The following is a 143,253-nucleotide window of genomic DNA, read 5'->3' as shown; positions in this document are numbered from 1 at the left end:
TGACTCTTGCTGTTCATTTCTCCTGATGGCGTTGTCCGCATCCATCTCTCCAAGGGGCCTGAAAAGAAAGCAGCTGTATTCACAATATCACAAAACAGGCTTGAGCTTGGCTTTGCTGTGATTCTGCACATTACTAAGGCCCTGTGCACTGTGGATAAGCATTCTTCCCGCATTGAAAGGCATGAAAAGTAATCCGTTTTCTAATCTACATTAGGAAGAGGGGGTTTCTCCAGACCGCGAACCCAGGGGTTCGCCCACTTCCCTCCTGCTGGTCCGCCTCGGGAATTCCTGCAGAGTCTGTGGGCCACCACGTGGTGACCGGGGGCCTCAGGAGGCCGCCTGGCCTGGGCCCCCACCCACACGGTGGACCGCATCAGGCCCTAGCCCAGGCCATTCTGGGAGGCTCTGCTGTCTGTTGGGCCCTGATAGCCTGGGAGGGGTCTCCTTCCTTTGCCCCAAGGTGGAGTGCTGATCGGGGCCAGGAGACCCCTGCACCTTCTTGGGAGCCACCCAGGGTCCCGTCACCAGAACCCTCCCAGCCATGTACCCACTTGTCACCTTCACTCGACAACAGGAAGGAAGTTGGGTGTCTGGAGCAGGGCTGGTGGGCTGGTGGCTGTGACGTGGGAGTGCATCCACATCCCTTGTGTTCCTTCTGTATCCTAAGTGGGAGAATAAAGCAGTAAGTGACAAGGAAGCCCAGGGCACGGTGACAGGGTTGTCTCTGAGCAAGGTGAACAGAGGACCAGGGACGCATGGGCCGCTCACAGCCGCACGGTAGACGGGAAGTGGACCCATCAGTGGGAACTCTAGAATTCTCCCAGCTGCCTTCAGCTACTTGGGCCAGGAGTGCAGTCCAGACAGGGTTTGATGAAACTGCTCAGGGATTTGCCCAAGATGGCTCAGGCGGCCAGCAGAGAAGGCGGGAGTCTTAGAGGGCTTGACCAGCGGGGTTGGGGGCCGACAGTGGGAATGGACTCCTTCCTCCCCAGGAGAGGCCAGGACACGCAAGAGGTGGACCCAGTACTGCACGGGGCACCCTGACACAGTGCTGGCAGGAGCCAGTGGGATGAGCAGGAGAGTGAGGGGGCCCTCCATGCACAGGGAGATGGAGCTCTGAGGGCCAGAAGCCTCCAGATCCAAAGGGCATGGGAGACCAAGGCCGGGAAAGGTCAATGTCCAGCAGCTACACGGGGAGATGGGGATGCAGGCTCAGGTGAGCCGGACCCACAGGGGGCGCAGCTCCTGGGCCTGGTGGCCACCCGGTCAGCTGGATCTGCTGCTGGCCGGTGCCTGGGCCAGGGGATTGCAAGTTCCTCCAGGTGCTGCTGCACAGGGGGTGGGCGGTCCTGCCACTCAGGACCCCTCACTCCCGAGCTTGCCCGACCACCGGCCGGCCCTTAAAGAGCAGATCCCTGAGGCTCCACCTCGGCATTTCTGTCAACAAGAGGGGAAAGTCACAATCTCTGGGATGTTCCCAGTGAACAGTCACAGGACCTGTCAGTCTGCCGGCCGATCCCTGGCTCAGAAGTGAAAGTTCTGGCAGCCCCCAGGGGCCAGCCCAGGCCAGGTCCCCTCCAGGCCTCCGCCTTCCTGCTCCTTCAAGTCAGAGCTCCTCCCTAGAGCAGAAAGCGTGGCCAGCGTGTGTGCTCACGTGCACACTGGCTCAGGACAGCCTTGCTACAGCTGGAAATGCTCAGCATAGCCACGACAGATGGGACCCTTCCTGCCACTCTGCCGGCCCGAACTCCCCACCCGCACCGCAGCGCGGCCACAGACATCAAGTCACTTCTGTGTGTGATGCCCAGAGTGCTTGGAGCCTACCACCCAGCCCTCTGCTGCTGGGGCCTGCATGTTGTGCCCATTCCGTAAGAGAGATGGCAGCCCCCTCCTTCTAGAAGCCTTTGTCCCCCTTGTTCCCTTTGTCTGGGAGCCCCCAGACCTTAGCCTGCTGTGCCCCACGTGAGAGCCTCCCACGAGAGTGTTGCCCCCACTCTACTCGATCGCTGGCTCCTTGAGGACAGACATGTGGTCCTGTTCTGGCCTGCAGCCATGGGAGTAGCTGATGGATTGAATAAAACATCAGTGAGTGACAGGTGAGCGGGAGGGAGGGGAGAATTTAGGTGTCCGAGCCTGCGTTTTAGAGCTTTTCAAGGCCCTGGAATTTTCTCCCTATGGGATACGGTGCAGGGAAACATAGGCTTGGTGATATCTTTACCAAAGTGAGTCTAAAGGGGTCCAGTATATGCCTGTGATGCTTGCTGAAGGCAGGGACCTCATCTTCCACTTGTGGGATGTTTGTGGGTACTTAGCGTCCTGTAGACTCAGCCGGCGCGGTATAAATGCCACAGGGATGTTGGAAAATTCTAGGTTAACACAGAAAACACTCCACTTCGTTGTAATCCAGATCAACTCAGATTCAGAGAGGGAAGAAAAAGGAGTTTTCTTCTACGATTGTCTTTCAACACTGGTAACAGGACATGGGGTGAAGATACGAGAGACAAAGTGGTCACCGGCATAAAAGATTTAAAAATCATCCTCAGGCCCACTGGGCTGCAGAAATCACTCTTAAGCAAGGAGCTCAGAGGGACGACAGGGGGGCCTGCAAACTTGGCCTCCAGGAAACGGGGCTGTCTGTACCTGGGAACTCTGCTCCACACGTGTGTGCACCAGCACAGACATGCACAGACACACATGCATAGTCACACACAGACATGTACACACAAGCAGACACATACACACATGCAAGCACACAGACACACACAGAGACACATGGGCACACAGACACATGCACAGACACACAGACACATGTACACACATGCAGACAGACACAGATATATAGACATGGATAGACATATACACACATGTAGCCATACACACTTACACAGGCAGACACACATATACACAGACACATGTATACACATGCTGACCCATGTACACACATGTAGACATACACAGACACACAGACTTACACACTCATGCAGGCACACGCACACACACAGTCACGTAGACACACGTACTCATAAGTACACTCCACACCATTCTCAGGGTCATGTGGTGCTTCAGGACCACAGAATTGCTGGGCCCACATTCTCCCATCTCCAGGGTTTGGAATCCATCCAGAGGCCGTCTCTTTTCCCAGAGTCCTGGTTCCAAGTGCAGATCGGCCTCCTGCCCGCGTACGTTACGCAATCCATGGTCAAACTTTCTTGCGTGGTGAATCAAAGCCCGGTGACTTGGCAGGGCTGTGAACTCAACGTGACTTTCTTTTGTCTCTGCGCATCTAAGCCCACCTCTGGGGCTCCGACTGCTGGGGGAGTGAGTGAGTGGTTGGCCTGGCTGCGGGGTGGCCCGGCTCCCAGTGCTTCCTGGGGACACAGGGTGCCAGGTCTCAGTGCATGAGTCACAAATACTCGCCTGTCCTGGAAGGTGACAGCCTTTATACGTGCATTTTCATCATGTGAATTTAAAAAATAAAAGTATCAGTTCATGGAAGAGATTGGAAAAGAGGGAAATCTCAAAGCGGGCTTGGGAACTGCGCACTTTCAAGGCAGGCACAGGCGAGTCTTCACTCGCATCAGGACTGGTTTGAAGGACACAAAAGCCACGGTAACGTGTTGCTAAATGCCACCTGAGGCCTCTTGATAATGAAGCTTGGGCTCTGGAGGCAGCTGTGGAATCCACGTGGGGAGGGGGGCTATTAGGGGACCATTTATTTCTTTAGTGGTCAGGAGGGGACACAGAGCAAATTTGGCACACTGAGAAAAACTTTCTGCAGGAAGGGGCCCTCACCTGGAAGCCAAAGTGTGTGCAAAGGATTTAATGAGATGCTGAGGAAGGCAAGCACTCAAGAGAGGGAGCAGGAGACGCATGTACAAAGGCCCTCTGGTAGGACAAGGAAGAGGTTTCCACAGGTAGAGCTGAGGGAACATGGGTGTGGCCAGGTGGGAGGTGGCAAGAGCCAGGACACTCTGGTTACCAGGCAATGCAGAAAGAGGGCTCTGTCCTGAACGCTGCTGAGTCAGCAGGGGTGAGGGCCGAGCAGAGGTGTGATCTCATTTTCCTTCTTAGAAGATCATTCAGGCTGCAGGGTGAAGGATGGATTAGGAGAATTGTGTATGACTGCTACAGAAATTAAAAATGGGACGACTCTAGGTCTAGCTCTGAGGAAAGCCCAGGGTGAGCTTCTCGTAAAATAAAGCCAGATTTCCCTGCAAAGAAGAGCGAGGGGACATCAGAGAGGAGGATAAATACATGGCCACAGAAAGAAAGGCCACCAAAAAGGTGTGGTCCACATTGACAGTTGGCTGAGGGGCTACCGTGACCAAAAATGAGTACTGGACTTAGCAGCATGGGGGTCTTTGGTAACCCCAGCAGCAGGTGCTGTGGTCAGAGCAGTGGCTCACACCTCCTCTCCTCTAAGAAGCAAGATGGTAGCTGTGGGAGGAGGAGAGGGTTGTCATGGGAAGGGTTGTTGTATTGTTGTTTAAAGTGAGAGCCATTTCCCTGGGTGTGAATTCTGTCAGGCTTTCCAGTTGGATGTTTCCCACTGAGCATACTGCATCTCTCCCAGAGCCCCCACCAGAGTGGGGTACACTTACAAGCTTTGGGGGCCAGGGACAGAGAACAACGGAGCAGAGAGCTTAGGGAAAGAGATGCTTGAGCAAACTTTTGGGACAGGATGCCTGGGCAGAGCTTGGAAACTGCCTTAGCAAGATAGGAGAAGCTGCAGAGAGGGAGCCCAAAAGTCTTTGGATGGGGACAAGAGGACTCTTAACTACCTCCTTACCCAGTGATGGCAGCATGTGATGTGGCTTGCAAAGGACAGCATTGTAGACCAAGTGGGCATAGCCCGACAGGAACCCGATGCGAGATTCTACTGTTGGCCGGACCCCTGTCAACTCTCTAGTGGTGTGAAGGCCAGGGTCATCCCAGGGAGCTGACTGGGCCACCACCATCCCAAGACTTTCCTTCTCAGGAAGCTGGGATTCACTTTCCTGGGTTGGATTTCTCATACTCAAAGCTTGTGTTGTTCTCTTTCTTCATTTACTCTCTCATTTTGCTGAATGTCTTCTTCAAGTAGCTTCCCAAGATGGTTTGAACACTTCTTTTGTCTAAAAACATGGTTAGGATTCCCTCAGACTTGGTGGTCAGTTTGGCTGGGTATAGAATTCCAGGCTCTACCTAGGAAGCTGCTTTCCAGAGTGACTGCACCATGTTACATCCCTCCAGAGTGCCTCAGTTTCTCTGGGCCTTCAACAGCACTTAGCATTGGCACTCTTTTTCATGTTAGCTGTTCTCATAGGAATGTAACGAAATTTCATTAAGGCCTAAATTTTGCATTTTTCTAATGGCTAGTCATGTGCTTTCCACCCATATTCCTCTTCATGCTTTTTGCCCATTTCCTATGTGAATTGTTTTATTTAATGTAAAATTTCTACAGTTCTTTATAAACTCTAGATATGAGTCCTTTGTCAGATGTATCATTTGCAAATATTTTCATCCAATGCATAGCTTGTCTTTTCTTCCTCTTAACAGGGACTTTTGCAGAACCAAAGTTTTAATTTTGATGAAGTACAACATATCGGTGTTTTCCTTTTATGGACCATGCCTTGCTATCATAATCTAAGAACTTTCCACCAGGCCCCAGACCCAAAGATGCTCTCCTATGTTATCTTACAAACACTTTAGGTCCAGGCCCATTTTTTTTTTTTTTTTTTTTTTTTTTTGCTTGTGGATATCCAATTGCTGTAGCATCATTCATTGAAAAGATAATCATTCCTTCATTGAATTGCTTTTGCAAATATCTGTCAAATATCAATTGACCCTTCCTATATGGGGCTATTTCTGGGCTCTCTGTTCTGTTTATTGATCTGCCTGTCTTTAGTCTTGAGTAAAGTAATTACATAATAAGTCTTCAAATATGGTAAAGTGACTCCTCCCATTTTATTCTTGTTTTCAGAATTGTTTTAGCAATCCTAGTTCCTTTGCTTTTCCATATAAATAGAATAACTGAATATTTAGAATAACTTAGAATAATTTTCTTTATTTGCACAAAATTTATGAGGATTTTGTTAGGAATTGTGTTAGAGCTTTTGGAGAATTGAGTCCTTTATTCTATATATATATACACATATGTATATATATATATGAAATGTTGAGTCTTCTAGTCCATGAACATGGTACATCTCTTCATTTATTAAGATCTTTGATTTCTCTCTTCAGCTCTTTATAATCTTCAACATGCAGTTTCTGTGCATGTTTTGCTAGATTTTCACCTAAAAGTTTCATTTATTTCAGTGATTATAAGTTGTTCCCTATTTTTACTTTTACTTTTTTTTTTAAAGATTTTATTTATTTATTTGACAGAGAGAGAACACAAGCAGGAAGAGTGGCAGGCAGAGGGAGAGAGAGAAGCAGGCTTCCTGTGTATCCTATTTTTAATTTCAGTTTCCATATGTTCATTGCTAGTATATTAAAAAAATAGATTTTTATAAGTTAATCTATACCTGGAAGCCTTGATTATTAACTCTAGGAATTTTTATTTGTGTATTTTCATAGACTCTCTAGGACTTTTAGGAAGACCATCATGCCATCTATAAATAGGGGCACTTTTATTCCTTCCTTTCTGATCTATATGCATTTTATTCCTTTCTTTTCCTTATTGTGCTAGCTAGGACTTTGAGGACTATAATGAATAGAAGTGGCGAGGGTGGGCACCTTGTCTTGTTCCTGATCTTAGGGGAAAGCTTTCAGTCTTTGATCAAGTATGATGTCAGCCATGCGTTTTCTATAGATGCTCTTTATCAAGTTGAGGAGGATTGACTCCATTCCTAGTTTTTTGAGAATTTTATCACAAATGGATGTTAATTTTGCCAAATAGTTTTCTCTATCAGTTGATATGATCATATTTTTTTTCTTTAAGCTATTCATATTATGGATTATATTGCTTGATTTTTGAATGCTAAACCTGCATTCCATTCCTGTAATAAATTCAGCTTCGCCACAGTAATCTTTACTTCTATATATTTCTGAATTCCACTTGCTAATATTTTATTAGGAATGTATGTGTCTGTATTCATGAGGAATATTGATCTGTGGTCTTCTTTTTATACCATCTTCACCTGGTTTTGATATAGGATAATTCTTCCTTTATAAAATGATTTGGAAAGTGCTTTTATTTTCTGAAAGAGATTGTTAGTGTTAACTCTTTTTTATATGGCTTGGTAGAATTTTTTAGTGAAACCATCTGAACTGGAAGTTTTCTTTTTTGTGAACTCAGAAATGATGAATTCCACTTGTCAAATTGTTTATTTCATATTGGAAGAATTGTAGAAATGTGTACTTTCCAAGGAATTGGACTGTTACATCTAAGTTGTCAAGTATATATGTGTAGAGCTGGTCATATTTTTCCCTTATTATCTTTGTGACGCCCTCAGAATGTGTAGGGACAGTCTCCATTTCATCCTTACGATGTACTTCTGTCTGGCCCCTTCTTTTCTTTGTCCATCTTGCAGAAGCTTGTCAATTTACTGATCTTTCAAGGAACTGCCTTTGTTTCTTTGATTATTTTTCTGTTTTAATTGAATTAATTTCTACTCTTATCTTTCTTTTATCCTATCCTATTTGGAGTTTATTTTGCTCCTCTTGTATCATGAGATGAGAGCTTAGACTATTGATTTGAGACTTTTTCTCTTTTCTAAACTCAGCTTTTTAAGACATATTTTAGTGGTGCTTGGGTGACTCAGTTGATTATGGGTCTGGCTCTTGATCTCAGGGTCGTGAGTTCAAGACCTGCATTGGACTTCATGCTGGACATGGAGCCTATTTAAAATAAATAAGTAAAATATTTTTAATCAAGGAGAAAGATTTGTGCATGGTTTCAAGTAAATAATATGGAAGGAAAGCGTTTCACACATGTGCATATTGTGGAAAGTTGTAGGATTTCTATAATCCATTTAAATACTCAGATAGTTAACACTGTACCCACTGAATATGGTACAATGCACCATATTCCAGATGGGGACTCTGACACTCAGAAATTCAAGTTTCTTTATTAAGAATTAAGAATGACGATAGAGGGGCGCCTGGGTGGCTCAGAGGGTTAAAGCCTCTGCCTTTGGCTCAGGTCATGATCCCAGTGTCCTGGGATGGAGCCCTGAATTGGGCTGTCTGCTCAGCAGGGAGCCTGCTTCCTCCAATCTCTCTCTCTGCCTGCCTCTCTGCCTACTTGTGATCTCTGTCAAATAAATAAATAAAAATCTTAAAAAAAAAAAAAAAAAGAATGACGATGGAAGCAAGACTCCCCATTCCTCTGCCTACCACAGCGTCCAGACTGCCTGAGCTGTCCTCATGGGCTGGAGCAGGGGCTCTCAGGAAAGGATCTGGGTAGGTTCCATCCAGTATCCCCATACCAGCTGCTCATAGCCCGGAACTGAGAGCAGATGTGGGGGCTGGCCAGAGTGAGGGTCTGTGGATGGTGTCCATCCTGCTCCCCTTCCTGTCCTCCAGCTCCAGCCAAGAGCGGAGGAGGGAGCAGTCCCTGGGCCGTTCCACAGGCACCCATTCATGCACAACGTCAGGCCAATGCCTTTCAGGAGGCTTGCAATGTCCAAAGAGCCAAATTAGATGAAAAAACTCCAAATGGATAGAGCATTCCAACTCTGCCACTTACCAGCTGGGTGACTTTGGGCGAATGTACGATCATCTCTGCCTTGGTTGCCTTATCTGAAAAGCAAGATGATACCGGAGTTGGTATCATAGCATAGTTGAGGAGTGATTCTGTGTGAAGCTCTTGGACAGTGCCTGGCCGGATAAGCACCAGGTCAGCGCTGATCTCTGCTCTCACGGTCTCATCCAAACTCCTCCAGTCCTTTCTGCCCCAAACCCACAGGCCTTTGATGTTGGAGGAGTGAGGAAATCAGCAATTACTGCTGCTTTCCATGTCATCCTGTCTCCCCACCCCCACCCCCAAGCAAACCTTCGCTCAGCCAAGAAAAAGCAAAGATGTTCGGCGGTGTTGCAGACGCTTGTTCCAAAAGCCAGGAGTGCGGGAGGGATACACAGAACCCGTCCAAGCAGAATGCAGACAGGTTTACGCACAACCTCCCCGTCCACAGCAAGCGCCGTAAGGATTGGATAAACACAACCTGGCATTTTTGTTGAGTTACGCTGCAGACACAGTGTGTAAACAGTCTTCCTAAGCAAGGGCACTGCTCCGGCAAGCCAGCCCTGCCGCAGTTTCCCAGGTGGGGCATCTGTGAAGACTGTTTTGGACTCTGAACTTTTTTGGACTAACACAATCCAGTCTTCCTAGCACCAGGGCTGCTGCAGACAGAATTCCCGAGTTGGTGGGATTCAGAGGCAGGCATCCCCACCAGCCGTCAGACCACTCTCGGGACCAGACACAGAACCCACAGTGCCTCCCCCAGCCTGTCCTTTCTCCTCCGGCTCCCAGAACACACTGACTTCTCTGGAAAACACAGACACACCAGACCCTTGCCACCTCCCCGGGCTGAGTTCACATTTCTGCATCCGCTCCCACTGAGTCTTCTGCCTCGCCGACCACAAATTCGGAGGTTCCCACACCCACTTCAGGTCTGGCCTTTTGCTGGAGCAACTCCCAGAACTCAGGGTAACACTTTCCTTATGTTTGCTGGTTTATTACGAGGGGTCCAGGTCAGGAACAGTCACCTGGAAGAGAGGCAGAAAGCAGGGTGAGGGAAATGGGCCCAGAGCCCCACGCCCGTTCTGGGTGCACCCCCCACCCTGCACATAGATGCGTCCAGCCACCCGGGGCTTCTCCAAACTGTGTGTCCGTGTGTTCACCATGCGTGGAGAGTGGAACGCGTTACCTCCTCCACATGATGGTCCATCTGTGGCGCGCACACACACACACACGTACACACATACACTGCATACACATGTGCACACCTACCCACATACACACGCACCCACACGAGCACAGGCTCCCCACATGCATGTACACACATGCACACACCGCTCTCACACGTGCACACCCACATGTGTACACACATGCCACACACGTGTATGAACACATACACACTACTTAGGTGCCCTTACAGAATAAGAAACATGAACAGAACAGTTCCTGCCATCTCCACTGGCTCCCGGCCGAGGCGCAGGGCGGGCGGAGCCGGGGAAGCAGGAGACGTGAAGACACAGACAGACAAGGTGGTACCTGGAAGTACAGTTAAGTTGTGAGGTCCAGCTTCGGCAGGTGTCTGCCAGGGCATGAATACTTGCTGTGAGACAGTCCAGGGACTCCGAGAATTCACTCGGGTCCGGTCAGGGTTATTGGACAAAAGGCCAACTTTGGGTCTGTGTCCAGACTGGTGTACGAAAGCTGCTTCTCCCAGCGCTGTGTGAATGACTTCTGTCGTGGCGGACTGTGGGTCAACCACAAGGCCGAGGCTCCCCAGGGCTCCTTTCTTCCTCCCAGGCACCCCTCCCTGTGGCTCACGCAGCTGCCCTTGACCCAAGGTTCTGTGTGAAGTGAGCTCACACCACACCAACCTGAGTGTGCGCCTCTGGACACTAAGAACCATGGCATAGGCGACATTGACTCAAGCTGAGAGCCAGAGCAGAGCTAGGATCAGGTACCTGCTAACTCTGACCCCAGGGACAGGGAGAAGCATCTCAGATCCAGGAGGCAGAGGCCAGGAGAGGGAGGGGAGGCAGGGAGCAGGCACGTTTCCAGGCCCAGGTGTCCAGCATTGTTAGCCGCTCACCTAGCACCTTGGCCCTGCTGGGTATGGCTTCCCTGCGGGTCAGAGCCCCCAACCTCCCTGCACCTGCCTGCTGGCCCGCAGGCACCGCAGCACTGGGCAAGGAAAGGTGTTGCCTTTTGTAAAGTTATAAACAAGCAGGGATTACACATTCGTCGTAACACACAATACCTTTGTTCAAATGATAGTCAGGTTTGGGGCCTGATGGTTTTCAAAAGGATTCACATATAAATCGTGCTATCTTTTAATTTTATTCCTGCAAGCCTAGATTTGGTTTCACAGCCTGAGAACAGAGATGGAAAAAATTTTAAAGTATTTGGTACCTGACATTTTATTTTTCTCCAACTTCTTATTATGGAAAATTTTCAAACATCCAGAGAAGGGGACACATCGTACAGCTCCTGCTGCCCCCCCCACCCCGCCACCGCTCCAACCACTGATTTTGTCCTGCCAGCCTCACTTGCCATATTGCTTTTGCTGAGTCATCTGAAAACAATTTTCGGACACCAAGATGTTTTACCCTGGATAGTTGGTCTCCTGGAAATGAGGCCATTCTCCCAGATGAGCACTGAGCTATTACGCACCCAATTCGCGCTGTCAACGAGTCTGTGACCTCATTCAACACCCTGTCCATCCCAAGCTGTCCTCCCCATCTCTTCTGCCACCAGACGTCAAGCAGGCCCGTGCTGGTTGTTAGAAATGCCGCTTCTGTGGGCTGCTTTTATCCTCGGACTGATCCCACCCTTTTCTTGACATTGACCTGTTTGAGGGAGGTCAAACGCTTGGCTCTCTGCACCTGTCGCTCCTTTCTCTGTGTCTTTTAGCCGCTGCTCTTCCCTTCTCTTTCCCACAAACCGGAAGTGAAGGCTCCAGGCTTGGCCTTTGATTCAGGGAAAGTGTCTCAGCAAGGACACGGCATCGGTGATCCCGTGTGCTGGTTTTGCAGCCGCTGATGTCAGGTTGGCTCAGCACCGGTGACGCTGAGTTCGAATCCCCGTGAAGGTGCTGACAGATGTCTCCGATGGAAGCGGAGAGTGTTTTCTCTTTCCCAGGCAGTACTGCGTGATCGACACGTTTTCTTCACACTGCCTTGTCGTCCTGCTCCGTGATTCCACTGAGGGAAGCAGAACGCAGAACTCCGAATTCCCCCATCCCTTCTCCATCTATGAGCCAGCATTCCCTGTAAAGAACTTCCCCTGGTTAGTCAGGGAGGCAGAGGAGAGACTTTATCCAATAGACCCTTAAGGAGGCACTGGGCATTCTCTCTTCTGGAGAGAATATGGTCTCTAGGGGCTGTGTGGGAGCACAGAGGGCCCCCAGTCAGGGTCTCATCTGAGCTTGATAGTCCTGGGAGGGAGGAGCAGGCGGGCTGGCACACAGCTTCAGCGAGAGGGCTGTGTGTGGGGAGAGTGCTCAGGAGGGGAGTCTATAGGGGAAAGGAGCATTTTCGTAAAAGGATTTTCAGGAATGCCTCTGTGTCAGATCCCTGTGTCTCCCTTGGGGCACCTGCAGTCAAAAGCCCCATTGTTGTTCAGGGCTTCAGGAGTCCCCTTCTGAGGCTGGTTTTGGAGGAATGACCAGACCTCAGGGTGCCTGTTCAGTCTGGATTTCAGAGCCCGTCCAGCGAATGGAGACAGGACACCAGTCCTGGTGGCTTCAGCCAATGACCAGTCATTCCACATAGCGCAGAACAACTAGTTGAATGAATTACTGATGGACCAGCTGAGTGGCCAGGTGGAGACCTGGAGGCTGGGACGCTGTACTGTCCCCTGGCTCTGGCAGGTGGCCAAAGCAGCAGGTCTCTCTTCTCCTTGCCTTGGTTTAAAGCTGGAGGAGGTGCGGTCGATCACAGTTGTGATTTGGGACAGAAGCGGCTTCGCAGAGCTTGCTTAAGACACTGAGAGTCCTTTCGGAAGGCCACCGTGCAGACAGGGCTGAAGACAGGATTAAGTGGCAGCAAGGACAGCACAGGAGCAGCCCTCCTCTGAGCCCCAAGGACAGGCCAGAGCTCTGCGGTGCCCATCCCCATGTTCTCCAGGGTTTGGGTTTCTCAGTAGGGAAAACACAGAAGACCAGCAAAGTGCAAACATGCTGGGGGCCCATCAGGGCTCAAACCCACCCCCAAATAAGCATTTGCTCCCAGCTCTAGGGGACGGTGGGACAAGGCTCCTTCCCTGGAAGCAGGAGGCCTCCAGATCTGGGGCAGGTACCCGAGGGACACCTCCCTATGCATCCTCCCTCCTGACTCCTGGTGTCCCTGCACCCCTATCCTGTCTGCCCAGGCAGGTGCACACTTGTTGTGGGTAACAGGCCTGGGGTTCCCTCCTTCCTCTCCTTTTCCTCTTCCTCCCTTTCCCCCTTACCCCTGCCTGTGCCCCAAAAGTTTCCAGGGTTGGTTGCTGTGTGCATTCACCTGGCCTTTACTTTCCTTCACCGGTGGAAAATTCTGTAGTCTGTCACCTCCCCGGGGCATTCTTCTTTGGAAGCACTTTGTGAGGCTGTTTTATTCACCCGGGCAAGAGAGTCCATCTCTGTGGGGGACAGCAGCCCCCGAGATGGACCCATAGGACCAGGAGCTGGGCCACCCTGTGTGGGGTGGGCGTGGAGTCCACAGCCAGTCCCTGAGCGTGCTAAGTCAGGAGCGAGTGGAAAGGCAATTTCAAAAGAAAATTATCAAGATGCTACGACCATAAGAATGGTAATGACGACGTCATCATCATCACTGGCCCAAACCCTCAAGGGGAGCTCTCTGGCAGGGTACTGGGTCAGGAGCTGGCCTGGGGCAGGAGCCTGGGACCCGCTGGGCCACAAGGGCACGGAGGAGGGGGACTGGAGGGGCAGGAAGAGGAGCTCAACAGTGAGGCAGCGCAGGGAACGGAGGGGGAAAGGGCAAGGAGCAAGGAGGTGGGGACATGGGGAGGTGGGAACTGGGGCGGGGAGATGGGGGGCGTGGGGGAGGCGGAGAGATGAGGCGGAGACTCGGGTGGTGAGGGGCCTGCAGCCTCGCAGGGAGGTGAGGGGGGCCGCGGGGAGGAGGGGCGGGAGGCAGAGATGGGTAGGGGACTTCAGCAGATGGGGAGGTGGGCGTTTGGGAGCTCGGAGGAAATAGAGAGGGGGCACCGTGAGGGCGGGTGGGGAGCAAGGAGGAAACCCGGAGCTGGGGGCGGAGGGGCGGAGCGCGGGCCCCGCCCCTAAGGGCCGCTGGAAAAGTTTGGGCTCCGGCTTGCGCGCGCAGAGGCTGAGCCGGCGGGTCCTGAGGACACGCGACAGGGACGACGGGACGCGGCGCCAGCGCGGTGACAGGAGCCCGAGCGACAGCTCCGACGGGGACCAATTCACCCACCCCCAGCTCCTAGACTCTCCCAGTGCCCCTGTCCCGCTGCCGCTGCCGCCTGTGAGCCGCGAAGGTCGCCAGGATGCGGGTGGCCCAGGTGCCCTTCCCAGAGGGAGGTGAGTGCGGGGGGCAAGGGCTCGGAGTCCGGGGCACCCAGCCTGCGTGGGTGGGGTGGGAGCCGCGGGGCCCACTTTTCTCACTCAAGTCTAGCCTATCCCCGGCGTCACAGTGACGGGGAGACGCACATCCCCGTCAGCCCCTCCTCCAGGCCATCCGTTGGGGTGATGAGCCGGAGCGGGGGAGAGGGAATGGTTCCTTTTTCCGTTCCTGCGACGGGCCATTGAGGAACCAGAGCCTGGGGCTCTTGTAATTACAGTGGGAAGTTCAGACTGAGCTGCACCTTCAAGACCTAAGCGAGCAGGTACCCCGCCCCGCCCCAGCCCCGCCGTCCTTTTCCTGGAACAACTGAAAGTTAGGCACCCTCCGAGCTTGAGGACCTGGGGGCTCTGGGAGTGTGTGGTTGTGGTCATTCTCCCGGGAAAACCATTCTTTTTAAATGATAAGCGCCACAGAAGTCCATTGTTTTCTTCTGTTTCTTGAAGTAGGCAGTCAGGACTGTCAGAGTCAGGGCTGGAGGATAAAGTCCCTGCTTTTGCAGTCAGGAGATGGTGAGGTTCCCACGTGCTACATTCACAGCTGAGAGAAACTTGGAAAAGGGACGGAACATGTCCTTCTTTGGCCTGACGCTAGCTTCGCCGCTTCTAACCGCCCTGGCTCCAAACGGTCTGTCTCTCTCTCTTTCTCTTTCTTCTGACGCTGGCCACTCCTGGTGACATATTTCTTTGTGGGTTTTTATATTTAGATGTAAGAGAGGAACTTGTTGTTGGAGGTTTAAAGGGAATATGTTTTGTTAGACTGATAAAGCAGGGGGAGCAGCAGGAACACGGGGCTTTTATGAACGATTATTTCAAAAGGGAGGGTCCACCCTGCCCACGATCCCCATCCCCAGCTGGAGCTCTGAGGGTTTCCCGAATGAGGCATCTTTCTAAAGTCTGGAGGCCAGAGGTTGCAGACTCTCGCTGTAGACACTCACATCTTCTTCATTCATCTTTGGAACATTTTCTTCTTCTTCAGTGACATTCTTGCCGGCATGGTTATAAAAAACAGTTCCTAGAAGTACGGGGCAGGATTAGGTCCCGCGGGTGTGTGATGGACACGATGGGGGCGGGGGGGGGGGGGCTTGTGGGGGCGGGTGTGTTGTCCTTGAGGAGTCATGGAAATGTCTGGCTCTGTAGGAGTTCTCAGGAAACTGATGCAGAGCTCAATCCAGAATGACGAACTTTGTGGCCATAGGAGGCCCACACAGTGGGTTTTCTCAGTGAACAACCTTCACATCCTGCCTTGCTCTGTCACCTGACCCCAGAGACTGCACATCAGCCCTTCGGAGCCTCCCAAGGACGGGGCTACAATGGCATCTCCCCCAGCTTCACCTTCAGAAATGCCGCTTTCCTCTTTATGTCTCCGAATTCCATAAAGTGCGTGGCTCCGCTTGTTTTTCTACCCAGTGTGGATAGCAGAAAGTGGCTTCTCTGGAAGCAGGAGTCTCACACGTTCGCCTAACAATGTTCTCAAGATGTAGGGACTGATTTTCCTCCTTCCTCCTTTCTCTGGAAATTACGGTGCTGATTTGACTCTGTGGCGTCTTTTCCCTCCTCCCGCAGACACTTCAATACCTACAGTGTATGTATGTTTCTGTGATGGGAAACTGAGCATCTGGGCATGCCATCACCTTGGCAATCTGGGGGTTGCCCTACTGTGAAGCCCCCTTTCCTTCTGCAGGACTCGGTGTGCGGGGAGCCGCTGTGCTGTGCTTTCTGGGGCCTTTCTGTCCCCTCACACACGGCCTCCTCCTTCCTGTCTAATGAGTGTGCGACCACTTCTTATGATTCCTTCGCACCCATTGATTGGGCAATTGATTAATTGCCCGAGGAGACATTCCACGAGCTTTTGGAGGTAATAGGACGTGCTTGGTGGACTCCGTCCAGTGCCGAGACTCCCACACCCCGGGGACAGTGGTGACGGCGCCTGGCATGGTCAGCTTCTGTTCTGTGTTGTTTTGCCTGTTTCTACGGCTGTGGGCGGCCCGGCAGAGAGCAGGGCCCCCGGGGATGGCTCTGTGCTCTGGAGCAAGGCCTGAGCCCTTCTCCCTGTCCCCGGGGTCAGGTTTCCGCGCAGGTCAGCATTCCAGCATTTGGCGAGCCTGCTGGTGATGCTCTTGTCACCTCCGTCTAGGTGAAGACCATTGGGGAGGGGTGGAGGCTCCAGGAGACCTGACCCCCCACTGTGGTGCACAGGAAGCAGGGCAGGGGGAATCCGATGGCCCAGACCCCCAGCCCAGCCTTGGCTTCTCTCTGTGTACAAACAGCAGATGCCACCGTGGGGACAGACGGGCTGCCTGAAGGGCCATTGTGGGCTGCGTCACTGTGGCTCTGGGAATGGATGGGAGGGACCCCACTGTTAGGACTTCTTGGGCCAGATGTCTCTTATTTGCATCGGCTCTTTGCTGCCTGGAGGAGCTCATTCCCACACACCTTCATTCATCCCACGGTAATCCAGGCGTGCGTCCAATCCTGTTACTAAGAACAAGCAGAGAAGGGAGAGTCTGAAAATGGGGGCTGAAGAGCAGAGGGTAAGGCCTCTTGTACCGAGATTGGGTGCCTTGCAGGGAGGGGACAAGCCCGGGGAATCCAGGTAAGCAAGCACAGAGGCAGACCCCGGGGCCTATGCCCAGGCTCCCGCAGCCCATCCTGCCTACGTGCGCTCGTGGGAGCGTGTCCATCTGTGTCAACAGCCGAACTTTACTTGCCCGAGACAGTCACATGTGGGAAAGCCACCGGGCAGTGGCATGCCTGCCTTTCCCGCTTCTCCCACTGGGGGATCGGGGCCTGAGCTCCCAGCTGAGTGCAGGGGTGAGGGGCCATGTGTGCACGAGGCCTCCTGCTGGGAGCTGCCTCTGAAAGTGACCACGAGGTCACTTAGAAATTTGGGGCAAGGGGAAATACTCATTAGCCAAGAAATTTCCTGGGGCAGCAAAATGGCCAGCCCGTTCTTCCTTTCCTACATTCTTGTGAACAACAACAAAAAAGTCCTGCTTTCCAAGAAATTTTGCTGGTTATCAAATGCCTGGTGTTTTAGTTCTGTTTGGAGGATGAATGACTTGATTTTCCTGGGAAAACGGACCTTTGACCAATAGCATCCTGCGTCTGACGCGGAGAATTTCCTCACTGTCTTCTTGGGCTTCTCTTGTTCACCATGACAGAGAAGCAAAGGGAGAGAGACCCCAGACTTTGTGGAAATACTTCCCTTCACTTTTTTCTTTCCCTTCTTTTTATAGTTTATTTTTCAAGTTGACATGTGTAGAGAAAGTGAGTCACTAGCCTAGAGAGCACATCTGGAACCCATCGGCCGCGCGGGCCACCCCTTCCCACAGACATGTCTCCTTGGGAAGGAGGGATGGCTGGACTCGGTCTAACCTGGGTGATGCACGGTGGAGCCACCTTCTAGAAGGGGCTCCTCCTGAGGGCCTATCCCACACAGCAGCTTCTGGGACAGGCCCGCTCCTGAGACGTGCAAGACTGCCTCCCTCAGCATCAGCCTCTTTCTAAGTTGTTTGGGGGAAATCAAGCCACAATCAGACTCTTACAATGAAAGTTAGATGGTGGTCTCCGCTGGCCGCAGATGCTTAACTTTTAAAAATAAAGCAAAACGTCATCATTTGTAATGTGTAAGTCTTGCCCCTGTGGGTACTTCTCTAGCCGAGTGCCGTTAGTCTCTGCAGGGACCCTCGGCATCAAAGCTCTTCCTAGATGCCAACACGAGGCTGAGAAATCCAAGGCAGCCCACAGACGCACAGGCACAAGCTCAGGAGGACATTCCCACCCAGGCCCCACAGCACTTGTTAGGACAATGACAGGGAGAAACCCCTGTGTCTGCAGACAAGAGTGGCTGGTGCGTCCATCCCCTGACCAGGGCAGGAATTACCAGCATCTGAGCACCCGGGGGAGCGTCCCGTTGGGAGAAGAACCCCAGGCACATTTGCAGGCTATGGGTCCCCATTTACATGAAGATCGGAAACAGGCTATGGCCCTTGAGGGGGTAAGAAGTCAGCCTGTGGCCCCTTTGGGGGTTTGTGGTGGCTGGGACGGGTGGGACAGGCTGGCTTCCCAGGAGCTGGCGCTCAGGGTGCCCGGCACTCCTCAGGATGAATGTGGCCCGAGGGCTGATGCCCCACCTGGTCCCACACACGGCTGTCTGGCTCTGAGCTGGGGGGTGGGAGGGGCAGAGCCATCTTCCCGAAAATGCAGGTCCTGCCACGCCCCTGAGAGGTGGAGATGGGACTCCCATGATGCTTTTGACCACAGATAGCAGCACTCCAGTGCATCCACAGTCAGCCTGGCCTTTGCCCAGCTCGTAACTCTTGGGATGCAGTCTATGTTCTAATGTTGCTAATCCAAAGAAAACAAGCTTTTAGATTCTAAAGAGAGCCAGATGTCTTCCAGTTACGAAAAATGCGGAGAGTAGCATTTAGCAAGAGATGTTCTGGAAAAAAAAGTGCTCTTTGAATGATGAATATTTAATCAAGGGAAATGATAATTCAAGCATTAGCAGGAAAAATACATTCGCCCTTAAGATGCACGGACTGGGTTGGCTCTCTGGTCTGCCGTACGTATCGGCGCTATTCTCATCGTGGTTGCTTACTGCTGGATACTGCCTTCACTGTTCGCTCGCTTTCCTCCTCTGCTCAGTTCTTTGACAGTCCTGCATGTGCAGCGAAGATAAGTCTTTCACTTGTCTGTCCTTCCTCTTTACGTCCAGGAGGTCCAGATCCAGCAGGTTCATGGGTGCATACGTCCCTGCCCATGCTTGCGGCCCCGGCACCGGGGTGGGGCGAGTGCAGAGGGAGGGATGGACGTGGCCAGGCGCTGTCCTGGGGACACAGGCGCAGCGGACAAGCTCCAGTTTATTGTGGTTTCCAGACCTTTCGGGTGAGGCTGCATGCAGCCCTTTCTCGCCGCCGCGGGTGTGAATTAACGAACAATTCACGTTCCTCACCCTTTCAGGTAACACGCATGTTTCTACGGTTCAGACCGTGTGGGCGCTCGCTCACCATGACTATAAGTCCTGCTCACCACGTGTGCACCATCGTTGCAGGAATGGCAGCCCCAGTGGGGGAGTGGGACTAGTGGACAGGGTGGCCACCGGCCCGTGGCCAGGCCAGGCTGCCTGGCGTGGGGCATGTGGGGCCCCGGGTCAGCCGTGTGGACCCAGCACCGGCGGGGAAACAGCTGTTCTCAGGGCGCTGCTCCCTCCGACTCCCAGCGGGGCTGGCTCTTCTCCGGGCTGTGCCCAGGGCCTGGCAAGCAGAGCAAGGCCGTGGCAGCTCCATTTGCTGCTCCCAGAGAAAGACTCATCGGACAAGCAGTAGTATAGAGCAGAGCCTTCGTGGGGCACGTGTGAGCGGACAGGCGCCATGAGAGGCCTGGTGCCCCCGTGCGGGTGTGAGTGTGAAGCCGGCCCCAGGCGGGCTCACGGGGGGTCAGCAGCGGCATTATTTCCACTCTTCAAACGACAGCCTGCGAGTTGTTGTAAGGAGCGTCTAGTAGGCTCAGAGAAGCCTCGAGGGGCTGGGCTGACTCCAGAAAGTTTGTAGACCAGGAGGGATTCGACGCGGGGTGTGAAGGATGGGCCAGAGTTAGAGAAAGGAGGGGGGCGGTGGCGGGGGCTGGCAGGACAGCGACCCACTGAGCGGACCCATGTGCCTCCAGGGGCTTCTGCAGGCAGGCACGACGCAGGGGTCCCCCAGAGGCCAGGGCCCACGGGGTTGCTGGAACGGCCGCATGCACATATTCGCAGCCTGGGAGCAGTCTCTGCGGCAAAGGAACAGAGTGGCTCTTCCTAACCTCAGACAACCCAAGCACCCCGGTGGAGTGGAGGGTCTGACAGCCTCCCAGGCCCCAGGCAGCAACCGCGAGCCTGGGAAGCAGTGACCTAGAGGGTGCTGGGAGCGGGGCACCCCCGGAGTTACCTCTCCTTCTCTGAGAGCAGCCCCCAGCGCTGCATCCCTGGGTCCTTCCAGGACTGAGACCCTCTCGGGCCTTGCTGGTACTTGGCAGTGTGCTCAGATCCCACCACACCCCAAAATGCAGACCCCGTATCATTTGGGGAGCTGTTTGTCTCTGAACCCAACTTAGGGCTATGACTAAACATTGTATAAGTAAAGAAAGTCATCGCGGGGTACTCATGGAGGGCTGCTTCTAGCTAACCTTATTTGATTGTAGCAGATACTGAAACACATGTTTCTAATTTACAATCAGTGGATCCACTGAAAGCCACATCCAGCTGTGTCGTCCCATGAGGTGATGAGCAGGGCCCCTGGTGAGAGTGGGAAGTATTGGGAGGGGAGAGGGGACTAAATCCGGGGCTGTTGAGGGCCCAGCGCTCGGCTTTGCGCCTTCACTGTCTCCCTAGACCCCCTCCTAGGGAGACCCCCCAACAGCTCACGCGCATGGCTCATGCGCATGGCTTCAGTTTTGGGGTTCAGGCAGTTTGAGCTTTCAGCCAAGTGCAGAGTCCAAGTGCTCGTCCCTGCCTTCCCCGGTGGACGTCTGGGTTTGGGTTCCGTCGCGCCTCATGCTCCCTTTCCTTCCGTGGCCGTGCGTCCCTGTCTCTGGCCTCTCCTGGGGGCTGTCGGGACCCGACTCTGTCTCCAGCCCCGGTCCCAGGGACGCCGTTGGGACATCGAGCAGGTGCTCCCACTGTGTGGCTCGGGCTCCCCGGGTCTTCCTGGGGCCGTCATTCTGATTCCATCCTATTGTGTTGTCCCGGGATGATCCTGTTTGTCTCCAGGTCACGGGATTCATGGTTTGGCCGCTCCCGCGTCATGCTTGAGGGTGCGTGGTTAGCACTTCCGAGTCCTTGGGGTTTCCTGAGGGACATTTATTTGGATCTATATGTCATTACAGGAGTGAACGATCGTGGAGCTCACATACTGATCTCCCTCCTGGGGGGTTGCAGGTATGAGGTGGCTTCCCTGGCCACCTCAGCCCCCCAGGGAGCTCTGGGGCCCCGTGTGACCAGACGTTTGCATACTTGTGGGGTTTAAGGGCCTTCCTCCGACATTGTTGCTGTGGCTGCTGCCCCTAGGTGGTCTCAGAGCCCCTTAATCGCTGGGCACCCCTGTTTTATCTTTGCAGGCTCCTGCTCTGCCCACCCTGGCTGGGGTCCAGCCGGGGCCACCACGGAAGCCTGAGCCTGAACGTGTTCTCCGGCCATGGACGTGCCCAGGGCGCCCTCTGGTGGGATCTGGAGCTGAGCCTCTGCCCAAGCGATGGCCGTGGTCCCGACACCGCGACCCAGGTCCTCCCCTGGGAACCAGACCCTGTATGAGCACTACAGCTATGTAGGCAAGCTGGAGGGCAGGCTGAAGGAGGCCCCCGAGGGCAGCACGCTCACCACCGCGCTCTTCCTCGTCATCTGCAGCTTCATCGTGCTGGAGAACCTCATGGTGCTCATCGCCATCTGGAAAAACAACAAGTTCCACAACCGCATGTACTTCTTCATCGGCAACCTGGCCCTCTGTGACCTGCTGGCCGGGGTCGCCTACAAGGTCAACATCCTGATGTCAGGCAGGAGGACGCTGAGCCTGTCTCCCACCGTCTGGTTCCTGCGGGAAGGCAGCATGTTTGTGGCCCTCGGCGCGTCCACGTGCAGCCTGCTGGCCATCGCCATCGAGCGGCACTTGACCATGATCAAGATGCGGCCGTACGACGCTAACAAGAAGCACCGCGTCTTCCTGCTGATCGGAATGTGCTGGCTCGTGGCCTTCTCGCTGGGCGCCTTGCCCATCCTGGGCTGGAACTGCCTGCACGACCTCGCCGAGTGCTCCACCATCCTGCCCCTCTACTCCAAGAAGTACATCGCCTTCTGCATCAGTGTCTTCACAGCCATCCTGGCCACCATCGTGGTCCTGTACGCGCGCATCTACTTCCTGGTGAAGTCCAGCAGCCGCCGCGTGGCCAGCCCCCACAACTCGGAGCGCTCCATGGCACTGCTGCGGACCGTGGTCATCGTGGTGAGCGTGTTCATCGCCTGCTGGTCCCCACTCTTCATCCTCTTCCTCGTCGACGTGGCCTGCAGGGCGAGGGAGTGTGCTGTGCTCTTCAAGGCCCAGTGGTTCATCGTGCTGGCCGTGCTCAACTCGGCCATGAACCCTGTCATCTACACGCTGGCCAGCAAGGAGATGCGGCGGGCCTTCTTCCGGCTGGTGTGCACCTGCCTGGTCCGGGGCTGGGGCACCCGCTCCTCGCCCGCCCAGCCCGCCCTCGACCCCAGCAGGAGCAAGTCCAGCGGCAGCAACAACAGCAACCCTTCGCCCAAGAGCAAGGAGGACCCTCCCCAGAGAGCCGCCTCGCCCTGCATAACCGACAGGAACAAAGCCCTGCAGAATGGGGTCCTCGGCAAGTGAGAGCAGCCGCCTCCAGGAGCGGGATCCTCGCACGCCTGCGGGACGGGGAAACTCTGTACGCAGCCGTGGCCTTATTTATCGTGTGCCTCACCCTGGGAGCTCCAGAGCAAGGACTCGGGAAACCTACTTGCCAATAGCCTGCGTAGCGTGGACGTCACTTAAGGGGGGGGACCTGGTGACTTGCCAGCTTAGTCCACGATAGTGTGCCCTGTCCGCTTCGGCTCCAGAGTCTTCTGAATGTCCCTGGCTGCGGACGTGATCGGCTGCCTTCCCCTGAGTCCCAGTGGCCACTGTCTGTGGTGCCGGCAGAGGGAAGGTCACAGGCCGCACAGCGTATGGCGTGCCTCGCCGAACGTCACGGTGATGTTTGGGATCTTTGCACTACATTGTGCATGGAGTGGATGCTGGTATATCTGTCACATCCAGGTCACCGAGCACTGGTGTTTCAAACATCTGCCATCGGTACATGTCACCGGCTCCCTCGTGTGAGGGCAGCACGTGGCATGGCATAAGGATGTGGCTGGAAACCAGGTGGAGTCCCGGTCTCCTCAACTGACCTGAGGGCTCATGTTCAGCAGGCTTGGCTTGAAGTCCCAGAAATGGCTGCTCCCTGGAGGGTCTCGAGGGTGCGGGTTGGACCCAGAGAGATCGGAGAGCCAGAGAACTCCAGGGTCTGTGTCCCTGCTTCTCCTCTGTCTTCTGTCCCTGTGGAATCCTCCATCCAAAATCTTACTAGCCAAATCATGTAGTTGTTGGGGTTCCTACAGATCCCAGAAAAGCCAGCCAGGATCTCCCAGGAGGCTGTCCCCAGGCCCACCAGGAAGAGAACCGGCATTGGAAGAGGGGACCAACACCGTGGCCAGAAGCCGGAGGCTGCGGTCTGTGTAACGTGATGGAACGTTTGTCCTGAATGCGGAGAGCTTTACTTGCTCCTGTGTGGAGTCTGATTCTCTTTGATCAGAGAACTGAGTCAGTGGCCCCGGGTTGTCCCCGTGGAGCAGCTGGGACGGTCAGCAGCTCTCCCCATGCCCCAGCTGAGCCCAACAGTGCCATGTCAGGAGCGCATCTGGGATCCGGGCGTTTGCGCGATCTTCAAGGAAATGGAGTGATGCCGTCACCCCCTCTTCAGTGTAGGTTGGCCCTGTGCCCCCGTTAGCAGGGAGTTGCTTAGAAGGCGTTTCTGTGCATGCCTTCCCCATGGATTCCAGCAGCAGGACAAATGGACGAGGAGAACGTGCACTCGTCTGTAAAGATCTCATAACCACAGAGGTGATGTGCTCGGTTCTTGGTAGAAACAGCACAGAGCAACCTTCCAAAGGACTCCACTTGGGCAAGCCCACGTCAGAGCCCCTGGGGTCTTCTGATTCGCGGGGCCCTTCGACCGAGTCAAGACTCAGGAGATGTGTCGATAGGTTAGCTCTCGAGAAGCTGGTCCTGCGTGCTGTCCGATGTACGTTCCCTGATGGAGGAACATTTCTGTGGTCCTGGGCGGTCTCCACGTACTGACCAAAGACTTCCCCATTTTTGTTATTGAGAGCGAAGTCCTGTCTGTCAGGAGACGCTCAGTGGCGGCCTTCGTGTTGGCTTCCTTCCACAGTCTCCTCTGAGCGCACGTCTGGAACGCGAGCACGGGGGAGAACGAGGCGGTGTTTTGGGGCACAGCCTGGGCAGCGCGTGTTCACACAGCGGGCTAAGTGACTGCAGGGCCCCCCCAGCTCTGGCTCGGAGGGCTGTGGGGGGCCCTGGGGGGCCCTGGGGCTCTGGTGCTGATGTTAGTGACCCTTGCTCCTTGACCCCAATTTCCCATTGAGACAACACAAAACTCTGATGCAGTCTGAATGAAAAATACGCCAAAAAGATGCAGGAAACGGTTACCTTTGATAGCGCTGCATGTGGCCTCCTCAGCCACTGGCTGGGGATGTGCGGGGGTCTCAAGGTCACAGGCAGTCCACGCAGTAGCTCTCCCTCGGTCAGGAGGCTTTACCGTGTCTCCTGTGTGCTGGTCAGCAAAATAAAACCGAAAGCCCGCGTACACACCTCTCGCTGGGGGTCGGCGTGTGGGGTTTGCACCAGCAACCCCCACAGTGGCGCGCAGGGTGGCGGCCCATTCTCTCACGCGGCCCCCATGTTCCCCAAGACCGGAGCCACTCTCAGAAGCCCGTGACCCTCCCCCTGCGCGCCTCCCTGGTGTGGGTGGTGTCCAGGAAAGCTTCGGGTGCCAGGTTTGGTTGGCCGGGGTGTTTTGAGGTGGGCAAACCCTTCAACAGAGAAAATGATGCGTCCTGGCTGAAAGGGACAGGCCGTTTGGATCTGCTCCATTTGCAACAGGAGGGAGGTCAGCACTGGCCCAGCGTCCTCGTTGACAGAGGGCAACTTCTCGCCTGTGTGTGCATGTGTGTGTGCACGTGTTTGCATGTGCACATGTGTGTGCATGTTTGCGTGTGCATGTGTATCACATATGCACGTGTTTGCATGTGTGTGCACGTGAATGTGCACCAGCGTATGTGTGTGTTTGCATGTGTTTGTACATGTGTGCGCGTGCACACGTGTTTGTGTGCGAGCGTGCACAGGTGCATGCATGTGTTTGTGTGTGCACATGTGTGTCCATGCGAGTGTGCACCAGTGTGTGCATATTTATGTGTGCATGTGCTTGCGTGTGTGACTGTGTGTGCATGCGTGTTTGTGTGTTTGCATGTGTGTATTGTGTGTGTGCTGTGTGTGCATACACGTTTGTGTGTGCGAGCGGGCGCCAATGTGTGCATATTCCTGTGTCCGTGCGCTTGCGTGTGTGTCTGTATGTGTGTGCACACCTGCGTGTTTGTGTGCATGTTTCTGTGTGCAGGTGCTTGCTCGCACGTGTGTGCACATGCGTGTGTGTGCTCGTGTGTTTGCGTGTGTATGTGTATATGCGTGTGCGTGTGCACGCTGTCCACCCTGCGCTGGACCTGCACTCGGCATAACTCGGCTGGAGCTGATGTTCACGGAGAAATCTCGCAGCACAGCCGAGGACCGCAGCCTGCAGCCGTCACCCTTGACTCTGCGTGCCGCGGCCGGGCGGCGTGCCCGCGAAGCCCGCCAGGAACTCTGCAGCCAGGCCACCACATGGACCCAGTCTGGGCTGTCAGAGTGCCTGCTCTCCATGGGAAGGTTCCAAGTTCTGTTCTCGCCCCTGTGACGCAACACAAGACCCGGAGACTTTTCACACAGCCCTTTATTGCTCAGAGTCCCAGCGACAGCCGTCTGCACGGGGAGCGCAGGAAGCGGCTGTTTCTCTGCACCCCGGACCGGAGGATATAACGCGCTGGTGAAGAGCCTTCCATGAACATGTAACGAGGCGCATTTTATAGAAAACGTCTAATCGAGTGACCGAGTCCATGCTTTGAAATTGTACCCACGAGGACAATACCTCAACACCCAAATGTTTTTAGTATCTAAGTCAAGATATCAAACGGTCTGCTACATAGTCAGAAATGCACACACCACTATCCCGAAACGAAGGCTCATTTTCTGATAACCAGTGAGAAGGAGACGAGTGCATGGCCGCCGCGGGGGTGACCCCGGGGGACGCCACGTTGACCCTCCACTCAACCCAAAGCCACATCACGTCCTGAAGGAGTGAGGTGGGTGCGCCGAGCCAGGAGGGCATGGAGGCCGCTGCCCTCCCCGCCGTGCTGGGGGACCTCTCCTGGGTTCCCCACACTGCTCAGGCGGTTCCAGCTTTCACGGAACAGAGCTTCAAAAGCTTCAGATTGATGCAGTAATTTACTCCCCAGCATCCAGGTGCTGTCCCAGCGTCAAAACAGAAAGTGGTCAGTAGGCCACACAACCTGGACAGAGACCTTCCCAGCGATCCATGCTTGTCCCACACACGCTAATGGGAAACAGAACACAAAATTCTCAAGTAATATTTATCAATATATAGAATTTGTCATTCAAATGCTTTTTTTAAAAGTAATAAATATCTTATTATTACACATGAAATTTACATGGAGTTCTCTCCTAGTCCTGGATTTTAACAGATGTTTAATTCTGAATGCAAAGAAAGATTCACGTACTTAATTTTTTTACAATATTTATTCTGGAACAAGTTTTATTCAAAAGGCAAATGAACAGAGAACATTCTTCTTGCAACCGACACATGGTCATTACAGAAAAAGGAAATTTGGTGTTCAAAGATGGATATGCCCCTTTTTTTCTGTGTTGATTGCTGCTTGATTCGGCTGGATAGAACATTTGGTTGTGGGAGAAAGGTCCCAGGTGAGCTTGAGCTCAATCAGCTGTGACACACAGAACCAACCACACATGCTCTCCCTGTGCACTGATTTCTACCTACAGCATTGCGGGGGGTGGGGGAGCTACAACGTAATCTGGCCCTTTCTTCCATGAGAATGGTCCTCCTGGCCATCCGGGAGGGGGCACTGCCAGCCTCCAGTGTCCCAGCTGACAGCAGCCATTGTATGTGACACTGCCCTGTCCCCTCTGGGGCCCCTACCCTGTCTGCCCGCTCTGGCACTCCCACCCCAACATCCCCTGGGAGCCCCGGCCTCCATGTCCTGTGGAATGTGACTCTGTCAGCCATCAGGCTTCTCACATGCTCATGCTCCCTGCGTGCTTGTCTCCTACAAGAAGCCCAGCGGCGTGCCTGCCACACAGGAACCAATGCACAGACCAGGCCAAGAGCAGGTTGGCTGGGCTCTCCCAGCTCTCCCTAGCACACCTGGTGGGGACAGCCTTGCCACGCCAGCCCCTCCCTGTCTTTCCTCTCTGGTCTCTGAGAGATGCCGCACTCTGCCGGGTAAAACCCTTCTATGTACCTCCATCCTCCTCCACTGCCTCCCTCCTGGCCTTGTCTTCCCCTGCTGGCTTCCCTTGCCTCCCATCCCTCTGTGACTTCCTCCGGGGCCCTCCTGTCTGTCCCCACTCTCTTTGCCCTCAGGCCCCACACCCTGCAGCATCCAGGACCCTCCTCCACGTGTCTGCAGATGCCTAACTCTGCACATCCGTTTCACTTTCTTCTTGTCCCTGTTGGTTAAAATACCAAAACACGGGAAGGAGTCTCGAGATGTGTACCACCCAGGTGGCCCACCTGCACGCGCGTGCGCACACACACACACACACACACACAGGTGTGCATCCGTCCTGACCAGTGTAGGTACATGTGTGCATGCACACGGTGACATTCAAAGGCCTGGTATGAAATTGCAGCTTTTCTAGCTACTACAAAATGGGCCAGTTTTTAAACTGTGCATTTGTTGCTTGCAAACTTATAAATATGTATAAACCCCATTATAAATAAATCGTGGCTGGCAGATGGCATTGTATGTGCCAGCAGCGACTGCATGGAGTTCTAAACACTTATTAATCCTCCACTTGGAAAGCCCAGAGCATGGACTCTGGGATCTGTGACATGAGGTGGTGGGAAAACAAAGTCCTAAATTAGAGGGGGAAAACCCTCAACAAGGGAGGGTCAGAGGCCAGCAGCTCACACCGCATGGCGGTTCTCAAAGTCCACACTCCCCACCAGCGTCGCTCAGTTTACTAGAAATGCAAACTCTTGGTTCCTGTGCAGACCTCCTGGGGTGGGGCCTCGTTGTCCGTCCACTCCAGATCTGCTTAGCCTGGAGGCCAGTCGCCCTGCCTGGGACCCCCACCCCGTGCTCAGGTGTGCATAGGGCCTGCTTTCTGTGTGTGATGGGCTGCTGGGTGAACGCTGATGTGTGTCCAGCCCCATCTCCTGCTGTCCCTTGGCGCCGTTAATCTTCCACATCACGGTGACCTGCCTAAGCGTGCCCTTGTCCTCCGCTTCCTTCCCTTCCCCGCCCCTGGGGCACCCCCAGAGAAACGACATACAGTTAGACCACCTCAGGGTCTGCTTCTGAAGCACCCCAGAAGCACTTCCTTATCCGTGTAAGACTCCCGTCTTTATGCCTTTTGTGAAAAGAATGAGCATGAATGCAAACCCAAGGAGGAGGGAAGAGCTCTGCGCCATTTTCCACCAGGGGCTGAGCTTTATACCCAAATTGTAAAGGACCCTAATAAGTCCTGTTCTCTGTCCGAGATTCAGCCACTGACTGTCACCGCGCTCCAGCAAGTCACCTGGCCCCAGCTCCCTCACTTCTGCAGCGGCACATCCTAGACTGCTCCCTTGCTTGTTACCCCTGGGAGGCCCTGGCATGCCCAGGTTGCAACACCTTCTCATAAAGTGGTTTTCCCAATTCATTTCTCTCAGGACAAATTTTTTGAGTTCGACTGCAGCACCAGGTATTACCCTAATACTCAGGACTGAGATCTGTCTGCGGTACACAATGACCTAAGCGCAGTGTTTCCACAATTCCCGTCCCCTTCCTATCGGGCTGTGGCCACCCGCAGAAAGGCACAGATGACCCGCCGGTGTGGGAACACAGCGAGGGAGCCCATCGCACCTGCGTGAGGAGCAACTGTCCTTCCCGCTTCCGTATATTCACGAGTACCCCCCGCTCCATCTCGCGGGAGGGGTGCGGGAGGGTGGCGCTCAGAGACACCCAGCAACAACGTGAGGCCGTGCGGCTCTGGGGAGGCCTGTGATCTTGTGGGAATTGCTTTCACCATGGGACTGACTCAGGAAAGGGAGGACTAGAACTTTTGTCTCTGAGGGTCACTTATGGGAAGGAGCCATGTGCCATCGGACACAGCCTCCATCCCTGGACCTTGGTCTCTCTCTGCCCATCCACCCCAACACCTGAGACAGCGTCCAACGGTGAAACGTGTGTCACAGTGACGCGGCTGCTGGGCCCCTTGACCTCTCGAGCTGAGAACCCGGGAGTGGCAGCGTCCGCACAGAGTCGGGGATGGGAACGTCTGAATGGGTTGGCCGTCAGACAGTCCACGGGGCGGTTTGGGGCCCCCAGAATCAGGGCTCACCGAAACACCGATGAAAGTCCCACTCGTTCACACGTAGTGGTGTGGGTGAGAGGGGCAGTGGGTGACATGGCTGTCGTGGGCCTGCGGGACCTGCCGTGCCTGCCAGAGGCCTGGGCTGAGAAGCAGCATGTCCAGTGCCCCGTGGGCTCCGGGGGGCTGGGCACACTGAGCAGCAAATGGTCCAGGAACACACAGACTTGCCTGGCAGAGGTGTGGTCCGGGTCCGGATGAGGGGGCACCCAGGCTGGGCGGGGAATGGCCGTCTTTGCCTGGGAATCCTGCTCTCCAGGCGCAGCAGAGCCCAGAAACGTGGAGGGAGCACAGCTCTGCACCTGTCCATTGCATGGCTTAGAGCAGCGTGAGGCGCCCACCATGCCTCAGTTTCTGCCCCGTGAGTGGGGCTCCCTATCATGCCCATTTCACGGCCTTGAAGGGGAGCTGCGGTGACCTGTGGGGCCCCAACCCGCCTCACACAGGGGAGGGATGACCATGAGAGAATGGCAGCCATCTGCTGGCTCTCTGGCAGCTACAGAAAAGCCCAGATTCCCACTGGCCTGTTGTGTTGTAAGCAATCCTGGAATCCGAACTTCAAAATACATATTTTGAATTAATATTGAAACAAAATTTGATCGCCTCCAAATTTCTAATTTTCTAAATTGATTCTCATGCAAAAAGACAGGATATATGTTGCTTATCACCACTGAGCTAATCACTGACTGCACAGCAGGGAGCTCTAACCGTACTGATGATCATTTCTCACATCCCCAGGAGCGCAAAGAACACAGGTCAGCTGTGCAGGGTCTCCGGGTCCCTAACCAGCCTTTCCTACTTTGCCCTTAAATATTAGAATTTGGGGCCAGCCCTTAAGATTACCCAGCGGGCCCCGCAGGCCATCCAGAGAAATCATTTCATCCGTTTATTATATGTGTGGACACTCACACACTGGGCTGGGACCTCTATGTATATCTGCAGGGCTGCAGGCCTCCAGGGGACGGGACACCAGGGGTTCCCACAGCTGCCCCCCAACCAGCTGCTGCCCCAGCCCTGTTCAGCTCCCATTGCTTCTGGGTAACGTGGAGTGGGGTCTCCTCGTGAGACTGAAACCAGAGCTGCTCCAGGATGGGTGGGTGGCCCTACGTTAGTTCTAACCCATGGCAGAACATTCTAGGAGATCGAAGCCACTGTTTTCTGGGACTCCTTGGACCCTCAAAGGACAAAAACTCCTAAGAAGCCTCCACACAAATCTTCGGACCTGCCCGATGTCACCCATGCGCTGCACCCCACCTTCCATCCTGGACACACACCCACACCCTGAAAACAGAAATGGGGCTCCTTCAGAAATAGAACTTTGCAGAATTACTATTCATCAGAATGTTTAAAATCCAGCCTTAAGTCCTCATTCTTGAAGCATCAAATTTATTCCTGCCCCACTATTAGTGTGCAGAAAGTCCCGCAGCCCTGACCCAGGGCCCCCGCGGGCTGTGGGACGGCACGGGATGGGAGCCTGGACGTGGAACCAGAGACAGGCTGCCTACCGACAGGTGAGCCCTTCGGCTTTTAAAAGACGGCATCTGTTAAATCACAAGTTAACCTCAACCAGGTGTTTTTTAAAACTAGAAACGTTGTCACCCCTGTTGGCCCCAAATGACTTGGTAAGAAATCATAGGCCCTTTCCAGGGAGCAATTGGAAAATCCGTGGCAGAGACAGCCAGCCGCATTACCCACCAACCACTTGAGCAGCAAAAACTCAATCCGATTCCCCAAACTCCCGAGTCCCCAGCCCGAGACAAAGGTGAAGTGGGAGCAACAGCCGTGCAGAGGTCTCAGGGCTGAGCGCGCGTGTTGGCGTCTGCCGAGGACGCAGCGCATAGCGGGGGGTGGCGTGCTGTTTCCTAGCATCTACCCCGGCAGCTGCGATCGGCGTGTGGGCTAGAAGGACACAGAAACCAAGACTTTGCCCCCCAGCCCTCCGCACATACTGGTTTGTCGTTACACAGATGACCATATGGAAAGCATGTGCCAGTCAAGATCTTGGTCACTGAGGCTCATTTTGTACCCCCATTTGGCCATCAAACAGACCCCTGGACAACACTGGTCAAGACAGCATTCCTGTGCCCAGCACCGCCCGGAAAAGCTGGGCCACCCCCCACCCCTTCTCCTTAGCACAGCGGCACCAGCCATCAGCACTGCGATCGCACAGGTGTGAGGCCGACCACTGGGGGAGACGCATCACAGACGAAGGGACACCAGCGACTCCAAGCGACAGCAACCAGGACCAGCCATTCACGGAGGGTTATGTGCAGAGCTCAACTGCTCTGGGGAGCAGCCTGCCTTCTTCCACTACAACTCCACGTCGACTCCCAGCCCTCCTGCCTGCTTCTCTCCCCTACGTGGGGCTTATCAGATAAAGCTGCAGGCAACACCTTCCTAGTGGAATTTTTCAGTAGAATGGGTCAGTTGGATTAAATTTTTGCCCGGACAACTACAGTCAAACTTTTTTTTTTCTCATTAAAAACATACAGCACAGAACGTTAGTCTTACATCTCTCTTAGTCTTAAAAAATATAAATATAGAGGGATAATTTGTACAGTGTATAGGTATGTACACCTTTAATATGCACATGAGAAAATCTGAACAAGTTTATGAAACTTGCACTTGACGGACACTTTCCTCCTGGGGCATTTGGATGAGGCTCTGAGCCCGCGGGCAGCGGCCTGAGTTTCCGGAGCCTTCATATCCGTCTTCCGGGAAGAAGCAGGACTCCTGACCCTCGGTGCGGGGTCAGGACAGGTGGCTGTCCGGTCACGGAGCCTTCTCCACCGGCTGCTGGAGGCAGAGCTCGCTTCCTGCGGAGACGATGGGCAGGCTGTTCTCCAGGTGGTGGTTGATGAGGTGGCTGATGCTGTCGAAGACCTTGTCCTTTGTCCGGATCTGGGAGGGACACAGAGGGTAGGAAATCGTGACACACAGGCTGACGGGAGAGAATGCGTGTGCTCAGAGCCAGCCAGACCAGGGGAACCTGAGGGGTGCCCTCCGGGGGTCCCCACACTCTCAGAGACATGTCTGCCAAGTCCCCAGTCATTGTCACTGGCCACTCATCTGTCACCCACCTTCAGCACCTACCTAGCCCTCCGCCGCCAGCCTTTTCTCTCCTGCTCCCTTGCTGTCCCTGAAGTATCTGTCTAGCGGCCCTACACTCCCGACGGGAGGGATCCACACGGCTCTTCCGGCTCCCACCGGAGCGTGAGCCTGTCATGGCTCTGGAGCCTTGGGATGCCCACCCACCAGGTTCTCCTGAACAATTGAACACCTGGGCTTGGGGGCATGTGTGTGGAGGGAGGTCCACCACTTCCCTCTGCTCGCTGGGCCTGAGCCCTGGTCCCTGAACTGCTACACTCCCAGCGTAGACCTCGCTTGAAGAAGGTAGATGCAGCCTGGCCTGGGGCAGTCTCCCAGTCTTCTCTGGACAGGATCCCCCTGCGGCCGGTTCTTTGGGTGGGAGACAGGGCAGAGAGCAGGTGCCTGACTACACCTGTTGGCCCTCCAGGCCTTTGGATGGTCCTCACGATGGTTCTGGGATGCCTTGGGGTCCTAGCCTCTCTCTCCAGCCTTATTGCTGGGGGCTGCCCCTCCCCTGGGGTGATCAGCTTTCCCCACCTTTCCCTCAGGGACTCTGAGGGCACTTCTATTCTCCTCCTCCTTTATCTGTCTCAGTATTCTCATTCCCACCCCTAATGTGACTCTCTTGTCTCTCCCTCTCTAGCAACCCACCAATGGGTTGTCAATCTCTGGGCCTTCAGCCCTGATCTCTTTCCCACACCAAGTCTATACTCCAGGTGGGCCCATCAAAGCCCCCAGGCCATCAGCTCTGGGCTCTACCAACAAAGGCAAGAGCAGAAGCTTTGAAATGAGGATGTTTTCATCGCCTAGGGTCCCACTCTGAGGCAGGCCTCTGTCCCCACCGGTCTCTGTAAGCACCTGAGAAGAAGGGACACACTGGGCCATGGGGCTCCCAACTTCTGGGCATTGACCGTCTTGTAGGAGGCAACCTAATGGGCACATTCAGAAAGAAATCTTTTTGTTAGACTTTGGGGCATCTTTTCATTGAGGTTCTTCAATCCTCCTAGGTTTCTTGGAACTCCCATCCCAGAAAGACCCTGGGGTGACACAGGGCGGGGGGCTATCTTAGAGGTAAGGGGCACTAAGAACTCAGCTTGAGACTACTATTGGGGTGTTGCTTTGACGTTAACTTCTTTTTCCCGCTTCTTAGTGATTAACACTCATTTAAGTTCTGGGGCAACAGGGGTGAATGAGGAATTATGACAGGAAGTGTCTGGGACAGTAGTGTCCACCTGGGCTCACATCCAAACCGCCTGAGTGCATCCAGTAAGCCCCATGCCCAGGTCAACTCCACCAGGAGCTCATGGTGGGGCTCGGCCACTAGGGCATTTCACAAAAACCCTGTGACTCCAACATGCCATCCAAGCTGAGAGCCCACTGGTCAGCATCTTTGGCTGCCATAAACACACACACACATGCAAACAAAGGTACACAGAAAAGACAAGTCATATAAATTTACTGCCCAAGGAAGTAGCCCAGTTTACTCCATTCTCCTAAATACTTACTGTCTGGTGCCTGGCCAGAGAACTTGCAGCCTACAGAGCTATCTGTATGGACCCCCCTGCTATGTGGTTCAGAAAGGAAGAAAGATCTGAAATCAGTAATCCAAGCTTTAATTAGGAAACTAGAGAAAGAATAAAAAATTAGAGTAGAAACCAGTGACATTAGGAACAAGAAATCAATAGAGACATCAATGATCTCAAAGCTGGTCCTTCAAAAAGATTAAAAAATGAATAAACCTCCAGCCATGCTAAGAAAAAAAAAATGAGAGGACACAAATTACTAATATCAGAAATGAAAGAGGAGTCATTACTATGGATCTTGTGGACATTAAAAGGATAAATATGGAATACCAGAAACAACGCTAAGCCCACATACTTGGTAAACCAGATAAAAATGGACCATTTTCTTGAAAGACATCATCTCCTAAAACTCTTACAAGAAGAAATAGATTGTCTCAATAAGCCTATGTCTATTTAAAAAACAGAATCCGTCATTAATAATCTGCCTACACAGAAAGCACCAGGCCCAGATGGGTTCACTGGTCAATTCTACCAAGCACTTGAAGAATAAGTTGTACCAGGTCCTTACAATCTCACTCAAAAGACAGATGCACAAGGAGTACTACATAACTCACTCTTTGAGGCTGGTATTACTCTAATATCAAAAGCAGACAAAGACACTACCGGAAAAGAGAACTATAGACCAACATGTCTTATGAACACAGATGCAAAAATCCTCAACAAAACAGCAAATTGAATCCAACACTGTATAGAGAGAATTACACACCATGACTAAGCAGGATGTGTCCTGGGGGTGCAGGGCTTCGACATTCTGAAATCCATTAATGTGCTCCATCCCATCATTAGGCCTAAAGACAAAATACTGCATGATCCTATCAATCGATCCAGAAAAGGCATTTAACAAAATTCAACCAATTCCTTTAAAAAAAACTCTCAGGAAACCAGGAATGCAGGGGGCGCTTCCTCCACTTGATAAAGACATCTACAAAAATCCTACCACTAACATCCTCCTCCATGATGAGAAACTTGAACAAGGCCAGGATGTCTGGTCTCACACTCCTTCCACCATAGTGGAAGTCCTGGCTACACCTGCAGTCAGACAAAAAAGGAAATGTAAGGCCAAGATACCATTTTCAACAAATGGTGCTGGAATAACTGGACATTCACATGCCAAAAAAAAAAAAAAAAAAGAAAGAAAAAAAAAGGAGCCTAGACCAGACCTCACACCCTCACAGAAACTAACTAAAAATGGATCACAGACCTAAATGTAAAAATGCAAAACTATAGAACTCCTACAAGATAACACAGGGGAAAGCCTGGATGACCAGGCATTTGGTAAAGACTTTTTAGATATGGCATCAAAGGCCTGATTCATGAATGAAAGAAATAATCAGAGGAACTTTATTAAAATTAAAAACTTCTGCTCCACAAGTGACATAGTCAAGAGAGGGAGAAGAGAGGCCACAGACTGGGAGAAGATAATTCTCGGAATTATCTCAGAATGAACTGGTATCCAATATATACAAAGAACTCCTCTAACACTAACAATAAGAAGACAACAACCAGATCTCACCAAAGAAGACGTTCAGATGGCAAATGAGCCCATGGAAAGATGCTCTGCATCACACGTCATCAGAGAAACACAAATTCAAACGAGCTACCACAAACGTATCAGAATGGCCGAAATCCAGAACACCGACCACCCCACATGCTGGTGGGGATGTGCAGCAGCAGAGCTCTCCTCACTGCTGATGGGACTTGCCACTTTGGAAGATGGTTTGGTGGCTTCTTATAAAACTAAACATGCATGAGGAGGAAGGTGCTGGTGGCTGAGGCTCGGGGGCAGAACGAGGTGTGGGAAGGAATCCACAGGGCAGTGGGCAAGGCAGTGGGGCCTATGCCTTCTGCTTTAGGCATGGTGGGTTTGAGTTGCCTGGGGAACATTTAAAGTAGGTGCCCAGCAGTTAGAAATACTGTTTAGAGATTGTACATTAACAAGTACACTCCACCAAAGACGGAATGATCATATATGTCCTCTTCCAAAAGGTCACACTGGCTCGGACAAAGCCATCTGGCAGAGATGTTTCCTGAAAAAAATCTGGTTCCTCTGGAACAACCTGCATCCTCAGACCTGCTGCCCTTTGTCTAATGTCTCAGCTTGGGCTAGATCCACCAGTAGACCCTCCACCCCCAGAGGCTCCAGCCCAAGTACAACTAACCCAAGTGGGTTATAGACCCATCCAGCCACACTGCCTGGCATCCCCGAGATTTGAAATTAAGGGGAAGTTCAGGTCCTTCCTAGACCCAATGGACATAGTGCCAAAGAGTGCCAGGCTCACATCAGCCCCCGAGGGCTGGTCGCCCTTGCGGTCTTGTATGCAATTGCTTACATCCTTCCAATCAACACCTTGTCCCACACGAGCACTAATTTTCCCCAACAGCAGGAGGAAAATTTAGAAACTCACAAATAACCCAACCTCCCACCTTAAGACACTAATAAAAGGAAGCACGTTAACCCTGAAGCAAGCAGGAGAAAGGACATCATAAAGATTAAAGCAGAGATAAACAGAATGAAAATATAGGAAATCAATGAAACTTAAAGCTGGTGCTTTGAAAAAACCAACAAATTTGACAAAGTTGGAGGACTCACACCATGCCTCCCGATTCCAAAACTAATTACAAAGCTATGGTCATCAAAACAGTGTGGAATGGATATAAAGATTGGCATATAAACCAGTGGAAAAGAACAGAGGGCTTAGAAATGAACTCTGATGTACATGGTCAAGTGATTTTTGATAGCGGTGCCAGGACCATTCAATAGGAAAGGGACAATCTTTCCCACAAATGGCACTAGGAAGACTGTATGTCCATGTATGAAAGAATGAAGTACCCAGAGTTAAAGCCATATGTAAAACTTAACTCAAAATGGATCAAAGACCTAAACGTAAGACCTAATATTCTTAGAAGAAAACATGGGGGAGAAGCTTCAAGACATTGAATTTCCAATCGTTTCTTAGATTTGGTACCAAATACATAGGCTGCAAAAGAAAAGCCAGACAAATTGGGCGTCATGAAAATCATAAACTTTTGTGCATTAAAAGAACTATATCAACAGACTAAAAAAGCAACCAACAGAATGGGAGGGATAAATTTGTGAACTGTACAACTCATCTAATAAGGGATTAATATCCAGAATATACAAAGTTCTAAAACTCAACAATAAAAACAAGCAATCTGATTCAAAAATGGGCAAAGAACTTGAACAGACATTTCTTCAAAGAAGATCTGGAAATGATCAATAAGCACGTGACAAGATGTTCAACATCACTCATCACCAGTGAAATGCAAGTTGAAACTACAGTGAGACACCAACTCACACCCGTTAGGATGGCTGCTCTCCCCAAACCACAACAGCCAAGTGTGAGCGAGCATGAAGAGAAATCAGAACCCTTTGTACAGACTGTTGATAAAAATGGTGTGGCCACTGTAAACTGATGGCTTCTCAAAAAATATTTGTTCATGGATTCTCATGTGACTCAAAACTCCACTTCTAGTTGGCTACCTGGAAAGTCGGAAGCAGAGTCTCAAAGAGATGCCTGTGTATTGTGTTAATAGCAGCGTTTTCCACAATAGTTACTGTGGAAGCAACACACGGGTCCATCGACTGATGAATGGGTAAGCAACGTGGAGTCCACGCACACGACGGAACCACCGGCAGGAAGGAGATCTGATACCTGGAAGGTCCAGGAAGGAGGTCTGACACCTGATACAGCGAGGACGAACCTGAGGACACTACGCCGAGTGAAATGGGCCAGTCACCAAAGGACAAATACTGTGTGATTCTACTCGTGAGGCCTTTCGAGGAGTCAAATTCATAGAGACGGAAAGGAGAACAGTGGATGCCTTGTGCTGGGCTGGGAGGGGACAGGGAGTTACTTAATGGGGACAGAGTTTCAGTTTTGTCTGATGAGGAGCGTTCTGGAGACGGCTGGTGGGAACGGCACCATCACTACACGCACACCTTCTGTACCACTGGACTACACTCTGCCCCGGTATTGGTGACAAATTCTATGTTATATGTATTTTCCCACAACATAAAAAAAAATCTGAAAGGAAGGAAGAAAAAAAATTGACAAAGGGTTTGAATAGACATTTCTCCAAAAAGATACATAAAAAGCCAAGAAGCACCTGAAAAGATGCTTGGCATTTTTAGTCATCACGGAAACACAAGTCAAAATCACAATGGTGTACCACTTCCTGCCCGCAAACATGGCCAGACTCAAATCGCTGGTCGATGCCAAGGGCAGGAGCAGGTGCAGAGAAACTGGGGCCCTCGGGTACTGTAAGTGGGAACAGAAAATGGGGCGGCTGCTTTGAACAACCATCTGACAGTTCCTCAAGTGACAGATTATAGAGTTACCCTACGACCCAAAAAATCCACTCCGAGCTAGAGATCCAAGAGAAATGGGCACATATGTCCACACAGAAACGTGGACGTCAAGTTTGCAGCAGCATTGCTCGTAACAGTCTAATGTCCGTCGGCAAACCCGTCACAAGTCAATGTGTTGTGTTCGTAGGTGGAACCGTCCTCGGCCAGAGGGTGGAATGAGCCATTGGCGTGCGCTACCTCCTGGACGAACCTGGAAAACACTACACTCAGGACAAAAGGTTAGTCGCAAAGTCTACATATTTATATGATTCTATCCAGAGGGACATCCATAAGGGAGAACCCAGGGAGGTTAAGGGACTGGGGCTGGGAGGCTGGCGAGGAGAGGCCGCATGCCGTCGCGTTCCTCTTGTGGATGATAGACGTGTTCCAGGTTGCGGTGTCGGGTGCACGCCGCTCTGAATAGACTGACAGGCACTGAATCGTGCACTAGAAATGGGCGTGTATGTGAATGGGAGCCCACCGAGGCTGTTTTTAACGCCTCTGTGTCTATCAGTTTATAGAAAATCCGGGCGTCAGAGAAGCAGGGAAATGAGGCCACAGGGGGCACAACAGCCCACATCATGATGTGGGATATTCTGTAGACAAATCCGTATCTAGTCACTCAAACAAATCACTGGTGACAGGGGAAACAGAAGGAAAATGGAATACGATGCACCACGTGCACCACGTTTGAATTCTGATTCCAACAAAGGTACCGTACGAAGAACGTCTTTCAGATACATCAGGGAAATCTGAGCCCGTGGAGTAACCATCCTCAGTTTTGTGGGCTGCAACAATGATGTTGTGTTGTTTATGTTGGAGACGAGGGGGACAGCAGGAAATCTGGATACGCTATCGCTCCTCCCTCCCCTTGCTCTCCACTGCCTCTCATTCCCGAATGAACAATTGGTCCAAACGCCCAGGAAGACAGGTGTCTGTGTTTCGGGTGGGGGCGGCCCCAGTGGCCCCCCACAGGAGACCAGAGTCCAGGCCGAGTCAGGAGTGTGCCGCGAGACAGGTTTGGTGGGGCGGGGGGCGGGGTCAGAGGCAGCGGCACCCGGCGGGGCACCCTCCGGGGGACAGGGAGACCATGGGGAGTGGCTGGGCAGAGAAGCCGGCGTCCCCACAGGATGAGGGCAGCGTCCACAAGGGAAGCGGCAGCAGCTGTGGTCGGGGGGCTGGGGGTTGTCGAACAGGGAAGTTAACCAGTGAGTTGAAAATACGAAGGCTGGGGGCCAGACTTCTCATTGCAGGAGAAAGGGTTATAAGTGTAGAAAAAGAAAAAAGTAGGATGAGTTCTGTGATAATCAGAGTGGAATTGGAAGAATTATTGTGAATATAGGATTTCTAACACACAGAGACACAGATATGCACGTGTGCGTGCACGCCTGTGTGCACCAGTCTGTTCCCCATGAACTGCAGGAGAACCCCACACCCATGTGCAGCTCCTGGTCTCCCCGTGAAAAAGAACGAGGCTGGGGTTCCTTCGGAGAAGTGGCTGAGCGTGGGACCGCAGCGGGGGAAGACAGTGCCATTATACCCCTGTGTATTGAGGGAAGAAGGGGCAAAAGAATGAGGCCATGTCAGAGGGACACCGAAACCTGCTCGAAGCAGCAGGAAGCAAATAGGGCAGCCAGTGCTAACCCACTAAACCACACAGGGAGCCGTGAATCCACACGGGTAAAGACAAATTCATTAGCAGCGTGAAGGTTTGGTTGGGAAGAAGGCATTTAGGTAGTTTCATGGTGCCTGCCTCCAAATATTTAGTAATTACAGGGGAAGGAGCGGGTCTGCTGGGGAGAAGCCGGCCCAGCACCCCCTTCGCCCAGCCTCCAGGTAAACGCTGGAGAACACCCCTTCCTGGGACAGCTGGGGATGAGGGGTGAAGGGGGTCTGCAGGCAGGTGGTGGCGGCGTATCGGGGTGGAGAGCTGAGGGGCAACTCCCCCCTGGGTGAGTGGGGACTGCAGCTCAGACCAGCAAGAATTCCCATGTCATTGGTTAATTTAGCACCATCTAGTCTGCCTGCGACAAAGAGAACTTGAAAATAACAAGGCGTTGTAAAGTGGAGGGATGGCGGGGGGATTTGTTTTCTTAATTACTCTCAGAATAAAATAAAATCCTAATAAGTGTGGGGCGTTGGACGGTTGCCGTCATTCTGTGATTTCCCGAACGCCAAGCCGGCCTGTACTTTCAAATGTGCCACGCCCTGAGGCCACGTTTGGGAAGCCCACGGCACACCAGCCACGGGGGCAGGGGGCGCCGGCCACCTGTCCAAATGCAAGCAGGTGACCGCCCCAGTCTGCTGGCCCTTCTGGCCAAAGGGACAGGGGCCTCGGGGAATATCTTAAACTCAGGGGGGCCAACTGAAGGATGGGGAGGGCGTTGCCCAGGAAAGCCCGCGCCCCAGACTCCCTCTCCCGAGCTGCTCCTGCAGAGCCTGGGCCCCACCCTGCCCCGGGGGCTCAGGAGTTCCGCCCCTGCCCTCCTGGTCCCCCGAGACTCCGGCGACCCCAGGAGCCCCCGTCTTGCGCGATCGGTGTGCAGCGGGAAGGCGCGCAGGCGGGCGTACTCTGCAGTAAATTCAGACTCGGAACCATTTCGTATCCTTCTTTCTCGGAGGAATCTGTTCTGCCAAGTTTCCCCCTTTATCGTCAGGGACCAACCAATTCCCATGAAAATCAGAGGAATAAATATTGAAGAGAATGTGCTCGTCATCTATTTTGGCATCCTAACGGCGAGGAAGCGACATTACATTTGGGATGAGGTCTTTCTCAGCTGAAGGCCTCCTCCCCCGGATCAATTAAACTAGATGAGCCCACCCAGCAAAAAGCCTCCCAAAGGGACGGTTCTCAGGAGGTGTGACTTGCGGATTTCCTCAGCGGCACTAGGCATTTTTCCTCCAAAATTGGAGCCACGTGGACAGCACGGCCTGGGTCCGTGGCGTGCTGACACACCTGTTGTGAGCTCATGGCCACAGCCCAGCCCCTCCCTAACCTTCTCCTCTCCCCCGTGTGCGCGTGTAGAGGAGCGGTCATACCTCTCTTTCCCTCATCGTCCTCTTGTCTATAAGGACCGAGTAAATAAAACATTAACTGTCTTCGCTCTCTGAGATGATATAATTTAGATAAACCGTGAACCTCTCATCTTCAAAAAATACCTAAAAGTTTCAGCTACATTCTTTATATTTTCACAGGCTTGCTGGGGTATTTTCTTTCAGAGAACAGAGATGCCATAGCAGCAGCCCTTGCAAAGGGAAATCGTTCTGCACGCATTCTAAACACACACTCCCATCAGTAGCACAGGCCCCCTAGCACCATGTGGCCTCTGGGGCTCTCAGCTCTCGAGAAAGCCCTGCGTCCCTCTGTGCCTCACCTGCCACGGGCGTGTCAAAGGCGCCCAGCACGGTACCACGAGGATTAAGGCTGCTCCCTTCACAGAGATGACGGTCCAGTGGGGAAAACCAATTAAGAAGCATGTTAACAAATAAATGAATGCCTGTTTGTGACAAGGGCTTCAGGGTCAAAATAAATCACGGTGCGGAAATAGGGGCCCTCCCAGGGATTCTGTGTGACATGAGACGGGGAGGGAGGGTTCTCTGACCGGAGCAAGCCTTGCTTGTTGTGAGAGGTGAACAGAAACCTATAATGTTGACACCCCAACCAGATTAGCAGCACAAACAAAAGGCAGCAAAGACCATGAAGACCGACCTCACCTTGCAAGTGCAACTGGAAATGTCGGAAAGTTCGTGTTAGATGCCCCAACCCAGCAAGGCCGCTCGTGAAGGCCACGTCGGGACCGAGCAGGGCTCATGCCAGGGCGTAGCATCAGAAAAACTTGCTTGAGCAGATCCCCATGTTCACAGACTCAAGGAAAGACCACACTATTATTCCGTTATATCAGGTGATGCTGAAGAAGCATTTGATAAAATCCAGGATGACAAAAGTAATTAAGAGATTAATACATATGATTTACACACAAGCAGGAATTGTGTTTTGCACCTGGTTCTCGACCGTAGCCCAGGTGCCAAGCCAGTGCCTGGCCTCGGTAGCTATGCGGTTGGTGCACTTTGTGGAGTGAATGAACCAGGGAGTGCCATGCTTTGGGCAGGTGAGGAGGAGCTACCAAAAGCTTACATCATCCTTAAGGGAACAAAGCCTCCAACAGCCCCTTTCAGGCTGTTGTTTCAAGACAATGGCGCCCTCTCCTGGTCACCGTCCATGGGCGCCCGGTCCGCACGGTGGGGCGGGACCATCCCGTGGGGTGGGCGGCCCGGAGGCAGGAGACACAGCTCTTGGTGTTCGCCACCGCATAACCGGTGTCCCGGAAAAAACCGCTGCCACCGGCAAGATCTCACCACTTTCCTCTCCTGCCAGCAGTCACTGTCGAGAAAACGTAATCAAAGTAACACCACGTTCAACAAGATTAAAACCAGACGATCTAGCACATAACCAAACAAAGGAGCACCAGAACCTCCTGGAGAGAATTTTTAAATTCTAACAACGGGCATCTTAACGCTAAATAAGTAGACATCAGGCCATGTTCATGGACGTGATGACCGAATGCTGCACGCGGTCGGCGGTCCCCAAAACTCAACGGCAAATTCAACGCCCGTCCTACCAGAATCCCGCGTTCCCAGTGCCTGGATAAACAGGCTCTAAAACCCCAACAAAGAGGAAAAGGTCTGCGAACACCTACACTAGAGAGCACAGAAAGGAGTTTCACGAGGAAGCCATGAAACCAGGTGATATGACTGTTTCAAAGCCATATTGACTGAGTGGCGGGGCACCGGTACCGGGACAGGAGGTCAGCAGGACGGAGCAGGCGCTCACTCAAGACGCAACCCGACGCGCCAGGCATGGGCTGTGGAGCACAAGGACCGTCCGTGTGACCCATGTTGGCTCACTGCCTGCAGATCTAAACAGTGTGGGGTCCTCATCTTAGGTCATCTTCCAAGTACCTCCAGTGAGAATTAAAACATAAACGTGAAAAACAAAGCTTTCAAAGCCAAATGAAGAAAATATAGAAGAGTAGAGTATGTCTGCAACCACAGGCGAGAAAATCCTCTAAAACTCAAGACCGTGAACCTCTGCACAAGGGAAACTTCTATTTGGTGGAGAACATCACGGACAAAATGATCAGATGCGTGAGAACGTGGGAGAGCTCACGTGGAAACTGCATGTCTGAAAACTCAGAAGAGAAGCGTGAGGGAAAGGCGGAACGTGATGTTTCCAGGAGGGACCTGTGGACATGCAGTCAAAGGACAACACAGCCAACATCGAGACGTGCTTTCCTCCCTCCCCGTCCCACCACTCAGATTCGCCACACTGGGAGGACGACATGGAGGAGGAGGAGCAGGAGGAGGAAGAGGAGGGAACCTCGGTGCTCAGCTGCCGCCGTGGTAGTCCAGCCATTCTGGAAGGAAAAGTGAGCCTCTGGTGACGCTAACTGTACCCATATCCTGTGAGCAAAAACCCCAGCCCTGGGATGTGCCCCAGAAGACCAGCGGGGGAAACACACAAGAGGATTCCTAGTGCCTTTAGCCCTTCCTGAGAGATTTCCACAAGTGACCTGTGACCACAGAGTGGGGGACGCCCGGGAGCCCAGCCAAGCGACGATTCCGCGTATGGAAAGCACCCCAGACGAATCTCGTGCCGAGGGAAAAATGAACAAGATGAAATGGGATTTCATTTCACTGGGGGCAGTTTCATGGTTCCAAATTTCTAAGACACACACATAGTATGTATTTTCCCTGATGTATGTCTGTGAGGAAAATCCCCATGACCAAAGAAGGTGGGTTTGCACTACGTTCCCGCGAAGGGCTGTCCAGGTGCAGGGGGGAGAGGAGGCTCAGGGCCGAGGTACAGACACCAGAAGCCATAAATTAGGTCAGGTCCCCCTCCACCAAATTAAATTAAATTGCGATCAAGGCTAGCCAAAGACTGAGGCTTCGTCCCTACCCGTCAGTCAGGACAGGCAATGCCCTGAGCTACTATTTGATCACGCTACCTGTGTCTTTGTTTTCACTGGATAACAAGTTTTAAAAACAATCCTGGAATTTATTTAAAGGTTCATTTAATGTCATTACATTTATTAAACTTAACAGTTCTTGGACTGCGCTAACATCAAGTCAAATCTCTTTATTTACTGAAAGATGGGAAATGCAGGCAAACCCACAGAGATCTTCAGACACAACCATGCTGCCAGGAACGCCAAGCTCACTGTCACGAGGCATGACTTCCCTGAGCGGGAAAGCAAGAGGCCACTTAATAGGGCTTTAGGTACGGCCTCATCACGGCATGCACTCTAGGGTCAGAAACTCGGTGACTCAGCTTTAGAGACATTTGAGGTAAATATTGAAAGCCCATGACCTCTGCACGTCTGTGTCCACTAAGACTGTATTGGACAAGAAGACTTTCCCGGGATTTGTATTCATTTACTGTAAAGGACATCAGCGTTAGCGCTTCTACCCCAGGCCCTCATGATTTCCAAGCCCAAGCCCAGTGCTGGCCTGAATTCACCAGCCCTCTGCACCTGGCCTCCCGGGTCCCACAGGCATGGCCACCAGGCCCTCAGCCAGCACACGTGGGTAGTGGAGGGAAAGTGAGTCACCCAGCACGGAGACCAAGGGGAGTCCGTTCTAAGGAGGCAGGTCGTGTCCCGCCCCGCGCTCACCGTGCCTTCCGGGTCCACGAGCAGCAGGTGCTTGGCCTGGCCGTTGTGCATGCCTGTGAGGACGAAGGAGCCTGGGTTGGTGGCGCTTTTCCGGACCAGGAAGTCCCCGTCGTTCTTCAGCAGCCCTTCGGCCTCCTTCCGGCTCATCTCCCCTTGGTACCAAGGCTCCCCTTCCAGCTCCTCCAGCATCTTGGCATCTGGGGCTCTGGGGGTGACGGGGCTGATGCACTCCACGGAGGCTGCTTTGCTCAGCACAGGCCCCAAGGACTGGTTCCTGAGAGCATCTTCAAAAGGTTCTGCCAACAACAATCACCAGAAACAAGTGAACCCCCAAGAAGAGCAAATATTAAAATGCACAAAGTGATTGATGGAAATGCCAAGACAACTTCCACAAGAAACAAATCTACAGAAAAATGACTGACCAGTAATAGAAACCACAGCCCAAACCTTGGCACCTTTTTCTGACTAGTTGGGTTTCCCGAGACAGCCGGGTGCTGCGCCTTGTACCAGGGATTTGAAGGCACCCTCTGTCTCACCAGTTAGAACAACTTCACTTTTGCACGCTGCACCAGGCCACGCATTATACAGACCACCTACTGCTTCTGGAACATCGGCTAGCCTTTTAACAAATCTGCTTCCTGCTGAATGAAAACCTGCCAATGCTAACAGAAATACATGAAAGGGAAGATAATCTGCAAGGTTAGATTTAGGGCAAAACCTATACCAGCTGTCAGGTGTTTGTTTCAAAATTCTTACATCTGACAAATTTTTAAAAGAGAAGAAAATGGACATTTTCCAGGTGCCTTTGTGTGACTTGGCCCAGGCTAGGAGCACTACCTCCCCGTGGCCTTCATTTGTCTCTGTGTGAGTGTTGGAGATGGAGCATGACCGCACACCCTTCAGGACACACTTCCCACCACAGGCAACAGACAACAGCAGCATGAAAAGTCCCCAGGGACATCTGATGAAACCTCAACTCTCCATTTTCAAAGGAGGTAATATGTACAAAAGCTCTCAAAAATGCCCATGGTGCCACACAGTGGCAGTGTAAGGCGTGATGACAACAACACGGGACCATGCCGACATGCAGCACGAGAACGGGCACAGCTACATCCCCAGAGTCCTACATCATCCCTGGGATATAGTCCATACCCACAGATGTTCAACAAATGCTCTAGGAGGAGACCAATTGTGAGTAGAGAACGGGCAGGAGTCAGGTGAATAAATGAAACCCCCATCAGGGCATTTCGATACTTGTTACATTGTTCACAAATCTGGGAATAAAATCAGATTAAAACTGGTGCCAAAATTAGATTTTTCTGTTTTTATCCTATTTTTCCTGATTACCTGGAGTAGTTGAAGGCTGTATTATAACATTTCTACACCATCACCAACACAACCATCACTATGAAGACCATCACCATTGTCACCATCATCACCCTCACCATCACCATCACCACCATCATGACCATCATCACCACCATCACTTGCCACCATTGTCAACATCACCACTACCATCACCACCATTATTACCACCACCAGCATCAACATCACCATCATCACTATCACCATCCTCACCACCATCACCACCATCATTATCATCATCACCACCATCACCATCACCGTCAGCATCAACATCACCATCATCACCACCATCAACATCACTACCATCATCGCTGTCATCATCACCCTCATCACCACCTTCACTATCATCACCACCATCACCACTATCACCACCATCGCCATCACCACCACTACCATCAGCACCAGGAGCAGCTCCATCACCACCACCATCATTATTTAGCTCTTGTGGTTTAAGAGAAACAACACAGAGTGCTGGCTTAATTCTTTTCCCAGACTTTTCAATAGCAACCAGCCTCGCCAGGGCCCTTTCTTCTTCTTGTCTCCCCTTCTCTGGTTTGGGAGCAGGTGTAGAAATGGATTGACGACAAAGGATGGCTCTGGTTCTTATTTTTCCCATCTCAAACCCTCGTCTTATCTACCTCTTCTCAGGCTCTGGAGCCAGAAATCACTGGTTAATTGACTAAATTAAACAGTGAAAATTGACCATAAATACTCGTACTAAACTGCCTTTGGGAGGCATCATTATAGCTGGAACAGAGGCTCAGAGAGCCTCCACTTTGCCCTGCGTCTTGGGAAAGTGACTTCATACTTCTGAGGCTGTTCCCACATTTTTTAAGAGATGGGATTTGATTAGATGATCGTTAAGGTACCTCCAAGCCCCAAGAGTCTCCAATTCCTCTGTCAGTGGTGATTTTTGCAAGTCAGAATGGGAATCCACTGTCTGGGAAACCAAAGTGGCTGAGAAGAAATAGACTTTTGCTGGCAGGAGGCCGCCGGATTGCACCACCCTCATGCACATCCTCCTTCCCACACAGCCCCCGTAGAGTGCATGCCGCACCGGCAAGGCTGCCCTGACCAGCCACAGAGCCATAGTAACGGTGGCTACATGCAGGACTGTTGCAGAAATTAAATAAAGTAACAGGTGCCTAGCCTGTGGTAGACACTTGTTAAATTCTTAAGGAATTCCTCTGGCCCACAAAAGTCTCAGGGAGCTGACAAAGCAGCATGAGGATGTAAAGCTCTTCGGGAACTCGGGAAGCTCCTTCGAAGTTCCTCAGCCACAATCCCACTTTCATTATGAGTTCCTGGCTGATTTATGCGTCCCAGCCCTCATGATGCTGAGGGTCCACAGCAGGCACCCCCGCCCTGCTGAGGAGCTTCCTGTCACACTCCTCCTCCTGTCTGGGGGTTCACCAGGGCACTGGTTGTCACTTGCGAGCACAGCGTGGTTACTCATGCTCCGCGGGACCCTCTGTTTGGCTCCCCTGCAGACCCCAGTAAGCAGAATGGTACGTGACCCACACTAGATGCTCAACGGAGAGGAATACGAGAGAGCGAGCGAGTGTGCGTATGGGAGAGCGAATGAGTGTGCGTGTGGGAGAGCGAGCAAGTGTGCACAAGGGAGAGTGAGCAAGTGTGCACATGGGAGAGCGAACAAGTGTGCACACGGGAGAGGGAGTGAGTGTGCACACGCCAGATGGCGGATCACTTCCTTGCGTTCGCGTTGGGCTTGGTCAACAGACCGAGGGCTCTGTGAAGCAGGGGCATGCATGCCACATTGGCATCCTTTAGCCACTGATACAGAATCTGTCCCCTTACAGCCGACCAACATTTAAGTGAAAAAACGAGTGCTTTTCGTGTGTGTATCATTTGCCTCGACACTCGGGCAGCTCTTCAAGAGGAACGTCAGTTAGAAAAAGAGGGGAAATGCTCTGTCCCCGGAACTCAGAGAGGGCTGTCAGCCCCAAGCAGAGGTCAGCCAAGGTCGAAGCCTCGAAAAGCCCACTCACAACCCAGAAAAGTGCAGACAGCCATCACTGCTCATCAGAACGCTGCTAGCAGAAAGAGTGTTAATGGCACAGGTTTCAAAAAGAAGGCATCACAGAAAGCGACCTCAGAAGACAGGAAACCCAGACGCATGGCAACCCACTCATGTCGAAGAGGTCCTTCCGCGGGCTGCTCTCTGCGCTGCTGCCCGACGCCGGCGTGGCCTGAGGCGGGAGGTGCTGGGCGTTCACGTACGTGGGGGCTTCTCCGGGGCCCGCGTGCGCCTTCCCCTCCGGCATGCCGTAGATATCCAGGGACCCTGCAACAAGGAAACGAGCCGTCTCTTTCTCACAACGGAAAGGGTGGTCATTGGTGCGTCTGCCTGTAAGCCGCCCCCCGCCCCGCTCCCCTGGATGAAGGCAATCCGAAGGGCTGCTAGATAATTCCGTGGGTCCCCATCGGCTCAATGCCCCTCTTCGGACCCTGTTCACCGCTGTGGTGTTCTGACCGGGACAGTTTCCCAGTCTTCTTGTCAAAATGCGACGGGGTGGCCTGTGAGGGTGGACACAGGATCACTAGGGCCTGACCGAGACCCTGGCCCTGACCTGGGTAGGGAAGTGGAGCGGGCACAGTGGGGCCGAGGCTCCCGGGTCCCCGTATCCCCTTTACAACGGCCGCAGAGCAAGGAACAGAGCAGAAGAAACAGCCTCATTTCAATTGCCCTGTTTTGCCTTTAAGGGTAAATGAAGGCTTTGTACGTTGACTCCCTTCTAGCAGCGCAGGAGGCCCAGGGTGGGCGTGTGGTTGAGGACCCCCACCCACAGGCCGTGCCTCCAGGGGACCTCCTAGCCGGGCCAAGAGTGTGGCGAGCCCAGCCCGCCTCCCTCTGCCTCTCACCTTGCCTGACTGGTGTTTGCTGCCAGTCCTCGCCAAACGGGTCTCCTAAGTGTCTCCCCTGGTAGTAAGTTTGCTCTTTTCCTGCGAACTACAGACACACGTAAATACACAATGAGAAAAGGCATCGTCTCCCTCTTCCCCACCTCTAAACGCCACAGTGCAGTACCAGGGACCCCGGCAGGGAGTAGGGCGCTTTCCCCATTCCTCCCACTTTTCCCTGCATGCCTCACGGTCAGCGTTAGGATTTGGGAGATAGGATTGCGTGGGTGTGAGGAAGAGGCAGCCTCGAATCAGAACTACACGCGCCCATCCCGTTTTCATTTTCCGCCGCCATCCCTCCCTGCGCGTGGCCAAAGGTGAGCCCTCCCAGTGCGGCGCCATCTCTCGTAAAGTAAACTTTGGCCGGCGCGTTTCTCGGCATCGGATCACGCCTCCCATGGCCACGCACGCCTGGCCAAACCCAGCCCGCCCGTCTCCGTGTCACAGCTATTGACCCTTGATGTCACTGTTATTTTGTCACTTTTTTAGCGTCATTGTTATTTGCACAAAGTAGGTGACATCAAAAAATTCTCTATAATGAAATAGAAGTACTACAGCTCTAAAACGGCAATCGCCTTACTGGCCTGTTGAGTTGGAGGAAAAGTCAAAGAAATGAATAAAAGAGAAGGCTCTTGAAATTCTCACTATTTTAAGGGCCCACATCCACTCTCTTTTCAGGGAACACAGAGCACCCCAGGCCTTTTAAAAGTCTTGAACTCTTTCTTCCTCTCACTGAGCTCCCATAATGGGACTTGTCCCAGGATGGAGGAGACCCCAGACTCGTATCTCCAGAATCATAGTATAGTTCCAAGATACTGATTAACACCGTAAGATGTTACAACAAAAGCCTCCCCTTCTTGTCTACTTGGTGTCATCCCAGGGGAGAAAACAGGTGTGTTATCCTGTCAAAGACTGGACAAAACGCAGCCTGCCAGTTAAGTGGAGGAAGACGAAAAGAAATAAAGCTCAGGTGGCCACGACCCAGGTCGGGGTCCAGGACTTACCTGGGCTATGTCGGGGCCATGGGGTCTGGCCTGCAGCCGCACATCCACGAAGCCCCCTGGAGGAGGTGTCTTGCTTGGGATGCTGTTGTAGTACGGGTGGTCTGAGCCATCCCCCTCCTCTTCAGTCCACGGCTCATCCAGACTCTGCATTCTGTTAGAAGAGGATTTTCCAGAGCTTTAGCCAAAAGTTGAGCTTGCCTTCAAAATGAACAAATCTAACGTGAGGACCTGCTACCCCAGAAAAGAGTGTTAGGGACTGTCTCCTCACTATCTAGATCTCAACCCTGAAAAGCAGATGAATGGTTTGGCCGGATACTTCAGCCTTATTTGCAGTTCAACCTTCTGGAGAATTTCAACCTTATTTGAAACAGGGAAGAACTCCTTTTTCAAAAGGACATTTAATTAGGAAAGAAAAGATTTATAGCTAGAGATAACCAGATCCTCATGAACATTCATTTCAATAAGTCAAAGCATAATCAACTAAAAAGTGGAGATTTTAGTGACACAAGAAAAAAATGACAGAGTGAAAATCTCTGAAAATTCTCTCTTCCATAGAACAAACAGGAAACTAGCAAAAAAATTTTTTTTTCAGGATCAACTTTTTCAGAACCCTGGAAATTAATCAGAAGTTTGCAGCAAACTAGTGTGTGTGTGTGTGTGTGTGTGTGTGTGTGTTTAAGCAAACAGCTACAACAACAAAATGCCACAGGAATTTTAACTTGCCCTATTCCTGTCTCCACAGTAGACTTGAAAACCAACAGCCCACAATCAGAGTGATAACCAGCAGCCTGACCATCATAGGAGGGGACCAAACATCACTGAGTCTCTTTCAAAGCCCCATTCCAGAGAATCTGATCTGTCTGCTCATTCCCTAAAAGACCCCATTCCAAGTCTGCCTTTATTTGACCTGATTCAGAGCTTGTCCAGGGGAAGAAGCCTCTTCCCCAGTGGCTTTGTCAAAAACAATTGGAGGCTAGTGTCCAACATCGTGGCTTCCTGAAACAGTGGAGAGCATTTGGTATTATAACAAACCAGTAGGTAACAAAGAGGGGGCTATCGAAAAACTTAGAAGGAAAATCTGGGCAATAGGATGTCCATAGGACTTTGATAAGCTTCAGTGTGTTTCTAGAAGTAAAGAAGACCACATGTTTGTGTAATACTGTCTTCGAGATCTGGGTTGTGTGCCTGCTTAGGAAAAATGTGAAAAGGTCTTAGCTCTCACCTCTGGTTGAAGCCTGCATAAGCAGGAAGTAAAGGGTAAAGGAGAGTTGTCAACAGCTTGGCTGAATGTTGAAGGAGTGCCCCAATCCACAAACAGCTTCTCAGCAAATATGGGAAGACTTAATGATCCCAAGCATTGAAGGAAATCTCTCTCTAACCATTAGCTAACTAATAAGGAAACCAAACAGAGTTGTCAGTGTCATATATGACAAAGAATACAGATTTTTACAGTGTTTTCTTGGAAAAGTCATTAAAACAAACAGCCATAACAAACAGCAGCAACAAGAAATCCTGAGGAGGTGAGCTTCTCAAAATTTGCTATTGTATTATTTAAGATTTCCAGTTTCAATGAAAAATTAGAAAATATGTAAAGAAATAAGAAAGCATGGCTGATATGCAAGAAAAAATGCTATCAACAGAAAGTTTTCTTGAGGAAACTAAAATTGGGGACTAATGAGATAAAGATTTTAAATTGGCTACTTTTAATATGGAATAAAAGAAATCATCAACAAAAAATAAACATGAGACTGTTGTTTCACCAAATACGGAATATCAAAATAGAGGTAGAAGTAATTTTGTAAAATAACCAAATAGAAAGGCTATAATTTAAAATGTTAATAACTGGAATAAAAAATTTAGGGGCACCTGGGTGGCTCAGTGGGTTAAAGCCTCTGCCTTCAGCTCAGGTCATGATCTCAGGGTCCTGGGATCGAGCCCCCTGCTCAGCAGGGAACCTGCTTCCTCCTCTCTCTCTGCCTGCCTCTCTGCCTACTTGTGATCTCTGTCTGTCAAATAAATAAATAAAATCTTTAAAAAAAAATTCGTAGTGGAGCTCAAAACAGATGTGAACAGACTGAAGAAAGAATGACAGAACTTAAAGATAGGTCACTTAAGACTATCAAATCACAGAAACAGAGAGAAAAAAAAAACTAAAAAAAATGAACAGAGCCTCAGAGACCTACAGACCCCATTAAGCAAACCAACATACACATGAGGGATTCCCAAAAGAGGAGGGATAGAAAGGGTCTGGAAGGACACATGAAGACTTCAGGGCCAGAAACTTGTCAAATTTAATTAAAATAATTGATTTACACATCCAAGGAGTGAAAAACAGAAAAAATACCCCAGAAAGGATAAACTAAAAATGCTCCATACCTTAACACATCATAATCAAGCCGTTTAAAGCCAAAAAGAGAGAAACTTGAAAGCAGCAAGGGAGAGGCCACTCATCACATGCAAGAGATCCTGACTAATATTATAACTAATTTCTCTTCAGAAATAACTGAGGCCAAAAGACAATGGGATGGCATAGTCCAAGTACAGAAAGAAACACTGTGTACCAAGAAATCTATATCCAGTAAAACTATCTTTTGAAAATGAAGCAAAAATTAAGACATTCCCAGATAAAAACCAAAGAAAATTCATTACAGCAGATCTTCCCTATAAGAGATACTAAAGGAGTTACTTCAGGCTGAAATCAAGCACTAAACAGAAGCACATATCTATATGAGCAAACAGAGAATATCGGCAAAGTTAACTACGCAGGCAAACTTAAAACCCAAGATGCGAGAAACTATAGGTAACTACACCAACTAGATGACCTAGACGAAATATCAAAATTCCTACGAAGACTCAAACTACCAAAACTTATAGAGAGGAAATAGAAAATCTAAATAGACCTGGAAAGAGACTGAATTAGTGACAATTAAAAAAACCTCATACTCCAAGAAAAGCTCTGAATCATGGCTTCCTCGTGAATTCTATCAAACATGCAAAGAAGAGTTAACAGCAATTCTTTATAACTCTTCTGAAAAATACAAAAGGAAGGAATATCTCCAAACTCAATCTATGAGGCCAGTATTATCCTGAGACCAAAACCAGACAAAGTTATTACAAGAAAAGAAAGCTGTAGACCAATAACTGTTATGAAAATGGATGAAAAAAAAATCCTTAACAAAATACAAACTAAACCCAGTAACATATAAAAAGAACTATACACCATAACTAAGTGGGATTTATCCCAATGATGCAAGGTTGGTTCAACATTTCAAAGTCAACTGTTGTAATATATCATATCAATAGAATAAAAACAAATACCAAATACTTATCTCGATAGACACAGAAAAAGCATTTGACAAAATCCAACATCTTTGCATGACAAAGATACTCAATAAACTTTGAATAAAGGGACATTTTCACAATAAAGGACATCTATGAGAAGTCCATAGCTAACCAATGGTTAATGGTGAGAGATTGGGTGTGGTGTTTTCTTCCTAAGGTCAGGACAGGATAAGAATGTCCCCTCTTCCTACTTCTAGTCACCCTTATGCTGGAGATTCTAGCCAAAGAAATTATATAATAAGAAGAAATTAAAAGGCACTGAAGTAAAACATGTAAACATGTAACAAGTAAAACAGAAGAAAACATGGGTATAAATTTTTGTAACCTTGCATAAGGCAATTGTTTCTTTTTTTGTGCCAATTAACCTCATCCATTTATTTTTTTAATTTAAATTTCTTATTTAATTCAATTTGTTTAACATATAGTGTATTATTAGTTTCAAAGGAAGAGTTCAGTGATACAATACCCAATGCTCATTCCATCACATGCCCACCTTAATGCCCATCACCAAGTCACACCATCCCCCCACCTCCCCTCCAGACCTTCACTTTATTTCCTAGAGTTCAGAATCTCTTATGGTTTGTCTTCCTCTCTGTTTTTATCTTATTTTATTTCTCCTTCCCTTCCCCTATGTTCATCTGTTTTGTTCTTAAATTCCACATATGAGTAAAATCATATAGCATTTTTCTTTCTCTGACATATTCATTTAGCATAATCCTCTCTAGTTCCATCCATATCACTGCAAATGGCTAGATTTTATTATTTTAGATGGCTAAATAATATTCCTCTGCGTGTGTGTGTGTGTGCGTGCGCGTGCGCGCACATGTGTGCGCACATGTGTGTGTGTGTATCTTCTTTATCTGTCATCTGTCAATGGACATCTGGGCTCTTTTCATATTTTGGCTATTGTGGATTAGGCAATGGTTTCTTACCCATGACACCAAAAACAAAAGCAACCGAAGAAAGAAAATAAGCAAACTGGAGTTCATCAAAATTAAAAACCTTGTACTTTAAAGGACACTCAAGAAAACAAAAGACAACACATGAAATGGGAGAAAATACTTGTTGATCATATATCTGGAAAGGGACTAGTATCCAGAATATATGAAGAACTCCTACGTCAATAAATGGGCTACAGATCTGAGCAGGAATTTTTCCAAAGAAGACACAGAAATAGGCAATAAGCACATGAAAATGGCTTAATTATTGGTCATCAGGGAAATGCTAATGAAAATCACGCCAGGGTGCCTGGGTAGCTCAGTAGGTTGAGCCTCTGCCTTCAGCTCAGGTCATGATCCTGGGGTCCTGGGATCAAGCCCCGCAGTATCCGGCTCTCTGCTCAGTAGGGCGCCTGCTTCCCGCCACCCCCACCGCCGCCCCGCCTGCCTCTCTGCCTACTTGTGATCTCTGTCTGTCAAATAAATAAATAAAATCTTTAAAAGAAAAAAAAAAAGAAAATCACAGTCAGGGTAAGGTAGGATAGCTGTCATCAAAATGACATAGAGAAATTAGAGCCCTCACACTTTGCTGGTGGAGGTATAAAAAGCTACAGTCACTTTGAAAAAAAGTTGGCAGTTTCTCAAAGAGATTAGCATAAAGTTACCACGTGATCTGGCAACTGCAGTCCCTGGTGTTTACTTGGAGTGCTGAGCACTCTGTCCACACTGGGACTGGCCACAGCGCCACAGCAGCATAACTCACCCGAGCTAAGGGGTGGTCCCAGACAAATGGGGACAAAATAAAGAATGGCCATCTGAAAAGAGGTAGAGGTGTCCAGTGGAGGGTTATTTAGCCCTAAGAAGGGCTGTGCTAGTAAATTCTACAATGTGGACGGATCTGGAAAACATCCTCCTAAGTGAAGGAAACCACTCACGGAACTCTGTATGATTCCATTTATACAAAATGCCCCAAACTGGCAAATCCACGAAGACAGAAAGATTAGTGGTTGCCCGGGGAGAAGGGGGAGAAAGGGGAGAAAATGGAGGTGACTGGTCACGGGCCTGAGATGATGGAAATGTGCTTGTATCATCTCTGAACATGTGAAGTATCTCTAAATTAGATGCTTTCCAAGAGTCTTATCCAAGAGTTTTATTTGTGTTTTATCACAAATGAATTATATATTAATTTTTAAAAGCAGAACAGGGAGCATTAGCTACATTTGAATTGTTTGTCATGGTCTTCTCTGGTTTTGTGTTGAAAATGACCTTGGATTTCCATAAGAAATATCACAGGGAAAAAAAAATCTCCCAAGGAAAATCAGACCACACCAAAAAAAATCCCCATTCATTTGAAAGAACTATTTTTGATTTCCAGCTGGAAATGGGTGCTGAATCCAAATGAGAGTCTCTCCCCCAATAATGAATACAATGAACAAGAAATAATTCACAAAAAAAGCCATCCACTCACCAGCCCCAAGAGAAGAAAGCGAATCGTGTGCTGCAAACATGTTACTGAGATATTCGGGGCAGCCTGGTGGGCTCCAACACTGCCCCACTCCCTCCACGCCCATCTGTCCATGTCTCCGCTCCAAGTCGTGTGGGCGAAGGAGCTCGAGGCACCAAATTCTCATACCTCTAGCTCTTATTAACCAAGTTGGAGAGACTTGGCTTGAGGGAGTGAGATGAAAACCCAAGGAGCACTCCCCACCAACAGAAGCCTCTGTGCTGCTGGTCCCTGGGATCTTGGCAGATCAGGAGAAAAACAAGCCATTGCCCCCTAGAGTCAGGTCCCAGGACGGAGGTGGGGGGGCGGAGGCTCACAGCACCACCTGTCCCCAGCTAGAACAAAAGTAGCGTCCCCACCCCTCCCGTGCTCGAAGACCTGCTCAGTGGATGTGACCAGTAGCTTGTCAGATGAGGTCACGTGGGTGTCAGTCGGGTCCCCTCGTTCCTGTATGCTTTAGAAATGGTATGCCCGTACTTGTGTTTGGAGTCGAAGCCTTTCTCCACAGACAAGATCGCATCTACTTCACTGTCTTTCCCCAAAACTTTTTCAAACTCGATATAAAAAAATTCTAGAGAAAAATTCCTACCTTCGGTACGCTCCCAGAGAAGCAAGGCAACTCCCACACGCAATTTTGTACCTACTTTTCATTTATTTATTTGACTTTGATGCAACATTTCCAAAGTACAGAAAAGCATAGCAATTAATATAAAAGACCATGGAGATTAAACAAGCGTGAACATTTTGCTCTGTTTGCTTCCTTTTTTAAAAAGGAAATAAAATGTGTTAAACTTACTTTGGAAGGATAGATATAGCAAATTAACAGTAAAATGTGAATAGTGGAATCTAGGAGATGTTCACTGGAAAATTCTTTCTGGACGTTGGAATATTTTCCCTGTGAAGCGTCAGGGAGGAGACACCTGACAGAGTTAAATCCCGCCGCATCACCGCCTGGTCCTCAGATGCTGTGTATGTAATTGGTATGTAATAATCTTACATGTTTTTGTACTCTTTGTACACACGCTTTTATCCATAAACTACATGCACAATTTTATTTATGGTTTTAATACTTCCATAAATGTTTCTTATACTTTTTCACTCCTTTTAAGATTTTTGAGATTTATTCTGGTAATACACATATACCAATCTACTTTAATGACTACATCCCATTGTATGTAAAACTTAAAATCGGCAGAAGAGGATGTGAACTATCAAATTTCTATTCAGTGTGTACAGTTAATGGATAGATGGGTGTGTATAAAGAGTATAAAAACACAGTCGGCCACGTTCTGTCCCCACTCCCTGCACACGGGTGTGTCTGAATTCTGGGACGTGGAATTTACCAACTGGGAAAAATTGGGGTCTTACCAGGCATCTCCCCTACGGGTGTCTTAAAAGCCACTTCCCAGGAGATAAGAGAGTGGATTAAAAGCGTCAGTCATAGGCACCTGAGTGGCTCAGTGGGTTAAGCCTCTGCCTTCGGCTCAGGTCATGATCTCAGGGTCCTGGGATTGAGCCCCACATCGGGCTCTTGGCTCAGCGGGGAGCCTGCTTCCCCCTCTCTCTCTGCCTGACTCTCTGCCTACTTGTGATCTCTCTCTCTCTGTCAAATACATAAATAAAATCTTAAAAAAAAAAGCGTCAGTCACGAAAGGGAGCAAGCTCAGAGGGAAGAGAGGAGCCTTCGTGATAATGAAAGTAAAAGTAGACACTGCCTTCACGAGGAGGCCACAAAACGGGGCTGCAGACGTTGGAGCAAGAGTGGAAAGCAAATTCGGGAGAAATAAGGTTTCATGGACAGTGAACACAGCATCAGAAGAGGCTTTCAGGAGGCAAGCCCAATCAAGGACAGACCATCGCCATGACCCCGTCACTTTCTCTGGATGTTTTATGCTGCGCTGAATGCTCTTCTGTCCCCAGGAGCTCGGTGGTACCTCTCCCAAGGAGAAGGTTTACTCCTCGTGTTTAATCTTTCATCAGACATGAGCGTCAGGCTGTGCCGTTCCCACAGAGAGAGCTGCCAAGGCTCATCCTGGCTACGGACGTGTGTGCCCAGGGCACAGGAGGCTCTGAGTCCCCAAGTTGCCCCAGCTCAGGGCCTCGAGGAGGGGCCGCGCGTCATGGCCATGCTAACTACAACAGCGAAGACAAGGAATGTGTCACACCTGTGCCATGCAGACGCAAGGAGGAAACACACAGGACCCTCAGCTGGTTGCAGAGGAAATGGCACAAAACCTATTACAATGCATTTCTGTAACCTTGGCTACCGTCTCTATAGTTTCTAGAAAATGTTTTCCTCAACATTCACAGCATCGCCCATATGTCGGCCTCCATCTGTGGGGCTCCTGAGCCGCAGCCTGGCCCCGCCAGGTGCCTCTGAGCCTGGGGCCCTGTGACCAACCATGTGTGTCCAGACCACACCCTGTGGAGGTCATTTTGTGATTTTCTCCTCTCGAGTGATGTCGAGAGGCAAGTTTGTAAAATACAGAAAGGCCACTGCGAAGGGTATCACAGCACTACTCACCGGTCGTGGAATGCGGGCACCTTGGAAGGACACTGCAAATATTGCTTAAAGCGGAGTTCGAAGGCCTGTCCGATGGAGCCAATGACATCCTGGGCCAGCCCGTCGCAGCACTCCAGAATGTGACACGCTGTGGACACAGTGGCACAGGCTTTTCAGAGACACCGGGGCCACCAGGCTTGGCCACGGGAGGGGTGCATGTCCCTCATGGACGGTCCCCCAGCACACCTGGTCCCCATGCCACTGCTGTAAGATGCCAGCACGAGGATGCCTCTCTTAACGGCTCTGCTCCCTTAAACTAACGGTTCTATTTGTAAACACATTTTAACATTTTAAATTTCAGATGGATTGCTCTTAAGAATTTCTTAACAGTCTATAAAATACCAACTCAGAGCCCAGCAGAGAGAACCACGGTTTGGAAGGAAACGTTGATGGGTCAGAGAACCTGATCTAACAAGAAGCGAAGCCCGCCAGGGCCCCATGGCCCTGGGACTGGACCTAACCCAGCTCTCAAAGAGCGAGACCTAAGCATTGCACAGGGGCAGCTGTCCCCGTACCTGCGACACCACCAAACTGTCCTCTGGCTGCACAAAGCCAGCCGGGCTCGGTGGAGCTCCCCCAGACAGCTCCCGGACAGCCGCTGCCAATCCTGAGGGCCTCAGGCTTCTCTCCCTCCGACCCCGCAGGCGGGAGGGGGTGCCCTAAGGACACAGGATACCTTGAAAAGAGCAGCATGACAGTATAGCGGCTCCAGATCTCAGTGCAAGCCCCTGAGAATGCTAGGGATGGCCAAGACGTGTGTCCCAAGGACACAGATGCTGGTTGTATTTTTATTGTTGATTATTGCTATTATTTTACTTTTATTGTTGATACTGGTTTTTATTAAACATCAACCCAGATACACAGAGCAAGGCCGTATTACGTTGCTATTAGAGGCACATGGTTGTGCATGATGCAGTGCGAGTGCAGGTGCCCTCCTGCCCGTAAGGAGGCAGGGGCCCGGGTGGGAGGAGGGGGACACCCCAGTCCCCACCTGCCCGTTTCCAGCCAAGCACACCCGCATCCAGTCTGCACCTGCTACCAGGTCGGCACTTTAGAGATGGGTAGGCTGGGGAAGGGTCAAAACCCAGCAGCTTCCCCTCTTTCTGAAAAGCAGAGCAGCAGCCATGGTGAAGGAAGGACGGGGTTTCTGCAGAGCCGCCGCCGGATCCACCTGCGGGTCCACTAGTCTACACTAGTCTACCCGGCATGAAGCCGGAAGCCTGGGCGCGGCCCTCTTTAAGTTGGTTCTGGGGACATGTGCAAGGGGCAGAGCTGCGGGGGAAGCTCCCTGTTGGCTGAGGGCCTGTCGGTCAGGTACGAGAGGGCGGCAGAGCTTGCTGATGCGGACACAAGCCACGTCTCCGGGCTCCGCTCCCTCGCCGAGCTCCCTGGGAGGAGCCCTGAACTAGTGAGCCCTCGCCAGGGAGCCACACCCCGCCCCCAGCACTCCAGCCCCATTTCCGGCCAACGCTGTCGTCTGGGGACTCCGCATCCTCCGCCTTGCTCAGTGTTGTAGATCAGGGGTGCGTGCGGGCTCGAGGTCCAGCTCCCCCGCACAGATGAGGAGTGCACTGTGCCTCCCGGGCCCTGAGGCGGGCTTGCCACTCTTAGAAAGTCATCTCACACCTGTCTGACTGGCCGGTACTTAACTGCCATGGAGCGGAGGTCAGGCTGGAAGATGGGGGGTGCCTAACCCAGGGTAACCAGAGACCTTAGAAGCAGATGGCCAGGTGCAGATGGAGACGCACTCAGGGCAGAGGCCGCGTGAAGACTGGGCGCTGGGGCCACCCGGCCACCAGCCTGGACGTCCAGCCTGGCCAGGGCACCTCCAGGAGCTAGGCCAGGCCAGAAGGGTCCCCCTACAGGCCTCGGAAGGGGCCCTTCCAGCACCTTGCTCTCGGGTATCCTGGCCGGGTTTATGTCGTACTGAGCAGGAGCCCCAGCGAACCGGTAAGGCAGCCTCTCCGGGGAGGAGCAGGCTAGCGTGGCACCCTCCTCCAAGCACAGAGAAACCGTGGCAAGGTCAAGAGGTGTGGGCTCCATGGCTCGGTGAGGGGTCTCGGGGGCGGTCCCACTCGGGGGGCTCATCAGGACCACCCATACCTCCTCCTTGTCTGAGCACAAAGCTTTGTGATTCCCCACCCTGTGGTTCAGAACTGAGAATCGCACTCACCTATGGGCCCCCCCCAGACACATACGCGTGCGGGAGAGGAAGGCTAACTCCGTAAGATCCCGTCATCTCTGACTTCGAGGAAGGCAGGTAGCCCTGCCACACCTCTGCGGACTAACCCAGGGTAGGAGGAGGCCGGATAGAAAATCACCCTCATGCATGCACTTAGACGGGAACCCAAATGTTTACAACCTGACTAGGTGGTGACTTGAAAGGTACACTGACCTACCCACCAGCAAACCTCCCTGCAAATGCCTCTAGAAGGGGCCGCCCTACATCGGGGATAAGAACAGGGAAGGAGTCTGTACGTGGACTCCTGGGGGTCGGTACCCCTGGCAGAAGCGTCTCGTCCTAGGGCGCCCCCTCACGGACAGTAACCTATTCCCTGTGGGCTGTCGTGGAAACGTGTCCAAGACACAGCATGCGGGAGGGGCCAAATGCTAGGACCTCATTCACACTGGAGTTTTAACATTAGAGAATGTATGTGTATGTGCGTGGATAAAAGTCCTGTAAAGCAAACTGGGAACCATTAACAGGTGGTACCTGGGGCCGAGGGTGGGAGGAGAGGGGACCCCGGGCGCAGTGAGGAAGCCCCCTTTTGTATTGCTACAAACACCAGCTGTGACCTTCTTCCGCCGGTTCTACGCATGGGCTGTGGGTTGACCCGTGTTCAAGGGTGGCGCGGGTACTCAGCCTGCCCCCCAGGCCGCTAGCACCCGTGGATGGGGCTTGGCTTTTGTACTTGATAGAAGGAATGGGGTTGTGGGTGTGGAGGTAGGGTCTAGGAATAAAGGGTCTAGGAGGATGGAAAGTGCTCAGATGCCTCAGATCCCCCACCCAGCCTGTGTCCGAGGCCCTGGCAGCCTTGCGGGCTGTGAGGGGACAGCAAGTGAGCTTCGCCCCTGAGCCCCAGGACTGTGCAGGGCCACGGAAGCTTCTGGGATGGCGGAGTTGGCCACGGAGCTGGACCTGGAGCTGGGCGGGAGGGGAGGCAGGCTGTGGAGCGGCCCCAGTGTCACAGAGGCCACCTGGCCCAAGGCCTGCGTGGGATCTGCGATGTGCGGTCCAGGTGCGCCAAGCCGCAGCCGTCTGCGAGCAGCTGTGTGTTTGATGCTCACGGTCGTCCAGGGCCTCCCAGCCCGGCCACTTATGCTGCCACACCGGACTGCCCACACACCTCCGCTGTCGGTAGTAGCACAACGGGGCGCACGCTCGCATTGGCGAAGGGTGCGGAGATGGTGAGGAACACCTGGTGCCCTGCCTCAGGCCCGGCCGCATGTGAGCAAGAGACCGCGAGCCTCGGGCGCCGCTTACCTCTGCGATTAACGGGGTCCTTCGCCACATATGCCACATAGTCTGTTGTGTCCTGTCAAAGAGAAACGAGACACCCCGTCACTAGTCACAGCCAGACACACAACGCACAGACCAGCTCGGGGCGCAAACAGCCTGGTCAGACGCGTTCCTCCAGCCTCCGTGGGCAAGAATCCCCGGACCTCCCGATGGAGGCTGACAAGCCCGGCCCTCAGCTCTGCCCAGCGGCCGTCCTCGGTCCGACCTGGCCGCGGCCTCTGTTCTGGGGCTTGTGGAAACAGACTGCGGGGCCCACCTCAGGGTTTCTGATTCTGTGGGTCTGAGGTGAGACCCCAAATGTGCATTTCCGACAAATTTCCAGCTGATGCTGGTGCTGCTGGGCTAGAGGCCACGGGGAAAGCAGGAGTTGGTGGCAAATGCCTTCGTGGGTGGATGAGACGTGACAGCTCTTTTCCTCCCAGACCAGAGCAGTAATTTGAATCCTTTTAAGACGGTCCAACACACGAGCTCTGTGGAGTAGTCTGGCTGTTGCAGGGGACACGCGAGTCTGCTTGGCAGCCCGGAGGACGCTCTGAACTCAGACGTGGGCTGGGGCCGCCACGGGGGTTTTCGTTTCTAAACCAGCTGAGGAAACATAATTCTCTTCACTCTTCAAAACAGAAAAGTCGTCCCCGCAAAGGTGACATTTGCAACATTCAAAGAAGTCTCAGGGGGGCAACTGGTAAAGGTTCACCCATTCTGGCAGATACTTCCCAAATGTCACTGCTTCGAAGGTGCCAGAGTTAACGACGAGCTCCCGCTGAGTTCGGCATCCGACAGATTCTGCGTCGTGAGCTCCTCCGTTATTTCTCTCTGTGGGCAGGACACCCCGCCTTCTCGCTCTCTGTGGTGCTCCAGGAAAATGCTCTGACGGGAGGGGTGAGGACAGAGCGTGTGAGGGCGTGCAGGGGTTACGAGCCCCCACTGCAGGTGGCGCCAGGTGCTGGGCCCTGTCCGCATGCCGTTTCCCAGAGTTCACAGTGAAGGCTTTCCCAGCAGCTTCTGACATGACGGGCTGCAACCCGGGGCCCTGTGGCATGCGGCCTGCCTACACTGTTCCGTCCGCCTGCTCTGCCCACTGCCCACTGCCCACTGGTATATTCATAGACTGAGCTGGAAAGGATGTGGACATGGCTTCCGGTCATTTCTGTCCAGGAAGATCTGGTCAGGATCTGAGGTCTTCTGCAGCTCGGAGCCACAGATGTTTTTCATGGGTTCAGGGGCTAACTGTCGCAAAGGGTCCTATGACAGCACTTGTGTTCTCGTCTGAGATCCATGGAACCCTGAAGCTGGGCAGGTACATTCCCCCTTGTCTGAGAAGGCATCAGAGTTTTTTTTAATTCGTGTTTTCATTTCCATGGTAATCATAAAAATTAATACAAGAATATCCAGGACCATCCGAATGACCACTGTGGTGTCAGTTCTGTGTGCGATGTCAGTGCCAAGGTTGTCTGTCGGGTTTCCGATATTACAGGTGCCAGGTTTATAAAGAACTAGAGAAAAAAGAACACTCAGGCTAGATGCTTTTGCCCCAACTCGAGCAATGAGTGTCACATTTACACATAATGATGTATCACTGAAGGGCTTGCTTGAATAGAATATATTAGTGGAAGAACTGAGTCATCCAGGCGCCCGAGGTAGTGGAGAGCTGCTGACCTTGAAGGATCCTGCACCGTGGTGGCCGGTTCCAGAGGCTCACTGAGAGCAGAGATCCAGCGTCAGCAAAACCATCCATCAGAGCAAATTAATGTAACTTTGAATGTTGTCGGCTTTATTGTGTTTATCAGTATTAAAAGTGAACTGGATTGGGGTTTAGTGCTCAATAAGAAGTTGAAACAGGAGTCAATACTGGATTTATATTTGTGCATATTTGGGTAACAAAATCAATTTGAGTCAGCACTAGTGGCATTTGCAAGGAAATTCTTCTTTTGAAATCCTTACTCCAGTCCGAGAAATGCTGCTCTGGGGAAGGAAGGCCAGGAAAGAGCTGTGACATGTGTCCCATCCCTCAGATGGTTTGTGGTGAACCCAGAGCAAAGCTCTTCTAATGTCAATATTGATAGTTTTCTGGCACACTGTGGGGAGGGTGTGTATTGTTATTCAGAACATTTTTCTAGACATCACACGGCCACACACTGAACACCCCAGGTTCCGAGATGGGGTTTCCAGGTGCCTGTCCTGTGCCCATCCTGTCCCTGTCCCTGCTCCCCTAGACTTTCTGAGCCTGGCCGGCATTCTGACACTCCTCAGGGGCCTTGGAACACTGTTAATCACAGTAGATTAAATTGTTGTGCACCTCTTGGGGCATTTGGATTAACAGCATTTTCACTGTCTTATTTGATATTTCAAAATGCTATTTCCTTACTGCGTAAACCAAAGCACAAAGTAGTAAACAGATACACACTTAGTGGCCAAACCAGGAATACAACTTGGAATTGTTAGTTTTAGTCAAACGTCCACCAATTATAATGGTGACAAGCCGGTCTGGAGTGGGAACTCATGCACAGCACGGACACATATTTGATTGGTTACAGTGGAAAGTAACAGGGTTTCTGGTCCTCCTAGTGACATTTTCTGCATCAGAAAAAAATATTAAAATGTTATGAATTTCTTTAAGCATCACTGAATGCTTCCTTTTTTTTTCTTTTAAATGATGAGATGATGAGGAAATACGAAAGCAGCTCACAGGCCTGTGTTCATCCTGTGTATTTGGCTTCCAGAATTTTCCATCTCTTTGTGTCCCCTTCTGATATCAGCATTAGATGAGGTTTAAGACAAGCTCTTGGAAGGATCTGTTGCCGCAGCTGTGTTCTCTTTCTTCCTCTTACTTTTCAAGCTGGGTTGCCTCCCAAATTTCAGAAACTGTGGCCCCAAGCATCATATTGGGCCATCAGTTAGAGCACCTGTAACTCGATTAGAGCCGATGCTGGCTCTGGGGGAGGAAGAGGAGGAGGAGGAAAAGAAGGAAGTGGAGGCTTTCTGATGACTCCGAAACTGAGCACGGACACCACCTCGTAGTGTTCCTCACCAAACGTAGGGAGCAAATTCCCTTGTGACCCCACCTTCTTAATGAAAGAAGCAATACAAAAATAGAACATTCTCATCCCGCTCTCTCTCTCTCTCTGCCTCCTTCCCTGCTGGCAAAGCAAACCAGTAAGATGACAGCATTAAATTTGGGGAGAAAAATTCTAATTCCAAACATCTATGAATAAACCAGACTAAGTAAATTCACAGCCTTCCAGTTGACTTCAAATAGGAAATCAGAAGGCCCTCGAGGAGGCCCAACAGAAAAAAAGGAACGAGGCAGGACTCTCAGTCACCAGACGGGAAACCCTGAGGACTCGGAGCCTGGGTCTGGTCCCATGAGCTCTTCAGAAAACCCTCACAAAGCCAACATTTGGAGGATTTTGGACAGCTTTGGGCTGATGAAGTGAAAATTGGTGGGTGTCGAGAAGAGCTTATGGCATCAGGAGGGGGCAGCTGGCATCCCAGTTACCCTTCCCAGGCGTGTGCTAAGAGGCACCCCTTGACGCTAGGCCCCTTCTGGGGCATTCCCAGCGCAGGCACTTACCGGGTCTCCCCCTGACGCGAAGGAGATGGACTGCATATGGTGGTTCGCAATGATCTGCCCAGAACAAGAAACGAGACACGTCGTCAGCACCTGCTCTGGTCAGCGGCTCCCCTGTAGTGGGCTTTTCCCGACACAGATGCTGCTGCTCCAGACACTCAGCCAGAACCAGGTCACGTGGGTCTGACGGCAGCCCTCAAGGGAGGAAGGAGGGATTCCAGCTTTACAGACGGCGAGCCTGAGGCCCAGGGGCGACAGCGGACCATGGGCAGCACTGGGACCACACATGGGGGTCTCTGACCCCCACACTGAGGCACATCCACGGTGCAGTGTCTGTCTTCAGAGACCCACGCGGCCTGCCGCCCAGACCCGCAGTGAGCACAGAGGGGAGAACTGTCACCTGCTTGAATCCCGCGTGTGTACAAATCAAACAGCACGCGTTAAACGTGGGACCGTCTCGGGCACTCCAGGAATCAGTGGGATCAATTGAAAGGCCAGAGAGGACATTCCAAGTTAATGTTAAACTGGGACATTCCATTAGCATCGTGAATGGCAGCTCGCGGTGGGATTCAGGACACACTGAGTAAATTAGAAGCTGCCCTAAATTGAAAAAGCTATGTAAGTTTTCCCTGCTGTTTTTATCACTATTTTCATCATTTTGAAGACAATGTAATGACCCTGAAGTAAATTCCAGGGGTGGAAAGAGCGGTCCTAACCCCACCCCAGCACCGCCAGCGTTATCTCTGGATGGCTCCCCGCAGCAGGCAGGGGAAATTACAGAGGCCCCCACCATCCCGGGGGCCTCCCAGCCACATTCCTGTAACTCTCGAACCAAGACAATGACCGCGCTGAGAGAAAATCAGACAGTTTAAAATGCCTCCTTGGGCTGTTGGCACTTGCAAAACCGCTTGGGATCTAGAAAGACCCGAGCAGATAACTGGATAGAAACAAGGAGGCTGGGCCCGGAGCCCCTGCGGAGCCCCCTCGGTCTAACCCCCTGCAGCCGCGTGCAGCCTTCCGGAACCCTCGTGCCTCCCGTCCCCCGGCAGGAGCCCCCAGGACGGCAGCGACCAGCAGCAATCCCCAAGTGAGGATAAACTTCTAAAAGGTGTTGATTGTTGCATGTTTAGTTTTTGCTCACGGGGCAGCTCGCATACTGGGGTTTGGAATTGACATGGATGTTAGGACTCGGGAAGAAAGGGAAATCGTTTTTGGTCGCCACGATGCCTGACCGTTACTGTGTGGCTGTTCTCAGCCCTTGGGGTGAGATGGAAATTAAACGGAGAGCAACAGCTCTGGAGGTGGTGAACCGCGAGCGGTTTTTCCATCCTCGTGGGGTTCTGGTGATTTCCTCTCTGAGCGCTCAGAGGGGAACACTGGACCCTTTCATGGTCGCTCTGCACGGGGCGGGGAGCACCCAGTGAGGCCAGCCCGCGTACACTCCGCCACGGGAGAGCCAGGGGATGTGGCTGGGACACGCCAACCATCCTGGGCCGCGGTCCTGTCGTCTGGGAGGGTGCCTCCCTCTTCCGAGCCCAGCCCCACACCCACCCTCCACAGACAGTGAGGACCGGACCTGGCCAACCAGTCCCCGTCCTTTCTGCTCTTCCTCAGTTTGCTTTTTTAAGGGAGGGCTGAGGGAGAAGAGGGGACTAGGAGACGTGTCCCACAGGACGGAGGGCATGGCCTGAGCATCCCTAGAAACTTGGGAGCAGCCATGCACCATGGAAGCGTGAATAGGGACTCGTGGTTCAGGGCCAAGGGGACCCTCCTTCCTCTGCCGCTGTGCAGAGCGAGGGCCTCTGCAGCCTGGGTCGCAGGTGCTCAGCCCCAAGACAGCCCCAGAGAAAGGCTGAGCCTGCTGAACCCTCCTAGCCCACCACTAAATGGCAGTCCCCCCACCGGTCGGTGGACCAGCGTGAAAGACAGGGATTATCTACAGGGCGGGAGGGAGAGGCGTCAAAACAAAGCCCAGACGTTGCCTCTTGTTTCTATGCTGGATCTAGAATTTATCTCAACACCTCTGGTGCGGGGCAGACGGATGAATGAAGCTGGGGTGCTGGGGGCGGGGCGCCGAGTGCCCACACACCTGTTTGGAGTCGGGCGTCCGCAGGTTCAGGCTGGCTGTCGATACGGTCAGCGAGATGCTCATCCCCGCAAACTGCAGGTTGGTCTTGCCCAGGATGCTGGACAGCATTTTGCTGGGAGGCTGTGAAATCAAACAGTGGGATTTTAGGTTTTGATTCCAGTCGTCGAGGCCTCTCTTGGTTCCTGTGGGCCACACCTCCAAACCTCCACCCTCCCGCCCCCTCGATGCTCAGAGGCTCGGGCAGGAGACTGTGCCACGCACGAGCTGGGGTGGGGAGGGGATCCAACACCGATGCACGAGTTCTGCAGCACGCAGCAGGCAGCGGTAACAGCTCCAGCGCACAGGCGGACGCGTCTCCTGTCCCTCCCGAGCCTGGGGCAAGTGCCACAGACCAGCACCTGCAGCTGTGAGGCCCAGAAATCAATGTCGTCCCACCGGGGGTTAAAGGACTTGGGCCAGAGCAAGAAGGCCCAGCGCAGGGGGCGAAGAGTGTCCTGGGGAGTCTCGAGGCGGCTCGCTGCTGCGGGGTGTGGGGCACAAGCCCGCCGGCTGGAGCTTCCTCCAGACCAGAGCCCACAAGAGGCAGAACGTGCTGGGCCCACAGTCTGACGCAGCTTAAGTGAGGGTCCTTTGCACGGGTCCGAGGGATGGCGTCTTCCCACCAAGCCCCTTCCCCCAGGCACTGCCAACACCGGCCTCCCGTCCAGGGCCCACGGACTCTCCTTCCCGCTCAGATTAGCACGTGTCCTCTTCTGATACCCCAGTTAACGCTAGCCCTTCACCAGGCACACCCTGCTTTTAGTCTCCCGACAGAGACAGAGCTGTTTGAAATAGAGACACCGCCCCCCACCCCCAGTTCTGATTAAGTCACACCAGTGGTGCCTTACTTCCACCGCCTTCGAGGGGCTCTGAGAGGGGAGCTTCCCCATCCCGGCCCTCAGGCTCCCTCCCAGTGACTGTACGGGAGGTTCACGATCCAGAGTTCTCCGCCCAAAAGCCTGCTGCCCTGTGGCTCCACCGATGTCCCCAAGGCAGGAAGACAAAACCCACCCGCAGCCCGGGGAGTCGTGGGTGCAAACACGCCGCCCTCCTGCAAACCTCAGCCTCAGGACAGACTCGGAGACAGCAGAGAGGCTCCCCGGACGGAGTGTAGGTGTAGACGGGCCCGGCGGTGGGTACGTGGTTGGCACCCGCTAGACTTGGCCCCGGGGGTTATTCTCAGCTTTCTCTTCATCCACATCTTTCTCTGTGGTCTAAGCACCCCGGAGTGCAGGGGTCGAGTGACCCGGGCTTGAGCTCAGCCGACCACCTACACACGCTGTGGCTTTCTGTCTCTGTGCCCTGTTTATGCCATCTGTAACATGGGGCTATCCAGGTGCTCTGGGCAGTACCAGCTAACGAGAGACAACACTTACGTCGGCAGGAATTTTATAAGCTGGGCTTTAAAAGCAGCTGCTGTGAAAAACTAATTTCTATAAAGTTACAATGAAAGAAGTTGCACTTAGAAAACAAAAGACAGTACTCAAAACTCGTCACATTCTGGCTGTTTCTGCTACATTATCGGTCATCTACGCTGTTCTGGCATTCGCGTCTACCGCCCCTGGGCTCCAGGTGGGACCCGTGCAGTGCACTCTGGCATTCGCGTCCACGGCACCCGGGCACCAGGTGGGACCTTGTGCGTGGATGTGCGGTAGCACGTCTTCAGGGATGTCACGTTAGAGCTTGAAAGCGGCCAGGCGGAGTACATACGCCATGGAAACTGGCAAACACTACTTCTGGTGCTTCTTACGCTGCCCCAAGAGCCGCTGGTTACATCTACCAGCACAGCATGGGCATCTGTCACAAAAGCGCTCTAGTGAAGTGAATTCAGGTCCATAAATGCTTAGAGCAGCTCGGGCCCTGTCTCATGCAACTGTTCTCATCACTCTCTGCAGATTTAGGCCCACAGGGTGCAACTGGGGTGCTGACTTGGGTCGGCCAGTGACACCCAAGTGCATGGCAGGGGACCCCAAGTTCTTGTTGTTTTAGAAGTGCCAAGAGCCAGGCGGTGAAAGGGGGCCCTGATGGGTGGGGTGTGACTAACGGTGTCACACAGGGAGAAGACATGGGGCACAGTACCTTTCTCTTCCTGAAGGCTCCTTTGGTGCCAGGGACAGCTTCACACACACGGCTGATGGCTTCCCTTAAGGGGGCAGAAAGAGAAATCCATTTGTCACATTAATCAGGATTCTGCAACCCAGAGACCACATGTGCACGTCCCCAGGGAAAACATCTGCTGTGCATTCGGCGTAGACAGTAGCCCCCCGCCCTGCAGGGGTCACCCAGTTCCCCTCGAATGAATAGGTCATCTTGAACCTCTGACGGGCAGCACCCGTGCTCTTCCTGGTGCTGGGGACGCATCCTGACAGTGTGACGAGTACCAAGGCCACACCCTTCTGTTGTACGTTTGGTTAGGATTCCATCTAATAAACCGGAACCCGGACATGCGGCCTCCTGGTGTCCCCTTCAAGACCACGGTCCTGGCCCAGACCTGACCAAGCACTGCAATGGGTCAGCATCGTTCCAACATGGCTGAGGGAGGGGAGGCGCTCCAGCAGGACACAGAGGGTCAGACATGGGGTCTGTGCAGGGCAGCTCCCCCAGGCATGCATTTACTGAGCAGCTACTATGTGCTGGGCACTGCCCTGAGGAATGGAGGCAAGGAGACTCTTTGGTATAGGGGGCGTGATGGGACGCCCGGGGGTCTCCCGGGGCAAGACACCCTGAGAGGTGGGGAGCAGAGGAATGCACCACACGGAGGCTGCTCCGGTCCAGATGCTGGAGGTAGGGGACGGGTGCCTACAGTAGGGAGGACGAGGCTGGTGGCAGGTGCTTTTGTGAAAGCAAACAGGTCACTCTCTGAGCTGGCCTCAGTGGTGAGTGACAGGGACAGACCAGAGGTGGCTCTGAAGTCAGGAGCCCAGAAAGGAGCTGGGTGACTGTGAACCCCTCACCTTGCTCATGGGGAAAGGACAAAATAGTAAGAGAACTCAGAAAGAAATAAACAGGGATCTGAACACGCCAAATGACAAGACAGTGGGTCCTCAGAAACATTCTGCAAGCTTTCAACGCTACATACTTCTTGAAATGATTTTCTACCGTCTAGAAAAAGAATTGCCACCACAAGACAATGGTCTTAAGAGAAATCTATCCTTGTTAAATTAGGTAGGAGACTATTCGGGTAAGCCTCATCTTTGCCGCTAAATTCACTGCAGGGGTGGGGAAAGACTATTCTAGAAGTTCAGATGTCATGAAGACTGGAGCGTGAATCACCGTGACTCAGAAAGAGTTCATTTAAAAGGAATGAGTGTTTCTGATGTTTATGCTTAGTCATTTTATAATAACGTTCCAACTGTGGTTCTATCTAAATGATCACCCAAATACCTTCTAAAAGTAAATTCCTGTTGAAGAAGGTCAAGCTGTCTCTCTATAGGACTACATAAACCCCAGCATCTATATTTTATCTGTTTAATTAAAAAAAAAGTTCACCGCATCTCTGCACTGTGCTTATTACATCAAGTGACAGACTTGGCTAAGCCAAGCAGCCAAGTCTCTGATGGTCTCAGCAGGCCAGAAAGACATCACCGGCAGGAAGCTTCCCGTAAGTCTCTCCTTAAATATCCATAATAAGCTTCGGAGCTCTTTTCTGATCTGCCAACGTGGACAACGAGAGAAAGAAATCAGCCTTGGGTGGCAGTTTCCCAAGAGGATAACTGTCAAGCGTCTAACCTGTGTGACATCCGTGTCTGGGCTGGTGGGCCACGAAGCTTGGGCCACAGGCCTCCCTCCCACCTGTGCACAGCTTCTGAGAGAGGTGGGAACCACCCGTGGACATAAGAATGGGTTGGGGAGATACACAAATAATAAACCAATCTGTCAAGCGAGTCCTCCCACAGAGCCAGCCAGCATCCCAGGGCATTCAGAGACTCAATCTTTTGTCCTTAAGATTTGCAAATGTCAGAAATTCCAGAAACTTCTCCAAGCTCTAAAGTTGAAAGGATCCCCTTGCGAGCTTTACACGCTTGCAAATCAGGCTGCTCTTGAGAAAAATGTCCTCTCTTCATCACCGGCACGTCCTTGCTCCTAACGCTCGTGTGCGAAACGGAGTGCGTGGGAACGGTTTGTGCGCCCAGGCTGGTGGCGTCTGTTCCCACTCGAGAAAGGGGTGTGATGTGATGTAGGAACTGCAACCCTTCGGTGCCGGCTCCCTCAGAGGTCTGACCGCGGAGGCCACGATTCTCCTCATCCCTCCTTGTTGTCTAGCACTGTGTGTCTGCGTGTGCGGTCCTGACTCAGCCTCTTCATTTAGTAATAGTTATTTAGCTCTGCGTAAGTCGCCGAGTCCTGGCTCGACTCTCAGGTGGCAAGAACAGGTGCTCCCCGTCATTGATCACAGAGATGACGCCCCGACCGCACCTCGGTGAGCCGTGACCTCAGAGCTCAGCTAACAGGGATCTCTGGCAGCTGTGCAGTCTCCGGGAAGTAGCTGACGCCTCCCTTTGTCATGGTCCCACCACCTGCCCCAGCAGCATGAAGCTCTCATCCCAGCCAGCCCCGCGCTCGTGTCGTGACTGTTGCGCAGGGTGTAGCAGGATTTGAGAACTGGGTCCTTCGGACGCACGAAGCACCACTTTGTCCCCATTCATCCATCTCGTGCTGCCCACTTACCCCTCCCCTCACACACATTCTAGAATAAAATCGTAAATATAGATAGATAGATAGATGTCCCAAATGGTGATTTTGCCGTAACGGGGTCATACTCTAGCTGGTGAGGGGCAACAAACACACGTGATGGCAAAGTGCGTCCATTCCACGAAGAAACATGGTGACGGGAGCAGAACGTGCCACCTCACGCAGGCCACCCCACGAAGGCCACACAGGCCACACTGGCATCGGGATTACTCTGCCCTGAAGGCCGCCAAGAAGCAGCAGCGCAAGAAACAGCTCTGCTCTCCCCTGCATTTGCCTAAAAGCAGGACATACGTTTGTGGAGATAGCCCCCACTCTGTCCACGGGAAGGACGCGCTCATGGAAGGACGCGTCATGGGACGGCCTCTCTCCTTCCCTTCCTACCCCTCAGAGCGCACGGTCAGCGTGTCCGCCCCGAAGCCACGAGACGTAGGTGGGCAATGTCACAGAGCCAGACACCCAGCCACATGGCAAGGACAGAGCCAGGAAGCTGCCCGCCAGGGTCAAGGGGCAGAACGACTGGCTTCTGCTCGGTGCCATCTACAGGCAAAGGGAGCCCCATTCCCCGGCGTCTGCCGCCCCGACGTCCAGGTATAACCAAACCATCGGGCACGTGCCGAGTCCCACGGTAATCTCGGCCATCAAAAATGCTTCAGACTCAACTTCTAAAAAGCAATTTCACTGGAAAGGGTTGAAACCACCTAAGTCTTCCCAACGATAAGTCTGTCACAGGAGGAAGGGACGCTGTGCGTTGGAAGAGTGTGTCGCTCTCGAGAAGTCAGCGGGGTGCCAAAGCGACCTTGCCGATGGCTAGTGGCGGCACGGACTCCCTGCCATCAGGACCCCTGCCTGCCCAGCGGCTGTGGTCTGCCTCCCCCGCCCGGCACGTGCACACAGCAGGTGCAAATCAGTACTTGCTGGCGGTTACCCGGCACAGGCAAGCTCAACAGGTCCTGTAAGTCCCCATAGAACAAGGATCCTTAATCAGGCTGCCCAGTACCCCCAGAATGAAAGATGAAGCCCCGGGATGGACGGGAAGGGACGGGCCCATGAGCAAAGCCCGCCAGCGGCACGACCGAAGCCGGTATGCCCTTCAGTTACAGGACCTAAGGTTAAGGTACGCTTGAGGTTGCAGGGGGCGGCTTCGACAGATGAGGGCTTTCTTGTAGTCTCACAAATGCCTTTCCCAAATCTTCTCACCGTGGGGTTACACGGGGTCCCCCATGTCCAACCCAACTGCTTTGCGATGCCGATGAGCCAAGTCCAGCGACAGAAGGGCACGGCAGCTGCTCTGTTAGGCAGACGGGACTTTATAAAGGAGTTGCGTCCTCAGGTTGGGTCCGTGGCTACACTGCCCTGCAGGTCCAAGGGCACCCCTGCCTTCAGGCCGTCACCAGCCGCCTGACCGGAGAAAAATCCACAGACTTGGGGACACCCAGCCGTATCAACCCCTGCTGTCAGATTTCAGGAACCACTTGCCCGTTTGGAGAGATGTTTTTGGAGATCAAACCCCACAAGCATATGGAGCCCAATTCCATTGAAATCCGCTTCCAGCTAGCCTGGCAGGAATACTGGGGACGTAAGCAATCCTGACCCCAAAGTCTCCGGCCCTTTGGATACACATACCAATAATAGCAGGGGACACCCTGCCAGGCCCCGTCCCCGTGCTCTTGACCCATGGCCTCATTTAATCCACACACAACTGGAAGGTGGGGCCATTCATGCTGATGTTACAGTTGGGGAAATGGAGGCAGGAGAGCTAAGCCATATGCCCTAGAGCATGCAACCAGCAAGTGCCTGCCCCTCGGAGCCCTGGGAGTGGGACCCGGGACCACAAACCCACAGCTACAGAGTCCGGCCACGTGGAGTTCTTCTGAGCGCCAGCCCGTGGGCCTCCGGGCGCCTTTCGACCTGCTCCCCGGCCAGGCCACCATGACGGACTTAGAATCTCGTGATCCCCGCAGAATCACAAGAGCTTTGACGCCCTAGATGCCGTTATAATCCACCGGGAGCTCAAGGGGTGAGGACCAGAAATCAGAATCTGTCCTGGGGAGTAAAGCAGCTACGTGAACCCATGCTCCATGGCCTAAGGAGCCGGCCACAGGTGCGCCTGATGACGTGCCTGACTCTAGCGTAGCCCTGCGGCGTGGGAGTGGGCGGACAACAGAGCGCGCTCCTGTTCATGTGTCAGGTGACCTGCAGGGACACAGCTGTGGGGAGCAGCAGGAGGCAGGGGGGCACCTGCTTGCCTGCTCCGGGCAGGCCTCCCTCCTGGTCCCCCGAGCCACCGCCTCCACCAAACACCAGCCTCCTCTTGGTCTCAAAGGTTCCCGCGTCTGTACAAGGGTGGCTCCGGCGTCACCCGGCCGTGCCTGTCCTGTTCCGCTCGCCAGAGCCCAGGAGATGGAGGGCCATCCCCGTGAAGTCTTCCCCTTGAGCTCCTGCAGCTGGAAGGGTGCAGGTCTGAGGGCCGCTGCGACCACCAGGCACAGGCCTGGTTGCCAAATGCATCCCTGTTCGGCAGTCACATGCTACCCAGACATGGCTCCGGGATCATTTGCTATATATTATGAAGTTTGGCATCTTTAAAAAAAAAAAACCTTCCCAGCTGGGGGGAAAGGCCCCTCCTGGACTGGCCGATTCTCAGCCACGGGCCAGCCCCGGGCACGCCTGCGATGTGCAAACCAATGCACCCAGAGCCAGACCTCCTCTCTGGGCTGTCTGCGCACCCAGGACACAGCATTCCTCTCCTTGAACTGCCCCCGGGCCAGGGGCCCGGCAGCTGGGGACACTGGCTCAGAGCCTGGCTGAGATTATCTGTGCTGCCCTTCCCTTCCCTCGAAACTACAGGAAGCTATGGCTTCGGCTCTCCTTTCCTCCTGTCCTCTGCCTCCTGCCCATCCTGGCCCTTCCTGTGGCCCCACGTCAGGGCTGTCCCTCCTGTCTCAGGGACATGGGAGGATACTCGACTGTGTTTTCCTGGGCTTCTCCTGTGTCAGCTCTGGTGGCCGTACCTGACTGACCATCACATAAAAACAAAGAACAGGGGGCCTCGTGGGTTTCCATGGAGTTGTAGGAACAACAAAAAGTCTGATCCTTCCATGATTAACTATGTGGGGAACATTCCTGAAATATTTCTGTTAAGTCTTAAGGGGGAAAGTCTTTGTCACTTTCCCCAGGCTCCAGACCCTGGGTTTGCCGGGAATGGAAGTTCTCTTTCCCGGGACCATTTCTCCTTGACTCCGGCCAACAAGGACCATGTCTTCGGGCTCCGTCTCCCAGCCGGGGATGAGGGTGTCCTCAGGACAAGCAGGGCACAGTGGGATGGGGGTGCACCAAATCACTCGTGTCTGGACCTCTAAAGAGATGAGATCAGAAACATGTCACTGAAGCGGGGACAAAGGGGATTCTGACCTACACCACACACCATGACTTTGGGCATTAGGAAGGTGATTTGGGGTTGTTGTTGTTGGTTTTTTTTTCTTTTGTTTTGTTATGATTTTTTTTTTTTTGCATGCCTCATGTATTACATTCCTGCGCACTCATTAAAATGCACCCCAGCCTTTAGGCTTTGGTTCTCACAGATCAAAGCTGGAAATGATAAATTCGGAACGTAGGTGACTGTTTGCCTTCTGAGTGACTATACTCGGGGCATCAGACATTCAGCACCTGCCCGGGGGTGTGGCACAAGTTCCAGGTTGTAAGGTTTGGCAAGTGCTGGAAAATCCCATCATTCGGACGTCTCATCAGGGCCCGTGTTTTCTTCCGACTTCCGAAGCTCAGAGGTCTTTGATCACAGCACCAAGCAGCTCTCTCCTTCTGACTCCCACTAAGAGAAGGTCTAAAGGACCGGGTGGGAGGAGCCGCCAGGCAGCGGGCTGGGGTGGAGGGGACCTGGGGCCGATGCTCTGCGCTGATCAGCTTCCCACGAGGCTTTCCCAGGGACACAAGCCTGAGGAAGGGAACGCAGAACCTACTGCCCGAAGACACACACTTTCCAAAACAGGGATGCATGGCTCTGTCAGCCCTCAAGGTTGTTAGCGATAGAAATGCCTCTGAGTCCCAGCACCGTCTGGGCCGGCGAGGAACAGACACGTGTTTCTTCGTCAATAGGACCCTGTGGATCCCTGCACCAAAGGAGATTGACAGGTGGAGGTTAGGGTGCACGTGTGAATTCTGCCCCCCACCACCCCGGCCGCGTGAGGCATGCTTTCCTGGGCTGAGGGCCAGATGAGGTCATCCAGGAGCCCATGGAGTCTCCTCACATTCACGGTGCCTGGCATGGGCCAAAGGCAACATGTCTGTTCATGTTGCTGTCATCAGTATTCACGACAAAGCTCCAAGAACACATCGTCCTTCAGGACCAAGGGGAGCTTGGACCGATGGACGCACGCGAACTGGTCCTAAAACTAATTATACGGTTGGCCCCGAACCACACGGGCTGGAGTGGCACGGGTCCACTTGTATGTGGATTTTTAAAAATAAATGCGGTACAGTCCCATGAGTGTATCCTCTCTTCTTCATTATCGTTCCAATGACATTTTCCCTTCTCTAGCTTACTTTAGTCTAAGAATATGGCATATGATATATATAACATATAAAATATGTGTTAATTGACTGTTGATGTTTTTGGTAAGGCTTCCAGTCAACAGGCTATTAGCAGTTATGTTTCTGAGAAATCAAATGTTGTACATGGGTTTTTAACAGGGCAGAGGGTCAGTGCCCAAGCCCTGTGTTGTTCAAGGTCAGCTGTCTGTACATAATCACATACATGTGCCCATGTGCACATACAGACAGAGAGCGTCAGAGACACAGAGAAGGACATATGTAAAGTCCCTGCAGCCTGTTCTGGCTCCAAACACGATGCACGTTCACATTGACCATAATCGGATTCGTTTGCAGACATATGGTCCCAAGAAACATATGGTCTCTAGAAAACCACGGGAAAATAAGTAGACCCGTGTGTAAGCATGAGCTACTGAGGAGTCCACTCTCAGATTGTACGGACATCTTAGTCTTAGTCTCCCGCGCCGAGATGACGCGAAGGGCAGCTGGGGTGGCCGGTCCCCTCCGGCGCCGTGGGTCTCCTGTGCACACGCCCCTCCACGCACGCAGACACACGTGCACGCATCCAGTGGGCCCAGACATTCTTGTCTGAGGTGCACAGATCCTCAGGAAGTCAATGATGAAGCAGAAATGAATTTTCTTCTTTTCCAGTTGAGGAGACTTGGATCCATGTAACAGGAACGGGGTTGTCAGCACGCTCTTTCCCCAAAGAAGGAAACTGTGTTTCCCTCCTCACCTCGGCAGTATTTCCCCGCCCTGGTCCCTCATGTCCAGAGAACCGGGTGCAGACACCCCAAGACGGAGCAGAGCAAAACACTCCCGACAGCAAATGGCACTCATGCCTCGTGGCAACGTGGGGTGCCAGCTGGCTCCCCTCCTGATCGTGGGAGGCTGTCCCAGCCAGCTCCCCACTAAGGGCAGCTGGAGTTCAGGGGGGCCCCTGGAGTACGGAGTCGGGCCAGACCCCACACTCCTGCCACTTCCGGGGGTGCTCCTGGTCACCACGTTATTAATAACAACAACCATAAATTATTATACACACTAGCTCTGGAAGACAAGGGACGTGAAATTTAAAAAGCCAAAGAACAAAGCCCTAGGAATAAGCACTCCATGACTCAATGGGCTTCTCTTCAAAACTGTGTTGAATGTCCGGCAAAGAGCTACAGGGCCATCAGGGAAAGGAGGTGGACGGGCAGAGCTGGCACCGCAGCACACCTGGCCGGGAGAAGCATGGGTGGGGCAGGGCACAGAGAACCGCGGACTTTGGGGTCAGGGACCCTGGGGAGGGGCCGGCACCAGGCTCCGGCAGGCTCCCACCCAAGTCCTGCAGGAGGGACCTTGCAGGGAAAGAGCCCATCTGCAAGGAAGAGAGAAAAGTCTGGTTCGACCGGTCCTCATTGGACATTGCACTCATCAAACCCCCTGGGGCGCCTGGGTGGCTCAGTTGGTTAAGCATCTGCCTTCGGCTCGGGTCATGATCCCCGAATTTGGGGATCGAGTCCCTCATTGGGCTCCGAGCTCAGTGGGGAGCCTGCTTCTCCCTCTCCTTCTGCTGCTCCCCCTGCTCCTGCTCTCTCTCTCTCAGTTAAATAAATAAAATCTTTAAAAAATTTCGTAGCCCTCGTGGGCCGCATGCGCACCTGGAGTATTTACTGAGACAAGACGTACTCCCTTTCCTCATCAGTCTGCTGGTCACAGACGGAACGTCAGGAGACCTTCTGTCCGTATCTACCTGCTTCCATGAAGAGGTGAGACCAGAGCCCTCTGACTGGAGAACAGGAGGGGCCCCAGCAAAGCCCAGGAGCCACTGGCCAGCCTTCGGAGAGTGTGTCTGGCAGTCACTGGGGGCGAAGGTGTCCTCGATGGGAAGGCAGAGCCAGAGGGGGCGCCTGGGGCCAGAGGGCAGCGTTCGGACTCACGAAGACAGACTCCGCAGTGTAGGAGGGCAGCATGCACACGCACACACACGCACACGGACACTCACAGGTCATGAAGAGCCAGCATCCCAGGACAGGGATAGCTGACCTGTCTTCATGCCCCTCAACAACCTGAGCCACTTCTCCTGAGATGTAGAAGCCGCTCTTCCCATTCAGAAAAAAATAAGTAACTAAGATACAAGGAGTTAAGTTTGGAGAAGGTACGTAAGACTTCCCAGAGCCACACAGTAGTTCGAGGAGTCAAAATCGGAATTAGATCCTCCAGAGTCTGGAGCCAGGCTTTCCCGGGCTTGAGTGTCCTTTGAGGCTCACGCAATGCACACAGTGGCCCAGGGGCCGCACTGCCCTCAGCTCCCCCATGAGCAAGCCAGCGTGCACCCCCAGGCTCTCTCAGGAATGAGGGGTGCCTTCCAGCAGGACCCCAACCCACAGGTTAGGGCAGCACAGTCACATACCCGGCTGCCTGGCCCTGTTTCAACACCACGGGGATTCGGGGCGGGACTGTGGCCATCTTCTCCCACAGCGAGCGTCCAAATACAGAAAGTAAAGAAATAAAAGTATTAGGAGATCGTCTGCATCGTCCCACCACGAGGGAGCTCCTCAAGACAGGAAAACGTCTGGGATCAAGGCACTCTGCTTTAAACCTTCCATTGTCATACAAAACAGCCCCAGCACACCTGGACGTGCAGAACGCCCCCACGAGTTGATAAGGAAATAGAGAGGAACCCAACAGAGAGCGGACAAGTGGTGTCACCGGGGAGGTCATCATAGAGATGAGACCAGCCGGCAAATGTCAGGGACGAGGTGTCAGACACCGAAAAATCAGCAGCAACAGCTTTTGACCATAAAACTGGTTATGGCACGTGACGTGAAGGCCCAGCGCAGCAGCCCTGAGAAGAAGGGGCCACTCGTGCTGGTGGCCGTCAGCCACGGTCAAGGCGGGCGCCCTGGGGGACTGCGCACGGGAACAGAGGCCCACAGGTCCTCAAGGCAGAGCTCTGTCAGCTAAGCCACCCAGGACCGGACGGGTGACCGGATTGGTGCTCAGGCTTCAGGACTCGCAGCTGCCACAGGATGAGTGAGACCCAAAGCTCCTGACCTGCCCATGAAGAAGGACACCCGGGGAGTGATGGGAGGGTGGGTGCTTGTGCGTGTGGGTGTTTGCGGGGTGTGTGGGCATGTGTGTGCGTTTGTGGGATGGGATGCGTGATACGTGTGTATGATGTGTGCTGTGCGTGTCTGTATGAATGCAGAAAGACGAGCTACCTGTCCCCGCACCGTGAGTGGGTGTGTAGAACAGGGAGAGACTTTCTCTTTCGTCCTGTACGTCTCCCTTGTACAACTTGTTACAAGAATACCGTTTTAATAACGTTGTTAAAAAGGAAGAATATTTTTAAAATAGAACAAGAAACAAGTCCGTATTGTCACGCGCAGCATTAAGTCGCTCCATTGTATTGCCGAGTGCGTTTATAGCACGCACAGAGCAACGCGCTCGTTCTCTCCCGGCGGGATGGGGCACGGCTGCCTCTCCCTCAGGGGCAGGGGGACGGCACTGCCGGGGCGCTGACGTCTGCGGCATGTTGTCAGGTGGGGCTGTACGCACGCGGAGACTTAGCTTTGTGAGAACCTGTCCAGCTGCATCCCACCCGCCCGCGGTCACACATGTGACACAGGTGGCCCTCCTGGCGCTGATATCGTGAAGTTGGGACGGCTGCAGATGGCCGATGGCACAAGGGAAGTGGAGGGGGAGGGAAGGTTCTGTCTGCTTTGCGGTGCTAATTAGTGCTTCTATACAACCGCCCACACTCATCACAGGGCACACGTACACGTCGCTGGATTTTACTTATGAAATCAGCAGTGACGCTAGGGGAAGGTATAGTCCCATAACAATTTTTTAATGAGGCAAGAAGCATAGCCTACTGTTTGCCCAGCAGGGCTCCCCGGGGGCCATGTCCGGGAGAAACGCGCACACGCGGTCCCCAGAAGACATGTGCAAGAGTGAGCGTGGTCTCGCCCTCACTGGGCGCCCCCAGGCAGGGAAGAACACGCTAGTGGGGCAGCTGAGAGCATGAGTGACGGTCGCAGACAAAAGGACGAGGGAGAGGGGAAAGGCGGGCCCAGGGTACATAGCAACCCCCCCCGATTACGAGTAGTTCAAGGTGGGCTTCGGGGGCCGTGGGGTGCGTTCGGGACCCATTCTGAGTCCTGGACTGGCTGACGGCCAGCGGGTGTGCGCCGACGCCCGAGAGCCAGGTTCTGGTCCGCTGATGCCGAATACAGATGAGAGTCGCGGTCAGATGAGAACAAGAATTTCGCCAAACGTACAAAACGGTACCCACTAATTAGTGGGTATGACACGATTCTTGATTCCCGGAGAACCGGGACATCATTACTCGCGTGTGTCCTGGACTCGGGGAGCCCGGTGGAGATCGCGAAGCCGGCCCCACCCCAGCACCCCTAAGCGAGGTCTGCGCTCGACTTGGCCCCCCTGATGTGGAGGCCTGAGTTCCTCCGCATCACCGCGAGGAGAATCCACTGGGCGGGGTAACCGGGAGCGCACATGTCCACACCACACGCAGTTCCGTCACTCTGGGAGCCCGAGTACTCACGAGGACCTGTCGGCACAAAGGAAGAGCCCGAGACTCGGCGAAAGCGCTCTTGTGAAACGTGAAGGAAAACTGCCCCTTCTCTTTAAGCGTACTTTTATTTTCTGACGTTTCTCTAGGGACGATGCGGTATTTATAACGACACAGAACCGAGTTTGGGGGCATGCAGGTTAGGGGTGGGCCGCGGTTTTGACCTGGAGACACCGGGCAAAATCTGAAGACTCCTGGTCGTCACAAGGTCGAGGGTGCATCTAGCGGGTGGAGCTCGGCAGGGGAGTTGCTGGATGCCCCAAAACCCCCAGGGGAGCCCCCAGCACGGAGCACGGCCTGGCCCCGGATGGCGGGGACTCTGAGGCCGAGGAGCCCTGGCCAGGAGCTCGGGTTTCATCTCTGTCCAGGGCGCTGGCCGCCAGGACCCAGCAACCATGCCACCAGCATTGACGGGACGGTGTGGGGAGGCACCATTCACACCGGAGAAGGGTGTCCCCGGAAGGAAGGCTGCGGGGACAACCCCACCTTCACCGTCAGCTGCTTGTCCTGCAGGTCCCAGAGGTCCACAAGGGCTGTGGTCCCAGCAGCAGGGAGGGTCGGCTGCTACTGTGGGCGCCTCCTCACGGGGGTCCAGAAACCAGATCCCTGGGAGCCACCTGCCGGCTGCCTCCCCCCTCGCCCAGGGAGAGGGACCCAGGCTCTGGACAGGGTGCCTGTGGGACAAGGAGTCTGGCAGTCACCTGTGCGAGGCTGGGGACTGAGGAGAGGAAGAGGCTTTGCCCCACAGAAGAAAGCACCACGAGGACATTGCACGGGCCGGCACGGTTCAGGGCAGCCTCCTGGCACAGGCCCCCACCCCAACCCCGGTGGAGTGGAACAGCTAGGGTCAGAAGATCCACCAGAGGGGGCTCTGCAGAACTGGGGTCCTGAGCAGACACCCCAGGGCAAGGACACCTGGCCACCCCTTCAGGCATCTGCAGGCATCCAACAGAGAAGGCTCACTGCCTTAGGACACCAGCCACCGAGCACGGCCTCCAAAGGCAGGGTCAGACCCACTGCTCAGCAACACGTCTCTCTCGTATTTTAGCGCATTTGAGTAAATGAGAGCAACCTGCAGATTGGCTCGTGAAATTTTCTCTCCAGCGCTGAAAGGCTTTACTTCACCAGCAGTTATAAATTGCTAATTCTGACATGATCCGCGTCTTCATTCTTCCAGGTGGCAAGCAGTAAATAAGAACTTGAAGAGAAAGGACATTATGCCACCACGTCACCCTCAGAGAAAGCTGTGTTTTCTACCATAAATGACTTTCACGCTGCTCATCACAGGCAGCCACGCTGATTTTCCCAGAAAAGGCCCTGGGGGCAGAAAGGAAGGAGAAATGATTTAATAACACCTTTCCCACACGGAGTTTGTCTCACTAATCACATCCTCTGGGCCGCCACTATTAACAATCTGCTTTTTCTGATGCTTCATTTTAGCCATTTCCCCAGACTCCTGCAAGCTTGAGATTTCGACAAACATTGGTTGACCTCCGACCATGTGCTGGGCCGTGAGCTTCTGGAGGGCCCTGCGGGGAGTCCTGTTGCCTTGGCGGGTTCTGACAATGCCTCACCCAGACCTCATCCAGGAAACTCAAACCCTGTGTTTATTTTTTTTAAGATTTATGTATGTATTCGAGAGAGGGAGAGCCCATGCACGAGAGCACAGTGGAGAGAGGCGTAGGGAGATGGAGAGAGAAACTCAGGCAGACTCCTTGCTGAACATGGAGCCGGACGTGGGGCTCGATCTCCCAACCCGAGACCACACCTGAGCTGAAAGCAAGGGTCAGACGCTTAACTAGCTGTGCCACCCAGGCACCTCTGCTTTTTATTTGTTTTTAAAGATTTTATTTATTTATTGAGAGAAGGAGAGAGAGAGAGAAAGAGAACATGAGTAGGGGGAGGGGCAGAGGGACAAACAGACTCCCTGCAGAGTGGGAAACCCAAGCTGGGGCTCAATCCCAGGACCCCAAGTTCATGACCTGAGCCAAAGTCAGACGCTTAACCAGTTGAGCCACCCAGGTGCCCAAACCCTGTGTTTAGAAGGCAGTGGGGTTCAATCCCCTGCCCCACCGGATTCAGACACCTTAGACTTTGTTATAATGAACAACAAATATGAATAGATTTTGATGATGGGAAAATGCTTGTGATTCTAAGGGAGGATTCGTGAATATAAGCTTTTATATGCAGTCTGAACATTGTTATATCAAGAATGCATATGAAAAACATCTTAACAAAACCATGTCAAAAGTGACATCATCGCGACTGAGACAAAGTGACATCATAGGATGAGAAGGACACTATTTCTATACTGCCAGAAATATGTGACCCAAAGGCAATAGATAAATTGAAATTGAGGGAAATTCTACAAGAAAGTCCACTTTTTATAAATGTCAAGACAACGGAAGGTTGGGCATTTGTGCCGGTGGAAGGAGTCCAGAGCCGTGACAACTAGATACAATGGGTGATTCTGGCTGGAGCAGTCTCTTGATGTCAAACCAGACAAGGACACCGCGAGAAAATTATAGGCCAGTGTCCCCGGTGAACACAGATGCAAAAGTCCTCAACGAAATGACAGCAAACCCAGCCAACAGTATGCTAGAAGGATCGTTCGCCTGATCAAATGGGATTTATTCCAGGGACACAAGGGCGGTCTGCAAATCAAGCACCGTGACACTTCCCAGCTTACAAGATGAAGGACAAAAACCACACAATCCTCTCAGTCAATTCAGAAGACTCATTGGACAGAATTCAACATATATTCCTGGTAGGAACTCTCAACAAACTGTGTGTACAGGGAAGTACCTCAGCATAATTCAGGACATACGGGATAAGCCCGGTATCACACTCAGTGGGGAAGACTGACAGCTTTTCCTCTAAGGTCAGGAGCAAGATGAGGATGTCCACTGTCCCCTCCTTGATTCGACATGCTGTTGCTTTTTCAAAATTGTTTTGGCTACTCTAGGTTCTTGACTGTTCCATGTACATTGAAGAACCAGCGTATTGATTTCTATAAAAAGGTTAGTGAGACTTTGATGAGAATTGCATTAAATGTATAGATCAGGGTTTTGTTGTTGTTGTTGTTTTTAAAAGATTTTATTTATTTATTTGACAGACAGAGATCACAAGGAGGCAGAGAGGCAGCAGAGAGAGTGGGGGAAGCAGGCCCCCCGCTGAGCAGAGAGCCCGATGCGGGGCTCGATCCCAGGACCCTGGGATCATGACCTGAGCCGAAGGCAGAGGCTTTAACCCACTGAGCCACCCAGGCGCCCCTAGATCAGTTTTTAAAGACTATGTTTTTACAACGCTGAGTTTTCTAACCTGAGAAAACAATGTTTAATAGTTTGTTGTATATAAATCTCACATTTTCTTAAAATTAACACTGAAACAGTGTGGAGGTTCCTCAAAAAATTAAAAACAGAGCTACCCTATGACCTAGCAATTGCACTACTGAATATTTACCCCAAAGATACAAATGTAGTGAAAAGAAGGGGCACATGCACCCCAATGTTCATAGCAGCAATGTCCACAATAGCCAAACTGTGGAAGGAGCTGAGATGTCCTTCAACAGATGAATGGATAAAGAAGATGTGGTCCAGATACACAATGGAATATTACTCAGCCATCAGAAAGGAGGAATACCCAACTTTTGTATCAACATGGACGGGACTGGAGGAAATTATGCTGAGTGAAATAAGTCAAGCAGAGAGAATCAGTTATCATATGATTTCACTTATTTGTGGAGCATAAGGAAGCGCATAGAGGACATTAGGAGACGGAAGGGAAAATTGAAGGGGGGAATCTGGGTGGGGGACGAACCATGAGAGACTGTGGACTCTGGGAAATAAACTGAGGGTTTCAGAGGGGAGGGGGGTGGGGGAATGGGTGAGTCTGGTGATGGATGATAATAAGGAGGGCATGGATTGCATGGAGCACTGGGTGTTTTTTTTTTTAACGTTTTTTAAAGATTTATTTATTGGACAGAGAGGGATCACAAGTAGGCAGAGAGGCAGGCAGGGGTGGGGGGAAGCAGGCTCCCCACTGACCAGAGAGCCCGATGCGGAGCTCGATCTCAGGACCCTGAGATCATGACCTGAGCCGAAGGCAGAGGCTTTAACCCACTGAGCCACCCGGGCATCCCAGAGCACTGGGTGTTCTATGCAAACAATGAATCACGGAACACGACATCAAAAACTAATGATGTACTGTATGGTGACTAACATAACACAACTAAAAATATTAACACTAATTTGTGTTTTTATGCTATTCTATATGGTCCTTTAAAAATTTCATCTTGCAATTGATTTCTGCAACCTCACTTATTAGTTCTAGAAGCTTTCATGTAGATTCTTCAGGATTTTCTGTATAGATGGCCATGTCACATGTAAACAGAGACCGTTTCATTTCTTTCTGTCCAATTTGTATGGCTTTTACAAGGTTCTTATCTTAGCGCACGAACATCTCGAGTGCGGTGTTAACTAAGGGCTGCTAACAATGGTGTTGGCTGTAGGGTTCTGTGGATTCCGCTTATCAGATTACGGAAGCGTCCTTCTACTCCTAGTGTGTTGAGAATTTTCATCATAAACGTATATTGAATTTTGTCAAAACCTTTTCTTCGTACATTAAGATTTCCATATTTTTTCCTTAGTTTGCTGATAAGGAGAATGACATTGATTAAACTGTTAATGTTGAACCAACCTTGCAGTCTTCAGATAACCCTCCAGCATGTGATGTATTATTATCTTCTTGATACATTGGTGGTCCAATTTGCTACCGCACTGTCAGGGTTCTCTGTCTATTTCACAAGGTTTGTTTTTTTTTTCTTTTCATGCCTTTGTCTGGTTTTAGTATCAGATAATGCTGGCCTCATAGAATGAACTGGGAAGTTTCCCTCCCGTTTTCAGGAAAAGACTGTGAAGAGCAGGTGTTACTTCTTCCTAAACGTCTGGTGGATTCCACCAGTGGAACCATGTGGCTCTAGAGCTTCTCCATGGGGAGTTTCGCTTGTTTGTTTTTATGATGATTTTAATTTCTTTAATAGATAAAGGTTTATTCGGGTTATTTTTTTTTCTTAAGCCACTCTGGTTATTCTAACTTTCAAGGAATTTATCCATTTCATCTAAGTTATTCAATTTATTGGCACCAAGTTGTTCATGGTATTTTGCTATTATCCTCCAGTGCAGTAGTATCTGTGGGAATGTCCCCTCCTTCATTCCTTCTGTTTGTGATCCAAACTTTCTCCCTTTCCACGACTCATCTAATAGTTGATCAATTTTAATGTTTTTTTTAACCACCTTTTGGTTTTGAACGTTTTCTCTATTCTTTTTCTGATTCCAATTTTATTGATTTCCAGTGCTCTTGAAATGGCCTAAAGAACAGTGAAACTTAGAGCAAACACAGCAATGATTCTGAGTCAAGAAATGGTTCACGATATTCAGACTCTGAGTTGGAAAAAAGTTTTAGGGATACCTTTTTCGTATTGCTTATATTTTCCTCTTAACAGATGTACAAGGGTTATGGTGATAGAAATCTGTGCCTTCAAAAATACAAAATAGCTTTTTCAATATATATAGACTTTGATATGATTTTTAATATATATAAAAATTGAAAGCATTGTGTCATATTTTAATAGGCAGTGCTTTTCTTTTAATGCTTTCAAAATAACGAGGTTTTTTTTTTCTTTTTAGAGGAAACAGTATTTTGGAGTGGATGGAATATGGTCTATGTCTTCAGATGTCTACTACAATGTCCAGTGAGGTAAGAGCGATTCAAACCATGTGGTCTTACAGCTCAGGGCAAAAGGGGACACTCCCGTAGCTGGATGCTTGGCCTTGAGGCAGGCACCAGGGCCGGGAGAATGAGGTGGAGCAGGTCAGCCTGGTTCTGCAAAGGAAGCCTAGTGGGGCATCCTGAGAGGTATATTCGGGAAGGTATCTGGGGTGGGTCAGGCAGAACGCTGGCTGCGAAATTAAGAATTTTCCATTGTGGGGCACCTGGGGGGCTCAGTCATTAAGAGTCTGCCTTCAGCTCAGGTCATGATCCCAGGGTCCTGGGGTCAAGCCCCACATAGGGCTCCCTGCTGAGTGGGGAGTCTGCTTCTCACTCTCCCTCTGCCTTCTGCTCCCCCTACTTGTGCTGTCAAATAAACAAAATCTTTAAAAAAAATCTTTCATTAGATTCTGCAGATAATGGATAAACAATGAAGGTTAATGGGGAGTAGTACGTCCCAGGCAGACTAACCCATGAGCAGGTGCCCAGGGAACTGAGGGAGGCTGCCCAGGGAGAGCCAGTAGGCACTAGTGTCTGAACGAGGGAGGAAGGTCAGGTAGAACAGTCCCGGCTTCTACTCTGGGAGAAGACGCGGGCTGTAGTCACGGCAAGCACTCCAGGAGACGTGAGCTGGGCCCGACGGTCCAGGAGATGGTCCTGTTCTCACAGTGGTGGGAGGTGAGAATAGGAGGCAGAGAGCCGATCCTTGGGACCTGGAACCATGCCCAGCAAGACGCAGGTCTGTTTGGCCGCTCTCGGCGCAGGACTCCAAAGATTCAGGAGTGCGGACACGGGTCTGTGGCTTATACACCCGGATTATTTAAGGCAATGAGATGGCCAACCTGGACAGAATATCATGAACGTGAAAACGTCGATATCCACGAACACGTCTCAAGCTCTTCTGTGCACTGGACGGCACGTTAGGTGCTTTTCAGATATTAACTCAATCACTTCTCGATCCCTTTGAAGGAGGCACCATAATGATTCCCGTTGTAAAGATGGAGAAACAGAGACGCAACGTATTTAAGTCACTTCCACAGCTGCCCAGCTGGAAAGTGGTTTAGTGCACACAGAAGCCCAGATCATCTGTCTGCAGAACCTACAACCCGAGACCGTTCTCTTACGAGGGCAAGGAGACATTTACGGAAGGATATGTGGGGGAGGGGGGGGGTGGACAAGTGAACTCCGAGAAAGAGACAGAAAAGGAGCAATCGGAGAGGTACTTCCTGACACAAATGTGCTTCTGGCATGAGGATTATAAATACACACCATGCCAGATGGTCCCTAAGGAGAGTATGGAGTGAATGCCATATACTCATCTCATGGGTTCTATTTAAACCATGCTAAGCCACCAAGTCAACTATGCTCTCCATTTTTAAAATTTCTGGATGAGTGGGATCACTTGAAAAAAAAAGATAAATGGACTCATTTTCAAAGCTGTGGTTTCATAGATGGGAGTTGCAAATGGTTCGGAAGTTATAGATAGATCTCTGGAGCTCTGCTTCTCCAAGGGCGGTACCTGGCCCGGGGGCAGCAGCATCCCCTGGAGACTTGTTGCAAATGCAAATTCTCAGCCCCCACTCCAGACCTGCTGAATCGGAAACTCTGGGGGCGGGGCCCAGCCATCTGCCCGAAAATGCTGTCCCCGTGACTTCAGCAGATGCCCACGTTTCAGAAGGAGGGCTCCAGAAAATAAGACGATCTGTGCTGTGCAGCCAGTCTCCGCAGCCCCACCCCGGGTCGGAGCACTGACGGAACGCAGACCATCCCTGCGGCCCCTCTGCCTAGCCTGCTGGGTTCTGAAAGGAATCAGACTCCAGGGGCCCCCAGGTCAGATGAGGGTCCCTCCTCGTAGTGCAATATGGTAGAGGAAACACAAAGGTCCTCCATGCCTGCTGCCTTCACCCAGATCTTAGCAGGGTCATGGGCAGCTGGGTCTCATCCCCCCGCGCCACGGCAGAATCCCACAGGAAGGCACCTTGACCATTAAGAAAGCTCCTGCGTCCTCAGCAGCCAAGTGTGACATGCCTACCACACAGAAGGTTCTATCAGGAGCCGGCTTAGTAGGCTGCCAAAGAGGTAAATTAACAAACCAACAAATCCTGAGACTTTGCACGAAGCTCTATGAAGTCCTCACCTGCTTTGCTGACACCCGCAGACACGGCATCTAACCTTTCTGTGCATTCCAGAGACACCGGGGCTCACCCCAGCCACTTGCCCTTCCTTGCCACGCGTCCTGGGAGAGCCTGGCTCACCTGCATGGCCCAGCTGCCCCCGAACCTCCCGGCCGACAGCCAGCCTCTGGCTGGATGTACTCATGCCCGTGGGTGGTGACCACAGCGGAACGTGTGCCCGTGCTCTGTAGCCACTTACCAGAGCGTTAGGACCGCAAGGCCGGCCTGACGTGCTGTTAGCCAGGCCTCAAGAGGAAAGGGGATGCAGGGAAGTAGAAGGATGTCTGGGTTGTCCAGGTGGGGAGAAAATGAAAACCAGGCCGGTTTATGCAGGTGTTCAGGGCAAAAAGAGGAAGACACCTGTCCTGGGACGTCCTGGAGACAACGATGGTGCGGCTCTCCATCCATCTCCCCCAGCCTGCCCCAGCCCATCCACCCAGCTCGCCCTTCCTCACCTCCTCTGTCCCTGAACCCCATACCACCCCACCCCACCTCGCCCCATCCCATCCCCCAATGGCTTCAAGCTGAGGGGGTTAGAGCCTCTCTTCTCTAAGCCATCCACATGAAATTTTTGGTTATGAACACTTTTATTACATTTCCTCCTGTTATTTGGAGAAAGTTCACGGCAGTTGCTGGAGAACAGGATGGACAGCCCCAGGATGGACTGAGGGAGTGGAGCGGGGACAGAGCTCCGTTTGCAAGTCCACACTGCCTCCAAACGGACCCTGTACTCACGACTCTGCGGACCCTGTGCTCCGGGTCCCATCCTCTGAGCCTGCTCAGGCCATCATTCCACGGCGGCCAGTAGGGGCATTTGGAACCCGCAGCGCCCCCTCTCCAGTGGCATCTCGGGGGCTCGCCCGGCAGTCGTGTGCTTCCCAAAGGACGCACCTGTCCCCGTCCCTCATCCCTCGACGGGGCTGCAGCACTGTGGGGGCACGCCGTCTGAGGCCGCCGCTGTGGCTCAGGTCTCCGCGGCCACTTGCCAGCTTGTGCGGTGTCAGTCTGGGAGAACTTTCCAGTCCCATGTCCTCACATCTGGGAGCGCACAGCCCGCCCCAGGGCTCCTGAGCAAAGCCTCGCACAAGAGGCCACTCTGAGGTCGCTCACCAACACTTGACAGTGCTCACCCTTTCACTGACAAAAACGGCAAGGGCTTGTCGTGATGATGGGCTCTTCCCTGTGCTTTGTTCTCAAAATCCAAATGGCGACCAGACACGGGATGTGACACATGGTTGTTGGACAAACGAATGACACACTCATTGCAAGGCCAGGAATGTGGTAAGTACTTGGTACGAGAGCCGTGATTAGTATTATTACCAATTATTATTAGCAGCTGGCAAAGCAGGGACACGATAAAATATTAGACAATATTGGCTCAAGTGAAAATAAAGACACATTATTAAATATTTCACCCTTTTCAGTAACTTAACAGTTTTCTCTTCAGCTAGAAAAAATACCTTGGATTGAATTGATATTGATAATTAGTAATAATATCAACGAGCAAACAATGTTACAGACTAATCATTATATCAATTATAGTTACAATAATTATACTATCAGTGTTAATGTCACACAGAAAATCAGAGAGAGGAACCTGAGCCCAGAGAGGTAACAAGTGGATGGGAACCAGAGCTTGGCTGGTGCCCAGGGTCCCTCGACTCCCCACTGGATTAGGAGCTTCATTGGGCACATGTAGTGTTCTGCTAGGAGAGGTCAGGACAGACAGCTGCTCAGAGGGGCCACAACTGAAAAGTCCGATTCAGAATGGACAGACCAGGAACCGTCATCTTGACATCCCTGAGCCCACTCTGGGGTCCATGGCCGGTGCCTATGACCCTGTCCGGCTGCCTCAGGGGCCCACTCTGGCACGGGCTGCTCTGACAGAGGCTCCTGCTGCATCCTCAGCCTGGCCAGGGTGCCCCCAAGTTGTGCGCCTCTGTCTCTACCCAGGATAATCCTCAATTTCACTTAACTTGGTGGGAGGCAGTTGGTGGGGAATGGCACCAGCGTCCTCATCCCTCTGGGAGAAGGAGGCCGGCCAGTGATGGGGCCTCTGTCAGTGACCCTCTTCCCTGCTCATCACCCAGGCCTATGAAAGCAATGGCCTCCCTCCTATGTTTCCTAAGAATCTACTGGCTTAAATGCTCCCTCCTCCAGGAAGCCTTCCCAGACTCGCTCAGGCCCTGGGGATGCTCTTCCAAGTGTCTGTGGTACTTCTGAAGGCTTGCACTGAACGCCTGTAGGACTGCCTTGTGACTCCGGGCCTCTCCTGGGCTGTGGCCTGCTAAGCAGCTGTGCCCAGTACTTTCTCACACCCGGAAGCTGATACAGGAGACATGGGCATGGAGTTACCCTGGGGGGTGACGTAGAAGGACTCAGCTGTGCTCCAGAGCCGGGGGAGCTTGCACACAGGGAGCTGGGGTTGTCAGAGGGACTTCTCAACTGGAAAACCACCAGCTCCCTCCTCACCAGGCCTCACCCCAGGGGCACAGGGCTGCCAGAGCCTGGGCCCGTGACATGTGTTCAGAACAAGTAAATTTAGAATGAAGCAGTAAGGCTAAAGTCACAAGGGAGTGGCTCTGAGTTCCCCAAATACGCAGGGATGGGTGGGCAGGCTGTCACACCCGCCGTCGCCTTTCTATTTCTGGCAGTCAGCTCGCCCCGGGCCCGAGCGTTACAGATCCGCGCCTCTTCCACACGCCGAGCTCCGGTCAACAGCAGAGGTGTCTGTTCAGTGGAGAAAGGAGCCCAGGAGAGCCGTCATCCAGCGCTCTAACTGGGAAGCTGGGGCAGCACCCAGGCGCCCAGCAAAACCCAGCCTTGCTCACCGTTCCCACGCCACGTGCCGACTCACCCATCTTCACACTACTGGTAGGGCAGATTTGCAAACACAGGACCTTCCGAATTACTTCCTCTGGGTTTGCAAAGGGAGAAGCAACAGAAGCAAGCCCCGCCCACTCGGTGCGGCGCGTGGCCGTCACACCACCATTCTCAGACTGAGCAGATGTCCAGAGCCTACCACCCCGGGCTCTCCATCGTCCTACCGGAGGTGGGGGGTGATGCGATCAGAGCGTCAGTCCCTGGACCGCAGGCGGCTCCCCCAGTGGCCAGCAGCCCCACGCCTTCCTCCGTGTTCATCTCCAGCCACAGCAGCCGCTCAGAGCCTGATATCACATCAGCAGGTGCAGCCTTGCCCCACACCGCGCAGTGCGCTTGCTCTGATCCCCGACGGAGCTCATGAGGAAGTGGCCGAGCCACGCAGCCACACTGGAGGCATGATGGGACAGGCTCAGGGCAGGTGGCTTGCAGGAGTCCAGCAGGAGCACAGTCTCAGGAAGGCCCTCAGGCACACGGATGATGGACGACGGGGGGTGGGTGCTTTGGTTCTTTGAGGGCACGTAGAGAACGCTGGAGCCAGAAATGCCTAGAGAAGCCAGCGCTGCCTGGCCTCCCAGGTCGACTGGGAGACGGGGGTGGGTGGGGGGAGACAGAGTCTCGAGGCCAAGCTGCGGGCCTCAGGCTTGCCTTTTGGGTCACCAATGGGCCCCTGCATGTACAGGGTGGGTGAGAGACCAGTCCGCAAACCAGGCGGCACCCTCCACTATCACAAGCCCCCACGATCAGAGCGACAGGTCCCCAGGGCGTCTGACCCCAGTCATCACGTCACCAGGGTGAGTCCACTACTCTGTTCCAACTCAAGCCCCTGCACCCACCAACGGGCTGCCCAGCACGTTCAAACTCAACCACATGGTCACACCCCCGACCACAGTCCACGCGTGAAACCTCAGACAGAAGAGATGACAACGTCACAGTGTTCCCACCAGCAGGCTGACAGCCAGTCCCGCGTTCACTACCCTCTGCCCCGCGCGGACAATGTGAGGAGTGCGTGGCCGGCCCACACTCAACTGCTGGAAGAGAACAAAAGGGGAATAACTTCCCGGAAGAGAGGTGTTTTCCTTACCCAAGCTTTGATTTTGATTTTCACACTAAAGGGACCTTATGCATGTTTCTAGAGAATTTTCCAGAAACGGTGATTCTGGAGCAGAATGGTATGTGTGCACGCCACTGGGCATGCTAGGGAGCCGGTCACATCCATGCAGTGGTGCTGGAGGAGGTCTGGTCCTGACCAGGGTCTTTGGGGCCCACGGAAACTACAGCAGCTCTTAAAATAAGGGAAGCAAAATCACAAAACCAGATTGCACTGCCGACTCCACAATTCAGAAGAATGAGTTTATTTCAGGACCCAGACGACGCACTGACCATCGATGGGAGCACCAGGAAGAGTGGCGCAGGTGCATGTGGCTGTCGACGGGACCGTCATCTGGCGAGTCCAAGCAGTGCAAAAGGTCAGCCCGGAGTCATTTAAAGCCAACACGGATGGCTGGAGAAGGGCCACCTCGCTGAGAACTCTGGGCTTAAGTGGTATGTCTTTATAGCCTTCCATGTCCTAAAAATGGCTTAAGATGACTCCCAATAATAGATAAAACTTAACACGATGAATAGCATAAAAATGAGCAGAGGAGGAAATCCAAGGGAAGAAGGAAAGACACGCTGGTCCAGCTGCCAGAGGCATGTGGAGAGCCTCGCATCACTGTGCACGGGGCACCCGAAGGGCAGAGACCCCGCTCTCCCCCAGGTACTCCCCACCTGACGTGGCTCGTCCCGCCATAACCCAGTTCAGCCCCCCACGCCCACCCCCTGCAACAGAGGAGAACCTTCGGAGAGAGGACGTCTCAGGGCGGCGAACGGCGTGGTCCACGCAGGCGGTCATCTGACCCCCGGGTTCAGGCCAGGCAGCTACTCTCGGGAGCACTGTTGGCCACCATCACCTGGTTTGGAAATCCAGCTCCATCCTCCCTGCTTGCGACTCTCCCCCCGACCCCCTGCCCATCTCCCTAGGTGATGCCAGCCAGAGACCCTCCCTCGGGCCCCTCCCCTGGGCTGAGCCGCCCCCTCTGTGGGCCCCGCCCCATGGGCGTCAGATCTCCCACCACCACCACCGAGGTGGACATCGTGCTTGCGTCCTGTTCACGGGTGTACAAGCTGAGCCCAAGCTTGCACAGGTGGAAAATGGCAGAACGGGGCCCCACACATGGGACGACCCTCCACGCGTGGGCGGCCTCCAGGCTGCTCCACCGCAGGTGTTCCGGTGCGTCATTCACCGCGATCACCACAGCTAATACGTAGTGGCCAGCAGCTTCCCGCCTGCTTGCGAAGTTACCCGCTCGGGAGCGGCTGGCAGTCCACAGGCGGCTCTGTGGAGAGCGTGACAGTCAACCTAAACTCAGACCCAACACTCAGCTGACCCCCACAGAAGGACACGCGGTTGGCCTCCAAGAAGCACTTACATCTACAGCTTGAAACCCTCTACCAGAGGAGTAGGGGCTGGTCACTTGCTCACAGAAACACATATTTTTATGAACGGTGTGGCTGGGGAGCCCTTGGAAACTGTCTTTCCAGAGCCTGTTGACAACAACCTAATCACGTCTATACCCACATCCCATTTTCCAGCAACCTTCAGCATAGACAGCAAATGCCGCGGGGGCTCGGCCAGCGCGGGGAGGCGGCCTCGGCCTCAGCCCTCTGCCCGGTGCCCCCCAGTGCTGCGCAGTCTTCTCCTGGAGCTTTGCAAAGGCTTCTCTCTGACCTTGACAAGTCACGACCTTGATGTGTCACATTGTTTCCCAGGCGTGGACTGCAGCTATCCCCTAAAATAAGGACCGTGCCACGTGGTAGAAGCAAGGCCAGAAGCAAAAAGCATCGCGGAGACAACCACAGAGAGTTTTCAAAAAGCCTAACCAAGCCAGAACTCAACACCAAGTCTCCTGAGTCCCAGAACCGCGCCCCCCTCCCCCCAGCCCATTACACTGCCTGCCTTTGCCGAAGCCTGGATGGAACGGGATGCACACCTAGACCTCCACATCCACCGGCGTCTGCCCCGCAGCTTCCTGCTACGGTGTTACCGTTGCTCCGGGACCCTGACGGAGGGAGCACCGGGATAGTTCCCATCCCCCCAACCCCTGCTCCCCAGGCCTGTGCCCATCACACACCCCTCTGTCATTTGCCTCTGCACCTTTCTCCCCGGAGCAGGGGCCCGGCAACACAGGATGGCCCACGCGGGCCAGCACATGCCCAGCTGGCACGAACCCTTCGATGGATACACCAGGAGAACTGAAATGGAAGGAAGCCACTCAGAAGTGAAAGGAGCTATTAAGGGAATTCAGCAGAAAAAGCCGACGATTCTCTTTCATGAATCCACCAGCATACACGTGATGGCAAACAGTCCCGTGGTCCCCGCACCAGACACGAGCCCAGCGCTCTGCTCGCCGGCGCCACTCTGGTCCTGCCACCACATCTGGAGGATCAAGCACTGGCTCCGTAACCTCCTGCTTCTCTTCCGGAAAACTGTTGAGAACACCGTTCCTTTGCCTTGGCGACTTCCATAAACCATCCTGTACCGACCGGCAGAGGCAGATTCTTCCTTTAGTGCGGGTTAAAACGTTGGCGCGTTCCCACCTGCATGCCTGGAGTTGCTTCAGAGGAGACAGAAACATCACTTCTTCTGAACACGGATTTCTTCGGCGAGGAGGACGTACCACAGCGGTATTTACCACAGTCAAAGTGTGTACAATATTTAGCCGCTAATGACTACAAATAACAGCTTCCTAAAGCTCGGTCATTAGTTTTTGGCTTGCTAGCCCAAAGATATGCACTAGACTGATGGAAATGCCGTAAGTAGGAGGTGTTTTCTGAGGTCACTATCTAGACCAAGTAATTCCACAAACACCAAAGCGAGCGAAGCTTGTGGCCCAAAGCAATGGGCTCTTTCACAAACCCCTCCTGGCTTTCCAGATCTCCTCTTCCAGGTGACCTGAAACGGGCGTTTTTCTAAAGGTTTAAACTCTATAAGGCTACGATTTTATTAAAAACAGTACGTAACTATGGAACTGGCCCTCGAGGAGTTTAGAATCTAGTTGACAGCGGAGGACCTCTGTACACCTGCTCGATGTCACTGACCCTGTAAACAACCAGCTGCTTCTGAAATTACTACCGCCATGACCATCTCTGCCTGGAATCCATGCATTTTATTCTCTGTGCGGCTCTCTCCTGACACCTTCATTTTCTCTTTAGAAAGAAATAGCACAGTTCAGTACATTTTGAAATATCAATCTGGTTTAAGAGTTTCAAGTATAAAGAAATATTCACAAGCTCTACACGTGTCTGCAGCTCCATTATAAGGACAGCTTTGGAAGTGGGAACATCCCCAAGGTTCTTAAGCCTGAGGTGCACCTCACAGATGTGGGCAAACACATGGAAATCCTGAATCCACCGGGCTCTGACCCCCTGTCACGGTCACCAGCGCTCAAGAGGCAGACTCTCCTTCTGGAAGTTTCTAGACTGCTAATGCTGCAATCATTCCCTGCCGAAGTAAGATTACAGGAGTGCATGTTCAAGAGGGCTTACCTGGTAATCTGTGTTCTTGTGCTGAAGTCAAGAGACCTCATTGAGCGGAGAACTTCAATGCAGCCCAAGTACTGCAAGGGAAAAAACATAATCATGAGCCCGGGGGGTCGAGATGAAGAGACAGCTCCTAGCCACATCAAGGGCATTCCTGGAAGCTGTGCATGCTTCTTAAATCACATTTTAACTTTATGTGCCTCTTGAGGCTTTGTTCTCTTTCTGGAAAAGCAATAACTCACACCCATGAGAAAGTATCCTCGAAGCCTACAGGCCGCCAGACTTGACTCTCCCAAGATCCTTGAGTATTTGCATTTTATTCAGGAACATATTTTTCAAAAACTTCTGTTGAAGTATAACGCATACCATAAAGTGCAGAAATCTTAAGTGCATAATTCCATTATTGCCTAAACACGTCCCGGCGTGTGACCACCCCAACATCCAGACCTCGTATTTCTAGTCCTTTACAAGGGTCTAGAGTGTTATAATTTCTGAAGAAAGAATGAAAACACTCTAAGACTAACATGTTGACCAATATTAGACCTCATTATTTAACCAATATATTTTGGGTTCTGTCAACAAACTATATATCCATGACCCTCCTAGTTGCTTTATTTTGGTTTACCAGAAAGCCCTCTTCTGCATTATGTAACACAAACTTTCAGAAGTTTCAATTTACACATCTAAATTTGTAGCTAAATCTTTAATCCGTTTCACACATGTAAGCGTGTGTGTGTATGTAAATGTGCGGACATAACGAGAGCTGTACATAAACAACTAGATGGTGGAGATACAATATTTGTGTGCCAGAGCCCTTGGGAATTTGAAGGACAGATGTTTTCTACCAATGCCTTTAAATTTAGACTTCGCAGGAAGAGGCCTCATGGTGTAGTACAGAAAAGACTGCATTTGAATTATTCAGAAAACTGGAATTGGAGCCTGACTCTGTCATATCTAGTTATGTAACTTTGAGCAAAGCTTCAAAATTCTCTGAACGGAAGCCTCTGTACCCATACAACGTGACTATGCCTCCAGCCCTCGTGCAGCCACGTGACACCACAACCACCACATCGCACAGTTGCTGGAACACCACCACCACCACAGCCATGTGGATACAATGAACAACATCATGGAGACACACAAAGCAGATGACCACTGGCACGGCAGAGTCTCGTGACTACAGTGACCAACATCACTTCTGTGCCTGCCAGGATGAACGTCTCGGGACCGTACGGCTCCTAGCACCACTGCCATCACACAGTTACACAAATCCCACATCCACTGTCACAGAGTTCCGTGAATGACCCACTGATCATCCTCCATGACGCTGTGAGTCCCTTGAGAAGTGGGAACAACACTGCAGGGTTGGGGGGGCAGGTGCCGCTGCTAGTACGGCTGTGCAGATGCCATCACCACCATGGCAGGGGTATGTGACTACCACTGCCGCTGTCACTCGGATATGTCAAGACCTCAACCCTCTTTGCAGAGTTATGGGATTGCCACATCCATCACCATCACAGCATGGTGACATCACAGCAATGTCCCAGAGCTACGTGAATACCACCACCAGCAACGTTACGAAGTGAAGTAATTAGAATGACCAAAGTGGCAGAGGTGTCAACACCACCACCGCTGCTGCTCAAAGATCTGTGAACACATCACCCCCACCACGCAGAGTCACACAGTTACTCATCCACAACTGTAGGCATACAGGACTACCCCAAGACCACCATCACGGATGTGACTATGACAAGAACCACCGCAGATACCTGATGAGTATGCTGCCCGCCAGAGAGCTGTTGAATACCACAGCCAGTGTTGTCGTTATGTGAACACAACTGCCGCTTTGCAGAGAAATGGGAGTACCGTGAACACCGTCATAGGTGTGTGAGTCCACCGGCAAGTCTGCAGTGCTGCTGAAGGGATCACGGCCGTCACGCAGAATTGTCTGAATGCAACATCCAGTCTCACAGTTGTTGCTACCACGACTGAAGCTGCAGAGCTGTGTGGAGACCAAATCCTCCAGCACGGCAGCGTTACACGAACGCCATGATGAGCATCACCGAGTCTGATGGATAACACCCCGGCTGTGCGTCGGTAGCCGTATCCCCACGTCACCACTGCAGTTATGGAAACATGGCACCGCCACCACTGAAGACTTATGCGAATACCACCAACGCCACAAATACCCCACAAGCACCACTACAGTTAATTAAACACACCACCAAGAGCATCTTGGATTCGTGGGAAGATGATCAAAAGAATTGAAGAGGTCTGTGAATACTGTCACTGACTTCAGAGTTATGTGACTTAACCAACAGTCTTGCAATTATGGGGATACCATGACCCCCAACAGAGGGTTATGTGAAGGTCACAGCAGCCCTGAAAAATTATGGGAACGCCGTGACCACACTTTCCGAGTTCTGTGAAGACCATGAGTGACTCTGCAGAGGTATAGGATTGGCACAGCCAATACCATCTCGGAGCTATGTGAAGATCACCACTATGGCCGTGTGGAATTTCCAGAATACCAGAACACCATGGCAGAGCTAGGCGAATACCACCACATGGCCATCCCACAGACACGTGGCCACCACAACTATTGTCACAACTGCCACCTTGTGAATACCATGACCACCAACCAGGAGACCTGTGTCTCAGACCTATACAAATACCACCACCTTGCAGGGATGCACTAATGCCAACACAATATCATCACAGATTTGTGTAGACACCATGACCAAGTCACAGGGTTGTCTGAATTATACCATCAGCACTGTCACAAGATACATGACTGGCACCATCAGTTTTGCTCAGTCATGCCAATGCTATGACAAATGCTGCAGGGTGGTAGGAACACCATAATGAGCTTCACAGACCATGTGAACAAAACCTCCAGCAACATTGCAAGGTCACGGGGAGACAAAATCTCCGTCACATAGTTATTTGACTACCACCTCTGCCACCATCCTGCTGGCATGAGGGGAGAACACCATGACCAACCACACAGAGTCAGCAGAACCATACCAGCAACAACATCATAGAGTCACAGAAATGCGACTACCACAGTTGAAGATGATGTGCATGGAAACACCAGCACCATGCCAAGGCTATGTGGATCCATGACCAGCTCATAGAGCTAGAGCTACGTGAATAGAGAGGCAACGATGCAATTATGGGAGTACTACCATCAACACAGCCATAGAGTTGTGCTACCAGGATCAACAAAATACAGATATGGAGACACCATGACCAACACGACCAACTATGTGACCGACATGACCAATACCACAGTGACATCTGAATGTCATCACCACCACACCACTGCAGGAATGGAATATCAGGACCACCATAGCAGGCTTATGTGACTACCATGATGAACTTCACAGTCGTGTGGGCACCACCACTCGGAAGGAGAATTACATGAACACCATCACCACCAGTCCTGCAGAGTTATGTGGATACCACTGTGGCACGACACGATGATGTCCACACCATGACAAATGTGCACACTTCCACCACCAGCACAGTCGTGTGGAGGCCACAATGTTAGAGAATTATGTGAACACCAGCAAAACCATCACAGCTACATAGGTATCACCACCAACAATACGGAATTCTGTGAGCACCATGACGGGCACACTTACATGACTACCACAACCACCTCTGCAGTAGTGTATAAACTGACTTCTCAGAGCTCCGTAGGTACCGCCATCCCCACCAGCTATGTCATTACCCTCACCGCTGTCAGAGCTGTGTGAATATAGCCACCACCGCCATCCCAGAGTGACATGAAGGCCACGACGAACTCCAGGGAGTCACATGATGACCACCACCACCACCCTTAAGAGTTAGGTGAGTGCCTCCACTAACATCATGGACCTGGGTCATGTCCCCAATGTCTGCCGCAATTTGCCCCCTTACCATCAATGTGTCAGCAAGCTTATTTCTACCCTTCATAATGCTGTATAACACTGATCTCTGTATCTTTGACTCTCATGGGTGAAAGTACTTCCTTTCTTTTTTAATTTGGATTTCCCTGCTATCTGTAAGGATATGTGATTTTTCTCACACATGTGTTGGCCATTTTCACTCCTTTTTCTTTTTTTTTATATTTTATTTTATTTTATTTGACAGAGAGAGAGATCACAAGTAGGCAGAGAGGCAGGCAGAGAGGAGGGGAAAGCAGGCTCCCTGCTGAGTAGAGAGCCCGAGTCGGGGCTTGATCCCAGGACCCTGAGATCATGACCTGAGCCAAAGGCAGAGGCTTAACCCACTGAGCCAGCCAGGCGCCCCCACTCCTTTTTCTGTTAGCTGTTGTTATCTTTGGCCCAGTCTCCTATTATACTCCTTATCTTTTTCTTGTAGATTAATGGGATGATAATCTCTCATTCAATCATTTTTCTTTTGATGGTTTCTACATTTTACCTGACACAAGTTGTTACTACAGGAACACTGTAGTAATTCCTGTCATCATATGCCTGTCATGTTCTGTATGGCTCCGGAGGGAGAGAGATGTGTTGCTCAAGAAGTTCATGATGTTTTCCTAAATTGTACTTAACAATATTTATTTATCACTTACCTATGCATTCACTTCTTTACATGTTTTTTAAAATTCATTTATTTTGGGGGGGCATGCACATATGCAAGGGGGAAGGGGCAGAGGGAGAGAGAATCCTCAAGCAGACTCCCCACTGAGTGCAGAGCCCGACACAGGACTCAATCTCACGACCCTGAGATCATGACTTGAGCCAAAGACTTGTGGTCTTTATGACATATGTCCCGTGCTTTTCTTCTCCAATGTATTCCAAGGCACTTTTTTTTTTAAATTTTGGTTACAATTAGGGATAACATTTTGGATTTTTGCCATTGCACGTCTATCTGGCTTTCACCAGCAGAGAGAAAATGATTGATTTAGGGTGTACATAGAAAATTCAATCAGTAGGCCCAAGAAATGTACAAAGAACTATGGAAACTGGACAATGGGACCCAGAAAACATCCCAGTGGGGCTAGAAGACAGACATACAAAAGAAACTGTAAAGTCTTGGAGCTTGGATCCAAAGGTTCCTGCACCTGCCTCATACGAAGTCCAAGAAAAGGAAAGAAAGAGAGGAGAAGAAATATTCAAGAACAAAGAGAATAGAATGTTGAGTGTTGGACGAAACAGGAGTATCTATATTTTCAAGGCATGCAGAAATATGAAAAGACCCACTTGTGGACACATGGCAGCTCTGTTTCAGGACAAAAGGACCCAGACAGAAATATTGTGCAAACGTCTGTGAGGGGAAGGGAAACAGGTTCCTCACAGAGCAAGTTCTCTTGCACACCCAGTACAAGAAGACAAACTCCACCGTTGGAAGTCTGAAGAACAGCAGTATGCAGCCAAGAATCTTAGATCCACCCAAACTGGCATTCAGGTGGGAGGACAAAGCGAGGACTCAGAACGTTAACCACCCACAGATGCTCCCCAAAAGAATTATTCCAGAAGAACAAAGAATACAAAAAACAGGAGGACGTGGGCTAGGAGAGAAATAATAAGGAATGAATCAACAGAAGTCACAGGTACGCCTGGTGCTTCATCATGACTGACACATAAGTTTAAATATTTTTTTTACAGTGACAGGGAGCTCCATCTCAGAAGACCCCCAAATCGGCTGACCAGGGCCGACAGAAAACAGAGGCTGGAGCTGGGGAAGCATGAGCGGGGGAAACACGCAGCTTGGAAGGGATTCACGGCAGCAGCGAAAACAATGTACAATTACATGCATGTAAAAAGGCTGTAAATCTGTAAAAAATAAGAATAGGATGACTGAGCTCCAGACTGCTAGAGAGTAGAATAGAAGGAGGAAACAAATAAAAGCAGTCCAGCCAGCAGAAAGAAGGGGAGAGCCAGAAATACACAAAAGACACGGGGAAAACAGAAGTCAAAACAGGAATGGGTCCAAACATCTCAGTAATCATAATCATCCTGAGTTGATCAAACCCAGTGGTTTAAAGTCAGAGCTTTCACCCGGGTTAAGAACAAGGTGCGTTACAGGGAGTGAGTGACAATGACAAGGTTGACCAGATGGAGCAGATTCTCGACCGGGCAAAGGCCAGCACAAGAAACCAGAGATCTAAGGGGGTCATTGTCTTGTTTACAAGTGTAGGAAACACAACATGAATTAAGTTTGAGAACTGTGCAAGATCATCTCTGCTCAGCAGCGAGCCTGCTTCCCCCTCTCTCTCTACCTGCCTCTGCCTACTTGTGATCTCTCTCTGTCAAATAAATAAATAAAATTAAAAAAAAAAGAACAGTGCAAGATCAAATTGAAGAAAACCTTGAATGAAGGACAAATAAGTAAAAGAAAACCTGCATCTGTGGAAAGATATATTATGATTTCTGGACTCATGAAAATTGATCATTTTTGTTAGAAAAGACATGTGATGAAATACCGTGGAAAGACAAGTGAAAGATTAAGAAAAATGCAATCAATTGAACAGGGAAAAATTAACGATCAGGCTACTCCATGAGGTTCCGTGTCGTTACGTGAGCCCATCAACTCAAGAGAAAACAACAGGCAAGAAAACACATGGGAAATCCAGAGGAAGACACAGCTGGCCAGCATGCCCCCATAAAGACTAGTATCAGAGCAGTTAAAATAAACACAAACAGAGAGATCATTTTTCACCCAGCTGAGTGGTCAGACTGGGTGAGGAAGCAGGAAAAAGGGCTCTCCCTCATGCTCCCCTAATTTGGTGAAAACTTTTTAGAAGACTGTCTGGAAGTGTCTGTGGAGATGTGAAACGTGGTTCCCTTTGACCCAGCGACATCATTTGTAGAACTATATTCATGTGTAAGTGCGTGAAATTGTACGTACAAAACATTCATTGCTTCACTGCCTGCATCGTGACAATGTGAACCCCCTTCTCTAATGTTCATCCATAAACGCTTGGCTAAACATTTTGGACACATCCAAACTATGATTCCGAATTCGGCCATTTTTAAATGATTGAAGCTGAGTCTCCAGGAGACAGTCACTTCCTTCACATTGTACTGGTTGAAGTAAGGCATGGGGTCACCCAAGATTCGAGGGGAGGGGCTCAGTTCTCTCAGTTCTCAGTTCTCCATCCAACTCTGGAGACAGGAGAGCAGAGACGAAGAGGGACCAAGTGCTCCACGAGGAGCCATGGGTAGGAGGCCCTACCTCTGGTGCTTCTGCCTTGTTTAAACTTTTTATAACAAGAACATAACCATCTATTCCTTGTACAATTATAGAATGATGAAAAACTTTAAATACTTTCTTCCCGGAAGAAAAGACCACGCTTATAAACATGGACCTTCATGCTATGATGCAGACTTGGTCAGAAAGCCCCTCCCGGGACATCTGGGCACTCTAACTCCAGGGAGCTGGGACCTCTGTCCTCGGCCCTCTGGGGCGTCACCTCGCTCATGTGTGCTGAAGGAAGGGAGGCGCTCGGTGAAACCAGCCATGCCTCTCAGATGGGCCTCCTGAATTCCATCCCTGGCCTCAGCCACAGTCAAGGACGGGTGTTGGATCCCAGCCAGGCCAACAAGTCATAGTCCCAGGGGTCTGGCAGGAACTGCCTGCACCGTCTACCATCCAGGAGTGACAAGGTCCAATGCAGCTTCTGAGAACCAACAATTAACGGGAACCACTCCTGAGTCACCAAACCTTCGGAGACTACGTTAAGTCTTGGGTTGTGTCTGAAAAGGACAGCAATCTGAATCCAAAGCCCCATGTTGGTCCAGCTGGTGGATGGAGCCTGGAGAAGGGAGGGCGGCGATGGTGGGGAACAGAAGGATGGAGCCTCTTGTCTCTTTGGGTGAGGACACTGATTGCCCACATCAGAGGTAGCGTTAGAGAAATGCTGGCAGGTCAAGTTGCGCATTTTGTTTCAAGGTAATTTCGAGGGACAGATGCACTGAGAAAAGGTGACTCCTGTCTTCAGCAGCAGGATAAATGCACATGCTGGTCCAAGTGAGGATGGGGGCAAACTCTTGGGGAACTGTGCGGCGTTCTCTCCGTGCCAAACGTGCGCCTCCCCGTGACCCAGCACCTCCACCGTGAGGGAGATGGGCCATGTGCCCGCCAAACAAATGTGCGAACATACTCACAGTAGCTCTGTTCGTGAGACCCAGCCCTGGAGGGACAACCAGGGATCCATCCATGGCATGATGAATCAATGAACAGCAATAGAGTCCCACGAGGCGGTGGTGACACAGCAATGAGGACAGAAGAGCCACCACCGCAGGCCACAGCTCTCTCTGGCCGTGTCACTCCCGTGGCAACCTCAGACTGAGCCCCAACGTGTGCCTGACCCTCGTCCAGGTTCCAGTAGGACACCAGCCGACAGGGTCCGTAACCAAGGATCCATTCTAGTCAGGAGAGCAGATGAATCATCGTGAAGAAATGGCCAGTCTGTTGTTCCCTTGCCATTTGGGCTTCACATGCCACGTCCCCACCCGCGCTCCAGCCACACCAAGCTTTTCATGCCTCCCACGGTCTGTGTCCACATATGCGATTTCCCCTCCCTGCAAACTCTTCTCCCTCCCTTCCCCTCCTCTCCTCCTCTCCTTGAACCGTGCCGATCCCTAATAACCTCCCGCCCCGGAAGATCAGACACTGAGAATCGCGTTCCTGATCCCGTGAGCACACAGCCCGCGTTCTGTGCCCATGGAACCCGGCTGTGACCACAGTGCCTCCTCACCATTTGACCACATCACAGCGCTCGGTGCAGACAATGTAAGAAAGCCTTGTTGTCGGGACTCAAAACCGAGAAAAGTAAAACCTGTCACCCCTCCCTTCTTGTCAGTTCCCTAAGACCACAGCTCACCTCCAAAATGCCCTGTGCCCTGTGCTATGGTCACAGATCTACTGAGGGCTCCAATACCCACTTACACAGTGTCCCCCAGAGGACACTGCGGGCTGCATCTCTATCCCTGTCCACTTTCCTAATGCCTTGCGCGTAATGGGTACAAAATAAATGTTTGCTGACTGCATTCACCAAGGGCTAACCAAGTTAGAGTTGCTTTCCACATCCCTCCAGTGATCAGAAGCAGATGGCTTACAACACTTCATTCGCTCATGCAGGAATCTTGTGAACCGTAATTTCCTATTAATTTTTTTATTTCACCTATTAGCACCAATCTGTGCTGGTTTGTGGTACGTAATGTATTTGAACATTCTGTTTCTGGACTTCGGACATCGGACCGTGCTGTGACCTTCCCCCGAGCAGTCTGAGTTACTGCTCGAGGGTGTGCATGGGAAGGTCAGGAGAAGTGACAGAGAAATGGGGGATGCTGATCCCAGCCTCCCAGCATCCCAACCTTCCCAGAAAGAGGGAAGTAAAAGTACATTATCTTTGCAACAAGGAAGTCGGTAATTATCTCCAAAAAAAGCTTAAAAAATGTTTTTTCAGGGAAAAGAAACATAGACTCTAACCCTACTGCTATAAGCTTCAACATCTGCTCTCAGGTTACCCCGGTGCCCATTTCCCCATTTAGAGCAGAATCCTGCAAACACTGCAGAGAACCTTCAGTTGGGGTTACAGGCATATTCCCTAAAAAATCATTAAGTCGACATTTTCCCAATTGAATCACATGCTTCAAGTTTCCCAACGCTTCCTTATCATTCTAAGATGAATACACACTCCACAACGTGACCCTAAATCTGAACGTCGACTGGCATGTGGCCTCAGAAGCCAAGTATAAAATAATCACACAATTCAACATGTATTCGGTGTCTTACATGCCAAGCACGAGACGACAGTTGCTGGTCTGGCCAATGACAAAGCCCCAAAGAGCGTATCTGTGCCTGTTGCTGGAAGGTCGGGCGAGAGCGGACTTCGGACACACACAGCCCTGGGTTACAGACCCACTTCAGGGCTGACCACCTGCGTGCACCTCAGCAAATCCCTGGACGCTTCTGAGTCCCCGTTTCTCCCTCTGCGGATGGGAGACCGTGAGAAATACACAAGACGGCGTGGGTTTTAAGCAAGCAGGATTACGCCTCGGGTCACCAACACAGGCCCTAGACTCTGTCGTCCAAACACTGACTCTTCATCGACAGCACGTTTCTGTGACAAGCATCTCCAGTCAGCTTTTCCTAAAACTTGCACCAACGGGCACATCCACTCTCAGGGTGTGAGGGCGTCTTTCCCCTCCGTCCTTGCCAACTCGGCAGGATGCCGTGGCGGGTGACTGATCTTCATTTTGTTATTTATCTGAATATCCTTATTTTTACAATGAACTTTACCGCTTCAGAAACGAGATTTTACTGACCGTTCAACGCCGCGTCTCTTTCTTCTGATCCAGGGCAACGATGAGGGGCACGGTAAGAACAGGGAGCCTTCCCCCTGTGCCCCTGTCACGTGGGCCACCTTCCTCCCTCTGCATCCAGACAACTGCTGCTTGCTTTCGGACCTCACATCCTCACCAAGTTGCTAACCCCTGGCCCGTTTTATTTAGCATGACTGCATTTTTTTGTGATGATGTTTTATTGATATATAATTCATGTGCCATCAGAATTCATCCTTTTGAACTGTTCAATCTTGTCATTTTCAGGAGATTCACAAGACGGTCCAACCACCATGACTATTTCATTCTGGAACACCATCATCACCCAGAAAAGAAGCCTGGATAGGGCCCATCGGCAGTCATCCCCACCCCCAGCTCCTGCCCTGGCAACCCCCAACCCACTTCCTGTGTCTGTGGAGTTGGTGGTTCTGGACATCGTAAGCGGAATCACACGGTACGTGCATGCCTTTTTGGGTCTGGCCTCCTCACTTGTCACAATGTTGCAAGGTCTGCAGTGCTGTAGCAGGTGTCAGCATTTAACTTCTTTTTATAGCTGAATACTAATCCATTATATGGACAGACCACATTCCACGTCTTTGTCCCAGCTGGTGGACACCTGAGTTCTTTCCAGGTTGGGCAATACGAGCGAGGCTGCCAGGGACATCCACGGAGGGGTCTTAGTGTGAACATATGTTCTTAGTTGTCTCGGGCACCCCCCCGCGAATGGAATCGTGGGTCACGTGGTAGCTCTGTTTACCCTTTTCAGGAGCAGCTGCAGTGTTCTACATCCCTGTCACCGGTAGAGGAGTGCCAATTACCGACGCCCCTATCATTGCCTGTCGTTTTTATTTTAGCTGACCCAGTGGGCGTGAGGTGGGACGTCGAGGTGGTTTCAATTTGCAATTCCCCGATGACGCTGAGCACCTTTCACATGTTCATGGACCATCTGTACGTCTTTTTCAGAGAGATGTCTGTTCCAGTCCTTTGCTTATTTTTCAATTGCGTTATTTTTGTTTTTACTGTTGAGGTGAAATAGTTCTTTATGTAATCTGGGTGCCCGTTCCTCATCAGACACACGACTTGCAAATATTTTCTCCCATTCTGAGGTTGCCTTTTTACCTTCTTGGTGGTGTCCTTGGAGGCACAAAAGTTTTTCATCTTGATGAAGTTCAATGTATCTATTTTTGTTGTTGTTGTCTATGCTTTTGGGGTCATATTTAAGAAACCATTGCCTAATTGAAAGTCACAAATATTTACCCTTGTGTGTTTTCTATGAGTTTTAAGGTTTTAGCTCTTATAATTAGGCCTTTGATCCATTTGGAGTTCACTTTTTTATATGACGTGAGAAAGTTTCCAACTCATTCTCTTCCATGTACACATCTAATTGTCCCACACACCCCATCTACTAAAAAGACAGTTCTCCATTGCATGGCCTTGGCATGCTTGTCAAACATCAATTGATCAAAAATGTATGAGCTTACTTCTGGTCTTAGTTTTGTCTCATTGATCTAGGTGTCTATACTTAGGCCAGTAACATATTTCTTTAAATCAGAAAATATGAGTTCTCTAACTTTGTTCTTCTTCATCAAGTAGGTTTTGTACATTTGGGGCATTGATGAATTTTACAAATTATCTGATTTGTGGCTTAATTAAGTCTCTATTTGATTAGTTTATTTGTTTCATCTCTAACTTCTTCACCAGAACATAAGCTGTAGGACAACAGAGACGACATCTCTTTTTTAATTCCCATATGTGCCTCAGGACCTCTACGGGGCCTGACATATAATACCAACTCAGTGCAATCTGTTGACTAAGTGAATGAATGATTAAATACTCAATTTTTATAACGATAAATAGGAACAACGTAAATACTCAAAACTAGGACAATGTTTAAGTAAGTTGTAAAAATCAATGGGACAGAATGTCATGCAACTATTAAAAGCCATGCCTTCCAATAATATTTAACGATTTGGAGAATCACTGAGCCTGACCTCAATTTTGCATAAATGAAAATAAAGGACAGGGAAAAGTCATGGGAATTTTAATAGAAGTCATCATGGGAGACTGGGATTACAGTTGATTTTAACTTCTTCTTTTGCTTTTCTCTATTTTCAACAATTAGCATGTGTCGCTCCCATAAAAGAAAGCTAAGTACGGGTAACCAGAAGCATCCATGGGCATCCAGCTGTGCATGGATGTCTGGATTGGCAGTCAGAATGATTCCCCTGCTGGGATTTTGCTGCTCATGAGGCCGACCCCTAGTGCCTTGAATAGTTTCAGAGTCCATCATGGAATCAGGGTCGAGGCCATGGGGTATTGAATCGGTGTCAACAAGTCTCTACCCCGGTCCCATCCATGACGTGGTGACGCACCACTCAGCAACCTGTAAGGACCCAAGGCCAGGGTGAACTGTGAACTTCACCTCTTCCAAATCCCCAGCGGGGCCAGCGCGTCTGGGCACGTGGAGGCACTACCATCCACCCAATCAGAGTTCAAATGTCATCAACCAACAGAGAGCGTGGCAACTTCAGATTCAAGGGAAATTCTGTCCACCATCGCTATTGAATAATCAGGGTTCCAGAGTGGCTCAATTTGGGGACACTTATTTGTTTGACTATTTATATATATTTGAGAAGAGGGTAACTCTAGATTTTACTAATTTGCCCAATCTACTTTACATAAGGTTATAGATCATTAAAGGTATATACTTAGAAAATTTCCTACAAAAGTAACCTTCAATTTGCTAAAAAGTTACTATTCACACTAAAGGAATGGCCCTACCTAACAGCCCCAATTTGACCATTATTGTTAAGTATTTTTTTCATTTAACAGGTCAGGGACATAAACTAATCAAGGGTAGCAGAGGTCAGGATACTGGTCCCCACTGTTGACTGGCTGGGGAATGAGGGAGCCCAGCGGGGCCTGGGAATACAGTCAGGTGTCTGCGTGGGTGTCACATGCGTGTTTATGTGCTCACTGAGCTGAACACTTAAGGTTGCATGGTTTACTACACACGGACCAAAAAAAAAAGAAAAAAAAAGATCATTGCTTTTAAGAGAGCCGTTGAAGTTATTTTACAAAAATAATGCTCATCTTTTTCTGATAAATAATGTGCGTTCATTCTACAAAACTTAGGAAAATAATAACAGCATCAAAAAATAAAAATCGTTTCTCATCTACTCTGCAGAACAACTTGGCACTGCTCAGAGCCCCGTGACAGCTCAGCTCTGCTCGCTGGATTCTAGGGTGGCTGACAAGCTCTCTACCAATGCCGGTCGGCTTGGACCCCAAGGCTCTGGCTGCGGCCGCACAGACCCGCCCACCCCGACCATGTCTGGGGCCACCGTACAGGCTGCTTCCTCCCAAAGGCTGCCCGGCAGCTGCGGGCTACTACCCAGTCACTCACTGCCCTCCAAGAGAAGCCCGGGCCGGCTGCTGCTGTGGCCCAAGGACCATCTGCAAAGGCTGTGAAGCTGAGAGCTCGAGGCAGGGGCCAGGAAGACCACCGGTCCCCTCTGCCATCCCCCCAGCTGTATCTCCACACCTGCCCGTGGAGCAGGTTCCCCGGCGTCAGGAGGCAGGCTGACCGGTTGCATGACAGGGCAGAACTCTCTCTCCAAGGAAGGAGTCACCGACCTTGCTCATGCAAGAAGGCAGAGGTCGGCCCTCACCCCCGGAGCACTGGTGAGCTGAGGCCTGGACTCAAGGACGAGGGCTACGGGGGCTGGACAGCCAGCATTCCTGTGCCACTGGCCAGACCTGCTGGCAGCTGCCCCTCCGCCACCGGGGCTGTGCCCTGCCCCACGTCAGATGAGGGACCAGAGGCTCAGGGGCACCCCGGGGAAGGAAAAGGTGAAGAGTTAAGCGAAGCCATTCTCCCACCCAACGGCCAGGGGCACCTGGGACCAGACACATGCTCGCGTGGCGTGCACAGGGCCGTGTGGGCGGGTGCCGCAGGACAGCCAGGGTGGACACGTGGGCTGGCCACTAAACCAGGGGCCGGCCGGCCTTCAGCTTGCCCGTCTTCTTTGTGAGGGTTCCTCCCAGAGAGGGAGGAAGCTGGCCACTTGGGTTCAGCCAACCCTGTATCCAAGCTTCCTTCTCTTTCCATCTTTCATCTCATGGAGAAAATTATACTAACACAAGTGCCATCCAGGCTCTCATCAAAGGAGCCAGGAAGCCTTTGTGAGTGCTGGCTGGTGGCATGTGTCATCCGTCTCACGTATGGCAAGGACGCTGAGTCAGAGGGAGGAAGGGCGACCGGGGCTCGGTTAAAAGGAAACCACTGTGCTCCATTTCATCTGAAAATCACAGCAGTGCAAGAGGCCGCATCTGGTCTTCAAAGTCAAAGGAGGCGAGGGGAGCAGTACTCCAGAAGCACACACCGGTGCTGCCGCGAGAGCTGCATCACAGCGGATGTGTGAAGGACGCAAAGCAGACTGGCCCTTTCTATCCAGGTGTGTCCCCGTTTACCCCCATTTACCACTGTCATCCCCACTCAGGACACCGAACTAGCTGCTTGGTCTTAGAAAGTGCCATCTGTCCCTTTGAGCATCGCTTTTCCTCACTCCTCCTTCTCCCCAAAACAAGCTGGCCTGGGCCCCAGTCCTGGGCCTCTGTTGGACGGGAACACATGTTGCACCACAGGCCCTTTGCATGGAGCCAGCTGGACTCTCCTCGCCCCGAGGAAGCAGCCATGGGCTGTGCCTGCGCTGGAGAGCCCTGGGGCTGGCCGGGAGCTGTGGCAGGACCTGCGAGACAGCCCCCACCCCATTCCTGCCACGCCGATCTCAGTCTTCTCTCTTCATCGATGTCCACCTCGCCGGGTTTATCCATCTCATCGATTTCTTCCAATTGATTTTCTGTTTTTCATTTCATTGATTTCTGCCTTTACCTTTGTGATTTCCTTCCTGCTGCTTTCTTACTGTATACTTTCTTCTTCTTTTTTGGCGTCTTGAGAAACACACTTGGGTTGTTGATGGGAGAAATGTTCTCTTCTCCTGTGCAAGCATCTGGTGCCGCGCGCGTCCCTCCCCTCTCTGCTTCAGCACACCCCGCGTACTTCGATATGTGGTGCCTTCATGTTCATTCAGTTCTGGGTATTTTTAAATTTCCTTTGAAATGTCTCCTTTGTCCTCTGTTATTTATAGGCATGATGCCTAATTTCCAAGTGTTTGGAGATTTTCCCGTTGTCTTCCTTCATGAATTTCTAATTTGAATCCATGCTGGATCTCGGTCATTTTGCTCAGGGTCGTTCTCCGGCTCCAGCTATGGTCTGTCTCGGCGGTGGCAGCATGGACACCTGATAACACGCTTCCTCTGGCGGGCTTCACCGAGCACTCTATGCGTGGCCTCTGGCTCCCGCGTTTGAGCATCTCTCGGTCCTGTATCCCCTGCTGATTCTCTGTGTGGAGCCCGGCAGCGGCTCCGGGCGGGCTGTTGGAGGCTTCCGCCGGCACTGTGCTAGTCCCTGTCTCGAAAATGGGCAGGGGTGACACACATCATGCCTCGTGCTCTCCGCTCGCCTGACCACCGCTCATGAAGATCCCTTCTAGTCAACCATGGCAGGACTCTCCCATCTGTCTTCAATGGCTGCACATGGCCACAAGGTGCGGACGCATCAGAACTCACTGCCCACCCCACCCCACCCTGTCTGTGACGGGACATTCACTTTGCGGGACAGCTGGCATCATCCCAGGGACCACTGCACCAGCCTTCTCCATTGCAGTTCTGAGCCCTGATGGCAGAGGCCCATAGGAATCAGACCACCAGCCTGTAGCAGGCAGTGGGCATGGAGGGTGGGAGGCAGAGGGGCGTGAGCACTGAGCCTTTCAATAAAAGGAAGTGTGACTCTGAAAATCATGAATAATGCTGCTTGGAGATCACAAGGAACCAGCCATAAGGAAAACCCTACCCCCCTTTTTTGGACCTCAGGGGAAGACGAACTCACTCTCCATTGTGTCACCATATGAACCAAGGCCCAGATTATCCTCAGGACAGGGCAAAACTCTAAAAATAGCTTGAACAGCAATCCCACCAGGTTCCTTCTATGGGCGGAGTCTTACATGAAATCTACAGCTGGGAAGTGAGCAGATCAGGGAAGCCAAGAAACAGTGAGGTCCGCGGAGGAAGAAATGTCAGAGAAATGGAGGAAGGGACGCATACCCTCGGGGTCCTTGCCCGATGTGGAAGGAGATCCCCCAGCAAACGCCAGCAACCAGCCAAGGGCCAGCAGCGCAAGGGCCCCTCCAGTAGATGGGGAGCTTCCCGACTCCGAGGCACCACAGCCCGAGCCCGACACATGGCGGATGGTGTCTCACTTCCTTCTGACCAGGGCCACCCCAGCAGACCATTGTCCCCGTTCCTGGAGCATCCGCCAGCCCCTAACCACCCAGACCCGCCAGTCTCCCAGGACTGGCCCCCACCCCTGCGGGAAGCCTCCCTACCAGCTGCAGGCTTGCTCCGCCCTCCCCAGGTGACCAGCAGCTTGCTGGCAGGAACCTGTCTCTGTGTTTCCAATGGAACATCGTCTCCCGCTCAACGGGATCGTGTACTCCTTTGGGAAAACAGTCCTGAACCTCCTTGACAACCTGCAATGCCTTCACAGGGCATTAATGGCACCCTTGAAACATTTCCTGCATCCACTGCCCCCCCCACCGGTCTTTTTCATAAATCTGGTGCTTTCTTTGGAGGAGGGGGCACCAGGAAGTGTTCGGGAGGTTAGCTTTCCGTGTGAAAACGTCCTGGTGAAATCTGGCTCTACAATATTTGACTTCATAATGACCACTCACGGCTCTCATTGAGGCTGATCCTCTCAACGAAAGCTTCCCATAATTAGCTTCAAAGAGAACTCGTGGGTCTGCTAATTGCGCTTCCCATCGACGGGACAGCCTGGGAGGACCCTGGCTGGGCCATGCAGACATGCCTGTTCACAGAAAGAATAATTATCGAGCCATTTTTTTTAATAGAAAAGAGTTCAAAATGTGCCTCTTTGGAGTTACATTCTTAATAGCCAAGTGCATGTGAACAGGCCCAAGGTCACCCCCTGACCAGTCCCCTCTGCTCTGTCCGGTTCCCCTCTGGCCCTCGGCTGCCTCTCTCCCTGGGTCTCTGCCACTTTCTGCCCACCTGAGGCTCTGTCCCCAGGTGGGTCTTGGGAAGAGCTGACGGACCACCTTCCCCACAGCTCCTGGCCTCATCGTACATGGAACCCACTTAAGGAGTGACGTCCCCCCTGGAGGGCAGGGACCATTTGATTTCTATCAGCTTCTCAGGGGTCCCAGTGGTAGGCACCTGCCAAGGATGGACGTGACGAATACAAAGGCAAACACACAGAGCCTGGGACCCTCATGGAGAGATCCCCAGCTCACAGAGCTTGATTGGAATGAAGGCCGAGATGGGGAGAATGTGAGCGAAGGCCAGAGGTGCATCTGGTCTGGGGGGTCCAGCTGTTTCCTGTGGCCCCAGTGTTGGGGCTCAGGGGACAAGAGACAGGGCCAGACCATGAACGCCTGTGTTTCTTGCCGAGCAGCAGGACGGACTTCTGTCTGCAAAGCCCAGCAGCAGAGACGCTGAGACATGTATGTTACAGAGATAAGTGATTCGCCACATTAACAGAAAAAGGTGAAAAATACCTATGTATTTCACTAAATACTGAAAAAACCCTTGGTAAAATTCAACAACTATTTCAGATTTTTTTTTTTCCAGATTAAACTAGGGTTACAGGAAACATTTCTTAATGTGAGTTCCACCCATCACCGTGCTGGGAGGTGCAGGCTGGGGACATTGGTGGCAGGTGAAGCCATACGGCCATAGCACGATTTATGGGGTTTTGACCTCAACTAAAGATCAGTCCGTGTGTGAGGCCCACCCATCCCGGAGACTGCCCCTGCGCTCAGTGCCCCGCCGTGAAGACACGCCGTATCCACCCCATACTGTATATCTTCTATGCTAAAGGTCAAATTTTTCTCTTTGTTCTTTGCTCCGGAAACATGCACACCTGGCCATTTCTTTCCACGACATCTGAAACCATCTCACTTCTGAATTAAATAATTCTATATGATTTCATGGGTCCTTGACAATTTCCCTTTAACATGCTGGGTCCTCACCGCACGTCCTCTGAACCCACAAAACATCCCGGGTAGCAGCGCTGTGCACTCTGGCCCCCCAGCAGCACGGTCTGAACACCACAGAGCAGGCCCCTCTCTGCCAGCCCAGGGAGCTCAGGAAGCAGGAGCTGTCCTGCTGTGACACCCGCCGTGATACCCAGCTGCCCACCCGCTGTGACACCCCTCACAACACATGCCCTGACGCCCGCCATGACACCTGGCTGCCAATACTCCATGACACCCACCATGACACATGCCATGACACCTTCCATCACACCTGGATACTCACCTCCATGACACCTGCCATGACACCCGCCGTGACACCCTGCTGCCCACCCGCTATGACACCCACTAGGACACCTGCCACGACACTCCCCATGGCACCTGCCGTGACACCCATGGTGACACCCACTGTGACACCCGGCTGCCCACCCACTGTGACTCCCCTATGACACCCTCCATGACATCTTCCATGACACCCGCCATGACACCTGGCTGCCTGCCAGCCATGACACCCCCATGACACCTGCTGTGACTCCCGACTGCCCACCTGCCATGTCACCTGCCATGATACCGTCGTGACACCCGCCACGATACCCGTCGTGACACCCGCCACCTCCAGAGCCATGCCACCCTGTGGGGCCGTATCCCTGCTCCGAGACACTGCATCCAAGCAAGGGGCTGTGGGCTTTGCACACCCTTTGGGGCGAGCCTATTGGCTGGAAAGCCCACCTCTTCCATGGGTTTGCAGATTCACTGCCCATGTTCTCCATTACCAGGACTTTGTTTAAAAACACGTATTGTGCATTCCTCACCAGTAAGACACAATCAAAGATAAGCTTACACGTTTCAGGATTGAAGTGTGATCAGTAGCTTATCTTCCCCAGAATAATTTTCTCTTAACATGAATATGAAAAAATGAATGAGATAATCAGGTATTTCTGGAAATATGACATTTAGTATTTTCTAACAAGAAAGAAAATCACCCTTGGGCTCCTGGGTGGCTCAATGGGTTAAGCCTCTGCCTTCGGCTCAGGTCATGATCTCAGGGTCCTGGGATCGAGGCCCGCATCGGGCTCTCTGCTCAGCGGGGAGCCTGCTTTCTCCTCTCTCTCTCTATGCCTGCCTCTCTGCATACTTGTGATCTCTCTCTCTGTTTCAAATAAATAAAATCTTAAAAAAAAAAAAAAAAGAAAGAAAATCACCCCTGTCCAAAGTTATCATAAGTTGTCTACCTGTGGAGTGTGTGTGTGTGTTTGTGTGCATGTGTGTGTACGCACACGTGTGTGTCTGTGTGTGGTATGTGTGCAGTGTGAGTGTGCTGTATAGGGCACACACATTTAACACACTTGCTATACTGTGTCACATAAAAATGGAGATGATACACTTTCCAGATTAAACTAATAATTTTGTCTATTAATCTCAAAAGAATTTCTCAAATTTTTTCAAGCCATTTAGATAATATTTACATGTAAGCCACCCATATTATGAGATTTTTAAAAAAATTCTTACTCCACATCAAGGAACAATTTTGTTCATCCAGAACAAAAACAGAATTCAATCAATCCCACCATGATGACCTCTCCCACCATGATAATGTCTCATGGCTATACTTGAAACAAGTTTGCGATGACCTTTGCTTATGGCGTCACAGGAATACAGCGCTAAAACACAGAACATTTGAAGTATTCTTTTAAATGGTTGTTATTTATTTATTTATTTGACAGGGAGACAGTGAGAGGGAACACAAGCAAGGGGAGTGGGAGAGGGAGAAGCAGGCTTCCCACTGATCAGGGAGCCCAACGTGGGACTCGATCCCAGGACCCCAGGATCATGACCTGAGCTGAAGGCAGATGCTTAACGATTGAGCCACCCGGCGCCCCTATTTAAGGTATTTTTAACAGCACTGAGGCAAGTGGAAAAAATACCAATTTAGAATAATTTTTAGAGTAAGTACTGTTTATAAAGGCCATCTATAAAGAGCAATAGAACATTTATAAATAAAATGAATAATTTATACCACCCCAAATATCATCAGATTCACAAATGGGAGATACAAAATAATTCTTAAAGGAGTTGTTGTAAAAACAAGGCTTCGTTCCAGAAGAAAAACAGCCCACAGTAGCAGGAGGAAAGTCTGCAGCTCTGATTGTTAGAGTGTCCTTCAAAGAGCCCCTAACAGAGACCGTGGTGAGAGCAGACGGCAACCTGCAGACGTGCAAAGGGTCCACCACGGTATTTGTGAGCAGGTCACCATTCCTGTCTGTGTTGAGAGTGACCAGTGAGCACCCCAGCTCACCGCTCCTCACTCGGCTCCCAATTCTTGCCGTGGGCACTGGAGTCAGCCCTGAATGCGGTCATCTCCTTGCCCGTTTCTAGCGTGTGCCATAATGTGCTCTGAGGAGGAGCCCTTCTCCTGGGGACCCTGGGCGAGCAGTGTGCCCCCAGGCAGCCCCAGTTACTGCTGCCCACCAGGCGGGTCAGAGCTGAACCTCAAGGCCATGCCAGCCTTCAGATGGCCCTCCTACCTTGGCCAGTGGCCTGTCCCTGCCTGCCTGTCCTTCCTAAGTGGTTCACTCTGTGGGCCTGTGCGTGGAGCACCCCAACATCACCTTCGGAACCTGTCGAGGACCAGCAGCAATCACCATGGACGCCCAGCGGTAGTCCGCTTGGACTCTGAGGCCACGGACGTTAAGGTGGGCAGAGTGTAATCAACACAATTTCTATCCACCTTCCATGTCCAGATGTGGTTTTGAGATGGAATTGTCCTGAGAATATTCATCGTTTTTTTGCGGCTGTTTTACCAAAAGCAAAAACCAAGGGTCAGACACACCTAGTGCGTAAAGGACAGGCAGGCCTGGGTAGGGAGAGATGGGTAGGGGTCTACGGGACCAGGCTCCCAGTAATCCCTGATGTGGAGAAATGCCAGAGACAAGGGAACATAAGGAGACCCCCTTGTTGGTCTTAAATGTCATAGACAAGACGTTTTCATGATAGCTACAAGCTGACCACTGAAAGTAACAAAAGGAGACCGGTCACGGGTGTTACCAGTGGTGACTTCAAGAAGACTTAAGTTCCTTGGTCAATTTGCTATGAAAGACCGGCCCTAAAAGCCCACAGTGGCCACCCATTCGGGACCTCCTCTCGAGAGAGAGCTTTTTTCTTTCCTTCCGGGTCTCACCTTCACTTCATAAACTTTCACTTCACTTCACCCTTCTACGTCCACGAGATTCATTCTTGGGCTCCGTGAGATGAGAGCCCTGCACCACACAGCTCTAGGAGGGTACAAAAGTCCTGCCAGCAAGGCCTCCTGACGCCCATCCAGCCCTGGAGTCTGCATCTGGGGGAGCCCAGGGTCCTGAGGGCGTGTCAGCGGCAGACTTGCTGGGGGCTCACGGGATGAGTGAGACCCACTGAGCTCAGAATTCTGCTCCTCGGGAGTGTCTCGTCTCTGACCTTCATACCTTTCGTTAATGAAGACGACAACCTGCTGTTGGAATACTTTGATGTTTCCTAGGTGAGCAGCCCCCACCCCCAGACTCCCTCACAGTTTCCACTCCCATCTAAGCAGATGGAGTTGAAATATTTTTCAATAATAATCGTGTAGACGGCATCCTCGGAGTGCCATAACAGGTATGTCTACGAGGGGGAAATCCTATAATTACACAGCATATGGGTTTTCCAAAAAATAGGAAAACATGGGGGGGGGTCCTTAATTTAGAAATAAATTTAAATCCAAGACAATCATGAGTTCCTCCCCAAACCCTCAGCCTTCAGATGGACGGCTGCAGGGCAGGCATGTAATACACATTGCCTCTTTCTCTCTACCAGTGAAAAAAAAGCCAAGATACTGATAAAATTCTTCGAAGATCGGCAAGCAATACGGAGTTAAGAGGTTTTTTCCCGCTTTTGTGATTTTTCCAGAGAGTAAGTCCATGATGTTCAACTCAACCCGGGCAACGCAGGAATGTGCCCCAGCAGAGCGCCGTGGGATCACGGGAATCAAGTGTGCACACGGGACATTGTCCTTAGCGTCCGACCCCCATGCTGTGTGCTTCCAAACTTCTCTGGGGAAGCCTGAGCTGATGTCCCCGCAACCACGGTTCACGGCACTGAGCACTAAGCAGGCACGCTAGGTGCCTCCGGGCACTGCCACCATTTACTGGGGGCACAATCGTGTGATTCCCCCCCAAACGCAGAGGCTCAGGCCAACCCAGCTTCGGCCCACAGGAGCTCTGCTGTCGCCGGGTTCACAACCTCACACCAGCAGGTTGGCCTCGCAGCCCCGACTCGCTCGCTTGGCTCCAAAGCCAACCACAACTGACCTTTGGAACCAGTCGCTCCTCAAAAAGCAACAGCAAAGCCCTAAGCCAAGGGAATGATTTTATTTTTTTAAAGGAAAACTTTGAAGGCATAAGTTTGAGATTCTCCCTCCGTTTGAAAACTACCTCCTATGTTCAACATGACAGGAATAGAGAGAGAGCTTTGCCAAGGTCTATCTATTTTAAAGGTAGGCTCTTTTTCTGGTGCTTTTTTATGTTTCTTTTGTTTGTTTGTTTGTTTCAGACAGGAGTCCTGCTGGCCCACTGGAAGACATCTACTCCACCATGGTTTCGCCTCAACGGTCTCAGGATTTTTTGCTTGATTTTTTTTCCTTTTTATTTTGGCTCCTGGTTATATAATTTAAAGAAGGACCACAAGGAGAATATTCACTTTCTCTTATCATAAACTCAAGCAGGCATGCATTTTTCATGCCGATCTCCATCCTTTCTGTAAAGCAAATTGGTCCATTTTCAGAAGGGAAGATGAAGACTCAGAAATCAGCCTCAAACGGGTGAGAAGCCCCGTTTCTGCACCGGGGACCACATTCCTTAGTCAGGTCTGTTTAGACAGTTAAAGATAACCCACAGCTAACCTCTTCCTCTAATAATTTGGGCTCCCAACTGCCAAGATGCAACATTTCACCCGAGGCTGGGTCTGCTGAATGTCTGAACTGAGTCCATAGCTGATGTGTGGAAGCTAGACGCCCTGGCAGGCTTCTCCGCATGCTTGACGAAACACCGTGGACAGTGTGTGGGTTTCACCGCTTTTTAAACGCATAGCCGTGCTTTGGAGTGACCTGACAAAGAAGAGACTCCCAGCCCTTGCCTCTTTCTGGCAGATGTCTGCCTGGCCGCAGGGCGCAGGGACAGCTCACGACTATCCATCAGGCAGGAAGACGTGAGTGAGAGGCAGGCCCGAGGACAGGAGCTGGGTGCTGGCTCTTTAAGCATCCCAAAATATTTGTATAAGGGAGGAATTTTATGGACCACATTGGGCATGATTGTATAATTCTTTGTGTTGGAGGAAAAGCCTTTCCAGCCAGCAGCTCCAGGCCCCGTGCTTTTAGCCTATTTAAAGGGAAGGCTACAGCCCCAGGGAAAAACAGTCCCAAATTCTCTTCTACTGCTGTGAACCAAAAACCCTTAGGTATGGAAGGAATGGCAGACACACAGGAGAAAACCTTGCTGGGTAGGAAAGCACTACCGGCTTACATAAAGCAAGGCAGCCTTTGGCCTGCACTGCTAGGAGCTGCGGGAACCGAACCACCCACCCTGCCTCCTGGGGCAGACACAGCAAAAGTAGTGACACCCACTGCGTTTCTCAGGACAGGGCTGTGCGTTCCTTCCAAGTGTGTTCACTGTATGGGCCTGATGCCCACTTCCCCGGGACAGGGGCCCATGCCCAGAGGGCCACTGGCCGGACACATGGCACAGCCAGTGGCCAGGGAAGTGGAGCCAAGGAGAAAGCAGGCCAGAGTGAGGTCACCCGCGGCAAAGCTTCTCTCCGCGGGTGCGCAGCGGGCGCGTTGGCAGAACCCCGGCCCCGCGGCCCCGCGAGCAGGCCAAGAAGGAGCGCGCGCCTCCCAGCCTCCGCGGCGACCCACCCTGCGGCCCGCGCCCGCGCCCGCACCCACCTTGACGACGTAGGTGACTCCGGCCCCCAGCACCTGGTCGCTGGCGTGCGGGGCGCGCGGCGGCGGCTGGTCGCCGGGCCGGCCCTTCCTGGCGGCGCGCATGGCCGGGGCGCCGGGGCCGGGGGGCGCGCTGCCGTCCGGGGCGGCCAGGCTGGGCGCGCTGCAGCTGCCCGAGAGCCGCGCGCCCGCCCGCGCCCTGGCCGCCGAGCGCCCGCGGAGGCCCGAGCTGGAGAGTTTCAGGTGGGACACCTTGTGGAGCAGGTGGCCCAGGCTGCCCGGCCCATCGTCGGGCGCCCGGCGCAGCGCGTCTCCGGACACCAGGTAGGGGGCCGCCGCCGGGGCCGCGCGCGCCGCCGAGACCTTGCCGCCGCCGCTCACCGACAGGTTGTGCAGAAGGTCGTCGACCGATGTCACCGAGTCATTCCTGAAGCGGTTGTACTTGGTGCGTGGAAGCATGCCCCTCCGTGGGCTGGCCGCATCCGCCCGGGCGCTGCAGGGGCGAGCGCGGCGGCCCGGCGGGACGCGGCGGCCGGGACGGCGGGGGACAGCGGCGCCGCCTCCCCGCTAGCGGCCCGCGCCGCCGCGGCCGCGCAGCCCCGGCCCCGCGCTGGGCTGCGGAGGGCGGCACGCTCGCGCCGCTCCAGGCATCGCTTCCGAAGGGAGCGCCCGGCGGCTAGGGCTGCGCACAGCGAGAGCGTGACTCACTCCAGAGGAGACCCTTCTCAACAAAGGCCCGGGGAGCACTGCAAATCACTTCCTGTAGCGCACACACGCGCACACACGCGCGCGCACACACACACACTCACTCACACGAAAGAAAGAAAGAAAAAGAAAGAAAAAAAATGCATACACCCACTGACTGCACACTGAGCCAATCAATTCTCAAACTGCCTTTTCTACCTTCCCAGAGATTCCCTTCCGACCTTTGGGTGCTCGCCTCCCCATCCCCCGACTCAGCATCTGTGCCAGAGGTCAGTCCGGTCCCTTCGGTCAGTCAGATGAACTTTCTGAAACCCCTTCTTCTCTGCTAAGGCTTCCTGTCCCCCGCTCAGCCCTCCGTGGTGGCCCCTGAATGTCTGACAGCCATGCGTTAAAATGTGACGAAGGCTTTTTAAGAATAAGATCTTCAGCCGATCCTCATGAATTCTGATTTGGAAAGCACCAGCAATTGGTAAATAGCCAAAAAAGAAAAGAGAACAGAAAAGAAAAGAATATTTACTCCCAGGTGAACATAAAATACGAATTTCCTGGGTTTTTCTTTTTTCAAGTCAGCAGAGCAGCCATGACAAGTGTCTTTACAGCAATGCAGCTCCTCCAAAAAAAAAAAGAAGAAGAAGAAGAAGAAAAGAAAAGAAAAACAAAAGAAAGAAAGGTCTGCACAGAGCTGGTGAAGATGTGTCCCCTGCTAAGGACAACAGCCTTCCTCAGTCAGGGTTGGGTTGAAAACCTGCTTCCAGAAAAGAAGAGGACCTCTCTGAGGAATGGTAGCCGGCTCCAGACATCCATTCCAAAAAGGGGGCTGGGCTTGAAGCTTTATCCCAATTGAATGTGCTCGAGGTCTGGAAAAATGCCTACCAAACGTACAAATACACTTCAGTGTCCCTTCTGTTGCTGCCTTGCAACCCTGCATGAAGGAAGGAAAAAAATGCAGCTGCTCTGGTTACACAGAAAATCCGTTTTAGGAGTCAGGCTCGGCTTCGAGGGAGAGGCGAAGGCCTCCTTCCTCTCAGCGAGGACAACGGGGCGTTGGCGGCTCCCAGAAGGTCGGCGGAGACTCAAACCCTCGGAGCCCTCGCACCTGGGGCTCTGCCGGTCTCCGCCATGCTTGGAGATAACCCACCCGACACACAGAAACCACCCTGTGGGAATTGCCACGCAACTCTGTGCAAGCAAATAAATTTATCTCCAGCACGCTGCCTTCTCCCACCCACGACTAGGCGTGGGCCCCCGGAGGCACCAAACCCAGCAGAACTTTATGGCCCAGGTGCCCGGAGGGCGGCTCCTGGCCGGCAGGTGAGGCCGGCTGCCTGGATGCAGGAGCGCAGGGCCGCGGCGGCTCCCCTCCCCGGGCGCAGGCTCTCATTCTCGCCCTTCCCCTTGCTCGCTTAGCAACAGCAAGTGCACACCCCATCCACGATGGTGATGGTGAGCGGAACTCCCCCCAGATCTGAAGCAAAAACGCCCTATCATTCCCAAACCCCGCTCTTCATTAGAAGCAGACAAAAACAGCAAAATGTGAATGAGAGGCTGTTTGTGTGAATGGAAGGGCTAGCAGCGAGCCAGCGATTCTGTGAATGAAGCCGGGCCCTGCGAGCCGGTGCCAGGCAATCCCCTGGCTCCAGCGGCCTCAGCCAATGAGCAGCCGCCCCGATGACTCATTGAAGAAGGCTTGCTCAATAGTGGAAGATTCCATTTCAATCAAAGGCGGGATCTTTATTCCAACGGCAGTGTGGGAAAAAAAAAAAAAGCCAGCCTGATTACAAAATGCATGGAGGAAGGCAGGACTGTCATGGACAGCAGAAAAACTAGTTTTTCAAGAAAATTCAAGAGCCGTTGTTCAGCTCCCAGTGTGAACAGGACGGCCTCTGTTGGAGGTGAGCTGTGCCCCAAAACTTTCATTCAGCAGTTCATTTACAAGCAAGAAACAACCATGAATGTGCCACTCGGTTCAGCATTTATCATGAATGTACAGGAAACGCACATTCAAACCCTAGGCATCTCACCCTCGATTCTTTTTGTGAAAGGATCATCGAACACACGTGCACGTCCTGAGTCTCCAAAGAAGGGGAAAAAAAAATCCAAATCTCCATGGTTAACCCTTTAGCCAACAGGAGATTTTTTATTCCTTTTATTAGGATGAGCCAAGTGGAGAGAAATTGGCCATTTTAAAATATCACAGTAATAGAAATGTACTGCATATGAGAAGATCTGTAATCAAAGAGGCTAATTAATATTCCAGGGATGCAGTAGAACGGTAAGACCTCACTTTCCGGGAAGACGATGGGGGCGGGGGTGGGGGGGCCATGGAGACAGAAACTGTAAGCCGAGCAGGAAACCCATACTCTACCTCCCAGGCCGTGCCCGGCGCCCTCACCCAGGCTGGTCCTGCCTACTCTCAGGCTATAATGGTGTAGAGATCGAAGACCGAGGAGATTTTCATTGTTTGGCAGCACAGAAGGAAAGCAAAGGAAGGAAACCACTATAAAATCAGCCTTCGGACTCAAGAATGCCTGAGGTCATTGACAGTAGCTTTTCCAGAATATTGTGGTTTCCGAATACTGTGGTTTCCCTTTTTAAAATCTATTCACTTAAAAGTGTATTGTTTTTCTATTGATGTCATAATCCCAAGATCAGTGGTTTAAAATGGTGTTTTATCTGCCAGTGCTACAGGCAGAAATCCGGCATGGGTCACCCGGGGTAGAGTCCAGGGTGGACGGCAGTGAGTTCCTTCCGGAGTTTCTAGGGGAGAACCCCTCTCCTCGCCTTTCCTGGATCTAGAAGCTGTCTTTACCTGCCTGAAGATGGCTCACGAGCTGGGCCCTGGGGACGGTGGCTTTGCTCACGAGAAGGTTTCATTCTACCTGGAGAGGCAGAAAATCTGACATTATCACAATAACCCAGTACACTATGCAACAACTTAAATGTATGTGGGATACGAACCTTGCGCAGTGGAGCCTGCTGACCTTGGCCGCAGGATGTCAGGGGGGACCTCAGCAGGGGTGAGGGATTTCTGGGATCTTCCAGGTACATGGGGGCGAAGAGACACCTCCGGAAGAGGGGCTATCTGGGGAGCAGCCCAAGGCCTGCACAGCTCAGCATTTCCAGAACCCATGGAGATGGTCGGATGGGGGCAATGTTGGGAGGCCAGGCCGCTGAGACAGCTGGACGTGGAGGGTGTGGCTATAACCCGTGTCTCCCTCATGATGTGGGATTGGAGGCTGCACGGTGTGGGCAGGTTTGTATTTTATGTGGACACCTTGAATGGTAACGCGGGGTGCTCTGGGGAGTTGCGATGGTGGCAGATAACAGCACAGGTGAAACAGGATGGGGTCTCAAAGGAAGGCAAGGGCAGTGGGGTGGAAAGGCGTGGGTGGGCCCCAGATACGGTGGGAAGGTTGAATAGGCGTATGGAGCAAGTGAATAGGTCGGCTTGTCTAGAGGCAGAGCTGAGGTAGAGTCTGGAGTAGCAGGAGCTCCATGGGAAGCAGGGAGGGCCACAGGACTGGGCCGAGGGGGAGGTTAGCCTGCAGAGCCCCCTCCTGGCTTCCTCAGTCCTCACTGGTCCTCACTCAGCAGCCACCAGAGCGTGGCCATCCAGCCAAGTCCCTCTGCAGCTGAGCTCCTAAGGGAGGAGCCGTGGAGACTGCTCGGGAGGAGCCCGGGCAGAGTCCTCTGCATCTCCCAGGGAGAGGGATACAGAGCAAAGGCCATGCTTCTGATTGGACGGTGAGGCTGAGTGCGTCTCATCCATTGGGACGCAGAGTGCAGGTGGAGGAAGGAAGGTGAGGGCTGGGTTCTGGGTGCATGGGAATGGCACATCCGTGGAGAGCTGCCCCGTGCTGAGGAGTGGAACTTGAAGGCCATTGGCTTGCAGGTCATGCTGAGCTCCTTGGTTTCTGGTGCACACTTGGGAAGGAAGAGGGACAAAGGGGGATCCCAAGGAAATGCCAGGCTTCCAGGATGGGAACTGAGAAAATGTGACCAGGAGTTGGAGGCATGTGTGGAAGCCTGGTTGGATGGACACGCATCCAGCCAACCATGTCTTAGCTCCGCTGCTATGACAAAATGCTATAGACCGGGCAGCTTTAACAACATTTATTCCTCCCAGTTCTGGGGGCTGGAAGTCCAAGATCAAGGCTCCAGCAGGTTGGGTGTCCGGAGAGAACCCACTCCTGGTTCCTAGAGGGCTGTCTTCTCAGATGTCCTCACACATGGCTGATGGGGCAGGGGGCTCTCAGGGGTCCTTTTATAAAGGCACTAATCCCATTCTGGGGCTCCATCCTCAGGACCCACTCACCTGCCAAAGACCCCACTGCCTCACACCATCATATTGGGGGCTAGGTTTCAATATGAATTGGGGGGGTGGAGGGAACCACACTGGTTTCAGAAGATGATCGGTGGTGGTTATCCTGAGCGCTGTCACAGCCGTAAATACTTAGAGAATCCCGTGCCGGGCCCTGAACACCTGTCATGCCCCTCAGCTCCCATGGTCTGTGAGATTGTACTTAGATCCTGTTCTGCACAGAGAGAATCCAGGGATCAGAGGGGTTTATGAAGTGAGCCAGGGCCACACAGGGTTAGGAACTGGCCAGGCTGCCTGACTCCAAATCCATGCTTATCGCCAGACCCTCACCCAGTTCAGAGAGCTTGAGTCAGGTATGTATTGAGAACCGTGACACTTCAGCAAGGAGAATGGAGGGGCTACCACTTAGGTCACAGGATGGTGTCAACCACATGAGAGATGAGAAAAAGATGAAAAAAAAATCGTGCTTTCCAGAAGGCAGAATGAAATACAAGGGAAGATCTCAGGCCATGGCTAGAGGTATAGCATGGAGTGTAGAGCGGGTGATGGAAGAAGGAGAGGTGCGTTTAGGGGGAGAACAGGATGGGAAAGATGAACATTTAGGGAAGGGGGAAGGCCAGGACGGTGGGCAGAACTATCACCCCAGAGGGGATAGGTTAGAGAGGGGGGACCTGGGGACCTGATCATCGGGGTTGAGTAGGAGACAGGGATTCTAAAGAAGAGACCTGGGTAAGCAGGCACTTCCAGGGGTGGGGTTGAGGGAGTCCAAAGGGCGGTGACACACCAGGGATTCCTTACATCCACCTTAATGTCTCACTAAGGGTTCTTACCACTCCCACCTATGGCGCTGATGGAGGACAGTGAAATCTCCGGAGCCAGTGGAATTCCAGCTGGGATTTTGGAGGAGAGCTGACGGGAAGGCAGAACCAGTGATGGGAGGGAGTGGAGAGGAAATGCCCCATCTTGTCTCTCACTCTCCCATCTCCTGTAGATGCCTTCTCTTTGCCAAACCCACAAGAAGCCAGAGTGCAGGAGCCCAGCAATGGCAAGCTGGGCGGGGCAAGAAGATCTGGATCCCAGATAACTCTCTCCGTGGCCATGGTAAGCAGTCAGAAGTTCTTTATGCCTAACTTGGATGCTGTACCTGGTTTTCTGTACAACATGAGAAAGTGAAATTTGTACTTAAAACGTGAGAAGTGTTCATTCCTGTTGAGGGGGATTTGAGTTGAGTGGTAACAGAGGATGTCACCAACCATGAGGAAGAGGACCGTGTTACTGCAGGCAGTATGTGCCCCCCGCCAACTCTGCGGTGCCCCTCAGGGCAGAGGGCTGGTTTTCTCTGATAGCGTACATCTGCCTACACATCAGCTGGGAACAAAGAGAATTGTTGGCTGGAGACTGATCCAAGGACACAGGTGGGGGAGGGAGGGCAAGAGGACAGCAGGCCAACAGGGGTGGGCAGGAGGCTGGAGAGAGGAAGGACAGAGATGCAAGTGGCCACCGAAGGAGAAGCAAGTGCAAGCCCAGGGGTCTTGAAGGCCTGGGGAGGCAGCAGCCCGGTTTCTTGGGGATGCACATCCCAGGGAAGTGGATGGAAGCAGAAAGTCCCTGGTGGTGCCCCTGAGGCATAGGTGGGGAGAGGAAGCAGCCACACCAGAGGGCCGGGGTGGGGTGGGTCTCAGCTTCACTAAAGCCAGAGGTTGGGGGTCATCCTGTGAGGAGGCTGGAAACAGAAGGGAGCTTATTGCTGATGACGATGTGGGAAGGGGTGGAGAGCTGGACACTAGGGAAAGGGAGAATGAGGGCATGGAATGCTTAGAGGGAAAGAAAAGCAAACCATATCTAGAACTAACTAGTAGACGCATTGGGTGTCAGAGCCAGGGGAGGGCCCCCAAGGTGGCAGATGTGCTCTCTGCAGGGACCCTCAGGTGCACACCCTTCACCTGCTGGGTGTAGGAATGTTTGGGTAGGAGATTACTCTGTAACAGTTCCCCTGAGGTGGAAACCCAGTGCCCAAATCATGGAACCCAAAAGTTCAGCACTGCGGACAGTTCCCTGAGCTTGGCCCAGGGCGATTCCGGAGGGCTCTCTCAAGTGCTCTCTCTTCACTTCTAAGCCCAAATGTTGTCCCTCCCTCCAGAGGCTGCTCCAGCTGCCCACACCCACGTGAGCACTGGGGGGAGGGCCGCTCGCTGCGTCCTCAGTGGACACGACTCCACTGCCCCTTGCCCAGTAAGCCTTGGGCTGAGAACCCTTCATGTAGAGGTCTGTCCAGTCCTGATGAGCCTGTCTTGTAGATCCTACTCTTGCCCCATTTGACAGGTAAGGACCGTGAAACCGGGAGAGGTTGAGTGACTTCACAGGGTGACCCAGCTAGTGGGAGGCAAGCAGGGAAGCCAGCCTGACCTCAACACTCACAAACACATCCCCACCACAAGGCGGGGGATCCTCATTCCAGCCCTGCCACTGCTCAGTCCCTCTCTGTGGGAGGAGCACAGGAACACAACTACCACCTCCGTGCACCATTGCCATGGTGACCAGGCAGCAAACCACAATTCCGCGCAGGGCTAGCACCAGGTATTTTACTGCTGGCGAGGGAAGGCAGGTCACCGTCGACTGCACATGCAGAGGGGAAGAAACAAACTTCTCCTTTGGTGGGAAAGTGGTGGAAGTGCTGGCCCGGCCGGGGGCAAGATGGAGCAAGGAGGAGACGGCTTCAGTGCACGCTGAGGACAGACCCAGCAGAAAACAAACTGGTTCTCACTTCCCAGAGAGGAGTCTGAGGGCTGAGCCTCAGGGAAAGAGGGAGAGAGAGGGCTGCCGGGACTGGCCCTCGAGGGGCTGACTGGGCAGGCTCCACTAAAATATGCAAGAGCCTCACTTCACTTGGAGAATAAACTGTGGCTTTTCCTGAAGAATTAATTCATTCAGAAGAATTTCAGTGGATTCTGTATTCCCATCAATTCCTTGACCCATGTGCATGTCAAGTTTTACGTAGAAATGATTTTGTGCCTGTGTTTCCTCAAAAGAATGTATTTTTATTTTTATTCTTTTAAGATTTTATTTATTTGTTTGAGAGAGAGAGCGAACGAGCGAGCAAAAGCGGGATTAGATGCAGAGGGAGAGGAAGCGGACTGCCCCCTGAGCGGGGTGCCCGACATGGGACTGGATCCCAGGACCTGAGCTGAAGGCAGACGCTTAACTGACTAAGCCACTCAGGCGCCCAAAAGAATGTATTTTTAGAGACTTCTCATTTTTTTGTATGATCTCCACATCTCATGCATCTCATGGTTGAATAATGCTCCATGAAGTTGAGATGTGATTCCCTCAGGCTCCCCATCAGTGGACTCTGGTTTTTCCAGTGTATGAATGCTGTGACGGTGCCATGACGGGACCCTTTGGCCCTCCAGCTCCTTCTGTTTCCCTGAATGGGTTCCCAGTAGAAATCACAAGGGAACACAGACTTCTGAGCTCTTGACTGGTGTGGCCCGACCTCCTGGGGACCCTCGATGGGTTTTCACTGCCGGCCACCATCAGCAGGAGCACACCAGGCTCACAGCAGCCTCACCAGACTTGGGCTTCGGTACTCTGTAAATGGCTCCTTGAGGATTGGGACTGAGATGGGTGGAGAGTGTGCCAGACTTCGGCCTTCAGTCTGACTGGCTGCTCCCCACCCAGGTGGTGAGATTTGCGCAGCCCTCGATGGAGGTGGTCTGCCTGCCACCGGAGCCTGAGCACACCTGGCCCACACCTCTCCCTCAGGGGCTCACGTGGGGCCTCAGACTCATCCTTCACAGCTCACGTGATCATTTTGGCTATTTATTTTTGAAGATTTTATTTATTTATTTGAGAGAGAGAGAGAGAGACAGAGTGAGAGAGCATGAGAGGGGAGGTCAGAGGGAGAGGCAGACTCCCCACGGAGCTGGGAGCCTGATGTGGGACTCGATCCCAGGACTCCGGGATCATGACCTGAGCCAAAGGCAGTCGCTCAACCAACTGAGCCACCCAGGCGCCCCTCATTTTGGCTATTTTTAACTTGGGTTTTTTTTCTGCCAGTCTCTGTGTGTGTTTACCATCTTAGCTGTTTTCAAAAATATTTGAGCAGATATAAACTTATGTACGATATTAGTTACATTGTGTTATGTAATTATTTATGTACTATCTGCTATATTAAGTGTTGTGATTTACACATAATTATGTTACTAACATACTTAGACGGCCATCATTGCTATAACATCGGTATGGATTAGTCATAAGCGCTGATCCCTTCCCATGGACACATGCTGTTTACACATAACTACGAACCTGTACTTGTAGAACGTTTGTATATCTTAATTATATGTATTACTGCTCTTTCACAGGGATGCATTATGTCGTGATTTGTACATAATTAGATGTACTGACAACACATCCAGTCTGTATTGGTGCCATATTTTTGCACATAGATTCTATGTATTGCTTCTCCTTCATGTGGAGACACAGTGACCACACATGGACATCGATATGAAGACAGCTAGAAGCCCAGAATGGCCTCCACTGTCTCAAGGCTGAGAAGCAAAGCCACCAGTGGCCACATAGTGTCGGTCTAGGAGTCTCAGACTTGAGGATACTCTGGCAGACTTGTCACCACACAGAGGGCTGGTGTCACCACCCAGGGTTTCTGCTCCAGTGAGTGAGGGTCAGTTCTCAGGGGACCTCAGTGCTGCCCTGTCAGGACAGAGCTGCGTCACAGGAAGGGACAGATGAGGGAGAGCATGTTTGCGGGGTGGGTGGGGGGGTAGTCTACTTGGGTTCCAGCATGATGGACACCCCGCGGAGATGCCATGGAGGCAGCTGTGGGTGTGAGTCTGGACTGTATGGAAAGGTTTGGAAAGAACAAATGCAGGTAAGTCAGGACGCTTCGATGCCATTAAAGCCATAACACCAATGAGGTCAGCACAGGGGTGAGATGCTAAGGAAGGAAAGTGGTTTCACAATCAAATCTTGGGTCGAAACTAATGCTGGGTGGTTTGAGAGACAAACAGAGCAGGAGAGGCCAGTGGGACCAGAAGAGTACACACAGCAACAAGAACAGAATCCCACGAGGCGCCTGGGTGGCTCAATGGGTTAAGCCTCTGCCTTCAGCTCAGATCATGATCTCAGGGTCCTGGGATTGAGCCCCGCATTGGGCTCTCTGCTCTGCAGGGAGCCTGCCTCTCCCTCTCTCTCTGCTTGTCTCTCTGCCTACTTGTGATCTCTGTCTGTAAATAAATAAATAAAATCTTAAAAAATTAAAAAAAAAAGGAACAGTACCCCACAATTGTAAACACAGTGCAATGCACCGCTCTGGAAACAAAGGGAGGGACAGATTTCAAAGAGAGATGGGCAGACTTCGTCCAACGGAGCCAATGCGGGAAAGACAAAGGGATCTTCTCATTGCAACAGAATTGTTTCAACAGGGGATTGTGACTGAGACACAACTCTGCACAAAGGAAAGGATCAAAGAATGTTTCCTAAGTACATGGACTGATGACATAAATTCTACCTCAAGAACTCAGTCTCAAAATAAAAGAGAATTCAGCATATTTCCACCACGACACCCACCCCCCGGATATTCTTTACCTGGATCAAATGAAAACAGATTTATTTATTAAAAAAAAAAGACACAAGCATAAATTTTGGCAATATCTTCATTCATATAGAATACTAGAACGAACACAAATGTCCATTATAAAGAGAATGGATATTTTGTGATATATTCTTACAAGGACAAATTATTCAGCTCTAAAAAACATGATGAACCACTCATTCAAATAAAACCATGTGGGTCTCAAAAACATTTCTTTGAGCAAGAGACAGACATCGAAGCTCACAGTGTGACTTACCTCATTGTTAGAACATTCAACCACTGCAAACTAGAGGTGTTTCATCGACACTAAAACAGGATGCCAAAGTCCTCAACAGCCCAACTATGGAAAGAGCCCAGATGTCCTTCAACAGATGAATGGATAAAGAGGATGTGGTATATACATACAATGGAATATTATGCAGCCATCAAAAAGAATGAAATCTTGCCAGTTGCAATGACGTGGATGGACCTAGAGGGTACTATGCTTGGCGAAATAAGTCAATGAGAGAAAGACAAATGCCATATGACCTCACTCATATGTGGAATTACAGAAACAAAACAGATGAACATAGGGGAAGGGAAGGAAAAATAAAATAAGATGAAATCAGAGAGAGAGGCAAACCATAAGAGACTCTTAACTCCAGGAAACAAACAGGGCTCCTGGAGGGGAGGTGGGGGGGGATGGGGTAACTGAGGGATGGGCATTAAGGAGGGGACATGATCGAATGAGTACTGGGCATTACATGCAACTGATGAATCACTAAATTCTACCGCAAAACTAAAAACAAAAACGAAAACAAACAAAAAGCAGGTTGCCGGTGCCCAGGTTGGTAGCACTTTAACTGAAATCCTACCGAGGGCTCTTTTCTGGGTTAATGAATCTAGTTTGTATATTGATAGAGCTTTTGGAAAATGTAAAGAGTCACACATTTCAAAAATTGGTCAAGTCATACACTTAAGCGCAGGTTTTCACTATATTTTAATTTTGTGTTGATGTGCAGACATAGATGAAGAGGTGAAGAATGCTCTCCACACAGTAATGGGATGAGCACATTTTATTTGTAGATCTCTGCTCACCGCCAGCCAGATGACTGACCTATCGGCGATGCCAGTTGCCGGTTGGATTCCAGATGGATGTTGGGTGTTCTGCAGGGTTTCACGATGACCGGGCAGAGCCTGTGTCGGGCAGTGCCATGGAGGGGCTGCCTTGCTCCGTGGAGCATGGCTTCGGGATGTCCCGTGGGCAGCTGGGAGAGGAGGCAGTGGAGCTGCTGCCCAGTGACTGTCTCTACAGCTGACTTTGCACAGTCTCCCATGGGAGCCTGGGGAGTGTCTGCCTGTCATGAGCTTATTGATGGTCTTTTATTTATGCTCAGACTCATTCAGTCCGTTAGAAGTGAGCTTTATGTAAGATGTGAAAAGCAGCTTGCAAAACCCTGGCTGCAAGGGTCATAGAGAAAGGCCAACGCATCGACAAGCTTTGTGCAGCCAAGAAGGAGCACGCCGTGGCTGAGATGTCTTAAGGAATGCCCGGAAAGGGCCACTAAATGCACCCAGCCTTGCAGACGCTTACAGAAGGGTGGTGAGGGCCGCCTCGATGCTGCAGAAATTAACTTCTGTGGCTCGAGAACAGAACGAAGAGGGAGTCCAACGCTCCTAGCCAGAGATGGTGAAAGATGCCAGAAGTGTGAAGTCCCTGGAAGAAGAGGCTCTGAGAACAGCCACACCCCAGGGAACTTTTCCTAACCTGCCTGGAGGCCAGGAGCCAAGCCCTGGCGGTCCCTTCCCCTGGAGCAGCCCTGTTCCCTGCCCTCCACTCTGGCCTCCCAGCTGCCAGGCTGCCTAGGCTGCCTTGGCCACCCCCACCCCCACCTGACCATCCCTGAGCCCAGTGGGTACAGGGATGCCCCTCCCTGAGCGGGCCTTCCTGGAGCTCCGCGTGCTGGGCTCAGCCATCAGCTCCTTCGTGGACCTTCTCCAAATCTAAAGCATATTAGACTTCAGGACACCCCAAGAAATGGGAGACCTTCTTTATATTCACAGAATGTTCGGATTCTCTCCTGTTTGCAATGAGAGAAAAGTACTGAAGAGACTAATCGTTTACCGAATTTGAGTCATTAAACCACATTTCTCAAAGCAGTTTTGGTAAATATTATTTCTATATTAATCTTACAAGTGAACCATTTACATTTTGTTCTCCATGTAAATATTGCATTATAATTTGGAAATATACACAGCTTATCGATAAGGACGTTTAGCTGGCAATAGCAATATTTTCTCTAGAGTGGAATTCCCCGCAGTCATGAGCTGCTAGTCAAAGCAACTTTTTGCCTCAGTGTGTATCATTGAAAAAGAAAATATAATTGATCTCTTTTGAGGTGGAGTTAAGTGGTACACTTGGAAAGAAAATTTTACATTTTAATATTTATACTCTAATGCAACAATGGTAAATTTTTAAAAATAAATTGGATACTTTACAGAGAAATTTGTTGCTTTCCCCACAAGAATGCTGCAGTAAGGTTCTCTGGTCAAGAAGAAACCCAGGTGGGCAATTTTGGGGAAACTGCATTTTGCTGCCTCTCACCGCTCTCTCCCTCACCAGCTAACACTCCCCTGGAAAGCCAGGGGAAAATCTTCTCCCATGCAGATAAGCCTGAGCCCTAGGTTAGTGTCATCATTACCATCATAATCCCAGGGTAAGGATCTGAGCCGCCATAGAGTCTAAGAAGCCCCAGCAGCTTTTCCTTGTGTAAGATTGTCCTGGAATCTGGGTCCTCACTGACCCTGAGGCTGGGGGTCAGGAGTGGTGCCTAGAAGCCAGACAAAGATCAGGGCAGAGATGCTGGGTGCAGGGACTGAACCACATGCCCGCTACTGGTCACGGGTCAGGGACAGGAGGCCACATCCCTTCTGGGCCCAAGACCTCAGGGCGGGAGCCTGCAGCAGGGCCCAGGGGGAGGGATCCGCAGAGGGGAGATCCCAACCCCGCAAGCCCCACAGCAAGAGTGGAACGTTTCTGGCAAGGACAGGATTCTTTGTTCCAGGCTCAAGGGTAAAGGGGGGCTGCTCCCAAAGATCTCCATCTCAGTACCAGACCGGGAGCTGGTGCGGAGCAAGAGAAGAGGGTCTGCTCAGCTTCGTCATGGAGACAGGATCCATCCAAGAGGTTGGGGCAGAGAAACAGCTTGGAGGGTCAGGCTCTGCAGAGGCAAGAAAACATTACCCCCCAAAATCTATTAAAAATATCCTCCAAAGGCTAAGGTTTGCATCTGTGAAATAAGATCCCAAGAGAGGAAGGGAAGAAGGGGGTGGAGGGGACCCCCACTGCTGCTGAGGTGTGGGAAGTAGGAAGAGGAGGGGTGGGCTGCCGTGTCTCCCCACGTGCCTTCCAGAGCTGTGTGCCCATGGAACTTCTGACCACAGGTTTGTAGATCGAGGGTCAGAATCAGAAACCCCACCAGGAAAAACATGTATGCTCCCCAAGGCCTCTGATTTTGAGACTTTTGTGACCCCATGGTCCTGCCGAGAGGACCCGGCTGCAATAGTGGGCCTCCAGGGATGGATGCAAGTGACCCACAGAGTGAAATTTCCCAGGACCGTCCATCTGCACTGTGGGCATCCAGCAGGGTGGATGGCTGGTTTCAGAGCACTTGGTACCAAGTGCTTCTGCCAGTCACCAGCTTGGCTCATCTTTGGGCCACTCCTGGGGCAGCCTGCGTGGTGCCGGCCCATCCTCAGGGCCTGTCCATTGTCGTCTGCTGGGGCAGCAGGGCACACAGCGCTCTCGTACGGAAGTGCTAGCTGGCGGGAATGCAAGCCGGTGCCGGTGCAGCCCACGCTGGGTGGTTTCCAACAAGGTTACCCGCAGCTTCCACGCCCACCCAGCAAGCCCACTCCCCGAAATCCAGCCCAGAGAAATGAAGCTGTATGTTCACAGATGCTCACAATATCGTTATTCACAACAGCCAAGCAGCAGGTACTTAGCAAAGGAAAGGATCTGCAGTTTTCGCAGAAGAGAGAATTACTGCCAGGTTTCCAAATGGGGCACACTGTACCTTGAGCTTCCTCTGAAGAGTCGTGCCCATGACATTAAGTTTTGCAATGAAAGCTGAGGGCACTTGTCAGTAAGGAAGGTCAGTCAAGGGCAGTGACCCTGAGAATCATCTGGAGGGGGTGCCGGAGCCCACCAGTGTGGAGCGACGTTCACGAAGGTATGAAGTTGAGAGAAGCAATTTGCTGCACAGTCAACACTGCTGCGATATACCAATATACTGTGACCTACCGTAAAGTCGCTTTTAAGAATCTATTAAAAACCTGTATCATGGGGCACCTGGGTGGCTCAGTGGGTTAAGCCTCTGCCTTCGGCTCAGGTCATGATCTCAGGATCCTGGGATTGAGTCCCGCATCGGGCTCTCTGCTCAGCGGGGAGCCTGCTTCCCCCCCTCCCTCTGCCTGCCTCTCTGCCTGCTTGTGATCTCTGTCTGTCAAATAAATAAATAATCTTTAAAAAAAAAAAAAAAAACCAAACCTTTTTTTTTTTTTTTCAAAACAAACGAAAATTGGTTTGTAATTCTGAGTGTAAACATCTCAGAATTCCTGGTTTCATGAAACTTTCCTCACGTGTTTCATGAAACCAGCAAAGCTTACCGTGGTGAGCCCTCCCCAAAGGGGTCGAGGGTGGGACCGGAGGGGATGGGCCCCCTCAGAGCAGCGAATGTCGGCGGCCCCTTGCCCCTCACCCCTGCCCCTGCCCCGCCGGGGAGCACAGTTCCCAGCAGAAGCGAGAGCTGGTCCCGTGACTGAAGGCACCCTGCTGTTTGGTTCTCTGCTCCAATGACCCAGTAGGTAATTCACACCCATTGGGACAGCCATTATCAAAAAAAAAAAAATTTAAAGAGGAAAATTACAAGGTGGGTGAGGACGTCGAGCAGTTGGAACCCTCATGCGTTGCTGGGGAGCCACAAGTTGGTTCCTCAAAAATTAAGTTCCTCAAAAAATCAAGCAGAATTTACCGTGGTGGTCCCACAACCGCCCCGCTGGGTGTATACGCCCCGAAGACTGGCACGGATGTCTGCAGGCCCCTCTTCAGAGCAGCATGCTTCGCTCTAGCCAGAGGGTGGAAGCAGCCCACGTGTGCGTCAGGGGAGAGACGGACAAAGAGAACTGGTGTACCCGTATGATGGAACTCAACTCAACTCAAAAAGGAAGGGCACTCTGGCACCTGCTAGACGCGGATGGGGCTTGTGGGCACTGTGCGAAGTGAAGGAAGCCACCACAAGATGGCAAATCTTCCGTAACTCCGCCTACATGCCGTCCCTAGAGGAGTCACATGCCTAGAGACAGAGAGTGGAGCGGTGGGTGCCAGGGGCTAGGGCGAGAGGGGGGTAGGGACCTCGTTTTAATGGATGAGGAGCTATGTTTGGGACGGTAAGAATGTTCTGGACGTGGATGGTGCCGATGGACGCACGTGGTAAGTGCAGGGCAAGAGTAGATGTGGCCTGAGCACTTTGTTGCCAGCATGTAGTGGCTCAAGTGATTTTCCCCCGTAAAACGTCCATAGCAATGCCATGGGCTGCTAGCAAGTCTTCAAAGAAAAAGGAAGCCAGGCTCTTATTAGTGCCGTGACAGCTCGTCACTACCTGATCTGTGGGGCTCTCCCGCAGGCCTTGGTCTCCTTATTTTGTATTCGGAGGTCTGTATTCTGATGACAGGGCCCGTGGAAGCTCCCGGAAACCCGGGGACATGGCACCCTCAGCCTCCCGTGGGCCTACAACTCAGGATCCACCGCCGGTCGGCTGTGCTCTGGTTAATGCCGTGAGCAAAAACCCCACACCCCGGGCCCCTGGAAGAGGGAAGATGTCGATCCAGTTGTATTTTCTGCACAGACGGTAAATGACCCTGTTATTGTAGGTGTCTACCTTGTACCTGCTTTACTCCCGACGGTCTTCATATAAGGTATTGGTCCTAAGGTCCTCTGCCTTAGAAAAATCTGGACATTTGTACATCAAAATAGATGAAAACCACAAGTCAGTAAAGAAGCAGTGCTGACCCCGGTGTGGCAGAAGCAGGGAACCCGCCTCCCCGTGGCAGGGCCTGCAGGACCGCCTTCGGAAGTTAACACAGCAGCCAGCGTCGGTTTTAGAACAGTGTTTCCATACTGAACACGCTAATTAATTTCTCCATGGAGCCCATCTTCCAGTTAAGAGCTGACCTCTCTGTGTGTCAGGTAGCCTGCATGGTTCCTGCTGGGGTGCACTTCTCAGCAGAGGGGCTAAGCGTTTTTGCTTTGTAGGTTGGATGCCTGTCTCCTGAACACTGTCCCGACCACAGTCACTAGACCGAAAAACAATGCAAACGCCTAAAAATAAAGACTTCAAGGAAGAATGCCAAACCTTGGGGATGAGTCTCTCTCAGAGGCGAGATTTCTGGGGAGTCTATTTGTCTCTGTGCTTTTCTGTAATTTTTTTCCTATAATTTCTAGCAGTTTTATGAGGAACACAGATCTATCTTGCACCAGAATAAAAGGCTACTTTTTAAAACAAAAGTCAGGTCCTCACTACAAAGAATTGTAGAGAATGATTTAGTAGTTCTGATTCAGAGAAGCACATAATGTGTTCTAAATAGAAACAACATCTCTCATGGCAGCCCTAGAAATTTCCCCCAAATCAGACATGCAGAAGGCTCAGTACTGGTTACACTGGCGATACGCTCCAACCCAAATAAATGGTAATTCATTATAAATAATGTTGGACAAAAGCATGAATGGTGCATGATCATTCAATTAACATGAATTCAGGTCAAATCTGTAATAACCCTGTTATCAAAACGGGTTGCGTCCATACCCTATCTGCCTCTCACATACACAAGACCCTCCATGGCATTTTCACGTGTGGACAAATATTTAAATGCATATGAAATTCCGTATCCTAAAACAAATAATTCACCACCAAGTGCCTGCCAAACATGGCTTTAAAAAAAAGCAATATTATTACAATTTAATATAGCAAACATTTGTGCTGAATTCTTTGGATGCAAGACTTGTCACAAACATGCTTTGAAAAGGAAAATGAAAAAAAAAGTCGTGGCGCATTCATTCCTCAAACACACTGAGAACTACTGTAATTATTTCAATGAGAAATTCCTGCAAACTCCTCCGGCTCCTGGTTGCCTCTCTCAGCGAGTTACAATGTGTTTCCATAGCAACCCTGTTGCTAAGGGGGACCCGTGAGCATCAGTGAGTTATCTGCACTTTGAGATGCTGTTAGCCTGAGCAGTGGGGCTGGCTGGAATATTGAGATTTAATTTAGGGCCATTTCCCTCCTATCCTCACAATGAATTCGGCAGAAACTGTTAGCGATCTTCCCCAGGGGAGGGAAAAGGGCAGATACTTCCTAGGGTTGCCTCTGAGCTTCTGTGCCCTCTGGATCACATTGGCCTTCCTTTTCCACCGTCCTGTGACTTAAACCACAGAATTCCAAGGAAAAACAATAATAGCAATTACCAGCATTACCAAATGCCACACGAGACTGGTTTTGTTGAGCGTTTATAAATGCCCAATATAAACCAAACAGAAGTTGTAGGAAATAAACATCATTTTGAATCAATAATCTGAAAGGTTTTGAACATTAAATATTTAGAAAGCCCCAAATGAAGCAAATCAAAATATTTTTTGAAGTTTCCTTTTCCATGTCTGCGAAATCATATTCTGGCAGATTGTAACATTTCATCAGAATCCTGATCGGAATCCAGAATCTTCCATCAAGCCAATTTTGATGGACTGTTTCCTTTGTGGGGGGATACGTTTTATTGTTGCAAGTCATAATGCCTTGGAGAGGTCCACGTCTCTCGATTCCCTTCTCTTTTGCTCTTGAGCTCTGCATGTGGAAGGAGGACCTTTCTGATGGCATAAGGAGGCTGTCTTTGGCTGACACAGGGCTTGAGAACCTCGCGCAGCTCGGGGCCCAGCCAGTTGGAAGAGCTCGGGAGCTGGTCCAGGCTGCCCAGTGCCTGCTGTCTGGAATGGCCATGCTGAAGCCCAGCCTCTGACTCCCCATCGCCGGCTCAGGGCACCGACCCGCTGGCTGAGCAGGCTCCAGCTGCAGCCCTCTCCACCCGCTGAGGTACAGCCGGCTGGGCAAGGGCAGGACAGACAGCCGTGCTAGTCAGGCCAGCCCAGGTGGCTGTGAAGTGCCAACAGGGGTGTGAGTACTAGGTGTCCTGAAGTCCCATAGGAGCCCCCGTTCCCAGCCACTTTAGGGCCTTTCAGTCAGCTCGGACACGGACGTTCATCTCTCATCGGAGACCATCGTGGCGGGGACCCCATGGGAGCTCATCCTGCTTGCAGACAGGGTCCCCTTGTCGTGTCCTCACATGGCGGAGACGGGGAGAAGAGGCTCTGCTGTCTCTTCCCCCATCGTGGCCCCAGCCTTGTGATCTCATCTTACCCTAAGCACCCCACATAGGTCCCCTGCAGACACCCAGCCCACTGGAGGTGGGTTTGGGGACACAACATTCAGCCCAGGCCAGAACCATGTCTACACCCTCAGCAAGAGCAGGGGAAGCAAGGTTTGGAGAAGAATGGCTTTGGCCCTCAGGGAGGCCAACCTTCCCAGGTCTGCCTGAGAGCCGCTGTCCCCCGGCACTCTACTCCTCCTGGGGGCTGGTGACGTGTGTCTGCTGGAACTCACAATCTGAGGTAGCCTCCTCCCTTGTCAGCCAGCCCTGTGCTCTGTCTGTGCCCTGGGTCCCTTGTTCCACTCAGACGTCCTCTCGGGACACAGATTGGACCTGATAAACTCATCCTTCACGAAGGACGAGAACCAGTACACATGAACAGCCTGTTCCCTTCTAATTCACAGCCCTTCCACGTGGGAAAGGAAAAGATTTCCAGCTCCCCATTTTCCAGCTGAGGACACCCGGCTCAGCGCGGCAGAGGACCCGTCCACACGCGGAGCTGCCGTGCGCGGGGCAGGCGCAGGACCTCGGTCCTCTGGTTCCAGCTGGCGCTCGAAGAGAGGCAAGTGACGCAGACACTGGTTAGCAGGTCAAGATGCGCTGGTCTTCTACAGTTACCTGCTCGTTATTCTGTTTCCAAACTTCCTTTTATTTTACTTAAACATAGTAATCGTAGTGACTCTGTATCCTGTGTCTAAAAATTCCAGTGTCTGAAGACTTCGGGGACCTATTTCTGTCCACTATTGCTTCCAGTTCCCGCCCAAGGTAGCTTCTTTCTCTCCATGCACTCTGGCTGAGGACCGCCCCCTTCTTTCCCTAACTTCAAGCAGGAGAGCGTTCCGATGTTCAAGATAGGGTTTAGGTGTCTCCGGAGAGGATGGGAGTTTTTTCCCGCGAGTTTCCCGGGAGCGCCGTCAGAGACCTTGTCAAAAAGAAATCCCAGGCATTTGGAGTCGTCCCAGTATGACTTCAAGCTGAACGTCGATGCGAACACTGGCTTGTGGTTCAAATGTCTGGGGAGGTTTTTTCCTCGTCGAAGGGAATGCAGCCCATTCTCTTTGTATTAGCCAGGTGCTAGCGAGGGTTTGCTCCCACACAGCCCCTGCACGGATGGAGCCGGCTTCCAGGCTCCCATCTCCCCGTGGGAGGCTCTCTTATTAGCCCTTACACCTGGTCCGCAAACGCCCGCAAGAAGAGAGCTGGGTTCAGTAACCAGCTTCCCTCTTCGGAGTCCTCATTTCAACTCCCTCTGGTCCTTACAATTCCTGGCTTTGTGCTGTCAATCAGAGCTTCCAGAACAGCAGAGCCAAGAGGTATGCATATACTGTGTATATACAGATACACAACAGACCTAGCTAGGCAGGTACAGAGAAACGCCCTGTGAGGAAGGGGCCATGCAGTCCTGGGGCCGGCGATCTGAAGGCTGTAGGAAATGCTGGAAACTCAGAGAGTTGACGCTGCTGTCTTGAAGCAGAATTCTTCTTTTTCAGGAAATATGTTTCTGCTCTTAAGGCCATCAACTGATTGGAGGAGGCCCACCCATGTCATCAAAGGTAATGTCCATTACTCAAGGTCAACCAACTGTAAATGTTAATCGTATCTGCAAAATACCTTCATAGCAGCTTCTAGAGTAGGGGTTACCAAACATCTGTGCACCATAGCTTCATCAGGCTGAGATAAAATTAATCACACTTTGTTTCCAGATCATTGGTTGATTTAAGAATGTGTTATTATTAATCATTACTTTAAGTTGTTTTCACTGACAAAGTCAGAAAGACTTTCCGGTCTACCATGTTATCCGAGCAGTCCGTCTTCTTTACCCCAGGAGTTGACAAGTTACACTTCTCAGGCCCCAAGCAGCTTGCATCTGTTCGTGTATATCCATAAGCTAAAAGTACCGTTGTCGTCGTCACAACAAGGTGCAAACCATCTCGCTCCATTATTTCTCACGACCAAATGCTGTGAAGGTGCTTAACTGGCCGAGGGCTTCATGCAGGGGTCAGAATGGACCCGCCCTGCCTGGGTCTGCCACCTTCCCTGTCACATATGTCCCAGGTTTGCCCACCTGCTGCCTCCAGCTGAGAGCAAAGACAGCCGGCTGCATGTCTAGGCTGGCGCTGTTTACAGTAACGACGTCCAGAGAGAAGACTGGAACCCTGTCTCCCCCCGTCCCTGAGAAGAAGCCACGTGTCCCCTCCAGTCTCAGGCTGCTCCCTGGCAGGGAGTACGGGGCTGGCCACTGACGCCCCCTGCCCACTATCACCGCTTTCAGAAGGAAGGTCGGCAGGTGCACCCACCCCAGTTAGGACACGAAATCCGTGACATTGAAATTGCACTCCACTACAACGGCATCTTCATCGCCAAGGACTTCTCCCAGAGCAGATAAACCCTGGAGCACCCAGACACCAGTGAAACTACAAACTTATACGATGCTTTAGTGACTACAGAATGACTCGGATTGTGTG

The 143,253-nt window shown here is 51.7% G+C and overlaps 2 protein-coding genes and 1 long non-coding RNA gene across 3 annotated transcripts; 2 read left to right on the top strand and 1 right to left on the bottom strand.

The window, feature by feature from the left end:
- The first annotated feature begins 14,130 nt into the window (after nt 1-14,130).
- On the top strand, nt 14,131-22,643 carry S1PR3 (sphingosine-1-phosphate receptor 3). The gene is made up of 2 exons (XM_032866421.1): nt 14,131-14,198; nt 21,336-22,643. The coding sequence occupies exon 2, from the start codon at nt 21,470-21,472 to the stop codon at nt 22,604-22,606; it is 1,137 nt and encodes a 378-aa protein (XP_032722312.1). The 5' UTR covers nt 14,131-14,198; nt 21,336-21,469; the 3' UTR covers nt 22,607-22,643.
- Nucleotides 22,644-32,100: 9,457 nt separating this feature from the next.
- On the bottom strand, nt 32,101-122,497 carry SHC3 (SHC adaptor protein 3). The gene is made up of 12 exons (XM_032866420.1): nt 121,704-122,497; nt 97,345-97,415; nt 70,186-70,249; nt 68,068-68,187; nt 65,982-66,035; nt 62,375-62,426; nt 58,852-58,978; nt 50,544-50,694; nt 49,501-49,588; nt 48,767-48,922; nt 45,253-45,548; nt 32,101-32,437 (listed from the first exon to the last, which is right to left on the bottom strand). The coding sequence occupies exons 1-12, from the start codon at nt 122,157-122,159 to the stop codon at nt 32,309-32,311; spliced, it is 1,764 nt and encodes a 587-aa protein (XP_032722311.1). The 5' UTR covers nt 122,160-122,497; the 3' UTR covers nt 32,101-32,308.
- On the top strand, nt 121,989-131,245 carry LOC116872922. The gene is made up of 3 exons (XR_004383708.1): nt 121,989-122,024; nt 127,718-127,827; nt 131,209-131,245. It is a non-coding gene; the product is annotated as an uncharacterized LOC116872922 (long non-coding RNA).
- Nucleotides 131,246-143,253: the final 12,008 nt, after the last annotated feature.

Source organism: Lontra canadensis, unplaced genomic scaffold (genome assembly GCF_010015895.1).
Source record: "Lontra canadensis isolate GAN:19392208 unplaced genomic scaffold, GSC_riverotter_1.0 scaffold31, whole genome shotgun sequence".
Lineage (NCBI taxonomy): Eukaryota > Metazoa > Chordata > Mammalia > Carnivora > Mustelidae > Lontra > Lontra canadensis.
Note: the sequence above shows the minus strand (reverse complement) of the source record. Positions and strands in the feature narration are given on the sequence as shown.

Excerpts from the sequence above, each read along its gene's own strand:
- S1PR3 (XM_032866421.1), top strand. The coding sequence starts at position 21,470 with ATGGCCGTGGTCCCGACACCGCGACCCAGGTCCTCCCCTGGGAACCAG.
- SHC3 (XM_032866420.1), bottom strand. The coding sequence starts at position 122,159 with ATGCTTCCACGCACCAAGTACAACCGCTTCAGGAATGACTCGGTGACA. Across the intron at positions 66,036-68,067 it reads GGACGCCCGACTCCAAACAG|ATCATTGCGAACCACCATAT; the intron begins GTGTGTGGGCAC and ends TGTTCTGGGCAG. Across the intron at positions 50,695-58,851 it reads GTGCCCGCATTCCACGACCG|AATGCAGAGTCTGGATGAGC; the intron begins GTGAGTAGTGCT and ends CTCTTCTAACAG.